Source organism: Acomys minous (assembly GCF_964271855.1).
Source record: "Acomys minous genome assembly, chromosome: 9".
Taxonomy (NCBI): domain Eukaryota; kingdom Metazoa; phylum Chordata; class Mammalia; order Rodentia; family Muridae; genus Acomys; species Acomys minous.
In genome coordinates, this window is record NC_140490.1 from 79,976,395 (window position 1) to 80,118,118 (window position 141,724).

Genomic DNA, 141,724 nt, shown 5'->3' on the forward strand with positions numbered 1-141,724 from the left:
CTCTCTTCCTCTCTCCCTCAACATATAATCATGTTATGTATTAAGTTGGGTAAGAGATTGGACAATAAAAATGCCTAGAATACCAATTCCTTGTTCGCAGTGTAAACACTAATTTCAAATTTGTATGGTGACACATGTATCTCGCATATCAGCACTTTGGCAGCAACAGGAGCATCACCAATTTGAGGCCAACTGAGCCTACATAGCCAGACTATGTGAGATTGATAAATCCTTGTGACTCTGTTTGACACATGTAAGCACACCGTCAAACACTCTCAGGTCACCTTTACTTTCCTACTGACATCACAGCGACAATAGTGCATTGGACTTACTGGTTCCTCTTAATAAAGGAATTTTCCACAAGTGACTCTGAAAAATGTGTGCAAAGGTACATGGTGAGACACTGGCTCTGACTATGAGTAGAACTAGGCATGAGTGTAGGGTCCTATCCTTTTGCCGTAGCTGCCTCTGACATCACAATCTCATCTCTAAGCTGAGAACTACTGACCTCCGGTGAGCTCATTACATTACAGGCTTACGGCTGGGGATATGGCTCAGTAGGGGGAGAGCTTGTGTTTCAAGCAGAATGCCCTGGATTCAGTTCCTGGTACTTACTGTATCTACCATGGCAGTGTTTGCCTATAGCACATCCCTGGAGAGCTAATCACAAGAATATGAGTTCAAGATCCTGTGGACTACCTAGGTTGTATGGTCTAGCCTAGGTCAAATATGGAATTATTTTGGAATACTCTTAAAAGTATGACTTGTTTCAAAACATGAGGCTTTCTTTTAGTATTATATTAAAAGTTAAGTTATTTCAAAACAGCAGTTTTCCATACCTTGACTCAATTTTCTTTTCTTCATATGCAGGACTGCACCCATGTCACCATCCAGAACACCAGGGTGACCGTCACAGATTTGCGATAATTAGAATCCAGCACACCTCTGTCAATGGGAATTGATCTCTCTGTCTCTCTGTCACTCTCTCTGTCTGTCTGTCTGTCTCTCTCTGACTGTGTGTGTAAGTGTATTTTATGTATATGTGAGGATGGTGTGTACATGTATGTAGAGTGTTGTACATATCTCTCTGTATGTTCAACTTATGTCATCTATGTTACTTCTATGTCATGTATGTTACATAAGTGTCAGGTATGTCCACTGGTGTGTATGGATGCCACACTGCTTGTTACCCGTGTCCAACGAAAACACTGATGTGTTCTCAATTAAGGTTGATTTTAGTATAGAATAACTTATTAGTAGTTCACATTGACTGAATATTGATTTTGTTAATTAGTAAATTAGTTAATGGTTAAGATATTTTCTGGCCAAGAACCAGTGTGAATCTAAATGCCCAATGGTGTCCTGCTTCATCTGATGGGATGCCAACAACAGTGAAAAAAATCTGAAACATCATTACCTTAAATTACTTTCTTAGCCCTCTATGATTTGCATGTACACACCTTATGACAAAAGTTTAGACCATCACAACTTAAGCTCTTAAGGCCTCAGACCTTTACAACTTGCATTTAGATAAGTTAAGCTACGTATTAGACCTTCAGGACTTAACATCACCTTGAAATCCTTTTCTTTTTTCATCTAGTCTTTGCCCTTGCCACCCAGATGGCTGATTGCTGAGCAAAGTCATGGAAAGCAAGTGTTCCTTTAAACAAAGGAAAGGTAAAAGGTCACTTTGAAACCTGTTTTGTGAGTTTACCTCTTTAGAGTGAAGAGTGTCAGCAAGGCACACTGAGTTTGCCTTTCTCAGCAGGAGGCCCATAAACTCTAGAGAAGGGAGGCCTGAGGCCTGAGTTAAATGTCTAAAGAGGCAGCTGAAGCCTTGGGAGATGGAGTTGATCTGTTAGCCTCACTACAGCTACAGATATTGATGATAGTCAATATCATCAGAGATCTGAGAAGGGTAGTTTATACCAGGAATTATAATCTAAGTGGCCTCTGGATTCATTACAATGACAGAGCCTTACCCACTAACTAGCCCTTTGCTCTAGATCCTGTGGTCAAGATGGCTTCCTTGGTCAGGCTTTGGATGTAATGACAGACAACACTCAATCTTCTGCTGCTAGACAAGACAGCATTGGCCTCCAGCCACCAGACAGAGAAGGTCCCAGAGCTTTCCCTGTAGAGAAGGTTCTTGGGAAACCTTACCTTACGTTGACCAGGCAGAGTCAATCCAACAGTGGACACGGTTTGGACAGAGCCCTGGTGGAGTGGGAGGCGTGAGGTCCGTTCTGTCCAGTGGCTAGCACATTACCACAATCCAGGCAGAATTCTTGTGTCCGTTTGTTCTTTGGAGGCTTCGAGTTTTCCTCTAGGAACTGGGATTTCTGCTATCACAGGAAGCATTCTCATTAAACATTTTAGTTGCCATATTCAGTATTAAATATCTGAAAAGTTTGAGGACCATCTTTGAAGTATCTTAAATAAACTTGACCTGTTTCAGTGACTAGCTTAACACTTAGCCTTGAAGATACATACAGGAAGTAAAATAAAGATTTTCATTAATATGGATTTCATAGAAGTTTACAAGGAGGTAGCTTTCATAAGGTTGTGAGTTGACAATTTTATTTCTGTTAAATTTGAGCACTAAAAGTTTTAGTCAAATACCTAATTGAACAGCCTCTTGCATAGAAATAAGATATTTAACTATGAATACAGTTCTATCTTTTTTATAGTGAGCTATGATAGAATATCACAATTTCTTATATGACCCAGTTTCTTTGGATGGCTAAAGCTTAGCAACATGAGCAAAACAAAGAGAATAACCATCTATCTTAAGTCAGTTTATGTTAACCTCGGTAGACTTTAGCAATTTATAAACCTTATTTATTACCTATATATTTAAATTTAGAAACCTAGACTTAAATAGTTAGATGTAAGTCTCTAAGTCAGTTTTTGTTAACCTGAGTATGTCTTCATAAACTTAGGAACTTATTACCGTACGAAAACATCCACTCTAATCTAAATATTTTAAAGACATGCTATGGCTTTTTAATCTATAAAAGTTCTGCATTAGTTGTCTTAAGATGATGTGGTCATCTTAAGATGGTGATGAAGTCAAACAGCTTTGCCTAGGTAAAGATGCTGCCAACCATTTGGTTGCTATTTAATATACCTATTGTAATAGTAAATCTTTTTAAAAAGAATAGTGGAATCCAAGTCACATATATATTATTTTTTAAATAAGTGTTTACATGTTGTAGCAAATTAATATTACTTATGCATAGTTTTTACATATGTGCTATTTGTTATAAGATTTAAGATAAATTGTATTACATATTTCTTTTTTATAATTAATTAATTAATTAATTAACTTTATATTCCAACTGCAGTTGCTCATCCCTCCTTTCCATCCAGCTCTTCTCCCTCACCTCTGTTGCCATCTACTTCCCCACTGTTGTTCTCCAGAAAAGGGGAGGCCTCCCATATATATCAGCTGGCTCTGGCTCATCAAGTTGAAGTAAGAGAGGTATATCCTTCTGTGGAAAGGATTGTAAACTTTGTCACAGGTGAAAGCAGTCTTGGTCGGCTTTGCCCTTGGACACACCACGAATACTCCCTGAGATTAACCTTGAGATAGATTAGGTGGAGCCATCCTGGGCCTGGAATTCAGAAAGCAGACAGGGAGACTGCACCTAGACTATTGTGTTTCTAATCAACCCTCGATGGGAGGAGGAGACTGGCCCTTGAATGTGAGAGACAAGCAGGCAGAGAGAACTAGAGGGGCAACAGGTTCAGACTGGGCTTGAGCACTCATGGATTGGGAAAAGGATCAGCGAACAAGCTGGACTAGCACGCAGGCCAGAGACACCTAGGGACCCGTCCCATAGACCGGATACTGGAAGGTTCACTCTTTTTTTCCCTTTAACCCTTTTTCCCTCTTGTGTAAGCTAGTTGGGTTGTATAATAAAGTTTAATTGTTAAGAAACAGAGCCAACAAGTGGCGCCCAACGTAGGGCCTTATGGGTTCCATAGTTTCTAATGGTATGAGGAAGATTCAGAATTCGAAGGTACAGAAATGCTGTTTCAGGATATCAGCAAAGTCACAACTACAGTTGCAAAACTCTTTCCTGACTTATACTTAGGGGGAATTCTCTGTTTTTCATTGTTCTTTTATTGTATTTCATTCTTAGAAGGGTTAGAAGAAAGGCTAATAACATAGAAAAGCCGAAGGGTCAGTAAATTCTATCCTTTTGGAAAAGATTGCAGATTTGACTGGACAGATGGAAAAGCTGAGGAAAGAAAATGAAGGGATGGGAAAGCGAATAGAATTTTTGGTAAATGGGAGTGATGAAGGACAGAAAATAGAGAGACCGGAAAGCCAGAAACAACCGGAAGAGTCAATAAGCTCTATCCTTTTGGAAAGAATTACTGACTTGACTGAAAAAATGAGCAAAATGCAGAAAAAACCAGAAGGGCTGGAAAAGCAGAAGGCACCTTTGGTTAAAAGGGGTGGAGAAGGTCAGAAGCCAGAGGAAAAGGAAGGCAGACAGACCAAAAGGTCTTTGGAGGAAAATGTCCCAGTGGAGGACACCTCCAGAGTGGCCCAGACACCTTCAGCTTTTCCAGTCACTGTAAGACATGTGCCCGCGCAAAATGGTGCTGAGGGTTATGACGAAATGGCCTGCCGTCCTGTAGACATGATGGATTTAAAACACTTTAAGGAATCCGTCGTCAAATATGGTATGCACTCTGCCTTCATTAAACAAATGTTAAACAGCTGGGCCACACAGAATAGACTTGTTCCCCAAGATTGGAAAAATTTAGTTTCAGCGGTATTGGAAGCAGCACAACAGTTACAGTGGTTATCATGGTGGCGAACAGAGGCTGTAAGAATAGAACAAGAAAATGGGACACAGGGAACAAATATTAATAGAGATCAATTGCTTGGTGAAGGACAATATACTAACTTAAGAGAACAAATTCAAGCTGAAGATTGAGTGATTGAACAATGTCATAAGGCAGCCTTGAGAGCTTGGGGGCTGGTAGAGGAACCTAGGAAAATAACTATTCCATTTACTAAAGTATTCCAAGGACCTCTGGAACCCTTTACAGAAATTTTGCAGAGATTAGGATCTGCTATGGATAGGGTATTGCCAGATTCTGACACGAAACAGGCATTAAAACTTATCATGGCTTATGAGAATGCAAATACTGAATGTAAGAGGGTACTTAGACCATTAAATGAAAGAGGCGCTCCATTAGATGACTGGGTAAAGGAGACAGTTAATATTTACTCTCAGGAATATCAAAATAATATTGTGGGACAAGCTTTAGCCAGAGAGCCCAGATATCATGATACTCAGTGCTTTAATTGTGGTAAAATTGGTCATGTGCAAAGAAACTGTAGAGAAAGAAAGCACAATAACCAGGAAGAAAATATAACTCATAACAGAGAACAAAGAGGTTCTGGCCATGATGGTACTGAGATGTTAAGACTTCAAGAGCCTGGAGTCACTATGGGAAAGGAAAATATTGGTCTCAGGATTGCCAGTCTAAGAGAGATGTGCAAGGCAATATATTGCAGATGGGAAATGGCAGGAGGGGGTCATCGGCTCGGGCCCCCATAAACAATGCCAGCCGAATTCCTTTGGCCAGTCAGGAAGTGACAAACCCGCAGGAAAACGGGAACTGAGTATTAGTCATCTAATGCATGCTACTGAAGGCAGTGCAGCCTTAGATCTGGCTTCAAATGTGTCTCTTACCCTATCTCCCCAGGTTGAATGTTACAAATTAAATACTGGTGTTTTCAGTCCTTTGCCTTCAGGCACAGTATGAATGGTTCTGGGAAGAAGTGGGCTGACTTCTAATGGTTTTATTGTGCATCCCAGTATTATAGGTGGAGATTCTAAGGAGGAAATAAAAATCATGGCTTGTGTGAAAAAGGAGATGAAAATCAATGCTGGGGATAGAATTGCTCAACTCCTACTGTTTCCTTACATTAAGGGCAAAGCCGCTCCAGTGGAAAGGATTGGTGCACTTGGAAGCACAGGGACACATGTGTTCTGGCAAACAGTAATTAATGATCAGAGACCTAAGTTAATTATACAAATGAATGGTGTTAAAATAAAAGGCTTGGTGGACATCAGTGCCGATGTCTCAATCATGGGTCAGAAGTTTTGGAACCCAAATTGGCCACTTAAAAAGGTTTATACAGAAATTGTAGGAATTGGTAAGTTATCTCAAATAAAACAGAGTATGCAGTGGCTTGAGTGTGTGGGACCAGAAGGACAGACAGGGATGCTGAAACCCTATGTGGCTAACATTCCCATAAATCTATGGGGAAGAGACCTCTTACAACAATGTGGTACTCAGATTAATATTCCTGCAAATACAGAGATAAACAATGTTGAAACTAGGGGTACATTGGTATGCGCTTCTGGGGAAAAGATTAATGTAAGTGATCAGGGGTGACCACAAGCTATGCCCATTGTCCAACCTCAGAACTCTTCAGGTTTAGAGTGTCAAAATTTATAAGAGGGGCCACTGCTGAGATACCAACCTCCTTGCCCCTGGATTTCAAACAGACCTGTAAGGCAAGAGCAGTGGCCCTTAACAAAAGAAAGGTTGCAGGCACTTCACTGTTTAGTGCAAGAGCAGCTGGAGGCTCAGCACATCCAAGAATCTTCATCTCTGTTTGTGGTAAGAAAGAAATCAGGTGGATGGATAATGATAACGGATTTGAGGGCCATAAACAAGGTGATTCAACCCATGGGTTCGCTTCAACCTGGAATTCCTTTGTCTTCCTTATTACCTCGGTCTTGGCATATAATTACAATTGATTTCAAAGACTGTTTTTTCACCATACCTCTGCATGACAAGGACAGGGAAAGGTTTGCTTTCTCAGCTCCTACTCTGAACAATAATCCTCCAAGGTACTTCCACAGGGAATGTTGAATAGCCCAACTTTATGCCAGTATTTTGTGCAACAACCTTTAGAAATAATTCGTAGGCAGTTTCCTCAATCTATCATATACCATTACATGGATGATATTCTGCTAGCTGATTCTGATCCTAGTGTTTTAGAAAAAATGTTTCAGGAGGCACAAAGAATTCTGCCATACTGGGGATTACAGATTGCTGTGGAAAAAATACAAGGAGGCGATTCAATTACCTATTTAGGCTATAAAATAACTGAACAAAAAATTCAACCACAAAAGGTACAAATCCATAGAGATTGCAAACTCTTAATGATTTTCAAGAATTACTGGGAGATATTAACTGGTTAAGGCCTTACAATTGGGTTAGCTACTTATGAGTTAAGTAACTTGTTTCACACATTACAAGGGGATTCGGATTTAAACAGTCCAAGGTGTCTAACCGCTGAGGCAGAAAAGGAGTTAATTCTGGTGGAGCAAAAACTTCAAAAGGCATAAGTGGATAGAATTGAATCTGAACTTGTTTCCATTCTGGTTATTTTGCCTTCAAAACATTCTCCTACTGGGCTTCTTATACAAAGGGAAGACAGAATTATAGAATGGATATTCCTGGCAAATAAAACATACATAGAAAAAATTTCTGAATTGATTACAAAAGGAAGAATAAGGTTGTGCTAACTGTCAGGCATGGACCCGGCAGAAATTGTAGTGCCTCTTACTGATTCTGAGATTATGTCATTATGGGTAATAAATGCAGATTGGCAAAAAGCTTGTAGTAACTATTTGGGAGACATTAACAATAGATACCCAAAAAGCAAAAGTATACAGTTTATAAAAAAGAACTAATTGGATCCTTCCAAGTATTGTAAAGAGGTCACCAATCTCAGGGGCACCCACCTTCTTCACTGATGCAAATAAATCTGATAAAATTACTAAGGTGGTTAAAAGCTCATTTACGTGAGTTCAAAAATCAAAATTATATGCAATCTTTATGGTATTGTTAGATTTTCCTGAATCCCTTAATATAATTACTGACTCTCAATATGCTGAAAGAGTTGCTTTGCATATAGAAACTGCTGAATTTACTCCTGATAACTGAGAATTAGCTACTTTATTTATAGAACTGCAACAGGTCATCAGAAGCAGAAATTATCCCTTGTATATTACTCATATTCGATCCCATACAGGTTTACCAGGTCCATTGGCACAAGGAAATGAAGAGATCGACAAATTATTGATAGGTAATGTATTCAAAACCTCAAAATTTCATGAAAAACATCATGTCAATAGTAAGGGGTTAAAGAGAAGATTCTCTGTCACTTGGCAACAAGCCAGAGAAATAATTAATAAGTGTCCTACATGTTCCTTATATAGTCAACTACCATTACCTGCTGGAATTAACCCTAGAGTTAACAAAAGGAATGAAATTTGACAGATTGATGTGTTTCATTTTGCAGAGTTTGGATAAATGAGGTACACGCATCATACCATCAATACCTATTCAGGTTTTCAGTGGGCAACTGCCTTAAGTTCTGAAAGGGCTGACTGGAAATAATGACATTTATGGGAATACCTACCTGCACAAATTAAGACTGACAATGCTCCTGCATATATGTCCCTTAAGATGAAAATTTTCTTTATGTATTATAATATAAAACATGTTACTGGTATACCTCACAACCCCACAGGACAAGCAGTTGTGGAAAGAGCTAATCGTACCTTAAAAGAAATGCTTATTAAACAAAAGGGAAGGGTAAAGACACCCAGGGACCAATTAAATAATGCTTTGTTGACTCTAAATTTTCTTAATATTAATGATGAAGGGATGTCAGCTGCAGAGAGACATTGGGTGATAGGAAAAACTGAGGAGCTGAGACAACCAATATTCGACAAGGATTTGTCGAGTATAAAATGGAAACCTGCAATAGTTTTAAGATGGGGTCATGGGTATGCATCTGTTTCCACAGGAAGTGAAAATATATTGGCTACCAACCAAACTTATAAAGATTAGATCTGACCATAGAGCAAGTGAGTCTTAAGAGCTACCTGGTTCTTACAACTTGACATTGTTTCATACAGCTTGGAGAAATAATGCCCTCTTCTGGCCTGTTGGTGTACATGCAGGTAGAGCACTGTATTATTTGCAAGCAGGACAATGCTGAAGAAGAAACAGGCAGCCTGGGTGATTTAACCCCAAAAGCATGCCTCTGGCACCTCGAGCAAGGTGCCTCAAGCAATGTTTCCTTGAAAAATTATATAAGTACTAACATAGCTATACTAATGATTTTAAAAGTTTGCTTACTTTCAGAGCAAAAAACAGGACAATCATGAAGATTGAACTTCAGCCTCTGGCACTACTGCTTCCTCCGGAAATTGCATGCATATTAACAATAAATCAGCTAGCCAAAAGGATCAATCCCAAAAAGACTGGACAAAAACAGGTACAGCTAGCTTTTCCAGTACTTGGACAATATATTATTTTTCTAGGGTACCCCAAAAATGTTTTTCTCCTAAACAGCATAAAGTAATTTTGAGAACACAACGCCCCCATTCCCAGTAGGTGGGGTGGGTGGTTTTGGTGGGTTACCAACGCTCATTTTTGCCTAAGGGGGTTAGTTACAATTAATAAAAGTTTCATTTGGGGATTTCTTTCTTCTATCTTTCTTTCTCTCTTATCTTTCTATCCCATCTAATATTAAGGAAAAGGGGGGAAGGAAGGGAGGATATAAGTTTATAGAATAAAAGGTAGATTATTAAATCTACTAGCTTCAAAAACCTTACATTGGTATTATAGATTGATGAAAATTTAAGACTTTTGATTGGTGGAAATTTAAGACTATTCAACTTTTGCTTAACATTGATAAAAACTTAAATTGCACATTGCTATTCATTCTTTGCCTTATGTATTGTATGTTATATGTTGACAAAATATTATATATTGTATGTTAGAAACTTAAGATCATCTTGTTCAATGTTTATTTAATATATTCATGTGCCATTCATTTGAAAAGGTAATGTCTTATGAAAACTATTAATAATCTGTTCAGTAAGATCGGGGATAAAACTTGGTATTTAGTTACCTATAAATCTTACTAGATACTAACTTACTTTGTCATAGACCAGGTGTGTTTAATTTCTTGTATATGTCTTCAAAGGACTAGATTGATAACTGTAAGAATAGATTGAGAGTTGGTCTTCAAACTCTTTAGAGATCCATAGAATATGGCATTTAATGATGAGGGTGAAAGGGAAAATTTTTAATTAACATTAAAGCAACCAGAACAGCAGAGCTCTCTAACTCATAAGTGCAGGTCGACAGGTATGCTAGCCCAAGGTCCCAGATGATAAGTCACAAAGAATGCGGAGATAAGAGACAAAGGCCTACTGAGTGTTCCAGGGAACGGCTGGCCATAAAAGATAGGGAGGATACGCAAGGACAAATTCCTGAGAGAAGCAGGTACCGGACATGATCAAGTGAGTAATGAGCCAAGACCCCTCATCCAATTTTATGGTGTTTGCTTAATCCTCTTTGAGGCCCGCACACAATGGTCCAGGTTTGAGTTTAACCAGATGTGTTGTCAGCTCAGATAAAACATCTACCCTCGGGTTTCAAGAAAAACAGGAACCAAGGACTGTTCCCATATGATTAAGTCTGAGCTTACCCCAGATCTGCCTATGCAATTTGCTGATGTTCAAATGTTTAAAACAACCAATCGTGTGTGGCCACGCCAAAACTTCCCACTCCCCCCGATCCTTGCCCATATAAACCCCAAACCCCTGGGCTTCTGGGTCGACCCCTCTGTCTCCTGCATGAGATACGTGTTGACCCGGAGCTCCGCCAATAAACTGCCTCATGTGTTTACAGCAAGACGGTCGTTTGTGTGTCTTTGGGTGCGCGCCATCCCGAGGCTTGAGTGAGGGTCTCCCTTTGGGGATCTTTCAAGGGCTTTCCTGACAGAAAGAGACATCCACTCCTGGCCGCATCTCTGTATGCATCATTGAAGATGAGTGCATCAAGAGACGTGGGTGACAGAATGGTCACTGGACTGAGAAACTGCTCTTATCTCTACTGCTGATGACAGGCTGACTGTCTGCAATGATCAACAGTGATGCTGGAAAGTTGTCTGTTCAGCTTTAAAGAGACCAGATGTACCAGACCATGGGAATTCCTGCTTCAAAAAGCAGTTTGTTGGATGATGGGCTGAAAAGGCTGAAGACTGATTGTCCCAATGAAGGAGAGAACCTGGTGACTGTCCAAGCTGTCAGCTCTCTCTGTACTATCCACACTTGGAAGTTGCCCGCCAGCACTTCCTTTATTAGATAGAATTTCCTTCTTGGATCTCTGATGGGATTGAAGACTAGATAGCCACAGTGTTACTAGAAGCTTTAGTTTAAGAATTAAAAACACATTTATAGATTGATAATTGCAATTTCTCATGAAGGGAAAGGACTCTCTTTGGTAGGATAGTGGAATACTTTCTCTCAGGTTAACAAGTATAAAAAGACTTGGTTATGTACTTGATACCTGATGATTCTGTGTATATATATATATATATATATATTTGTGTATATAGTTCTTAATTATTTTTTTTAAGAGAAGGGGGATGTGTGGGAAGGATTGTAAGCTTTGTAAAAACAATCTTGGCCATCTTTGCCCTTGGACACACCACGGATACTCCCTCAGATTAACCTTGAGAGGACTGGGTGGAGCCATCCTGGGCCTGGAATTCAGGAAGCGGCCTGGGGACTCCACCTGGACTATTGTGTTTCTAATCGACCCTCAATGGGAGAGGGAGACCACCCCTTGCACGTGAAAGACAGGCAAGTGGAGGGGACAGAGAGAGGAGCAGCAGGGTGAGACTGGGGTTTGGGCTCATGTGGATCAGGAAGAGGACCAGCACCCAGGCCAGAGACACCTAGGGACCCGTCCCATGGAACAGATACCAGAAGGTTCACTCTTGTTTCCATTTAACCTTTTTCCCTTTTGTGTAAGCTAGTTGGGTTGGATAATAAAGTTTAATTGTTAAAAAACAGAGCCTTCTGCATTCTTTTATAAGTAGATGTCTAGTTTGACCAGCACCATTTGTTGAAGATGCTGTTTTTCCTTTGTGTTTTTGACTTCTTCACCAAAAATCAGGTGTCCATATGTGTACATATTTATGTCTGTGTTTCTTATTCAATTCAGTTGATCAATGTGTCTGTTTTTGTGCCAATTCCATGTGGTCTTTATTACTATATCTATGTAGTACAATTGAGATCAGAAATGATATGACCTCCAGCAATTGTTTTATTTTTCAGAATTATATTAGCTATTCTGTTTTTTCCCCCAGATGAAACTGAGAATTGTCCTTTCAGGTTCTATAAAGAATTGTATTGCAATTTTAATTGGATTGCATTGAATTTGTAGATTGTTTTTGGTAGGATGGTCATCTTTTATTATGTTAGCTACCTATCTATGAGCATGGGAAGATATTTCCATTTTCTGGTATCTTCTATTTCCTTCTTTTTTTTTTTTTTCAAGACAGTATTTCTCTGTGCAATCCTGGCTTTTTGGAACACACTTTGTAGAGAAGGCTGGCCTTGAACTGAGAGATCAGCCTGCCTCTGCCTCCTGAGTGCTAAGATTAAAGTCATGCACCACCACCACCTGGGAAGACTTCACGTTTTTACCATACAAGTCTCTTACTTGGTTTATTAGATTTAACACGAGATATTTTGTATCATTTGAGGCTAATGTGAAAGATGTTGTTTCTCTGATTCCTTAGTCCATTTGTCATTTGTATATGGAAGGCCTGCTGGTTTTCCTGAGTTAATTTTGTATCCAGCTACTTTGCTGGGAGTGTTTACCAGCTGTAGTAGTTATTTATGTATCTATCATATCACCGGCAAATCAAGGTGCGTTGACTTCTTCCTTTCCAATCTGTTTCCCCTTGATCTTCTATAGTTGTCTAATTGCTACAGCTAGAATTCTAAGCGTTGTATTGATAGGTGTGGAGAGAATAATCTTGTGTTACTCCTGATTTTAGTGCAATTGATTGGGGTTTCTTTTCATAATTTGAGGTTGGCTATAGACTTTTTGTAAACTGCCTTTATTATATTCATGTATATTCCTTTTTATCTTTAATCACTCTAGGATTTTTTTATGAAGAAGAGCTGGATTTTGTCAAAGGCTTTTTTGCATCTAATAAAATGATCATGTGTGTTTTGCCTTTTCAGTTTGTTTATATGGTGGATTACACATAATGATATTTAAAATTGTTATTGAATGTCTATGATTTACACGTCATGCACCAAAATCCCTCTCCTCCCCTTAGTAAAATAAAACAGACAAACAAACAAAAATCTTGTTACAGAAGCTGTAGTATATCACATAGTATAGCCTTTTGTCCACAAATGTTTACTTTCAAATGTTCATTGGTACAAGACATGGGACTGGTTTGAGGCCCACACTATTGTTACCGGATCCTCACTGGGACTGCTGTCATATCCCATTGTTGCTGTATGTCAAGGAGATTTTTTAATATTTGAATCTGCAGGTCTGGCTCCTTCATGTGTTCCAGCATCTCATACATGGGGTACATGTTGGGATGAGGTCAACTCAGAGCCCTGGTTCAGGGCCTGCTCCCTTGTCCTCAGGACAGGGTCCACTCTCCCATTCCCATGTCATTATGGCAGGGTCAGCTGTTATCGTGGCAGGGCCAGCTCTCCTGCTCCTGTGTTCTTAGTGCAGGCCCACTCTCCTGTTCCCATGTCATTAGGGCAAGGCAGGCTTACCCGCTCCTGTGTCCTCGGGGCAGGGACTGCTCTCCTGCTCCCATGTCAAAATGGCAGGGCTGGCTTATTCTTAGATTTCATCTTTTCATGATTTCTTGGAGGTTGTTTTGGGGGGGTTGTTGTTGTTTTGGCTCTTTTAGGGGGTCAGGAATTTTTTAGATTTAACATGTTCTTTGCTTTCTTCCATTTTGTCTTCTACACCTGAGATTCTTTCCTCCATCTCTTGTTTTCTGTTGGAGATGCTTTCTTCTGTAGTTCCTCTTCCTCCCTAAGTTCTCCCTCTCCAAGATTTCTTCAGTTTGTGCTTTATTTAATGTTTCTATTTCCATCTTCAGATCTTGAACTCTTTTATTGATTTCCTTCACCTGTTTGTTTCTGTTTTCCTGCATTTCTTTCGATGATTTGTTCAATCTCTTCACCTATTAGTTTCTATTTTCCTGTAATTCTTTGTGTGCTTTATCCATTTCCTCTCTAAAGGCCTCAGAGTGTTTGCCTGTACCTTCTTGTATTTCTTTAAGGATATCATTTGTTTCCTCCATCATCATTTTCAATAGCAAAGATTTGATGTCATTTTCTTGTGTTTCAGTTGTGCTAGGGGTCCAGGGCTGCTTGCCATAGGATAACTGGGTCTCAAAGATGCCAAAACAGGAGAGGGAACTTTTTGGAGAGGCTTGGGATAGTTTTGGCTGTTCATCGCTCCACTTTGGCACATTCCTAGGGAGAACCACTTGAGGGAAGGCTTCGAGGCTCCAGGCTCCAGCTGAGGCTCTGGGTCCTAGTTGCTCCAGGCTCCAGCAGAAGTCCTGCTGACTACACCAGGAGAATCATTCCTCAGAACTTATATCATTAAGGTTTCATTATTGTTTTCTTTAATCTCCTTTTTCTATTGTTTAGGTTAGTCAGGTTATAAGTGGAGAACTCTCGGTTTATAAGTTCATAATAAAATATAATTTTTAAGAAAATTGACCCTACAAAACTGGCTCTGTCATCTTCTCATTTGGAAAGCTACTAACCTGCACTCCTGTTATACTCAGGTAATCAATTTTATTCCTTCTCAAGTCTCTGATGGGGCAGAAGACCAGACAGTTTAGTTTTTCAATTAACCTTAGTTGTTTAGGGGTTAAGATGCTTTTAGGTCTAGATAGATGTCTTAAGTTGATAATAATGAGATATGATAGACACTGACTTACATTCAGAATTTTAGACACACCAAGATAAGAAAGATGTTTTCTTCAAGGCTGTGAAATACAAGTAGTCAAAGCACTAAGAATGTAATATTTGTATAATTCCTGATTGTGTCATGGTTCTTCTTGCTAGAGGTAGTTTATTGTAAATATTTGTAATAATATAAATGTATATGTAAAAAATTAAAAAATAATAAATGCATTAAAGAAAAGACGCATTTTCTATGCATAGACATTCAAGTCTCAGCCAGTCTCAGAGCTAGTACCATGTAGTGGGATTAGGAATATAAATTACCTGCTTATTCTGTGTGGCCTACAAACTGAGTGTTTTGGCAGAAACCTATGAAGAGTTCTGGCTGGGATCTACAGACAGTAAAAAGGGGCCAGAAGCCTATGACCTGGCACTGGAAAAGGAAAGCGTGAGTGTACTTAAAAATCTACATGTACTAAAACCCATAATGGATATATTTAATGACAGTACATTAAAATTCAATGAGTTAGTGAGATAAAAGGTTAAGGTTTGACTAGAGTGACACAAAATCAAGTTGAAAAGAACTTTGTGTGAATGTTTACCTAAACAAAGAGGCTTACCTGCTAGCCGTGTGATCAAAGTCTTGCAGGTAATGTCGGAGCCAACATATTTATTTCCAGAGAAATAAATGTCTCTAATTATTTTGCCAACAGACAAGTCTGAACAGACACCGAAATTCAGAAATATCATATATTTACCTTACTAATCATAACAATAGCAAAAGCACTTCCAAATATAAAAGATGCTTTTTGCAGCCATGTTACTAGCATTGTTGCAAAGCTGAAATGGGCTTCATTGGCAACACAAATGAACGTACAACATATCTAGCTAGACAAAGCCCAAGAAAGAATGGCCAAAGCTGCCAAGGTCTGCTGCCTGAAAGGGTTGTAATGTGATTTCCATATTGAATTATATTTACATTAGCTTTGGTTAGTTGCTGCTCTTTAGGAACAGATAATTCCCATGGCGTCCCAAGTCATGACTTTCTCACAACACTCTAGACTTAGCCTGTGTTCCCTAACTCAATATAACTCTGGTCAGGCCTTCCCTGTCTTTACTACAAGGGAATGTCAAGGATTCAGCCAGCATCCTCCCTGTCTGTATCACAAACCACAAGACTCTTCCATGTCATATCCAACCTTTCCGTTCAGCTGTGCCTTCCCCACACTGCTTCTCATAAAAGAAGCCCCTCCTGTACGTCCCAGTCCCCTATACGCAGTTGAATTCATTCCGCCTGACCATTTTCACCCTATCAACCAAACTCGCCTCAACCTCCTCTCTTCTTTTCCAACTTGGTCTATCCATCATAAATTCAGAACTAACAAAGGAATTCCAGAAGCCTGGGTGTCATTGCAATAATGTCAACAACATGAAAGATCAAGCCAATACCAGCTAGGGAAGCAGATAGGTTAACTTCAGATCCGTATCTTTCTCCCAGCTCCTCCAAATCTGATTTCCTGGTGGCATATCTAGCTCTGCAGCAGACTGCCTGCTGAGGCCTCCATCAATCTTCTGTTTCCATCTCCAAGTGGATCACACAGACCCGCCTCTTCTACTTCCCTTCCTTCTTCTCATTGCTTTATCCCATACCCCAACCCCATCAGCACTCACTGGAAATCAAGAAGCCATTCTGACCAAGGATGCAAGTAGGCTAACTATAGACTGTAGCAGGCATTGGCTACTTTGTGGGTTATCCTCTACCCTCCTTTTTTCCTTTTACCCATTTTATCTGCCCAGTTTCACCATTAACACTAGAGAGAGAGAAAGGAGGGATGTTGAGCTCCTTGGGGCAAGTTATTCGCCACTGCTTGACCACAGATACTGACAAATAGCAGCCAACAACAGCTATTAACAACCAACAACAACCCATCTCTCAGGGCCCTAGGATTTACATGCCTTCTGAAAAACTCCCAAAATTCTAACCATCACACTGTGGCGGAAACTATTGAGCTGACAAAATCATGCCCAGGCTAGAGCAGGCAGAAAATCATAATCATCCACTGCAGAGAATCAGAAGCAAGCCAATATCCCACACTTGAGATTAAAATGAAAACACATTATTATGACATTTCAATGTTTTTTTTAAAAACTTACATTCAAAAATTCTCATTAAAATAGATCTCCACCTCTCTCCCCATTCCTTCTAAGCTATCCAGCAGTCTAATCCCTGTCACAGACCCATGGCTGTATCCTCTATTCTGACACCACAACCACTTGCAATGTATCACACAGATCTTCTATTAATATTCACTCCCCCACACACACACACTCATTGTTTTATCTTAGCACCTCACTCTAACAGTCATTTTATGGCAACGTTGAAGCCACTTCAGTCAGGGGAAAAGTCAGGCAGCCTGCAGATCTTCATCTCTGCCTACATTCCTCCACATCCATCCCCGAATACTCCCCTCCAGCTTTGTAGCAGACTTTACACTATGGCCTCTCCTCACTTTCTGCCTATATCCTCAGCTGCTTAAGTTGATCCTGGTTAAACACACACACACACACACACACACACACACACACACACACACACACATCCTGTTTCTTAACTCTTAACTTTCTTAACACTTCAAACCCTCCCCTAGCACATCCCAATTTCTTAGTATCAGCTTCCAATATCTATAAACACATTTCATCTGCAAACTTCAGTTGGCACCACTGCGGACAAAGGAACATGCTGTTGCTTATTAATTAGGGCCTGTTCTTGTTCCACCAAGGGGGCTTTTTTGACAGCGAGGCAGGTCTGCTCCTGGCAGTATCCCATTCTACTTCAAAGAGCATCAAAGGCTTCGCATGTGGCAAGAAAGCAACTAAGCAAAAAAATGACCTTTCATCAATTACAGACAGAATACAGTCCAAACTGGACAAACTGGATGCAGCAGGGTGGACTGGCAAGTTTTGCAAGGGCAAGGTAGGCAAGCCCTTTATAATTCGTGCTTCACGGAAAAGTCTGTCAAATATTCTGAGCCAGAAGGATGAAGATGATGCTCTAACATTATGGATAAATTATGAGGGACTGTCTAGGCAGCCAACAAATATCTCTGTCATTTCTATACTTTTGGAAGCTGCTTGCCTAACCTTCTTAAGTCTCCAATGAGGTTGAATACTAGATAATAATAGTCTCATAGTTAAAATATTTAACATAGTAGAAACTGAAATTGTGGATCTTACCTAATCTTACTCCTCTCAGCCAAGGGTGGAGTTACAAGAAGTAGAGGATTCGGCCACAAGAGAGTTCCAGGAGACATCAGGAGAGAGAGAGAGAGAGCTGAAAATGTACAAGGAAAAGCTACAATGTGCAAATATCTCTGGGATTTTAGCTGGAAGAAAGACAAATTAGTTTAGAGGGATAAGAATAGAATAATCACTGCTCAGTTTTTTGTGCTGTGAAGCTTGTTAATATAATATAATAGAGTCTCAGTTATTTGTGTGATATCCAGGTTAAGAGAGAAACAGAAAAACAAATGAAGTCTTCTAAAAAAATAACTGTAAAATACTTATATAATTCTTTAAAATGCAATGTTAAATTCTAGCCCTTTTGAAAGCTGCTGTGAACATCTGTTTAGTATAATTAAGAAACTGGTATTAGCAGCCAGACAATCAAACTCACCGTCATGTTAGATACCAGTTTGGCTAGCTACAAAAATATATTTCCTATATTGACAGATAAAAAAAAATAGCCAGAAACAAACAAAAGAGATAGATAAATGGGCTTTTAAAACCTCAGAGACTTACAGAATATGGCATTTAAGGATTTTATTGACTTAAGGCTTTTTTTGACAGTGAGACGGGTCTGCTCCTGGCAGCACTTCCATTCTACCTCAAAGAGCATCAAAGTAAATCCCCCTCAGGAACAGTCATAGGGGAGGGGAATAAGGGGAAAATGGGAGGGAGGGAAGAATGGGAGGATACAAGGGATGGGATAACCATTGAGATGTAACAAGAATAAATTAATTAAAAAATTTTAAAAAACAAAGAGCATCAAAGGCTTCGCATGTGCCAAGCTAGCCACTGGGTGAGAAAAATCCCCAGTGCCCATTACAGATAATGTGCCGTACAATCTGGACAAACGGGATGCAGAAAGATGAACTGCAGAGCTTTGCAAGGACAAGGTAGCAAAGTCTACCCAAACCTTTTCATGAAAATGAGAAGCAGCTCAGCCGGGGTCTTTGGGGTAGGAGAAAGGTCCGCTGCAATTACATGCAAAGCAAGAAACAGTTTCTGCAAAAGAAAAGTCTTTTTGATCTTGAACGTAGCACATACAAAAAGCCACATGGTTCCCCAGCCTCCATCAGAGATGGGAAAATAGCCCCAGGAGGAGTGCATGGGCTTTCCCCAGGCCCAGGTTGCATTACTTGCTGAACTGGAAAGGATAGAAGCCATGGTGTGAGGTGGTCTCCACTGCCACTTGTTTTGCTGATGACTCTCCTCAACAGAAACAATGAAAAAAGGCACAGTGGGGTCCTGGGAAGTGTAAGCTCCTTGCATAGCAGCCACTGCTAGCATAAGTGTGCCCAGGATATTGAGTGACAAGTGGCTCAGTTGCTGGGTAGGAGGTCCCATCATAGAGGCAGGGTGGAGAAAAGAGGGGGTGGTCCAACCCTGGTGTCAGAACTAAGCCCTGATAGGAGGACACAGAAGGTGGAGAATATGGGGACAGTGCAGACTGAGCAAGCATCTTGCTATAAACAATGCTGTAAAGGGCTGGGTGCAGCCCACCCTGAAGAGCTGCGGTGGGGTCATAGGTCAAGGCCATACCACCCATGTCTACACCCCTTGGCCAGCCTGGTCTTTTTTTGCATAAAGTTTTCCTCGGTTCTGTCACTTCTTTGGCCCACCAGCAGCAAATTTGCAAAGCAAAGGGTCAGATGGTTCTACTACTCTAGGGGACATCTTTATGTACTTTCTGTTAAAGTGGGTGATAACGGCTTCATGTGTCTCTGTGGAATCCATCTTAAGATGCACGTGAATGAATAAGGCTCTCACCTTGCAAAGCCAACACCTTTGCTGGTCCCACGAGTGTCTCAAAGGACTCAAGAAGAGATAACCTGGCCAAAGGGCTTCAGCATTCACTCCAGTTCTTGCTCATCCATCAACAGTGTGAGGTCTGAGATGTATAAATTTGTAGGATCTTGCTCCCATTGCTTTGCCATTTGTACCTGCACACCACTGGCAATCAGTGCAGTTACAGCTTTTTGTGCTGCAGAAGGACTGCTGAAGCCCACAGAGACTCATAAGGACATACTTTAAAAATCTATGCTCCATCAAATTGGAAAATCTAAGAGAAATAGATAAAAAAAAAAGCCGTTAAAATTCTCCCAAACAAACAAACAAAAAAGAATCCCAGGGCAAGATTCACCAAATTCTACCACATTTTCAAAGAAAAATTAGCACCAATACTCCTCAAATTATTCTACAAAACACAATCAGAAGGAACAGTGCTCAATTTATTTATTTTTTTTATTGGTGTTTTCCCTCATGTTGGTTGGTGTGAGGATGTCAGATCTCCTGGAACTGGAGTTACAAACAGTTGTGAGCAGCCATGTGGGTGCTAGGAATTAAATCCAGAAACTCTGGAAGAGTAATCAGTCTTCTTAAGCACTGAGCCAATTTATTTTATGAGGCCACAACTACTCTGATACCCAATCCACATAAAGACCCATCAAAGAAGCTGGGCAGTGGCAGTGTATACCGTTAATCCTAGCACTTGGGAGGTAGAGGCAAGAGGATCTCTGAGTTTAAGGCCACCCTGGTCTACAGAGTGAATTCCATGAATCCTACAGCTACCTATAGAAAGCCTGTCTTGAAAATAAAACAAAAAAGGACACAATAAAGAAAAATTTTCAGACCAATTTCTCTTATAAACATAGTTGCAAAAAATGGTCAATAAAATACTTGCAAACTGAAAAAAAAAGGACTTGAAAACTGAACCTAAGAACACATAAAAAAAAAATCCATCATCATCAAGTAAGCTTTATCCCAGAAATGCAGGGATGGTTCAATATTTTTTTTAAAAATCCATGCATTTTGAGGAGGATGACTGTGTTACAGAGCTACACAGAAATGTTCACCCCCAAGAGTGGACTGATTGGAAGGAAATGCTTAGCGCAATGTATTAGAAATACCCAAGCAGAGATCATCCAAGAATGCGTCAATCGCATACTGTGTCTGATCTGCGGAACAGTAGTGACTGCACCGCCACCAAAGGACCATACTGAGAGCTCCACAACACAGTGCTGGTGTTTCTCAGAGAGAAGGAAATCCTGTCATATAGATCATCCATGCCCTCCCACTGCAGGGCCATGGGACCACGCTCCAGTGAGCTCCCACGGACCCTGGGCCACCATGGCTTTTCAGGTTGTGGCCAGCGCAGTGCAGGCCAAGGAGATGGCATTTGAGGAGGGGGTGTTGCTCAAGTCGAGCCTGAGCGAGGACTGCACCGCCCACACCACAGCCTCATGGACATCCTCTCACGGGCTGGGGCCATGCTCAGTGCCTAGAACTGGATCATGCAGAGGTGGATACTAGGGTCAGCACCGAGGTGAGGGCCCATGGAGGATGGAGCATGAGATGGAGCCAGAGACTCAGGAGGCACAAATCAACAGAGCCACAAGTGCCAGGGCAGGGGGTGGGGGGTCGGGGGGTGGGGGGTGGAAGCTGAGCTGGGCCAACATCAATGGTTTCTGCGAGCAACTCAACAGAGACTTTGAGGGGCCTCCACTTACAACCTGCTTGATGGCCCACAAGATCCAGTACCCACAGGAGTAGGAGGCCATCCAGGCCTTGATGGCCAGCAACAATCTGGCTAATTGAATGGGAGCAGGAGAGCTGGTCCTGAGGACACAGAAGCAGGAAAGCTGACCATGAAGACACAAGAACACGAGAGCTGATGCTGAGGACATGGGAGCAGGTGAGCCATCCCTGGAGATATGGAAGCCAGAAAGCTGGCTCTGCCCTGAGGATACAGGAGCTGGAGAGCAGGCCCTGCCCTGAGGACATGGGAGCAGGAGAGTCAGCCCTGCCAAGATGACACAGAAGCAGGAGAGCCAGTCTTGTCCTGAGAACATAGGAGCAGGTGACCTGTCGTGCCCTGATGACAGGGGAGCAGGAGAGCAGGCCCTGCCCTGAGGACATGGGAGCAGGAGAGTCAGCCCTGCCAAGATGACACAGAAGCAGGTGAGCTGGCTCTGCCCTGAGGACAAGGGAGCAGGCCTTGATCCAGGGCTCTGAGTCGACCTCACCCCAACATGTACCCCATGTATGAGATGCTGGAACACATGAAGGAGCCAGACCTACAGATTCAAAGATTAAGAGTCTCCTTGACACACAGCAACAATGGGATGTCCGACAGCAGTCCCAGTGAGGATCTGGTAACAATAGTGCAGGCCTCAAACCAGACCCATGACTCGTAGCAACGAACATTTGAAAGTAAACATTTGTGGACAAAAAGCTATACTATGTGATACACTACAGCTTCTATGACAAGATTTTTTTGTTTGTTTGTTTTATTTTACTAAGGGGAGGAGAGGGATTTTGGTGCATGACATGTAAATCATAGACATTCAATAAAATTTTTAAATATCATTATGTGTAATCCACCATATAAACAAACTGAAAGGAAAAAACACACATGATCATTTCATTAGATGCCAAAAAGGCCTTTGACAAAATCCATAAATTTTTTTTGGAGACAAATTCTTCATAAATAAAAAAAAAACTCCTAGTGTGATTAAAGATAAAAAGGAATATACATGAATATAATAAAGGCAGTTTACAAAAAGCCTATAGCCAACCTCAAATTATGAAAAGAAACCCCAATCAACTGCACTAAAATCAGGAGTAACACAAGATTATCTATTCTCTCCACACCTATCAATACAACGCTTAGAGTTCTAGCTGTAGCAATGAGACAACTATAGAAGATCAAGGGGAAACAGATTGGAAAGGAAGAAGTCAACGCACCTTGATTTGCCGGTGATATGATAGATACATAAATGACCCTGAAAATTCCACAAGGTTGACTACTACAGCTGGTAAACACTCCCAGCAAAGTAGTTGGATACAAAATTAACTCATGGAAATCAGCAGGCCTTCCATATACAAATGACAAATGGACTAAGGAATCAGAGAAACAACATCTTTCACATTAGCCTCAAGTAATACAAAATATCTTGTGTTAAATCTAATAAACCAAGTAAGAGACTTGTATGGTAAAAACGTGAAGTCTTCCCAGGTGGTGGCAGCACACGCCTTTAATTTCAGCACTCAGGAGGGAGAGGCAGGCTGATCTCTCAGTTCAAGGCCAGCCTTCTCTACAAAGTGTGTTCCAAACAGCCAGGATTGCACAGAGAAACACTGTCTTGGGAAAAAAAAGAAACTGAAGATATCAGAAAATGGAAATATCTCCCCACGCTCATAGATAGGTAGCTAACATAATAAAAGATGGCCATCCTACCAAAAACAATCTACAAATTCAATGCAATCCAATTAAAACTACAACACAATTCTTTATAGAACCTGAAAGGACAATTCTCAGTTTCATCTGGGGAAAAAACAGAATAGCTAAACTAATTCTGAAAAATAAAACAACTGCTGGAGGTCATATCATTTCTGATCTCAATTGTACTACATAGATATAGTAATAAAGACCACATGGAATTGGCACAAAAACAGACACATTGATCAATTGAATTGAATAAAAAAAAACAGACATAAATATGTACACATATGGACACCTGATTTTTGGTGAAGAAGTCAAAAACACAAAGGAAAAACAGCATCTTCAACAAATGGTGCTGGTCAAACTAGGTTTCTACTTATAAAAGAATGCAGATAGATCCATACTTGCCACCCTGCACAAAACTCAAGTACAAGTGGACCCAAGACCTCAATATAAAATCAGATATACTGAACCTGACAGAAGAGAAAGTGGGAGATAGTCTTGAACTCATTGGCACAAGAGACAGCTTTCTGAACACAACACCACTAACACAAGCATTAAGATCAACAATTAATAAGTGTGACATTGTGAAACTGAAAAGCTCTTGTAAAGAGAAAGATAATGTCATTTGAACAAAGCAGCAACCTAGAGAATGGGAAAAGTATTTTTTACCAACTTCATATCCAATAGAGGTCTAATATTCAAAATATATAAAGAACTCAAGAAACTGCATATCAAAAAACCAAATGATCCAATTAAATTGGGATACAAAGCCAGGTGTAGTGGTTAACACCTTTTATCCTAGCACTAAGGAGGTAGAGACAGATGGACTCTGTGAGTTTGAAGTCACCTTGGTCTACAAAGTGAGTCCAAGACAGCCAGTGCTGTTATACAAAGAAACTCTGTCTCAAAACAAAACAAACAAACAAAAAAAAAAAAGGAGGGACGTATATCAAAACAAAATATTTTCAATAGAGTAATTTCAAATGGCTGAGAAACACTTAAGAAATGTCCAACATACTTAGTCATCAAAGAAATGCAAATCAATACTACTTTGACATTCCATCTCACACCTATCATAATAGCTAAAATCAATAACACAAGTGACAACTCATGATGTCAAGGATATGGAGCAAGGGGGACACTCCTCCATTGCTGGTGGGAGTATTGACTTGTACATCCACTGTGGAAATCAGTATGGCAGTTCCTCAAAAAGTTAGAAACTGATCTACTTCAAGATCCAATTATACCACTCCTGGACATATACTCATATACACTCCATCCTACCCTAAGGACAATTGCTCAACCATGTGTAGACTCAATTTTCTTAGAAATATATTTTATTACAAACTTATTAACCAAGAGTACCTCGCTTATAACTTGACTAACCTAAATAGGAAAAGAAGATTAAAGAATACAATAACAAAACCATATCCTTATCCGAGGAATGATTCTCCTGGAGTAATCAGCAGGATTTCTTCTGCTGGAACCTGGAACAACCAGAACCAGGAACCTCAGCAGGAGCCCAGAGCTCTGAAGCCTTCCCTCGAGCTGTTCTCTCTAGGAGTGTCTCGAAGCGAAGCAGTGAACAGCCAAAACTATCCCAAGCCTCCAAAGGCCCTGCCTCTTGTTTTTGGCTCACATTTATACCTCCTCCCAGAATTTGTTCAAGAATGTTTTTCAGCTGGCTAATAACCAATCTCCCCCACACAGTGGTTTGACTTCTCTCTCACAAGTCTTTTCTCATCCCCCCCCACTTGTGATCTAAACAAAAAACATGTTTATCTCTCCTTCAGCCATGTTCATTGCTGCTCTATTAATAATAGGCAAAAATTGAAAACAACCTAGATACCACTCAACTGAAGAATGGATAGAGAAAATGTGGTTCATTTACACAATGGAGTGTTACTCAGCTGTTAAAAAAAAAAAAGACATCATGAAATTTGCAAGCAAATGGATTGAACTAGAAAAAAATCATCCTGAGTGAGGTAACTCAAACCCAGAAAGATAAACATCATATATGTTTGCTTACATGTGAATATTACCCATTAAATAGATAACAAAACTACAATTTATAGAGCCCAAGAGGTTAAGTGTAGTGGAAGGCACTATGAGAGACAAATGTTCTCCCTGGGAAGGGGAAATGGAATAGATTTTAGGTGTGATCTGGGGGCACTTGGGACAGGAATAGAAGGAACAGTTGTGGGGGTTGATGGAAGGAACTCAGGGAGAGGTGCTGGAATTAAAGGGCATTTGGGGGCGATATGGAAACAGCGGAATCTTCCTAAAATAAATGAAGGCAACCTTCATGAGGTCTCAGAATAGTGGGGGAGACAGAGTCCCGACTGGCCATGTCTTGTCACCAAATGAAGCTTCTGGTACTGGGACTGTGTTGTTGCCAGTTGAGTTGTTGCCCAAAAGGGTCCCATGGAAACTGCCAAACAACCCAGGCTGTAACAAGGACTGTAGGTTGCTCTCCACAAACTAACTGCAGTGCTCCATTTCTGAAGACAACAGAACACAGCTCATGGAACACTGAGAGTTCAAGCTGGTAGTTACATAAAACCTTCACCCCTTACAGTGTCTTTGCTGTAGGATGGTCCTCTGCAAGTCCAAAAAAAAAAAAAGTCAATACCAACCCAGCCACAAAACCTTTGATCTACAATGCTGTTCGGACTGCAAAATATGCTAGGGCAATGCTGGCACAAGATAGTGGGAGTAGCCAACCAATGTCTGATTTGACTGACTGAAGGTACCCATACCTGACACTGTTTGGGTGACCAAGAACTAGAGACTTGACAGCCAGAGACCTAGTACAAAACCAAATACTTTTGGTCTTTTAAATTAAAAAAAAAAAAAAGGTAGTGGTAAAGTGACTCCTAATACTCCTAATAGTATTCTGCTACAATCATAAATCTGTGCCTTATTTAGCCAGCAGCAGACAGGAACAAATACAGAGACACAAAACCAGACCTGGAGAGAAGAGAGAGAGAGAGAGAGAGAGAGAGAGAGAGAGAGAGAGAGAGAGAGAGACCATGGACGACACAGCTTTAAATGGTTGTCTCCATCAACTCCCTCTTCTCAGAGCTCAGGGAAGCATGGAAGATGACTCAGAATGAGTGTGAGAGCCACAGGCAATAGAGGACACTGGGAAAACAAGGCTCTCGGAGTCACCTGAACAAGGCCCGTATGAACTCAGAGACTGAAGCAGCAAGCACAGAACTCATACAAATGTGCACCAGGTCCTCCTCCTGGACTCTTCTCCTTCTGTTGGTTTGTATTCGTCCAACTTCGATGTGACTTTATCTCATTGTGTCTTATTTTGTTGTGTTTTGGTATTATTTCTTAGAGGCCTGTTCTTTTCTGATGAGAGCTAGAAAGTAAGTGGATCAGGATGGAGAAGGAGATGGAAAGGAACTGAGAAGAGTACAGGGGTGGGGACTCCAATCAGGAAATATTGTGTGAGAAAATAATCTATATTCTATAAAAGGAAAGTATTATTATTATTATTATTATTATTATTATTATTATTATTATTATATTAGTATTATTATAAAGCTAGTTCCATAAGGGACCTTTTATATATTGAGGGTAAAACTAGAGGAAATTTGTTCCTTTCAGGGTATACACTCCTCTCTACAGAAATAAATATCTTCAGTCTTCTAAAACTACATTACAGGGCAAAGTGTAAGGATTTTTAACACCTTATATGCTTTCTCTCCTGCCTTTGTTTACAAAGCTTTTCCTACACAGTATCATTAATATCTTCCTGGTAAAAAGAGGAAGGAGAAAGTCCAAGGGAAGAAAAGTTTTGCTTGAAACACACAACAAAAGCTTGCTGAGTAGAATTAAATTTACAGCTGGGTGTGGTGGGGAATGTGTTTTATCCCAGCACTAGAGAAGTGGGGGGTGGGGGGGGGGCATGTGGATCTCCCTGACTTTGAGGGCAGCCTATGTACCAAGTTCAAGGACAGTCATGGCTACATAGAAGGACCCTGTCACACACAAACAAAACAAAAATATGCTTACAGGTAATCTTCTACAATTTACATTCATCTCTTTTTAAGGAAATGAAATAAAAAATAATAAACCCAGGTGTGGTGGCGCACACCTTTAATCCCAGCACTTGGGAGGCAGAGGCAGGTGAATCACTGTGAGTTTGATACCAGCCTGGTCCACAAAGTGAGTCCAGGACAGCCAAGGCTACACATGAAACTCTGTCTAAAAAAAAAAGAAAAAAGAAAAACAAGAAAAAAGAAAAAGAACAAATAATGAAGTGAGAGAAAGAGAATTGTTGAGAAGGAAATAAGTAGGGCTAAAGAGAAAGCTGAGTGTTTAAGAGCACTGTCCGCTCTTCCAGAGGTCCTGAGTTCAACTCCCAGCAACCATATGTGGCTCACAGCCATCTATAATGGGATCTGATGCCCTCTTCTGGCATGCAGGTGTGCATGAGGTAAAGCACTCATATACATTAAATAAATCTTTTTTTAAGCATGAGAAGGAAATAAGTATGGAGTCATAATATTTGGTGAAATTTATTAAAAACAAAAAAAGAATATTTTAGAAAAGGGTGTATTTTCTATAGTAAAATAATATTTTTGTCCTAAGAATAAGAGTTAAAATGTGAGGATAGAACAGAATCACAGAAGGTCTGAGTAAGATGTGTACTGTTAACCCCTACCCAGATCTAGCCAATGGTCAGAACATTCTCCACAGTTGAGTGGAGAGTGGGATATGACTTTTTCATGTACTCTGGTGCCTCACATTTGACCACATCCCCTGGAGGGGGAGACCTGGTGGCACTCAGAGGAAGGACAACAGGTTACCAAGAAGAGACTTGATACCCTATGAGCAAATACAGGGGGAGGTAATCCCCCTCAGGAACAGTCATAGGGGAGGGGAATAAGGGGAAAATGGGAGGGAAGGAAGAATGGGAGGATACAAGGGATGGGATAACCATTGAGATGTAACAAGAATAAATTAATAAAAAAAAGATGTGTACTGTTTGGGGGGGTGGAACTTAACAGTGATACATGTATGATTGAAGTTTATTCACCTTTCTACAATCAAACTATGGTAACATCTTTCTGAAGTGGCCTAAAATAAGAACAATGTGTGTGGCTTGTCCGTGCTACTTTGTGGCTTCTCCTTGTTCCCTCCTTTTACCCTCCCCCACCCCCACCCCCCCAACCCACCCCACCCACCTCCCTGCTTGTCCCTGCTACTTTGTGGCTTCTCCTTGTTCCCTCCTTTTACCCTGCCCCTCCCCCTCTCCCAACCGCTCCCTGCTTGTCCATGCTACTTTGTAGCTCCTCCTTGTTCCCTTCCTTTACCCTCCCCCACTTTCATTCCCTATTCACCAGATAGGACAGGAACAAGGATGGAGAGGAAAGGAAGGAGATCTCTGAGTAAAGTGAGAAAGCAGGTGGGGTTATTGTTAGACTACTTCTTGCTTATTAGGGTCGTCAAGTTCCTTGGGGGTAAGTTTCATTTTTTGCTCTCACAATATCTGCTTTCTTCTTACTGTTTCTTCTTTGTCCATGACTACTTAATGGATCATGACAGAAGATCAGTGATGGCTTCTCCAGGGCCTTGCACAATCTTTGTAAACTACGTGGCTTTACTCCCAGGCTCCTCCAGTTTGTCCCAAGCTCTTAAAGCCACTAAGCAACATAGGTCTACAGTAGTGTCATCAAATTGAATCTGTTCTTGTATATCACAGTACTGCCCTTCGCCCAGCAACTGATATTTACCATATTCATTCCCCCTCACTCTATTTCACAGTTCAATACTCATAGCTTCTTCTCTCTACCATGTTAACTATTGCAACTGTGGGCCAGCCTCTAGTACAGCTTCTCTTCCAGTTTTGGGGAACAATACTGCTTTGAATATCCCAGTTATTTAGAATTTGTTTCACATAAGGTGAGTGCATCCTGTATGATATCATGGCCTCTTTAAAATGCCTTAGATTTTAAACCAAGTTTCCCATTTGGCCTATAGCCCATGTTGGGCACCACTTGTAGCTGGTCCTTGTAACTTTGTGGGTTCTTTTCCTCCCTTCCCCGCCTCTGCCAGTTTTACCCCCTATCACTACAAAGGAGAGAAACAAAGATAGAGAGGAAATGAAAGATATTCCTAAATAAAGTCAGAGTTTAAAAGGGGGCAACATTACTGTTAAGCTACTTCCTGATAAGTAGGGGTATCAAGTCCCTCGGGACAAGTTTGAGATCTCTAATTTCTTATTGTTGCTTTTTCTTTGTGTATGACTACTTAACAAACCATGTCTGAAACCAAAAACTGTTCCACCTCTCAGAATCCTAGCATTTATGTACCCTCTGAAAAATCCTCAGAATTCCAAATGTCACGCAATCACAGAAACTATCCGCAGATGAAAAAAAAAAATCACGCCCCGGCCAGATCATGAGACAAATCATAGTCAGCTGATATAAAGCAGCCCCATATCCCCACACCTGGGATTAAAATGAAAACATATTCTTATGATAATTCTGTGTCTTTTTTAAAGAATTCAAAATTCCAAACTTCTCACTACAAATGTTCTCTGCTCCTCCAGATCCAATTCCCCAGTCTCATCTTCACCTCGGCAGCAGAGCACCTGTGTCAGCCTTCCATGCCCCCAAACTCCCATTTCCTGTGGATCCCACAGATCTTCCCCTTCTGACTGACCTCCCTCTACTCACTCCTGAATTGCATGCCCCAACTGCAGAAGGCACCACCTGGTAACCCAAGGGCTGCCTCGGCCAGGGCAACAAGTAGGTGACAGTGACAGTGAACCCATGCTTCTTCTGCTCCTGCAGGTCCCCCAGGCTCATCCTTATCTCTGCAGCACAAAACCAGTCTCCAACAAAAGATCTCCCCCAAACTCTCTTTCCCCAGCTCATCCCATCATCCCAGCCTCCAACGCCAGCAAGCCTTCACTGTGAACACATGAGCTGAGCAGGCCAGGGAAGCAGGTAGATAACTGAAAACCTCCACCTCTCCCTCCTCTCCTCTCATCCACAGGGCTGCACCAGACCATCTGAGGTGGCCTCTCCTTGCCGTCTCTTCACACTCTGGGGATAGTAAATAAGAAAATCCTAGTTAAACATTCTGTTCTCCTCCCACCTGTGAGCCACTCAGATCCCTATCCAGTGCTCATTCCTAAGTGGCAGCCCCAGGAACAAGAAGCACACTTTACCTGGAATTGTTAGTGGCCATAACTATCAGGTCCAAATAAAATCCCCTACTAGGACAGAAACAGACATCACATTCTCTGAAATCCAAGAGAGGAAACAGAAGCCAAGAACAAAACATTTACCCAGTGAAGACAAATCCTGACATCAGCACCTAGACCCATAATCCTCCTCATCCCAGATGCGCAGTCACCAGCATAAAAGCAAAATCAATAACTCCCAGGACAGTGTGGCTCACTAGAGCCCAGCTATCCTACCACAGCAGGCCCTGATTATTCCAATGTAGCTGAAGCACAAGAAAGATACCTTAAAGCAGCCTTTAGGGTAGGGGGTCCTTAAAGAAGAAATGAGTAAATCCCTTAAAGAAATCAAGGAAAACACAAACAGTGGGAGGAAATGAATAAAACTGTTCAAGACCTCAAATGGAAAATACAGTCAATAAAGAAAACCCAAACTGAGGGGATTCTGGAAATGAAAAATTTAGGAATTCAAGTGGGAACTAAAGATAAGCTTCACCAACGGAACGGATGAGAGAGAAGAGAATCTCAGGCATGGCAAATACCATAGAGGAAATGGATACATCAGTGAAAGACAATGTTACATCCAAAACACTATTGAAACATACTTCTAGAACATCTGGGACACATAGATATGAAAAGATCATATCTATGAATAATAGATGAAGGAAAAGAAGAAAGGAGGAAAAGGAGGAAGAGGAGAAGAAAAAGGAGAAGAAGGAGGAGGAGGAGAAACCCAGCTCAAGGGCCCAGAAAGTGTTTTCAACAAAATCATAGAAGAAAATGTTCTAAGCCTAAATAAAATGATGCTATAAAGGTACAAGAGGCATACACAGTCAGGCAGTGGTGGTGCACACCAGTCCCAGCACTCAGGAGGAAGAGACAGGCATATCTCTGAATTCAAGGCCAGCCTGATCTACAGAGTGAGTTCCAAGACAGCCTGAGCTACACCGAGAAACCTTATATCAGGCAAAAGAAAAAGTATACAGAACACCAAATAGATTAGGCCCCTCAGCACATAATAATCAAAACATTAAACATACAGAACAAAAAAAAGAATATTAAAAGCTGTAAGGGGAAAATACCAAGTAACATAGACTGGCAGACCGACTAGAATTACACTCAACTTCTCAATGGAGACTCTAAAAACTAGCAAAACTTTCAGCCTCCATAGATGCTATTTCATGATAAAGCCAAATTCAAACAATATCTATGTACAAATCCAGGCCTACATAAAGTGATAGAAGGAAAACTCCAACCTAAGGAGGTTAAGTATATACACGAAAACACAGAAAATAAAGAATCTCTGTCCAGAAAAGTCAAAATAAGGAAAGCGTGGGTACACACATACACAACAACAACAATAACAAAATAACAAGAACGAATAACCATTGGTCATTGATATCGCTCAACATCAATGGATTCAATTCCTTAATAAAATGATACAGACTAACAGAATGGATGCAAAAACACAATGTGTCTTTCTGCTGCAAACAAGAAATACACCTCAGCATGAAGGATAGACATTAACAAGGGGTAAAGAATTGGAGAAAGATATTCCAAGCAAATGGACCTAAGAAACAACCTGGTGAAGGAGAGAGAAACCTGTTTTTGTTATGATCCCAAGTGTGGGATGGGGAACAGACTTGTGAGAAAACAGGTGATGTTAATCTGCTAGAAGACAAACCACCTCATGCAGGAGCTTGATTGTTGCCAGCTGAAAAGAAATCCATGAACAGACTGTGGGAGGAGATAAATATATATGAGCCCAAAGCAGGAGATGCAGCCTTTGGAGACTTGGAATTCTTTGGCTGTTCATCACTGCACTTCTCCCCGGCAGTTAGTGCTGAGAGTGCAGAGTGTGTGCTCCAAGCTCAGAACACACATTTTTTTTTTAAATCTTCCCCAAAAAATTCTAAAACAATAATTTGAAAAAAAAAATTTACAAAAATCCGAGTCTCCCCTGCCAGAGACTTTTTTTTTTCTTCCTCTTTTATAAAATAACCTGGAGAAGCAGCTGAGACTGACCTGCCTGCCCGGGGCCCCACAGCTCCAAGCAGGAACACAGAGACCGAGGCCTTCCTGCCAGCCGGACCCAGCACCACCAGCCTCGCTCCCCTGGAAAGGTCGCAGCCTGCAGCCCCGAAATAAACCCCAGCACCCCCCAGCTACCCCATGGCCTCTCTTACATGGGGGACCTGCACCCCGACATGACCCAGGCAATGCTCTGTGAGAAGTTCAGCCCTGCCGGGTCTATCCTCTTCATCCGGGTCTGCAAGGACATGATCACCCGCCACTCCTTAGGCTACACAAAGGTGAACTTCCAGCAGCCTGCAGGATCTGGCTGGCAGGAAGGCCTCAATTGAGAAATGTCTCCATATGGACAAACTTCAGGCAAGACTGGGGCATTTTCTTTACTAGTGGTTGATGTGGGAGGGCCCAGCCCACTGTGGATGGTGCCCCCTTGGGCTGGTGGTCCCGGGTTTTGTAATTAGGCAAGATGAGTTACCCATGCAGAGCAAGAGTGGGCAGCACCCCACCGTGGCCTCTGCGTTGGCTCCTGACATTGGCTCTGCATGGTCGAATTCCTGCCTTGGCTTTCCTCAGTGGACTGCGACTCAGGATATGGAAGCCGAATAAACCCTTTCCTCTCCAAGTTGTTGGTGGCCATGATGCTTCATCACAGCAATAATAACTTTAACTAGGACAAATAATTATAGAACAATGTTCAAGAGATAATTGGAGATGCCAGAACAATGAATGTTTGATTATTAAATTAAAGATAATTTAATCAACCAAGAAGAGACTTGATACCCTATGAGCATATGAAGGAGGAGGAAGTCATAGGGGAGGGGAGTAAGGGGAAATGGGAGGAAGGGAAGAATGGGAGGATAAAAGGGATGGGATAACCACTGAGATGTAACAAGAATAAATTAATAAAAAATAAAATAAATCTGTTTAGGGAAGTTGAGAAAAGAAATGATACAATATTAGGAACCGGGACAACATCAGGCTTTCTGTCTTCCTAGGAGAAGTCTGGGGAACCTTAAATTTTTTTAAATAAAAAAATAATGTGTGTATCATCAAAAAAAAGATAATTTAATTAAAGATAATTTCACCAATCAGTCATAGTAAGGCCATACGACTGTCATATGAAAGAGCTCTTACATTTCCAAGACATACTAAAATCATTTATATATGAAAATTTATATGATATATAAAACTGATTTCAAAATTGGCTTCAAAATAATCTCTATGTGCAGGAAAGTGGACCTGAAGTCTGCAATAAGATGCAAGGAGAGGTCCATGCACAGCGGTCAGATTTGATTTGCTAATCCTATCTGTGGTCTGTTTCCACCGCCATGACAGCACATTCACTATTGCTTTGAATCAAAACTCCCAGCCTAGTCCAGGACAGGCCTTGATATGATAATGAACTAACCCCAAGGTGGTGTTTATATACTAGTAAACCAGTCCTGAGTTGTGAGCCTTGATAACCAAAGCCACCACTCAATGAAATGATACAAAAATTGTAATTGTGGAATGCTCTTTAGGATCTTGCTGTGGTGCTCACACAGGTTCTGTAGTCTCTGCGTTGATACCCATCTGTGAGAGGGCTTGAGACTCTGAACGGCCCTCGCGTCGGTGAACTTTGAACTTCTGGCACCATCACAGGCCTGCAGGTCAGTGCAAGCCATTGGCCTCTGCTTCCTAGACCTCCATTAGTGCCGTCCCCCTCCCTGCAGCCTGCCACAGCTGAAGGACTTCGCAGTGGGCATGGATCAAGCCTGCAAGCTTCCAAAGCACCCTTACCAGAGAAGATTCCCCAGTGGAAGTCTTCAGCAGCCATTCTACCCAGACAACTGTGTCCTGCTTGGTGAGATGCCTGCTTAACTTTTATATTAGCATGATACTGTAAGGAATGTTTGTGTGGATAAACTAAGCATATTTGAAAGAAAAAAAAGACGGGCATGGCTGGTTATAACTCTGATAAAATGACGAAGGTGATCAAAAGCCCATTTACCTCTGTTCAAAAATCAGAATTATATGAAATCCTTATGGTACTATTGGATTTTTCTGAATCTTTTAACATAATCACTGACTCTCAGTATGCAGAAAGAGTTGTTCTGCATATAAAAACTGCTGAATTTACTCCTGATAACTCTGAATTAACTACATTATTTATAGAACTGCAACAGGTCATCCAAAGTAGAAACTATCTCTTGTATCTTGCTCATATTTGATCCCATACAGGTTTACCAGAGCCATTGGCACAAGGAAATGAGGAAATCAACCAATTATTAATAGGGAATGTGCTTAAAGCCTCAAAACTTCATGAAAAACATCATGTTAACAGTAAGGGTTTGAAGAAAAGGTTCCCTATCACTTGGCAACAAGGAGAGAAATAATTAATAGGTGCCCTACATGTTCTTTGTATAATCAAAACCCTTTACCTGCTGGAGTTAACCCTAAGGATACAAAAAGGAATGAAATCTGGCAGATGGATGGGCTTCATTTTGCAGAATTTGGAAAACTAAATATATACATCATACTATCCAGACCTATTCAGGATTTAGATGAGCAACTGCCCGAAGTTCTGAAAAGGCTGATTGTGTAATTATTCATTTATTGGGAAATAATGGCAATTATGGGAATACCTGCACAAATAAAAACTGATGATGTTCCTGCATATGTGTCTTTTAAGGTGAAGAAATTCTTTACATGTTGAATTATTAAGCATATTACTGGTATACCACACATCCAACAGGGCAGGCAGTTGTTAAAAGAGCTAATCGTACCTTTAAAAAGATACTTATTACACAAAAGGGAAAGGGAAAGACCCCCAGGGACAGATTAAATAATGCTGTGTTGACTTTAAATTTTCTGAATGTTGGTGATGAAGGGCCAACAGCAGCTGAGAGACGTTGGGTTAGAGACAAAACTAAGGAACTAGGACAACCAATTTACTATAAAGATTTATCGACTATGGACTGGAAACCTGCAAAAGTTTTGAGATGAGGCCAGGGGTGTGTCTATGTTTCTACAGGGAGTGAAAAATATGGTTGCCGACAAAACTTATAAAGATTAGATCTGATTGGGAAAGACCTCTTAGTACCTAAAACATGAATGCGTTTATATAGCATGAGAATATTAAGGGATATGTGAGCCTTATAACGTGGCATTCTTTCTTACAGCTTGGATATTACAGCTCAAACAGATGTACAACATTGATGGCTTACACCTGCTCAAAAATTGGGAGACATTTATCCTTAGATAATGTGCATACCTTGCATATTCCATATATAAATATAGAAAAATACTTATACTAATACTTGTAAAAGTTTACTTATTTTCAGAGCCAAAAAAACAAGATAATTATGAAGACAAAACAGGTAACCCGGGAGATTCAACATGAAATATTGCTTCAGCTACTGTTTCCTTAAGAAATTGTATGCATATCAACTTTTAAAAGGGCTTGTGGAAAGGATCAATCCCAAAAAGACTTGGAGAAAAACAGATACAGCTAGCTTTTCCAGATATTGGTCAATATCTTATTTTGCTAAGGGTACCCAAAAGATGCTTTTACCCCCAAACAGCAAAAAGTAATTTTAAGAGAATGACACCCCCATTTCTAAAGGTGGGGTGGCTGGTTTTGGTTGGTTACCAATGTTCATTTTCACCTAGGAGGGTTAGTTATAAGTTACTAAAAGTTTCACTTAGGGATTTCTTTCTTCTGTCCTTCTTTCTCTCTTATCTTCCTACTCTATCTAACATTAGGGGGAAAGGGGAGAATAAGGGAAGGAGAGAAGGGAGGAGATAGATTTATAGAATAAAAAGTAAATTATTGAATCTGCTAGCCTGAAGTAATTTACATTGGTACTCAAATATTTCACATTTATATTGTAGATTGATGGAAATTTAAGACTATTTTTTCAACTTTTGCTTTTTGTATTGTATATGGCATGTTGATGGAAACTTAAACAGTATGTTTTATGTTGGTTGAAATTTAAGATCATTTTGTTCAATGTTTATTTAACGTATTATACATACACAACTTATTTTAAAAGGTGAAAGATAACCGTTATAACTTGTGCAGGATGGTCGGAGATAGAAATTGGTAGTTGGCCACTTATAAGTTTTACTAGATACTAAATTGCTTAATTATAGATTAAGCTTTATTTAGTTTTTTGTATATGTTTTCAAAGGAATAGATAGACGGTGGATAGAATAGATAGATAGTGTCTTCAAACACTTCAGAGATCCACAGAAAATGGCATTTAATAATAAAGGGCTTTTATGACAGAGAGACACATCCGTTCCTGGCAGCGCCTTCAGTCTAATTATGCAGGCATCAAGAAACAATATTGGCAGAATAGCCACTGGACTGAGGAACTGTTCTTATCTCTACTGCTGATGACAGATTGACCATGCACAATGATCAAGCCTGACACTGAGAAACTGGCTGCTTAGCCTTGCAGAGAGCAGGTGGGCCAGTCCTTCAGAATTCCTGCTGCAGAGCAGTCTGTGAGATGCTTTGAGCCCTTGAGCTGAAGACTGGATGCCCGGACGATGGAGAGGAACCTGTGACTGTCCAGACAGTCAGCTCTCTGTCCTGTCAACACTTTTGGAAGTTGCTTGCCTGCACGTCCTTCATATTAGATAGTTTTTCCTTCTGGGGTCTCTGATGGGGTTGAAGACTAGATAGCCACAGTATTAATATAAGCTTTAGCTTAAGAGTAAAAAACAAAAAACAAAAACAAAAACAACAAAAAAATTTTGGACATTAGGATAAGACTCAGTAGCATAAGATAGGTAGTGGAATAATTTCTCCAAAATTGTCACCTACAAATGGTCTAGTCCTTGTAAATGTGACTTATTGAATAATTCTTATAATTAATTTTGTTTTATATCACTTATTTTATTTTTTAAAAAGGGGGAGATGAAGGAGAGATAAATCTGTTTTTGTTATGATCCCAAGTGTGGGATGGGGAACGGTCTTGTGCCAGAATAAGTCATGTTAATCCACTAGAAGACGAACCACCTCATGTGGGAGCTTGATTATTGCCTGCTGAAAAAAATCCGTGAACAGACTCTGGGAGGACATATATATATATGGGCCCAAAACAGGAGGCAGAGTGGTTTTGGAGACTTGGGATTGTTTGGCTGTTCACCACACCCCTTCGAGATGCCCCTCAAGAGAACCACTTGAGGGAAGGCTCTGGGCTCCGAGCTTCAGCTGCTGCTCCAGGTTCCAGTTGCTCCAGGCCAGAAATTCTGCTGACAATGCCAAGAGAATTTTTCCTTGGAACTGATACCCAGACGGTTTCATTTTTGTGTTCTTTAATATTCTTTTCATCTTGTTTAGGTTAGTCAGGTTATAAGTGAGGTACATTTAGTTAATAAGTTCATAATAAAATATAATTGTTAAGAAAATTGAGCCTATGGGCTGGAGAGATGGCTCAGTGGTTAAGAGCACCGGCTGCTCTTCCAGAGGTCCTGAGTTCAATTCCCAGCAACCACATGGTGGCTCACAGCCATCTATAATGTGATCTGATGCCCTCTTCTGCAGATAAAGCACTCAAATGCAGTAAATAAAATAAATTTAAAAAAAAAAAAGAAAAGAAAATTGAGCCTATGATCTGGTGTAGCCACTTTGATATCTTGTTAAAACAGACTTCAAACCAAAACTAACCAAAGAAGATGGGTTAGAATAGTACATGTTTATCAAAAAGAAAAAAAAACACCAAGAAAATGACACCTTATTTCTTATTATCTATTCCTCAAACATAGGGTGTCCATCTTTGTAAAAAAGAAACACTATAACAGCTTATATTACATACTGACCCTCACACACTGACAGTGGGTGTCTTGGTATATATCACCATGCTGTGAAGAGACACCATGACCATAACTCTTATAAAGGGAAACATTCAACTGAGGCTAGCCTACACTTTAGAGGGTTTGTCCATTATCATAGCAGGAACATGGTGGCATCCAGGCAGACATGGTGCTGGAAATGAGCAAGAGAGTTCTATATCTGGATCCTCAGGCAGCAGGAGAAGACAGCGGTCCAGTGGGCCCATCTTGAGTTTCTGAGACCTCAAAGCCTGCCCCAGAGACACACTTCCTCCAACAAGGCCACACCTCCAATAATTCTACTCCCTAAGAGTCTGTAAGAGCCATTTCCATGCAAATCACCACAGTCAGATGTAGGCATAATGGTTCTCTGTACTGTGTAAAGATTCAAATGCTGATTTCTGTGCCCCTCATATCTGGTTGCAATCCTTGTTCTGAGACTCTGCTGTCTCAATGTTGTATAAACACTGCTCCCCCAATTGTTCCCTGATATGTCAATAAAGAAGCTTGACACTCTTTGGCTGAGCAGGGGAGAGAATGTAGCTGGACTTCCTGCCTGCCAGGGGAGGAAAAGATAGAGAAAGTGGGGACTGAGCCATAGGCAGAGGGCCAGGAGACATGAGGAGAGAGCAGCTGGCAAAGAGAAAGGCATAAAGTGCAAATATCTCTGGAATTTACCCTGGGAGGAAGCCAGACCAGCTTAGAGGTTAAGAATAGATTAATACTGATCAGTTCTTGTGCCGTAAATCATGTTAAATAAAATAACATACCTCGGCCTCAATTCTTTGGGTGCTATCTGGGTTTAGAGAGAAACCACAACACACAATTTTGAAACAGCCACTGACAGAGACTTTAACACACAATTCTCCCCAATGGACAGATCATCCAGACTTTTGTCTAAAGAGAGAAATTCTGGAGCTAACAGGTATTTACAGAGCATTTACCAAACACAAAGGAATAAACCTTTTTCTCATCACCTCATGGAACTTTCTCCTATATTGACTGCGTACTTGAACACAAAGCAAGTCTCGACAGATATAAAACAATCAAAAATAACTCCTTGTATCAGATCACCAAAATTTAAAGCTTAGCTTCAACAACAACAGAAAGCTTACAAATTCATGGACACTGAACAACTCTTTATTAAATGAAAGATGGGTCAAGACAGAAATAAGAAAGAAATTAAGGACTTTCTAGAATTCAATGAAAATGAATACACAGCCTATCCAAACTTATGGGACACCATGAAAGTGGAGCTCAGGCAAGATCATAGCGCTAAGAGTGTACATTTTTTTTAATCCTTAAGATATCTTATACTAGCAACTTAACAGCACACCTGAAAGCTCTAGAGAAAAGGAAGTAAACACACCCAAGAGGAGTAAATGGAAAGAAATAATCAAACTCAGTGCTGAAAGCAACAAACTAGAAACAAAGAGAACAATACAAAGAATCTACGAGGCAAAAAGTTGGTTCTTTGAAGAAAATCGACAAGATCAATAAACCGGGAAGGAGAGATAAACCTGTTCTTTAGGATCCCAAGTGTGGGATCGGAACGGTCTCTTGAGAGAACAGATGATGTTAATTCACTAGAAGAGCAACCACCTCATGCAGGAGCTGAATTGTTGCCACCTGAACAGACTCTGGGAGGAGATAAATAAATGAGCCCAGAACTGGCGGTGGCGGGCCAATTGGAGACTTGGGCTAGATTTGGCTGCTCATCGCTGCCCTTCAAGACACTCCTAGAGAAAACTGCTCGAGGGAAGGCTTCAGAGCTCCAGCTCCTGCTGAGGCTCTGGGGTCTGGTTATCCCCCGGTTCCAGTGGAAGAAATCCTGCGGCTCCCGACTGGAGAATCGTTCCTTGGAACTGATATCCTTAAGGTTTTGTTATTGTGTCCATTAATCCTCATTTCCTATTTTTTAGTTAGTAGGGTTATAAGGGATGTATGCTTGGTCACTAAGTTGTTAATAAAATATATGGGTTAGGAAAATTGAGCCTACAAAACCGTTATCCAAACTAAGTAAAAGACACAGAGAGAAGATCCAAATTAACTAAATCAGAGATGAAAAGGAAGTCGCTATAAAAAACACCAAGGAAGTCCAGAGTATAATGAGGACACGCTTTAAAAATCTGTGCTCCGGCCTGGAGGGATGGCTCAGTGGTTAAGAGCACTGGCTGCTCTCCCAGAGGTCCTGAGTTCAATTCCCAGCACCCACGTGGCAGCTCACAACTGCCTGTATCTCCAGTACCAGGAGATCTGGCACCCTCACAAAGACATACATATGTGCAGGCAAAACAACAATGTACATAAAAATAAATAAATCTTTGTTTAAAAAAATCTGTGCTCCACCAAACTGAAAAACCTAAAAGACCAACTAGTGTAGGTCTAAGAGATATATCCAAGGCAATTTCATTCTATTAGAAAATGACCTTGGAGGCCCTGACTCAGGGCCCTGCAGCAATAATTTTGGGCCATTACAGACAAAAGCAGCCGAGAGTCCCACTATTATAGAAAAAACTGTGGAATTCAATCAGTCTATATACTATAAAGAAGTGTTGACATCAAAATGGAAATCCATGAAAGTTTTGCATTGGGGACAGAGGTTTGTTTTTATTTCCACAGGAAATGAAAACTGTGCATATCAACAAAACTGTTAGAGATTAGAATTGAGCAAGAGAGGTCTCCTGAAAACCTTGGCCACTGATCCAAAAAGTGTTTATTTCATTGGCAATGTCTCTGTTTATAATTTCCCACTGCATACAGCATAATAAATGCTTAAACAGAAAAGGGGGAATGTAGTGAGAATTTTATAATTTTGGTTTCTTTAAAAAAAACACACACACAGAAATATTATGGGATCATGTTTTCATTTTGATCCCTGGTGTAGGATAAGGGGCTACTTCACAACAGGTGACTATGATTTACCTCATGCTCAGGCAGGGGCATGGTTTTTTCAGCTGCAGATGGTTTCTGCAATGTGTGACATTTGAAATTCTGGAAACATTTCAGAGGGTATATAAATGCTAGGACCCTGAGAGGATGGTGGGGCTGCTGGCTGTTGGTTGGTTGCTGTTGGTCATGGTTTATTAAGTAGTCATACACAAAGAAGAAACAAGAAGGAAATATTAGATATCCTGACAGCAAAGCGGACACTTGCCCGCAAGGAACTCGACACCCCTATTCAGCAGGAAGTAGTCTAACGATAAGACACCCCTTTTCCTCTCTAACCTTGTTTCTCTCCTACCTTTTGTGTGAGGGGGTTGAAAGAAAGGGGGGAATGCATGGTAAAGAGCAGGAGGAAGAGGAACTCACAATGTAGCAAATGCTGGCTACACCCAACAAAGAAGGAGAATTATAGACCAATTTTCTTTATGAACAAAAATAATCAATAAAATACTTGCGAAATGAATCCAATAATATATCAAAGAGATCATCCACCATCATCAAGTAATCTTCATCCCAGAGATATGTGGATGGTTCAATTTTTTTTAAAAAACCAATAAATGTAATCTACCATATAAACAAGCTGAAAGGGAAAAAATGCATAATCATTTCACTTTTGGTTGTGAGCCTAGCCTTAATGGCTGAGCCATTGCTCCATCCCACACATGATCATTTCATTAGATGCAGAAAAGACCTCTGACAAAATCCAACATTCCTTCATAATAAAAGTCCTGGAGAGATCAAGGATAGACCGCATATACCTAAACATAATAAAGGAAGGCAATTGACAGCAAGCCGATAGCCAACATCAAATTAAATGGAGAGCAACTCAAAGCAATTCCACTAAAATTAGAAACAGGACAAGGTTGTCCACTTTCTCCATACCTATTCAATATAGTACTTGAAGTCCTAGCTAGAGCAATAAGACAACTGAAGGAGATCAAGGGGATACAAATTGGAAAGGAAAAATCAAAGTATCTTCATTTGCATATGATATGATAGATACATAAATGACTTTAAAAATTCCACCAGAGAACTCCTACAGTTGATAAAACAATTACAGAAAAGTAGCTGGATACAAAATTAACTCAGAGAGAGAGAGAGAGAGAGAGAGAGAGAGAGAGAGAGAGAGAGAGATCAGTAGCCTTCCTACATGCAACTGACAAACAGACTAAGAAAGAGATCAGAGAAACAATACCCTTCACAATAGCCACAAAATAATACAAAATATCTTGTGGTAACTCTAACCAAGTAAGTAAAAGACTTGAATGACAATAACATCAAGTGTTTAAAGAAAGAAATTAAATTAAATATCAGAAGATGGAAAGATCTCCCATGCTCATTACATAGCATTAACATAGTATTAACATAGTAAAAACAGCCATCTTACCAAAAGTAATCTACAGGCTCAATGCAATTCCATCAAAATTACAACAAAATTCTTTTTTTTAAACTCACTTCACATGCCAGTGGCAGCCCCATCCCTCCTCACCTCTCACTCCCCTCTCCCAACCCACCCACCCCAGCTCATCAAGTCCAGCCAGGATCAAACATCCCTCCCCCCACTCTGTGGTCTGGCAAGGCAGTCCCACCAGGGGGAAGTAATCACAAAGCCAGCAAGAGAGTCCATGCCAGAGAGAGCCCTGCTCCCCTCAAGAGAGGACCCACACGAAGGCAGAGCTGTCCATCAGCCACATCCCTGCAGGGAGCCTCAACACAGTACTTTGCAAAGCTTGAAAGGACAATTCTTAACGTCATCTGGAGAAAATAAACAAACAAAAGCCAGGATATCTAAAACAATCCTGAACAATAAAAGAATTGCCGGAGGTGTCACCATCCGATTTCAAGTTGTACCACAGATATATAGTAATAAAAAATACATAATCAATGGAATCTAACTAAATCACACATCTGTGAACACCTAATAAAGAAGCCAGAAAAAAAAAAAAGACAGCATCTTCAAAAATGGTGCTGGTCAAACTGGATGATTACATGTAGAACACAGATAGATCTCAACTTATTACCCTGCACAAAACTCAAGTCCAAATGGATCAAAGACCTCAACACAAGCCCAGACACACTGAACCCAATCGAAGAGAAAGTAAGGGGATAGCCTTGAACTCCTCAGCACAGGACACAACTTCCTGAACAGAACACGGTTGGGATGGCTAGTCTCATGTCAACTTAACACAGACCAGGGTCATCTGAGAGGAGGAGGCTCGGTTGAGAAAATGCCTCTATCAGATCAGGCAGCAGGCAAGCCTGTACGGCACATTCTTAATTAGTGATTGACGGGGGAGGGCCCAGCCCACTGTGGTGGCGCCAATCCTGGGCTGGTGGTCCTGGGTTCTACAAGCAGGCTGCGTAAGCCATGATGAGCAAACCAGTAAGCACCACCCTCCACGGCCTCTACATCAGCTCCTGCCTCCAGGTTCCTGCCCTGCTTGAGTTCCTGTCCTGACTTCCTTCAGTGATGAACAGTGATGAGGAAGTGTAAACCAAATAAACTCTTCCCTCCCCAACTTGCTCTTGCTGTTTCTTAGCAGCAATAGAAACCCTAGATGGCAGCACAGGCACTAAAGTCAACAATAAATGGGACCTGGTGTGATTGGAAGGCTCCTCAGCATGCACAGGGCCTGCAGGGCTCTGTACCAGGTCCTCTGCGCATGTACTGTGTCTTCCAGGTTGGCGTTCTTATGGGATCTGCACATGTGCAAATGTGTGGGTCTCTGACTATTGTGCCTTCTCTTTGGCTCTTTTCCTTCTATTTGACCTTTCCACCTCTGACATGTTAGGGTTTTTTTTTATTTATATTATCGTATTTTATTTTTATTATTATCCACTAGAAGCCTGTTCTTTTCTAATAAGAGACAGAAAGGGGGTGAGTCCAGACAGGAGAGGATGTGAGGGGACACTAGGAGGGAAGGGGATGTGGTCAAGACATATTGTGAGGGGAAAAAAAGTTTTGTTTTTTTGTTGTTGTTGTTTTTGTTTTGTTTTGTTTTGTTTTTCAAGACAGGGTCTCTCTGTGTTAGCCTTGGCTGTCCTGGACTCGTTTTGTAGACCAGGCTGGCCTCGAACTCACAGCGATCCACCTGCCTTCACCTCCCGAGTGCTGGGATCAAGCCCGGCCAGAAAAAAAATGTTTTCAATGAAAGAAATAAAGAAAAGATTATATTTTCTTTTAAGTGTGTGAGGTTGGCAGGGAGGTTCGTGCACACGTGTGCAGTACTCACAGTGGCCAGAAGGGGCATCAGATACCAATGAAAATGGACTTCCAGGCAGTCATGGGTTGTCATGCACTCTAGCCACATTATTTTGTTGCTGCTTCGTAACTGTAATTTTTCTACTCTTATGAATCACAATATAAATAAATGATATGCAGGATGCCCGGCATGTGATCCCTGGGGAATCCACTCAGTGAGAACCACTGAGAAGTGTGACATCCACAGACACCTACCTTGGCCCATTTGGTGAAGTTCCAGGCCAGTGAGAGACCTTGTTGGGGGCGGGCGGAGGAGGAAAGCATCTAAGAATAGATCCCGTTGGTAGCCCTCTGACCTCCACATGCATACGCACCCATGAACAGTCACAGACACGCATGGAAGAGTCACTCCAGCCCAGGCTGGTGTCACACTCACCATCCTCCCACCTCAGCCTCCCCTAGTGCTGCTGTCACAGGTGTGTGCCCCACACCCACCGTCTCCGTGCCCGCTAAACTGAGTTCCTGGCCAGCGCCCAGCACTACGTCTGACAGGCAGACATGGGTGCCCGGGAGAGGCTCAGCTAGAGCTCTACACAGGCGGAAGCTCACTGCACTCGGGACATGAGCACACTGTCTCACCTGGACCTCCTGCCTCTCACAGCTGGTCCCTGTGGGGCCCTGCTATACAGGATATTGGCTGGAAGATGCTGGCAGGTAGTCACGCAACCAGGATGCGCTCCCCGTCTCCATCCCCATGAGGATGCAGACTGTGCCAGTGGCCATGTTACCTACCCAGCATGCTCTTCGGGTTGGCATGAACTCCATTGGGCTGCTAGGGCTTTCAGTGTCTGCCAGTGGCATCCAGGACCCAATCCTGGGGGTGGGGGTGGGGTCTTCTGACCACCGTCCCCCCCCCCATGCTCCAAGACCCTGAAGAGTACATAAAGATACTGCCCATTCCCAGAGAGAGACACATGACTTTATTCTAAGATATAGTGATATAGTGTCACCACTCCTGCTGTCCCTGGGAGACTGGCCAGGCACCCTGAGAACATCCACAAACATGAAGTGTCTGTGTTCTCAGGTGTACCTAAGGTAAAGCGTCCACCAACCTGGAGGAAGGACACGGTGGCTATGAGGCCTCTGTCTGGCCTCCATACAAGATACCCAGGCCTGGTATCTGTCCTCCAAGTCTCTGCTAAGACCGGCAAGTCCAACACAGCGCACTGGGGAGCAAGGTGGGTGTGGCAGCGTCATCTCATCTATCTTACTAAGAGGCTTAAAAATCAACACGCAAGGCAGAAGCATCTGGTACAAGTTTATAACTCACCGTCCCATGAACAGTAGTAACTGGACGCAGTCCCAAAGCCTGGCTACGCATTTGGCCCCTGTGGGCAGAGTGGGGGCAGGGCTGGACATCAGGCTTGAAGGAGGGGCTTAAAGCAGGAATCTTCCCAACCAACGCTTGAGAACATCAGACCAAAAGCCACGTAGGACCTTTTAGGCAACCCAGGCTCCTGGGCAGCCCAAGGGTTGGCAGTCCTCTTCACACCTGTGCTCCCCACCCAAGGCTAAGGCCAAGGGCCCCACCCAGGCAAGCGAAGTTTTCCTCTACCCGCAGGGCCGTCAGGGAGGGTGCAGGCTTCGTGAACAGTCTCGGACCCATCCAATCCTGGGGCGGTGCAGGGATAACCCTGCTCGAAAACCCCTCGGTTACGGAAGACAGCCCTCAGAGCTGGGCCGCATCTTTTGAGGCCATGGGACACTCGAGGAGGAGCGATAAGGACGGGGCCGTGCCCCACCCTCAGGGCCAGCCAGGCGCACTCAAGAGCCTGGTCCACGCCACCAGCTGGGACCCTGGGGCAGCTCCAAAGCCAGTAGTGCCTGATCAGGGCCAAACGGCCAGTGCACGACCGGCCCCACAGAAGGCTTCCTGGCTTCCAAAGCAGGAAGAGACGGGGTCCTCACAGCAGCTAGGGTCGGTCACCGAGGGTCAGCGTCAGTGACAGACTGGGCTTGCGCTCTGGCTCCTCGTCCTCCTGGCAGGGCTGGGGCTGCCGGGATTTGAAGAAGTCTGAAACGTAGCGGACCTGACGGAAGGGAAGGAGGTAAGTAGGGCGCCCAGAGGGGAGCCCTAGAGAGAGGTGGGGGAGGGGTGTAAAGTAGGTGGGTGGGGCCAACGGTGAGGGGCAGAGCAGCAGGCGGAGGGGGTCAGGCAGTGCAGATACTGTAGGACGAGGCGAACAGGGCTCACCGTGAGGCAGGCCACCAGGGCTCCCTGCAGGAGGCCGACGAGGACGTCACTCCAGTGGTGCTTGTGGTCAGACACGCGGGTATAGCCCACATAGATTGCAAAGGCCACCAAGAAGAACTGAACAGTGGGCCTCAGCAGCCGTGCCCACTTCCAGCAGAGCCGGGCCTGCACGTACAGCTGTCGGGGCATCAGCCTGCATCAGCTGCCCAGGCCAGGGCAAGAGTCACAAGCCCCCCACTACCACCATACACCCCTAATGCCTCCTCCACATACCCCCTTTGTGCAGTGAGGAAGACCAAAGCCCAGGGAAGGGAGGGGTCCCCATGAGCATCCCAGGGAAGAAGGCAAACACTCACCGCCAGGAACAACATACAGTACATGCCAAAGGAAGAGTGTCCGGAGTAGAAGGACAACCTGCGGGGGGGGGGGGGTTGAGACAGGGGGCGGGGGGAGGGCGGAGACAGGAGGGGGGGAAGGGGGACAGCCGGTCAGCAGACTCGGAGGCAGAGCAGAGCCAGGTGCAACTTTAAACTAAGGGAGGTGGAGCTGGAGAGATGGCTCAGCAGTTAAGAGCCCTGACTGCTCTTGCAGACCAAGTTCCGTTCCCAGCACCTACATCTTTACTGCTCACAACTACCTGTAACTCCAACTCCAGGAAACCTGATGCCTCTGGCCTCTGGGGTACCTGTATCCATGTGCATATGTGTGCATGCACACACACACACTTAAAAATAATGAAAACAAGTCATCTTTAGGGTTGTTGTTGGTTTGTTTGTTTCATTTGTGGTTTTTGTTTTTTGTTTTTTGGTTTTTTGGTTGTTTTTTTTTTTTTCATGACAGGGTTTCTCTGTGTAGCCCTGGCTGTCCTGGACTCACTCTGTGGACCAGGCTGGCCTTGAACTCACAGAGATCCGCCTGCCTCTGCCTCCCTGAGTGTTGGGATTACAGGTGTGTGCCACCCCAGCCGGCGCATTTGTTTTTATTTTATGTGTGGGTGTTTTGGGTTTACGTCTGTCTTTGTACCACATGCATGCAATGCCTGAAGATGCCAGAAGAGGGCATCAGATCCCCTGGAACTGAAGTTACAAATGGCTGTGGGCTGCCTTTGGGTTGTGAGAGTGTAACCCAGATCCTCCGGAAGAGCAGGCAGCGGTCCTAACATCTAAGCCATCTCTCCAGACCTAGACCTACCAAAAAACAATTTAACCTGAGGGAAGCCTTGCACACCAGACAGTCTGTCGGAAGGCTCTGGGGAAACCACCTCCCCTCCTCACTCTCACTTCACAAACTCCAACCTTTGCCAGGAGCTTCTGGAGCAGCCGTGGCCAATAGGTCCACATTGTCAGTTACCCAACACCACCGTAACAGGTGGGGGTCGGGGTGCTAAGCAGCACCTCATCTTACAAAGATATTAGTCACTGCCGCCCTGGCGCTCGAACAGCAGCCAAGTCCTCAGGGGAGCCTGGCACCCCCAATACGCCCCCAGAGCCACTCCACAATCTTGGAAGACAAAATAACGCTAAGGCAGTGCCCCCAGCTCCACCCCATCACCCCGAAGACAAAAGCATACAGCCACTCCTGCCGACCGCTCTGCTGACAGCGGGCCCTCAGAACAACATGGCGGTCTACCGTTCCCTCAGGGAAGCCACTAAACAGAGAGCACACACTGCCCATTCTCTGTGGGTTTGATCTTCTATATGGCCACAAACAGACAAACAGACAAAAACCAGTTTTGCAAGGAAAAAAAAATACAGAAGGCACGGAGAGTAAACATACAAGCACACACATGGCGTGGCTAAGGAGCTGGGGAGATTGTCAGTGAGTGACATGCCTGCTGTGTGCAAGCCTGTGCAAGCGTGTGCAAGCATGATGACCTGCACTACATCCCTAATCAGCGTGTAAAAAGAGGTGTTGGTGCAAGCGTGGGACCGCAGGGAGACAGAAGTGGCCCTGAAGCTCGTCGGCCATTTTAGCAGAACCGTAGTAACTCCAGGGTCAGTGAGGGACATTGTGTCAAAATACAATGTGCAGAGGCCCTGGAGAGGTGGCTCTGGGGCTATGAGCACTTAGTGCCCTTGCAGAGGATCCGGGTTCAGTTCCCAAGACCCACATAGCAGCTGACAACTGTTCAAGAAGATCTGACGCCCTCTTCTGACTTCCATGGATTTTCACAGGAAGCTGGTGTACATACATACATACATACATACATACATACATACATACATACAACACACATACACATGTTTTAAGGGGGAGGGGGCTTTTCGAGGCAGGGTTTCTCTGTATGATATCCCTGGCTGTCCTGGACTCGCTTTGTAGACCAGGCTGGCCTCGAACTCATGAAGATCTGTCTGCCTCTGGCTCCCGAGTGCTGAAATTAAAGGTGTGCACGAAGAAGACCCTTGCCATTGACTGAGTACTGGCCCACACACATATGTGGACACACAAACACACACACACATGAAGCAGTCCATGAGAGGGCAGAAGCACCAAGCACAGGACACTGCGATCGGTGACTTGAAACGTCTAGACATGAGACCATCCATGAGGGCAGAATGGAGGGACGGAAACCAAGTCATCCTTAGGCAGTCACAGCAGCACAGACCTGTCACCCCGGCACTCAGGAGACTGAGGCAGAAAGATAAGGAGTTTGAGGTCCTTCTGGGCTACATGCTGAGATCCTCTCTGAAAGATCTGAAAACACGTAACGGATGTGAAAGCAGCATAATATTCGAAGGGGAAAAGCACTGGAAGACCTGATGGCTGATCAGGCAGAGAGGGACTCGGGAGATTACAGAGTGAGACCACACCACGGACACACAGCAGAGCTCAGAAGAGTGGGACGCTGAAGGAGAGATAAACCTGTTTTTTAGGATCCCAAGTGCGGGATTGGAACGGTCTTGTGAGAGAACAGGTGAGGTTAATCCACTAGAAGACCGACCACCTTGTGCAGGAGCTTGAATGTTGCCAGCTGAAAAGATCCCGTGAACAGACTCTGGGAGGAGATATATAAATGAGCCCAGAACTGGAGGCGGGGCTTTTTGGAGACTTGGGATAGTTTTGGCTGTTCATCACTGCACTTCGAGACACTCCTAAAGAGAACGGCTCAAGCGAAGGCTTCGGGGCTCCGGCTCCTGCTGAGGGTCTGGGTTCTGGTTACTCTAGGTTCCAGCAGAAGAAATCCTGCACATTGTGCCAGGAGAATCGTTCCTCGGAACTGATATCCTTACGGTTTTGTTATTGTGTCCATTAATCCTCATTTCCTATTGTTTTGGTTAGTCGGGTTATAAGGGACGTATGCTCTGTCACTAAGTTGTTAATAAAATATATTGGTTAAGAAAATTGAGCCTTCAGGACGCCATGAAGAGAAACTGCGCGAACAGCAAACAAGCTCACCGACAGAGGACCTTAGAGCAGCAACAGCTCACTCAGTCACTGTAGGTCCCTCACTACATGCCTCAAGGCACAGGAGGCAGTCACCCCCTGACCCCGCAGGGCTGGACACTACCTCCCCAGTCACATGAACCCCGAGAATGCCCACTTGCACATCTGCCCTGCCAAAGACACAGAGGGAGACCCATGGCCCACCTGTCTGCCTGCCTGCCTCTGCTGACAGGCTTTCTCCATCCGTCCCTCAGAGCCTTGCCTGAGCAGCAGCCCAGCACTCACCTAGCCTCGGTGACATTGGCAGGGCTGCCCCTGCACACTTCCAGCTGCACGTAGTCAGAGCAGTTGACCCGGCTCCAGTCAGGGTCACAGACGGCCAAGAAGCTGGGTCGAAGCCGGCCGATCATGTACTTGGCCAGATCAGTCAGAGACTGGCTCACAGCGGCCCCGAACAGGAAGGTCCCCAGCACCTTGTAGATGGCAGCCACGTAGTTGTTGAAGTCAGAGCGTGAGTAGAGACGGTCTGTGTACACCAGGTAGGCCTCCCCCGAAGAGACCTGCCAATTGAACAACAGCAGAGCACTAGGCAGACACAGCTCCCACTGCGCCCATCGGGCTGGGGAGCTAGGCCCTGTCCAACTCGGGGCGGGGCCGACCCAGCCACCACCCAAGCACTTTTCTGCCTTACAAGGATGATGGTGGCCGTGATGATGACCCCGGCCATGAGTCCATGGGTGATCGTGTCTGGACGGTAGGGGTACCGGATAGAGTCATCTCCGCAGTAGAACCCTCTCTTGTAAGGTGAGTTCACCAGGGTCAGGATGACGAAGGGCAGAGAGGCTGTGGGAAATGGGGGGTGGGGGGAGGGGAGGCACATGGTTCTCCACACGGCAAATTCCTACTTTCAAGTCACCTGCACTGGTATCGGGGCCACTCTGCCTTGACCCCACTGGAAACTACTCCACAGGTCTACCCTGGCCTCACGCCAGGCCTCCCTGGCCTCTGACTCAGCCTTTGCGCACGCACACATACACACACACACACACACACACACACACACACACACACACACACACGCTCCCATCTCACTCCAGGAGCCTCCTGATGAGCCAGCCTTGGAGTGACTGTTGTACTTCATGGTTTCTGTACCCTGTAGGAACCACGTGGTCGCCTTAGCTACAGTTGACTGTTTGGGTACACCAAGGGCCCTGCTGTGCTGGGGGTGGGACCCCGGAGACTGCTCACTGCGTGGGCAGTCAGACCAACCAGCAACACAATGTGGAGACTGTAGGGCCGTGAGGCTGTGTAGCTCACAGTCAGGGCACAGGCAAGAGGGCCCATCCTTTGAGTCTCTGCTTCTTTATGTACTTTCATTCATAGTTCTGAGCCAGTGCCAGCTATCCACTGGACAAGATGGGCCCAGCCCTGGATGCAGGAAGTTTCAAATGACCAAAGCCCAGACACAGACACTCTTAGAAATGACCCGGCAGTGAGGGTGCGACCAGAGCTGCCATTGCAGCCTCCACCCAAGGGTGGCCGGGAGTGGGGGGTGGGGGTGGGGGTGGGAGAGCCAGTCTCCAGGACAGCACAGTGGGCAGCCCACCCTGTTCCCCGGGCACAGGAACACAGAGGCAAACCTGGGCAAGTGCCCTTTGCCCTTGAGCACAGAAGCTGGGCTGGGCGTGGAGGGTGTGGCCTTCAGGTCCCGAAGGTTAGAACAGGAGAGGCACCTCCCCTCAAGATGCAGAGGGAAAATGCAAGGGGCCCAGGAGATAGTCCCTGACATGGGCTAAGCCTGCAGGAAGATGCTAACACCACGAAGCTGAAAGGTGGGGCTAAGAAGTAGGGGGGACAGCTTCAAAAACAGTGGTTAGAGAAGGTGAGCTGGTCAGAGAGCAGAGGAGGGGCGAGGGGGGAAGGTGAGAGCAGGGAGGGGGGAAGAGGAGAGTAGGGGAGACAGTGAAAGAGAAAGCAAAAAGGAAAAGAGAAGGGGGAGTGGAGGGTGTTGAGAGGAGAGGAGAGGGTCAGAGAGGGGAACAGAGGAGGTGAGGTCAGAGGAAGATGTGAGAGGTCAGAGGGAGCCCATATTTTATTCATAGAAGGTAAAGTCAGAGGATCCGGGGATGATACCAACACAGTGACCCGTGACAAACTGGTAGTGACTCCACAGAGTGGACATCCCGGGCACACCACAGCCACAGAGACAGCTTGCAAGGTCTGGATGGTGCAGCTGTATGGCCAGGACTCTGGCTCCCAGCCGTGTCCACCTTCAGTAGGTATTTGTAGGGGACGCTGTTCCAAGCAACAAGCAAAGACTTCCTTCACTCAGGCTCGCGGGACTTCCCAATCACCTCCCAAAATCCGTGTGGACTCCAGTGTTCAGTGCTCAGACTAAGGAGACCGTCAGGCTGCACACTGGCCTCCTGCTGCTGCTGTGACTACCCCCAGGTAGCTCCAGCTCTGGGGACCCAGGACTGGCCGAGGGGGAAAAAATGTAAACTATTTTCCAAGTCCTGTGGTGCCTGGCACACAGTCAGAGCAACAGAAATGGTTCAATAAACCCAGACACTTAAAATGGGGGTGCCCATGGCTGGGGGTTTGTCCCACGGAGACTCTCCCTGCCAACCTGCGTAGCTAAATGGAGTATCCTTCCGGGATAAGGAAGCGAAAGGGAGATGCAGAAAAGGGGAGGACGGAGACACTCGGTCACCGCCTTCGGGGTAGAATCCAGCCACTGTCCCCTGGGCCCCAACAAACACTTGGCCTTTGTTCGAGCCTGGGGGGTTCGGGATGCTCCTCCCCGCGGCCCGAACCGGACTGGCAGGTTTGTCTGTGCGAGCCTAGCCGTCACCGCCTCCCGGGGGCACCGTGCTGGACCTTGGCCACCGGTCACTGGCCTCCAGGGTCCTGGTACAGCCCCGCCGGTGTGAGTCACGTCGCTCCGCGGCACTCGAGGGACTTCCTGCTGCCAGGACCCCCAACCCGGGAGCAGCCACAGGTAGACAGGCAGCCCCGGATGCCGCCAGGCGCCCAGGAGGACTGGCAGGGAACGCACAAGGAAGTGGGGAGCACAGGTCACCATCGTCCGCATCCCGAACGCAAACTAGCCAGAGGGACGGACGGTGGGAGCGTGCACCTGGGAGAGAGTCCCCGCACCCGAGTCCCCAGGTTCTTACCGACCAACAAGCACAGCACGTCCAGCAGCACGAAGACCCACCTCCGCTCCATGTCGCCCCCGCCCAGGGACGCCCGCGACCCCCGCTTGTCCCAGCTGTCCCGGCGCGTCCCGACAGCCCCACGATCACATGGCCGTGGCAGTGCCCGGCCCAGGGAAAGGGTTGGGCCTGACGAAAGGGCCCGGGCGAGGCGGAGGCGGGACCGGGGGAGGGCGTGGCGTGGAGAGAAAGTGCGGAGGCGGGAGAGCAGGAGAGGGAGGAGGCCCTTGAGGGGTGTGTTTGCCACCTTGACCCGGGCGTGGAGGGGCGGGGGCTTCGGTGCTGGGAGGGATCTCGGGATAAAGTAAAGTCTTAGTGGGGAGGGGTCTCCTCCAAGCTAGGATCTCGGAATCCCAGGACTGAGAACATGGCTCCGAAGTGCCGCAAAGCTTGAGTGGGGTCTCCCAGCTGGAAAGTTGCCTTCTGGCTTGGGAGGGGCCACCAAATCTCAAGGCTGGAGGTCATCCAAGTGTCCCCAACTCTTGGGCGGGGTTCTGCCGTTGTAATGCAGAGGCGCAGGGAGGGCAAGCCAAAGACAGCCTCCTGAGCAGCACGGAGTTCACACTCCTGAGGTGATCCCTTCAGCCTTTCCCGGGGAGGGCTCCTGCGCTGGACACCCTGACGCCTCTGAAATCAATAAGTGTGTTAGCGTGGGGAGACGCACCTTCCCTCTAAGCTAGCCTCTTGCACTCCCTGGCAGGCTGGAAAGATCCTTGACATGTCGTGGTGGGAAAGTCAGGGTCAGGTTCATGCCCCTTAGCACAGGCTGTGTCCACTCTAGAGAACAGCACCGCAGAGATTCCAAGGCTGACCCACATAATCGGGGCCCAGCCTACCCTGATCCAGAGATGACCTGAAGCCCTGGGCCAGGGACGCTTGGAAGCCAATGGCATATTGAAAGAAAGCCCAGGCTAAGGATCGCAACCGCACACTCTATCCTTTGGGCTGTGACTCACTAAAGGTGCAGGCGGCCACTCACATCTGGGAGGGAACCCTCAATTTCGGAGGTCACAGCTCCTTGAGGCTGCACCGAGGACACACTCATGGCCACGTGGCATCGGCCCTTCTTCTACCAGAGGGTTGAGTTCAAGATGTTTGAGATTTGAGAGTACGGGAGGTCAGAAAAGCGACAGCTCCTGGCCGAAGGTCCCAAAGACTTGCCCTGGCTTGCTCCTGCAGCATGTGGACTGGGGCAGAGCTGTCCTGAGAGGTGCTGAGAGAAGCCAGGTGCCTGAGCTTTGGTGCTGGGGGGAGGAGCGCACAGGGGCCTGTTCAGGGGTAAGGGAGGGCCCATGCACCCTAGAAGCAGCCTATAAAGTGGGCAGGCAGCACTTTCAGTATACAGCAACCTGCCCTGCACACAGGGCTAGACGAGGCCGGTTCAGAAGCCTGGCTTCAGGTCTTCGTCTGTGTCCATCTCCCACATCCACCCACACCTACGCAGCAGGCTGGGCTCTAGTGACAGAACTCTATCTGAGGGCACCCTGAAGAGCGGTCCTCAGCTCCAGCACGCGTGCGTGCGCGCTCACGCGCACACACACACCCCATCCATCTATCCATGTCTAGAACACGTGGACTCAGGGGTGTCAGGGTTACCCTACATTGTGTGTGGCATGCCAGACATATGGTGGCATCCTTACTGCTCCTCCTCCCCCTGCCCCCCCCCCCATTAACCTCTGTTTCCTGGGACCTAAGCATAGGAAAGTCTTAGCGGGTCAGGGCAGCACTAGCAATTGTGTAATCAATATTTTGGGTCCTTTACTGAGTGCCTACTGTATGCAGAAAGGAGAGCCAAGAAAAAGAGGATGATGAAGGAAAATAGGGCACTAAGCAAAGGGAGAGAGATGGGGCAAGGAGGCCCCTGAGGAGGAGTAGCAGGAGGACGGTGGGTAGGAGGAGGATGCAGCTGCAGGAGAGAAAGACTGGAGGAGGGTGAGAGGAGGGATGTGGTTGGAGGAGGGGGAGCGGGAGGAGGGGGAGCAGGAGGAGGGGGCAGGAGGAGGGTGAGAGTAGAGATGTGGCTGGAGGAGGAGGAGCAGGAGGAGGGACACGGCTGGAGGAGGAGGAGCAGGAGGAGGGACACGGCTGGAGGAGGAGCAGGAGGAGGGTGAGAGGAGGGATGTGGCTGGAAGAGGAGGAGCGGGAGGAGGGGGAGAGGAGGGATGTGGCTGGAGGAGGAGCAGGAGGAGGGGGAGAGGAGGGATGTGGCTGGAGTAGGGGGAGCAGGAGGGTGGGAGGAGGGATGTGGCTAGAGGAGGGGGAGCGGGAGGAGGGAAAACGCTGGAGGGGGTGGGGAGGAGGGGAATAGGCAGGAGGCTGGATGAGGCTGAAAGCAGGTGAGGATGGTGAGGATGGAGATGGAGAAAGTGAGGCTGGAGGAGGGTGAGGCTCGAGAGGGCGAAGGTGAGGAGAGATGGGATTGGAGGAGGGCAAGCCTGGGTAAGCAGGAGGCTGTGGGGGAGACGAGCCTGCATGGAATCTTTCTCCCATCCTTCCCCTCTTGGGAGGATTTGGGTCAGTCATTAAAAATCCTTGGGTATATTAGCATTAAAACCTTATGGAGGTGGCAAAAATGAGGATTAGGGTTAGGATTGGGGTCATGGTTCCTAATCTGTTACTGGCGTGGCCACAGGGTGAGGAACTGCACTGACGGAATTCTCCCAGCAGAGCACGTTGGGCTAAGCCACCTCTCCTGCCTCAGGGAGCCTTGACCAGTCCTGTCTTGTTGACTTCCTATTCCCATGGGGCACTGCTGGCCAGGAGCTAGCTGTGGCCCTGGGGACCCCTGGTATTGCCTCAGAAGGGATGCTGCAAAGGATCCAGGATGTGGGCAGAGGGATGTGCACGCATAAGACACCACAGACAGCCTTGGCTCTCCATTTCTCAGTGCCCCAACCCCCAGAGTCAGGGTCAGGCTCCCACACGGATCTGATGCAGGCAAGGTGCAGTCCAAGGCAGGAAATCTGGGTACATCCTGCAGACAGATGCTGCTGCCTATGGCCATTGGGAAATAGCAATTTGAAATAGGGTCATTGTCACCAGGAAGTACCCTGCAAGCAGAGGGCAGCCTGGAGGACCCAACACACTGCACAATTGGCCTCCTGACTACGGTGAGCTCTCACCCATGCCCGTCAGCTGCAAGACCCAGGCTGGGCATCTATCTGCCCGCTGTCATTCGGGCCCTCCTGAATGAGCCCGGGAGGCAGAGGCTGGACAGTGCACACACCACCCCAGTGCAGGGGAGTGGGATGGCTGAGCAGGACACAAGTGTACTAGCAACCATGGGTAGTGCGATGGTGTACACAGCTCTCACAGGCAGCGGCTGTGGGTAGTGGGACAGTGTACATAGCCCTCACATGCAGCAGCCATGAGTGTTGGGATGGTGTACACAGCTCTCACAGGCAGCGGCTGTGGGTAGTGGGACAGTGTACATAGCCCTCACATGCAGCAGCCATGAGTGTTGGGATGGTGTACACAGCTCTCACAGGCAGCAGCCGTGGGTAGTGGGATGGTGTACATAGCCCTCACACGCAGCGGCCATGGGTAGTGAGACGGTGTACACAGCTCTCACACGCAGCGGCCATGGGTAGTGGGATGGTGTACACAGCCCTCACACGCAGCGGCCATGGGTAGTGAGACGGTGTACACAGCTCTCACACGCAGCGGCTGTGGGTAGTGGGACGGTGTACACAGCTCTCACACGCAGCGGCTGTGGGTAGTGGGACGGTGTACACAGCTCTCACACGCAGCGGCTGTGGGTAGTGGGACGGTGTACACAGCTCTCACACGCAGCGGCCGTGGGTAGTGGGACGGTGTACACAGCTCTCACACGCAGCGGCTGTGGGTAGTGGGACGGTGTACACAGCTCTCACACGCAGCGGCCATGGGTAGTGGGATGGTGTACATAGCTCTCACAGGCAGAGGCTGTGGGTAGTGAGACGGTGTACACAGCTCTCACACGCAGCGGCTGTGGGTAGTGGGACAGTGTACATAGCCCTCACATGCAGCAGCCATGGGTGTTGGGATGGTGTACACAGCTCTCACACGCAGCAGCCGTGGGTAGTGGGACCGTGTACACAGCTCTCATACAGGAGGACACCTGTTGTGTGAGTATTAGCTTAGATCCCTACACAACCTTTTCTTCAACATGGCACCCTCCTTCCCTGCCCGCCGCTCCGGAGGCTGTACTTAAAGGAAAAGAGATGCGCCAAAGGGCCAGGCAAGGACAGGCTCCAAAGCAGAGACTCCAGGATAGAGATGAGGGGCTGAGCACTCTGGAACCTGAGGTAGGGACACCTTAGTGACCCCGTTGTCATTGTCCATCCCTCCTGACTTGATTCGTGTCTCTGATGGTCAGAGCAAGGAGTGTTCTCACACCCAGTGCTCACCTCCATTTGGAGGCTCCCCCATTCAAGTGTAGCTCTGGAGATCTACACTGAGGCTCTGTGCCTCCCCTTCAAGTCACCAGTTCTGTCATGTGTCATGCCAGCCCCAAGGCCTGGGTCCAGACAACGCCACGGTCCTCCACCACTGCCCTGGACAGAAGGCCCAGAGAGTCTGAAGACCAGCAGACAGCAAGCCGTTATCAAAGGAAACAGTCCTCAGCAGTGCAGAAGACGGCACGGTGTTAAACAGCTTGTCTGCCAAGACAACCTGAGTTCCCTGCATCTAACCTGTAGCCCCACCAAGGAGCTAAAAACCAGGAGGCTGAGGACCACTGAGAAGAGGTGAAGAGAACTTTGGACAAGTTGGGTCAGGCCTTGCCCCCCCCCCCCCCACCTCAGAGCTCTGACCAAGCCAGGGAGCCCAAGGCTCAGGGCAGTGGCAGGCCCAGGCCCTCTAGCCCTGGGAGGCTTTCTCCCTCTTTGAAGGTTCAAGAAGCCCCATGCAGGTTCTCCCAAGCCAACATCCACTTGCTCAGTCCAGCACAGATTCCCACACTTCGTCATAGAGAGGGCCTCATCCTGAGAGATTTCCCAGCCTGTGTGGGGACACCCTGCAGCACGGGTAGGAACGACCTGAGAGCACGTGAAGTCATGAGGGTGACCCAGCACCTGCCCAGCCGCAGACAGTGGGGCCTGCCAGGCCAGCTTCTGCTCCACGTCTTCAGTACAAAGCAGAGACATGGACACTGACGCCATGTCCAGCAATCACCGTCAGTATGACGCAGACCTTGGGGTGGCTCCTCCTGACTCCAGCCCTCCTCAGCCCAATATACTTCTGTAGCAGCCCGGGACACTCCTAGGCTCCCCACCACCTCTATGGCTTCCCACCCCTCTTGTCCTAGAAGTGTTCCCTGTATGGGCCCATGCTCCCCAGAACTACACCACGGACACGGCAACAGCTCTCCTCCTGCTCTCAGCTGTGCCTGCATCCTCAAACAGAAAACCATACCTCATGATGGCCCCAAGACCCAAGAAATCTCACCCAAAGTCTTCTTGTCAGGACAAAAAAAGAGGCACACCTTCCAGGGGGAAGGACCACAGAGCTGTCAGTCAAGCTAGGCAGTGCAGGAACAGCGATGCTCCGCTCCCACCAGCCTCCCGAGACCCACTACGCACACCCTCAGAAGCAGGGAGACAGGAAGCAAAGCTGCCTCGGCAGGACGTGAACTGAGGGGCTGGGAAAGTGGGCGGAGCCTTCTACTGCCTCAATCGGCAATCAGCTTGTCTAAAACAAGTAGGTATGTTGAGCTTGGTTGCTCAGGCCTGTAATCGCAGGACTCAGGAAACTGAGATAGGGGAATTACCAGAAACTCAAGGCCAGCCTGGGCTACATGGCGAATTTGGAGCCAACCTAAGCTAAAAAATAAAAAATAAAATAAATAAATTAAAACAGGACCAGAGAGATGTCTCAGCAGCTTGCATGCTGTCAGACTGATGACCCGGGTTTGGTCCCTGGGACCCATAGGATAGAAAAAGAGAACCAGCTCTATCAAACTGGCCTGTGGCATCCCGTGACACTCACGCACTCTCTGGTGTGTATTTATATATATACACAAATAAATACTTAAAAGAGAAAAAACGGATAGAATAGACATGTCCATGGTAGAAGACCTGAACCTATCTGTCATGTGCAAGGCCTTGGGATTCATTCACAGCACTGGGGGCGGGAGGACCCACAGCCCCAGGCAGCCCAGTGGCAGGTTCACTGGGGGCGGGAGGACCCACAGCCCCAGGCAGCCCGATGGCAGGTTCACTGGGGGCGGGAAGACCCACAGCCCCAGGCAGCCCAGTGGCAGGTTCACCGGGGGCGGGAGGACCCACAGCCCCAGCCAGCCCGATGGCAGGTTCACTGGGGGCGGGAGGACCCACAGCCCCAGGCAGCCCGATGGCAGGTTCACCGGGGGGCGGGAGGACCCACAGCCCCAGCCAGCCCGATGGCAGGTTCACCGGGGGGCGGGAGGACCCACAGCCCCAGCCAGCCCGATGGCAGGTTCACTGGGGGCGGGAGGACCCACGGCCCCAGCAAGCCCGATGGCAGGTTCACTGGGGGCGGGAGGACCCACGGCCCCAGCAAGCCCGATGGCAGGTTCACTGGGGGTGGACGGACCCACAGCCCCAGGCAGCTCGATGGCTTATTTCACTAGGGGCAAGAGGACCCACAGCCCCAGGCCGGTCCATGGCAAGTTCCAGACCAGCCTAGTCTCAAATCTGAAGCATCTTAGGCTACATAGCAAGATCCTGTCTGAAAACAGAAGAACCACATAAAATAATACAACAGTTACAACTTCAGAAAATAAACAGACAGCAGATACATGTAGAGCTTTAGAAAAAACAGAAAAAGTCTTCAGGACTGTGGATGGGGCTAGACTATAAGAAAATGCCAGTTAGCTCAGTATCAGGTTTACAGAGGAGTGTATGGGAACAGACCCACTGCCCTAAAACAAGCTGCACGAAAGAGAAGCAGCCCCACAGCCTGGGGATCCTCAACTCGATGCTGCCCCTCACTTACCACCTTCCTTACTCTGCCTTGGGCCCCACTGTCTGGGCCACAATCCCCTCATGGGGGACTGCCCAGTCCCTGCCCAGCCTGTCTGCAGTACCCAAAAAGTGATGCTAGGTACAAGTTTCCAACGGTGGCCACACACAGAATACTTTCCCGACCTCCTGCCCCCACAGGCACCGGCCTCGCCACGGCGCCTCTGCCGCCCCCACAGGCACCGGCCTCGCCACGGCGCCTCTGCCGCCCCCACAGGCACCGGCCTCGCCACGGCGCCTCTGCCGCCCCCACAGGCACCGGCCTCGCCACGGCGCCTCTGCCGCCCCCACAGGCACCGGCCTTGCCACGGCGCCTCTGCCACCAACCCGGAGCTGTCTGCCCTCAGTGCTCCCTCTGCCACTGGCTCCAGGCAAAGCCGACCAACCACCCCGAGGCTGCATGGGCTCTATGCTGTGGGGTCTTCTGTGCTTTACCGCCCTCCGGCACTTCAGCTGTGTTCTGTTGTACAGTCGCTCTTGACCAGAGTCCTTAAGGGGTGACAAGGACATGCTAGGCTCCCCAGGCCCTGTCAATCCAGCATGAGACACCCTGGGCTTCAAATCAAGTTTAATAAATAAAATAGCGCTGGGCAAAGGCAGTCTCACATCACAGTGTCCTCGGTGGGGCGGGGGACGGTCGAGTCCAGCCGCAGAGGCTCAAACAGCACCGCTCTGCCAACACCGGGCGGAGCTGCCTGCCCAGGGACCCCACTCCGAATTGTAAACACCAACATAAATAAAATGGGGGAGGCCGAGGACAAGATGGGCCCAGCCATCCTGCTAGGAGCCTCCAAGGAACTGAGACCCACAGGACAGGCGGGTGGCAGGGTGGTGCTTCCAGAGCTGCGCCCCAAGGTGTCCCAAGGAGAGGGGCCGGAAGGTAGCAGGCCACCTGCTCCTCACCCGCCCGGGCTGCTGAGGGCCCACCGCGGCGCAGGGTGGGGGTGCAGGCAGGAGGCAGTTGGGATATAAAGTGCGGCTTTTCCTGAAGTGGAGACGGCGAAGGGCCGAGAAGGGTGGCCACAGGGCGAGGTATATGGCTCTGTGCCCCAGGGTTCCACGCTGAGCAGAGGCTGGCGGCCACAACCCCGCTGTGGTGGGTAGAGAGCTGGCCTATGGAGGGTGCCCGGGCAGAGGCTGCTGGTGCGGGAGGAGTCCTGCCCAAAGCCCCAGGCAGCACCGCCTGCCAGCCTCTGCTGGCTGAGGGGCCAGTGGCTGGCTCCATGTTGGGACTGGCCCTCTTTGAGCCCAGCTACCAGGTTGACGCCATGGCGTGGTGGCAGCCTGGGGCTCCGGCGGTGCTGGGTGCTGAGGTCTGGGGTCTGTGTGGGCCTGGCCACCTCACTGAGTCCCATCACGTTCTGAAGCAGAGAAGGCGTCACACAGGCCTGCACGGGAGGGGGTCAGGAAGACTGACGGGCAGGCCTGGCAGTGCTGCCATGTCCATTCTGAGCACACATGCCACAGGCGACCAGGGATCAACAGGTCATCACATTGCACCTATGGGAAACCAGAAGCAAAGGTCAGTGGCCGAGTAACCCAGGCTCCGCCCATGCCAACCACTGCCCCCATGAGAAACACAGTTTTGTTTCTGCCAGGGTAGACTGAGGCAGAGCAGGGAGAGGCCTGGCACCTGCACCCACTTGCAGCACTGTGGACATGAATAATGAGAAAATATTGCCAAGGAGAAAACTAAGGAAGCCATAGAGGAGGTAAAACTGGGCAACCGCAGCCCACGGAAGCCGCTGTGGCCCTGGGCACTGCCAGCCCGCTCTGTCCTGCAGCCTGAGGAAGGTGCTAAGAGCGGCACTCACTGTGACAGAGGCTCCGAGCGCAGTGTGGAGGCTGGGCATGCTGGGTGGCCAGTTAGGAAGGGATTCACATCCCCAATGCCAATGAGTCCAAATTCAGTGACTGACAAGGCCACCTGTGCAGAAGCCATGGGTTCTGCAGTGTCCTCGCTCAGATCCACAGGGCTGGATGAAAGAGGCAGCTCCTCAGATAGCGCAAGGTCCACAGACAGCCGGGGGCTGCTGCTCGGCTCGGGGACGGGGACAGCTGGTGGGAGCTCAGCTGGGGCAGCCAGGCCACTGGGCTGCTGGAGCAAGGGCATGGCAGGGGGCTCATCCAGCGCCTGGAACAAACACGCTTCTGGCTCCGAGGACGGGCAGCCCACTCCAGGCTGGTCAAGTCCACCAGCTGTGATGTCCACACTCAGAGGCTCTGAAGGGAGAACAGTGGGAGCGGTGTGAACAGAGACTCAGCCGCCCACACCCAGGTCCACAGCTTTAGAAACAAAACATCAGGCCTCTGTGGGGAGAGCGAGCACTGGACGCCAAGCACAACACACAGGAGAGCCATGAAGACATGAGGCCTCCGCCAACAGACCTAGGACGAGGAGAATACTTGCTCATGTCTCCTGCATGAGTGCACTTCTGTCTCTCCCGGTCACAGGGTAAACAGGGTTGGCACCTGAGAGCAGGACCAAGCAGGCTCACTGCTCACAGGGAAAACTAACTATCCTTACCCACAGCCGCACCGCATGTGAACTCACCCACGGGCACGCCTGCCTCACACTCCTGGTCAGAGCGCAGCCGGGCAGGGCCATCAGGGTCGAGACCATCCAGGTCCTGTTCAGCATCCCTGTAGGAAGAGGGCTGTGAGAAGAAGGCAGCAGGAAAGGAGAGCCCCACTGGGAGGGGCTGTACCACACCCACCCTGGCCAGACGGCTAGCATGAGCACATACGTGGTTCCAGAGGAGACGAACTTCCTCCGGCCGAGCCGTGTCTGCTGGGCAAAGTAGTCGTAGCGCTCAGACTTCTTCCACAGGTAATAATACTCCACACACTCGCCCACTGACCGGGTGCGCACCTGTGTGGACCATAGGCGTGCTCACTGCTGAGCTAGCTGAAGGCCACAAGGAAGGCTCCCCTAGGACCCCATGACACCTCACCTACTGCCCCTACTCCCCAGCAGCCCCATCAACTAGCCGGGGGTGTTCTTTCCCTGACACCATGAGCACCTGCCTCCCCCATCTGTGTTGCTCTGCGTATGCAGCCAGCTAGGAACACAGGTGCCAGACAGCCTCGACCTAGAGGGCAGTGCGTGCCCAGGATACTGGCTGCCACCATCAACAGGGACTTGGAGCTATCCTGAAGACACAGCTGAGGACATGCACTGCAAGGGGGCCCAGTGCGTCTCATCTGTACTGTCGACCCCCAGAAGACACATGTCAGCCAAGTTTACACGGCAGTTCCAGGGTTCACATGAAGAACGCCCACACTGCATATTGGTGGGATCCAGGATGAATCGAAAGAGGAAGCCAGCCAGCCGAGCACCCATACCTACCACCTTGTTGACAAGAGACACCAGTCACCTCATGCTCCCATCGCCAGGGTGACTGCACTCTCAAATCACAACCAGTAACAGGCGTCCTTAAGGTGTTTGTGGCCAGAGGTTTGGTCACAGCAATAAGTGACTAATACAGAAAACGGATGCTGAGAGGAGGTGCCAATGCATGGACAGACCAGACCATGTGGCCCACAAGTGTCTGGAAGGAGCATGGAAGAACATGGAGCTAAGAGGTAGAAGCTCTAAGAGGTAGAGCTTCATGGCCACTCATGGGCGGAGTGTAGAGAGAAACACGGCCACTCATGGGCGGAGTATAGAGAGGAAACACGGCCACTCATGGGCGGAGTGTAGAGAGAAACACGGCCACTCATGGGCGGAGTGTAGAGAGAAACACGGCCACTCATGGGCGGAGTGTAGAGAGAAGTACACACAGCGGACGCCATGCACTTCCTAGAGGGAACAAGGCTGGCCTAAGGTCACTCGGGCTACGGTTCTGGCAAAAATTCCAGCTGCCTCCTGTGACTCCTGAACACTAGAGTGGAGCTGAACTCAAAAGTAACACACAGGGATGGGCATAGTGGCACACACCTTTAAACCCAGCAGTCAGGAGGCAGAAGCAGGTGGCTCTCTGTAAGTTCCAGGACAGCCAGGGACACACAGAGAAACTGTAGCCCATCTTTGCTACACTGCCTGTGGCTTCTTCTCCCACCCCTCCCCTCCCCCGCTCCCCTATCACTAGACAGGAAAGGACAGAGGCGGGAAAAGAAATAGATCCTTGAATCCAATTTCTTTCTTGTTTCCTCTTTTAGCACAGCTACTAACAAACCACAACTGATACCCCAGTGACCAACAACCACCGACCCCGCCTCTCAGGGCTCTAGCATTTTTAAACCCTCTGAGGAGTTCCCAGAATTCCAAACTTCCCACAATCGCAGAAACTATCAGCAGCTGGCAAAACCACAGCTCTACTAGAGCAGAAGACAAATCACAGTCAGCTGCTGGGGACAGCCCAGAGCGGCCCCACATCCCCACACCTGGGAATGAAATGAAAACACATTGCTGTATCTGTGGTTTTTTTTTTTAAAGAAATGAAAATTCCAGAATTCTCACTACAAGAAACTGTCTTGAAAAACAAAAACAAAACAAAAAAGTAACAGGCACAGCAGCTCTGTGGATACTTCAAACTGGGACGTCCTGCTCCGTGCGCCCTGCGCCCTGTTAGAGCCACAGCGAGACAACAGGGCAAAGAACACGTGAGGTTCGGTCGGGGAGACAGACATCAACAAGCAAGATGCCAGCCGCAGATGAGGCTCCAACCGCGGCTTCCAGCGCTGAGCCCCTGAGCTCTGCACTGGGGGAGTGGAGAAGGCACAGAACCTACACAGAAGCCCCATACTCATCTAAAAGAAGAGCGCTGGGCTGAGGTCACTGTGGGGCCTTCCTCAAAGCAAGTGCCCTGGGAAATGAGTCTCCAGATGCAGCCAATGTGAGGAAGCCACCGCAGTACGGTGGCCATCACATGCTGGACTGGCAAAAAAAAAAAAAAAAAAAAAGGCGGGGGAGGGGACTCCAGGGATGGCTCAGAGGTAAGAGCGCTGCCTGTTCTTCCAAAGGTTCTGAGTTCAATTCCCAGCAACCACATGATGGCTCACAACCGTCTATAGTGAGATCTGGTGTACATGCAGGCAAAACACTGTATATATGATAAATAAATGAATCTTTAAAAAAACAAAGTCTGAAAGTACCAAACATGTCTCTGGCTTTGCAGAAGCAAAATGCAAAATGGAGGCTTGCACCAACATTCTGGAAAGCCATGTGGACCAGGTCACCCTGAAAAGCAGTGACAGTAAAGCCCAAGTTCCCATGGAGACACCAGGACGCTGGTGTGTTCTGTGCCAAAACTGCAGGACATCTGCCAAGGAAAAGCTGCAGGCCTGGGTGGAGCTGGAGGCAGCACAGCTCCAGCAGCGACGCTGCCTCAGGCCGCTGGAGCCCCGAGCCCAGCATGAGCAGGGCCCGCGGCGTGGCATGTGCCTCAGTGGTGTGGGACCCGTGGCGTGGCATGTGCCCCAGGGGTGCGGGACCCGCGGCGTGGCATGTGCCCCAGTGGTGAGGGACCCGCGGCGTGACATGTGCCCAGTGGTGAGGGACCCGCGGCGTGGCATGTGTCCAGTGGTGCAGGGCCCGCGGCGTGGCATGTGCTCCAGGGGTGAGGGGCCCGTGGCGTGGCATGTGCCCAGTGGTGCTTTAGCTCCTCCATTGCTCTGCAAAATCAGCCTCACCCACCGCTGTCCAGAAGTGCAGAGCTGTAGTTTTCCTTCGGTTTGTTTGAGGTTTTTTGTTTTTTCAAGACAATATATAGTCCTGGCTGCCCTGTAACTCACTCGTAGAGCAGGCTGGCCTTGAGCTATCTCCTGCATGCTGGGGTTAGAGGCGTGCCCCAGAATACCCAGCAGCTTATTTATTTTGTGTATGCGTATTTGCCTCTGTGTATATATGTGCACCACGTGTGTGCCTGCTGCACCTGGAAGTCAGAAGAGGGTGTCCCGCCTCCGAGAACCAAATAGTAGACACAGCGAAGCACGGCGAAGTGCTGGGAATCAAGTGGGGACCTCGGCAAGGGCAGCTCATGCCCTGAACCGCGAAGCTCTCTCTCCAGTGTCTCCAGCCTATAGCTGGCGTTCAGACTTGCATCAAGCCTCAGACCACACTGGGCAGTGCAAGGCCAGGGCCAGTGAGGTACAGGGAGAGACTGTGACAGTGAATCTCATCAACTTGCCCAGATTTGCAGTTACCTAAGAGATACAACACAGCTTGTTGGAGTCTCCAGAGAGATGTGACTGTTACAGAGAACACGCCCTGGATGTAGACGGCGCCATCCCATAGGTAGAGGCCTGAGCCAAGAACAGGCCGAGAATCTATGCTCACGTCTCTGGCATGCAGCTGGGAGGTAAACCGCTACCGCATGCTCATCAGGCCTTCCCTGTGCTGAGAGGGGCCACCTTCTAAACTGTGAGCCCAACACACGCCCTCCGTAAAGCCCTTCTTGGCCAGTATTTCACCACAGTGACAGCGAAGGGCTGAAACAGGACACGCGTACAGCCACAGGGACAAGTGATGGACAGGACACATGTGCAGCCACAAGGAAGTGACGGACAGGACACAGGTGTAGCCACAGGGAAGTGACAAGAGTGACAGGACACAGAAGTAGAAACAGCGAAGTGATGGACAGAACACAGATGCAGTGACAGGAAAGTGACAGATAAGACACAGATGCAGGATCCAGGCTTCACCCATGGTGCACCTAGCAGGCTGAGGCACAGATGGCAAATCATCCCATGGCCATCAGCTCCTTCTCTCAGGGGGCCCATGCTCCTGCAATCCCACAGCTGTACACAACTAAAACCCGAGGCATTCCTACTTCTCTGTCCCCAGTGCTGTCCCACCACACCCACAGGTGCCCTCCCACCTGACATCCCCCTGCCCAGAATACAGCATTTTGCAGACCCAGTGTCTGGACCCCGCCCTGCCCACAGGTCAGGTTGCCTCTGGAGGGCAGGCCATGGTGAGAAGCTACACAGGCCCTTTGTGCCTCGCTGCATCCTAAACAGCACATGCACAGTCTGTCACCAGAGGAGCCACCAGCCTGACCAACCCCTAGATTAGCAGGTGCACCCCTGGCTTGCCAGTTCAGGGCTGAGTGCTGCCTCTAGCCAGCTGGAGTCACGGTTACACCAAGCAACATCCCGGTGGCACCCCAGACCCAGACCTCACCCCTGCACCACCACTCACAGACAATGACACCAATACCCCAGTAAGAACGGGTCCCCAGCTTTGACAAAACATGACAAGCAGCAGGGACAAGGGAAAGTGCAGAGAGCTGAGGCCAGCAGGAAATGGCAGCCCAGAGCAGGGCCACTTCCCACAGGGGACTCGGGTCTGTGAAGAGAAGAGACTTGGGCAGTTCTTGTCTCAGTCAGCAAGCCCCACTGAGGAACAAAGGGCCAAGCAAGGTGTGGGGTGGTTCAGAGCCTCAAGCACAGGAGCCTTGTTTCTCTGGGGGAGGGAACTGGGCCTGATGAATATGGTCAAGACCAGAGGGAGCCATGGACAGGAAGGGTGGGTCTACCAGGAGAACGCGCCTCACCCACCTTGTTGGCCTGAATCAGGTGGAAGTTCTTCCCATGAACACGGAAGCCATGTTCAAAGTTCCTGCACTCCTCCTCGCTCCAGGAGCAGAGCCCATCTGCAAACAGAAGTAGGGGTGCTTAGCCAGCTCAGGGGCAGCAGGGACAGAAGGGGAGCCCAGGGCTGTAGCTCACCTCGAATCACCTTTACGTTGAACCTCAGCCTGCGCAGGGCCTCTTCCACGTTGAAATTACACTTCACCAGCTCATACAGCGCCTGAGGTAGAGCGTGGTTTACCTTTCCACCAGTCTACCAGAGACAGCACAGAGTATACCCACACCACAGCCACAGGGCCACAAGCTGCACCCACACCATAGCCACAGGGCCACAAGCTGCACCCACACCACAGCCACAGGGCCACAAGCTGCACCCACACCACAGCCACAGGGCCACAAGCTGTACCCACACCACAGCCACAGGGCCACATGCACCCACACCACAGCCACAGGGCCACATGCACCCACACCACAGCCACAGGGCCACATGCACCCACACCACAGCCACAGGGCCACATGCACCCACACCACAGCCACAGGGCCACATGCACCCACACCACAGCCACAGGGCCACATGCACCCACACCACAGCCACAAGGCCACATGCACCCACACCACAGCCACAGGGCCACATGCACCCACACCACAGCCACAAGGCCATATGCTACACCCACATCAGCCCCAGGGCCACATGCACCCACACCACAGCCACAAGGCCACATGCACCCACACCACAGCCACAAGGCCATATGCTACACCCACATCACAGCCCCAGGGCCACATGCTACACCCACACCATGGCCCCAGGGCCACATGCTACACCCACACCATGGCCCCAGGGCCACATGCTACACCCACACCATGGCCCCAGGGACATGTGCTGCACCCACACCGCGGCCCCCAGAGCTACAATGGTGTCTGCACCTTGGCCTTGACAGGCATCTGGAGTGCCTGCTCTGTCATACCAGCACTGACACCACTGTCCCTCACAAGTGAGTTCAATGTGAACTCCATCCCACTGGCCATACCGCCTGGCCATTCCCCAGTTGCTGCCCAGCATGTGGCCCCTACCTGCTCACTGTCCTTCACCACCTCGCCCTCTGGGATCTGGGGGCCGGCCATCTCCTGCCACCTCCGCTTCACTGCCCTGTACAGGAAGTCCTCCACCTCCCGCTCTGGGAGCACACTGGGGCTCCACAGCAGCTGGTCTTCATTTTCATAGACTGTGGGAAGAGGTGAAGAGTCAAGTGTGACAACAGCCACCCACATGGGGGAGTCAGGGCAGATGCCTCAACACCTCCCCACGGGTGGCACCAACTCCTGACACTTGCAGCTCAACTTTCACACCTGGACCCAAACTGGCTATGGGCACTCAGGGAAGAGTTAGGAGGCAACAGACCCGCCAGCAGGGCACAGGTGGTTCTGGAACGGCTGTAAGTACTTCCTCTCAGGAGGTCACAAACACAAGGGACACATGGCAATCCTCACGTAGACAGCGCCACTCAGTGTGCCCATCTGCCAACAGAGTTTTAGCACACAGCAAGCACGAGCAGAAACAAGAGGAAAGCACGGAGCATGGCCAGGGCAATGGCGCTCACCTATGGTCTCAGAACGTGATGGTACTGGCCAGTCTCTACACAGAATGTTCTAGGCCAGCCTGACTGCACGAGGGCCTGTCTCAACAAAGGAAAGAAGCATACAAACAAACAGCGACAAAAAGTGACACTAGACCGAAGTCCATGAATAACCAGTGGAATCTGTCACATAGAAGTTCACAAAAACCCAACATTACGCCATCTTTAATCCCAGCACTGTGATGCAGACAAAAGTGGATCTCACACTCGAAACACAGACTTCATGAACAAACACACTTGTGGACTCTTCCCCACGCTCCAGAAAGGCAGCTTCAACCCTTCCACAGGGCAGCAGAGCCCTGGTGTTAACACCTGGCAAGGAACAAAGGCCCTGTGACTGCAGGCCACTGCCCCATGAGCAGGCACAAGCTCGTGCAAGGCAGCATGGAAGCGAAAGGCCCTCATGTTAGTCCTGCGCCATGCTGAGGCCACAGAGCTTGGCAGTGACACACACCACTCTCCATACAGACCCCAGGTCCCCGGACCTGCACTGCTTACTTATATCTCACATGCCTGGGGTTCAATATGTAGGATCCCCCTCAGATACAGGCCAGTGTGTCTTCTGCTGGGTCACCAGCTGTGCAGGATTTATAGGTGTGCCTGAGAAGGTTACACCTGGCCCCCAGTCCCCACCTCACACTGCTTCCTGTCTACCATGAGGCAACCCCCTCTGCCAGGGGCTCCCCACACCATAATCTTTTGCTTGGGCCCATGGAGCCCAACAACTATGGATCAACCCTCTGAAACTGTGAGAAAAAAATAGATCTTTTGTGACACACACACATATACACACACTCACAAACATACACAACACATACATAAATACACACATATACACACTCATAAACACACATACATGCACACACGTACACACAAACACCCACATACACACACACAAACACCCACTCACAAACTCATACATGCACACGCACACACACACACACTCACTCATGAATAAAGTCTGAAATGAAGCCTCATGCTGTTTCTCCCAGGCATTTGGCCACAGCAACAACAATGACGCTCACACACTATGACTGATCTGACCCCACTTAGGACGCTGTCCCGCCAGTCTCCATGAAGCATGCAGTAGCCTGCGTGATGACACCACTCCAGCTCCACAGGAGCAATTAAAACAGCAGAAAGTGCCAAAGGCAAGCACAGGGCACACAGCTACCAGGGGAAGGAGCCGGACTTCCCTGCCACTCACAGACATGCTGGCAATGGCCGGAAAGCAGAGAGCACAGCGGCAAACGGCAGCCCATAAGCAGCCTGTGGAGGACACACTCGCGTCAGGGCTGCCCCAGCAGCTGTGCACCGGCGCCTGACGCTCTTCACCACACCAGCCTGATCCAGGGCACATACTGGACACCCGACAACTACTCGTTCTCTGCTAACCGAGGTCAGCAGCTGGACACGGGCTCTTTCTCTGCTGAGGCATCAGCCCTGAGCACGGCACAAGTGAGGACACACTTCATGGTCACCCTGAAGAAACGAGATGGCTCAGCAGGTAAAGATGCTTGACGCCAAGCCTGACTACGGAAATCTTAGCCCTGGAGCCCACGTGGTAGAATAATCCTGCAGGCAGGTTGTCCTCTGACCCCCACATGTGCCCACATACACAACACCTATACACACATAACGTATATAGCAGGTGTATATAAAACTGTAAAGAAAGAAGCTAAGCTGTCCCCAGCGAATGACATAAAACACACACAACAATCCACAAAGCATCAGCAGGCACTGCACAGACACACAGAGGATGGAGGCCATCCTGACATTAGGAAGGCGGCCACAAGGGAGGGACTACTAGGAAGAGACGTGCCCCACGGTTGTGTCCCAAACACCCCAAAACTCCTACAAACCATAGGTACACTGTACAGAGTTAGGTCCCAGCATGCAGTGCTGACAAGAAAGGAAGCACCTGCGATGCCTGCACACTGAGGACTCTCCACCCTAGTGAGGACAATGTGACACCAACCAAGAGATGAATGCACAGCTAAGGACTACCTGGCAGCCACCACACAGCAGCACACTGCGTGGCAGTCCACAGAGGCCCATGGAAGAGCCTGGATGACAGCAGGTCTGGGCTCAAGGACACAGTGGGGTACGTGCTTGTGCTGTGTTGTGTAGGTGTCTCTCGGTCCCACCCTGGGTGTCCCTGAGCCTGTAGCTAAGTGGGCTAACCCCCTACGCAGCCTACATTCCAGCACTCAGCCTGACAAGGTCTCTGGCCCCGGCTGCTGGGCAGTCCTGGTTGGGCAGGCTGGGGACAAGAAGTCCAAACAGGAAGGAACCTCCCAGATCAAGGAACAATTAGGGGCCCCAGAAGCAGCAAGGATATGGTTTCCAGGCCAGGCCCGCTCAGGGAAAGGCTCTGTTGGTAGTGTCAGTAGAGACAAAGGGTGGTGGGAACCATGAGGCAAGGGCCATTACCCCAGAGCTGGGCTAAGAATGGTGAAGTCCACCCACGGACAGCAAGCAGAAGCTTTTGAAAGTGTCACTTACTCTCAGGGACCCTAGACAGGACCCCACAAGGCCCCCTGAACCACTTACTCTTGTCACAATGTCTGTTCAAGTGCAGGATGTTGAGGTCAGCTTGGAACTGAGGCCCCACCATGATCTCCTGCAGAGGAAAGGTCAGGGTCAGGAAGTGACCAGCAGACACGAAGCAGGACCCCACAGGCACCACGTGCTTTAAGCAGAGGTTGTCACCAGAGCTGTGGGTCTGCCTGACAACGCCCACTTCCGCACTCTGGTGGATAAGATGGAACACCCTGCTGCCTGGCCCTGCAGACCGCTGCTGCCAGACACTGGGCCACACCACCAGCCCACTCATCCCCAGAGCAGCAGAATCACAGCCCAGGTCCAGACACACAGTGGACCCCACCCCACCTCAAAGCCACAGGGCCACCCCACCTCTTGGGGGGGCATGGGGCAACCACATAGCTCCGCACCTTCTTGCACTTGTTGGAAGGGAGTGCATCCTCCTCAGCGTCGGAGGAGGCCGAGGAGCCTGGGCCATTATCATCAGCCAAGAATCGGGCTGCAGGAAGAGAGGCAGTGAGGGGCACCCCCCACAGGCCCTCGATGGACACTCATCCTGCAGCTCCCACCCTGCACCATGGCCCCCCAGTTGCTAGAAGCTGGCGGCCTGGAGGGCACCTCTGACAGCCTAAAGCCACCATGCCTGAACTGCTAATGCAGAGACCCACTCCTGTCTCACCCAATCCAAACCCGCCTGTGGCAGCTCACACAGGCCCCCAAGCCCACCTGGGCCACTACGGCATGTCCCTGAAAAGCCCTGGAGCCCAGGCCATGCCCGTGTGCCTGCATGCTGCACAGCCATGTGGAAAGGGCCAGTGACACCTACACCCACTCTGATGAGGAAAGAGGTCCGAGGCCTCATGGGAGGTGACAGATGGGGTGAGGTCATCAGCAGAGGACTGCGTCTCTTCCTCTTCTTCCCCAGAAAGCAAGTCCTTGGCTATCTGCTCCTTCGAACAGGACAGTAAAAATAAGTGTGGCAACTGCTTCCCCAACACCCAGCACCAACACCAAGACAAAAGGCCAAGCCTGCTGGGGGGAAGGGGACAGAGATGACCAGCTCAAGCCACCATCAGTGTTGGGCCAAGATGCAGACTCCACCTGCCCTCTGGAGCTCTAGCTCCTCTCCCAGCCACAGCTCCCCAGGACAGAGTCCATCACCCAGACTAGAACAGCCCAACCCAGGGCAGGGTCGCCACGGGTGTCCCAATGAGGAGAGCAATCCCGAGCCTGGCCTCCCTCCCGCTCCCCTCCCACTGACAGCAGCCTGGTGCCTCCCTGGCGCCCTGTCGGGGAGATTCCCACTCACCTTGTCCAAGGTCATATCCGGGAGGGTTGGGGCTGTGTCCCCGCCCTCGCTCTCCTGCTCAGAGATGGGGTCTGAAGTCTCGTACCCATACAGCGCAAGGAGCTCATCCAGGGGCATGTCGCTGCTCTGGAAGGAGCACAGAGCCCTCAGAGTCTGACGCCTAGGGCTCTGCTGACCTACACAGCCAGGCCCCCTCGTTGCTCCTCCGCAAGCCCCCGAGGAGCAGGACACCTGCATCAGGACCACTAAGGAGTTGAGCTGTATAGAGATACAGCAGGCTCCAGCAATCGCCAAAGCTTTGGGGAACAGGCAGGCTGAGGCTGCACCAGCAACGCAAACCAGCAATGCATGGGCGGGACCCCACGGAGCCCAGGGAGAGCAGGTGGACACAGCCTGGCCAGGCCCCCATACCTGGTCAATGAAGTCCTTGCCCAGCTCCTCGTCCGGCTTGTCGGGGCACTGGGGGGCCTCGGCACACCCCTCGTGGAGGCTATAGCTCTGCGACAGGAGCTCAGTGAGGTTGAACTGACGGTCTGCAGAGCCCATGGACACCACTATGGGAGAGCGTGGCAGGTAGACAGGGTGTGAGGACCAGGCTGGGGTGAGCCTGGAGAGGCCCACAGGCTGGGTGGGGTTGGGGCTGGAAGGCCATGTGGACTAGACAGGAGCAGGTGACAGTAGAAGGCCATGGAGGGCCCAGGTCTGGCCCCACAGGATCCCGGTAAACATGGGGTGGGGGTGGGGCATAGGCAACAGCAGGCAGGTCACCGCCGGAGCACCCACTTCTGCTGTTGCAGACCCACATCCATGTGACGTTTGTGGTGGCAGAAACCTGTATCGGTTCACCTTCACGGACCCACAGCAGGGGACCAGCACATCACTAGAGACCTTAATGCCACCAGGCAAGCTGCCACCTCACAGAGGGTCCCTTGGTCACCACCATCCCGTAGCTCAAAGGATAGGGAATGTACTGACCGTTGTGCACACCTCCAACTGACTGGGGACACTGAGCCTCCCTGGGGGACACCGAGCCCCGCCCCCCGCCGGACTCTCGCCTGTGCCTGCTCAGTCAGGCTGAGGACAGTTCTGTCTGTGGAGATCTGGGGCAGCAGGGGGTAGTACCTGCCGTGGTCTGCAAGCTGGGCTCCCGAGGGCACAGGCTGTGTGCAAGGCAGGAGGCCACGTGAGGACTCTGCCTCTCCAGCGAGGAGGCCTGCAACAGAAGGCAGGCAGTGCTGGCTCAGGAGCCAAACCCACCGGCAGACCACACACGGCCACTGAGGCTCGGACCAGAGCCTGGCCACCAGGCAATCTTGAAGACTGCAGGGGAAGCAGCCTGGGGACTAGCCAATCACAGCACCAGTGTGGAGGGACCTTGAAGACATGGGGCTTAGTGAAAGATACAGACACAGAAGGATACACTTGTAACACTCTCGACAAAAAGGCCAGAGCAAACAAAGCAGAGAGTGGCGCTGGACGGGAGGGTCGCGGTGGCTGCACAGGTCCCACTGTACCCAGTGGCAGTGACAGCACACTAAGGCTCTCTGCAAAACCAGGACCAACAGACACAGGGGCTGAGCCTGAGCATGGCCCCCCCACATCTGTGCACCACTTCATCAACACTGGCCAAGGCTCCAGTGTCACTGCAAGAGAGTGAAACAAAGGGCAAGAAGACAGACACCTCTGCCATCTGGTGACACTGACTTAGCTCAGCAGCGCTAAACGCCATCTTGTTCCCACACTCCAGCAATGGACAGCCCCTAAATTAAGGAACGAGCCCCACTCTCACTCCCAGCAGCTGGGACATACACAGCACCTGCGCTCTAAGAACACAGCCATGCTGACAGAGAAAAGACTGGTAGCAGAGGAAGGAGAGCCAAGTTCCCGGCCAAGGTCCCCACATTGGAAGAGGAATAGAGACCCTCTGAGGTGTCCTAGCCAACACCGCATGAACTGTAGAAACTGGCAAGCCAACTCCAGAAGCACACACGGAAACTTGGGGGACCCAGAAGCGGCGCAATAGTCCTAAAACAGGTGTTCCTGCTTTCAGAAATGACTAGCATCACAGACAGCTCAGCGGGGTGCTGTGGGTCCACAGACAGGCACAGGTCAGAGGCACATAACTGGGACCTCAGAGACAAATGCCCGGTGGCCTGGACACACAAGTCCAATACACGTGACCAACAAACGATCGACACTACAGGTGACAGAACTCACAGAATGGGGAAAAAACTCAGGTAAAGCACACATCTGTGCGTGTGCGAAGACCGCTCACTGAGCGAAGAGAACAGCACAAAGCACACATCTGTGCATGTGCAAAGACCGCTCACTGAGCGAAGAGAACAGCACAAAGCACACATCTGTGCATGTGCAAAGACCGCTCACTGAGCGAAGAGAACAGTCCAGCTAGCAAATGTGGCAGGCTATGAACACATCTCTCCAAAGACACGCATACAGTGAGAAGACGCCGAGCTCCCATCAGAACAGAGTGCAGCACAATCCACAATGGGCAACAGAGCCCACGTGTGCAGCACCCAGGACAACAGAGACCCATGACCCTGAGGTCAACACCTGTACTCCAGGAGAACGGAAGATACGCAAGCAAACCACTCACCTCGGGCAGAAGAACAGATGAACAAACAAAGCCAACACCGCAGAGCATCACACAGTCGCTCACGAGCAACAGTGGGGCTGTCGTACACGCCACCAAAACAAGGAGGGACCTTGCAAGCAGTGCAAACAAACGGCCACACAGTGTCAGGGCACCACGACAGGAAATGGCCCCCATAGGTGAATCCAGAGACTGGAAGTGGGTTTGCGCTGGCTGAGCACTGGGAAGGAGACAGAGTGACAGTTCATGGGAACAGGGCTTCCTTCAAAGGTGACGGAATGCTCTCAAAGTGACTTGTGTTGGCAGTCACGCAACTCTGAAAATACCAAAAGCCACTGAATTGTACACACTACAAGGGAGAGAGCACAGGGTGTACCTCGGCAAAGTTGGGGGGAAAAGAAGAAGAGGGGGAGAGATAGAGACGAGAGAACAGCGTGGGGCCAGAGGGATGACCAGGGGTTCAGAGCACCAGGTTCGGTTCCTAGCACCCCCACACAGCCCATAACCATTTAACTCCAGTTCCTGGGTATCCTGCGCTCTCTTCTGGTGAAACACTAATACACAAAACGAAAGATAAACACTCAGGAGGCAGAAGAAGCAGGCGGATCTCTGTGAGTTCGAGGCAAGCCTTGTCTAAAGAGCAAGTCTGGGACAGTTAGAGCTGTTACACAGAGAAACCTCATCTCCAAAACCCAAAAACAACAACAACAACAACAAAAAGATACTTTTTTTTTTTAATTTTCAAAAGTTAGATGTTATGGTTTAAAACTTAGAGGTGGGGCACTCATCTACCCCAAAAGAGAAACAAGAAAACTAAAGCCAAGAGACATCAAGTTATTTACCCAAACAACACCCAGCAAGGACCCCAGAAGCCGCGCAGCCAGGTCCCTCCACTGCGCCTTGATACCCAGCAAAGGGGTGACAGGAGGCACAGGGCTACGCACTCCCCAAAAGATGTGCCACGAAACCCGCACGGTTGTAGTTCAGGAATGACCACAGCCCAACTGGATTTGAGGGTGCCTCCCCACATGGGGGCAGAGGACTAAGAAAGCAGAGGATGAGGGGGGCCACATAGGACAGGGACTAGAGGCAGGGCAGGAGCACGGCACTCAGGCAGGAGTCGGGCGTCTTACACTTTGTACCAGGTGCAGTGAGGCAAGGTACCCTAATCTTGGAACACAGGCTAATGTCAGCCATGGGCTGATGCAAAACCACCCGAAAGAAGCCCCAGTGTCCTTGCAACCATGCCCAGTCCTGCCTAGCTCCCTATTGGGTGGCTGGGGGCTCTGCCCAGAGACCAGCATCTGTCCCTGTGAAGTCAGGAGGGGAGACACCACCGGACCTGCAGTTGCACGACAGGCTAGCAACAGTCCCACAGTCTCATGATCCAGACAGATTAGAATAACCCACGCTTCAGGTCAAGGGTCAGGGGTCAGGGGTCAGGGCTCGTCAGTGGGGTCAGGCAAAGGGGAGCTGAGAACCAGCTCCCTGCCAACTGGGTCAAGTTCAGCTTCATGTGACCTCAAGGTCCAGACAACTGACTGACCAAGGCATACATACAGACATGGTCACTAGACAGCCAGGCATATTACTTCCCCAGGTTCCGAAAACTCAAAGGCCACCAAAGCCCCCTCGGATTTGTGGCAGAGGAGTGGTTGGGAGGTTAGCCTAAGATGATCAGGATGACAACAGGACAAGCACACTGGAAGCTGATTCCCAAGGAAGAGGCCAGAGGCAAGTGGGTTAACATGGACACCATCACCCTGACTTCTAAGAAGCCTGGACACAGTGCAGGCGGCACCTCACTGGCAGGTCTCCCAGTGAGACACAGGGGACCCAGGATCCAGTCAGGCTAAGACTATGAGGAAAGACAGGTGCTAGCCTTGGAGGCTGTGTCCCAGAATTCCACTGAGCATCTTCTGAGGCACAGTCTCCGTGCTGTGGGGAAGCCCAAGCCACACACACACACACACACACACACACACACACACACACACACACACAAGACCACATGTATGTCCTGTGGCTCACAGCCCCCACCGGGTGGAAACTTTAGCATTAACTCCAAGTCCAGTTACCTACATACTGCAACCCACAAGAGGCCAAGAGAACCCCAAGAATTATGAGAGGTCACAACAAGTGAGTGCCAAGGAGTTAAAAGCGCATTCCCAAGAAGAATGACTCAAGAGATATGACCCACATCCACACCCAGGCAAGGGCCCCTGAGCCCCTGGTGTCCCAGCCTCACCCCTCCACTGTGGCAGCCAGGACATCCCGAGAGACGGGTTCAGCCTGTCTCCACCCACATGGAGCTAGGACACAAGCTGGGGGCTAACCCGAGGCACAAGAATGAAGAAAACAAGGTCGTGGCTGGGCAGCGGGGATCGGAGATGGCATCCTAGGGGCCAGAGGAAGTGGGACAACTGACAGGCAACTCCGTGGGAATTCAGGGTACCAGAAAGGAACCCAGGTGCCGGGTGGTCTTATGAGGACTGCAAAGGGTAGGCACACTGAGGAGATGTAGCTTATACTAAGAGTGGGACCAGCCACTCCCACAGCCGAAAGAGACAGCAGTTTCTGGGTTCCACCTTCCACTGAGGCACAGACTAACCAAGAAGCTGACAGAGGACTTCATCTAGAAGACCGTGGCCACTCTTATGAGTTCAAAACATATGCACCCCAGCCACGGGAGAGAACGCGCGGCAAGATCCCACCGGCCCTCGCTCGGTTATGGGAAGACACCACCAGGCTCCCACTTGAGATGGACTGAGGTAGACAGAGGACAGCACACCGGCACAGGCTCGAGAGTCTCCACCATGCAAGCCACACAGGGCAGAGCACCCTCCCTGGGGCCAAAGAGCACCCACTGGGTCACCATGCCCCGAGGGGTATCAGTTCATCTGTCTTGTCTTCATAAGGTCTCAGTTTCCCCAAAGCCCTAACCCCCCCCCCCACCCCCGGCACAAAAAGAAGGAAATAAGCCCGTGAGAACCCTCTGAATTAACCAGCCAGAGAGGTCCAACAGGACCCCCAGCCCCCGGCCCTGGAGCCCACGCGCGGGCCTGTTGCTGCCCAAGCGGCCCGACTCGCGCACCGTGCTGAGTTCCAGTCCCGGAGTGACAGGCTCGCGGCGCGTCGGTGGGGGCTGGTCCCGGAGTTGCGCGGCTGCACCCCGAGGTGCAGGTCAGCTCCGGGCTGAGCACCGCAGCCCCGCGCCCGCGGGGAGGCCCTTGCCCTCGCACCCACAGCCAGACGAACTCCACGCGCGAAACTTTGCGCTCGCAGAGGAGTGCCGCGGACTCCGCGCCCTGCTCATCCCCCAGCGCGCGCGGCTGCAGTCCCGGCGTCGCCGTCCCGCACGCCAGCGCAGCCCACCCACCCGGTCCCAGGCGCCCTCCCGCCGCGCGGCCCCGGGTCTCGGCCCGGCACCCGGACGCCCGCGCCTCGCGCCCCTCCCCCCCGCCAGCGCATGCGCACCGTGTCCGAGATGGGAGGGGGGGGCCGGCGCCCACGGAGTTCACGCTCCGGCCGCAGGGGTTGGTGATGGGGATGCTCGAGGCGCTTGGGCTGAGGGAGCACAGGCCGGACCAGGTCAGCCCAGGGTAGCATGTGGGAGGGGCCGCTGCCCAGCCGCTCACTCACCTCCGCCATGGCCGAGCGTGCGCGCGGGAGGCGGCGGCCGCGCGGTCCCCGGATGCGGTGCCGCGCGCTTATTGGCGGAGGCGCCGGGAGGAGGTGTGGGGCGGGGCGCGCGGGTGGTGCGTAGTAGGTGTGCTGGGGCGGAGTGGAGGTCTGGAGCCACGGCAGGGTGCGCCCCTCCCCGATATCAGCCAACCAGCTGATTTCTGTTTGGATACCCAGCCACCAGGCGGGGACTGTCCACAGGTGAGGGAGATGGCGCAAAGGAGAGGGGCGCAATCCACAGGTGAAGGAACAGTCTACAAGTGAAAAGGTCCCACAGGTGAGGGGACAGTCCAGCGATGAGAAGGTTTGGTCCTAAAGTGGGACGGACTATAGGCGTGCTCCAAGAGTGATGGAGGATGGACTAGAGGTGAAAGGACATAGTGCATTGGCGAAGGGGGATGATCCTGAAGTGACGGTCTAGAGAAGGGACAGCCCACAGGTGGCCTGGGCGAGGGGGGGGCGGGGGAGAGAGGCGGAGAAGAGGGGCTGGCTCTGAGGTGAAGGATGCAGGCCAGGAGATGCAGGGAGCACGGGGTCATGGGAGCTTCAGATACACGTGCGCAGAGCTGGGTTTTGCTGTCAGGAGGGTGCAGACAGAATGGAAGACACTTGGAGATGCACCGCTGGAGAGACCTGGGTTCACTGAGTGGGGCCAGAGCAGCTGAGCTGGGGAGGTGAAGGCCCCACGAGGGTTCTAGGACAAAGGTTATGCCCTATGCCCGCCGTCCTGAGGATTTGCCAACCCAAGACAGGATGTCTGCTTCCTGTCCCCAAGCCAGTGCCCCATCCTTAGTTCACTGCCATCACATCTGCCGGGGCAGTACCTTCTGTGTTGAGATTTCTCAGGAAAAGGGGGGGGGGAGTGGGTTTCATTCATTCCTTGAACCAAACAAACGCGTGTACTACACAAGTGAAGCCAGCGGTCAGGTGAGGCTAGAGGCGCCTCAACAGACACACGATGGTGCTGAAGAGGAGCTGTGAGTCCACTAGGGAAAGCCATGTGGTACCTCACACTCCTAACTCCAATGACTGAGAGACTGAGGCATGGGGTCACTATGAGGCCAGCCAGGTCTACATAGTGAGACCCTATATCAAAGCAGACAAACAATGACAAAAGCAAGTTAGCCAATCACCAGAGGATAAGCAACTGGATGGAGAAAGATTTTTCAAGATCTGGACTTCCTTCCCCATGAAACTGAGAGTTTTGATGGAGGACCGTGGCAACCTTTTGGCCAGGGGACAACCCTGAGCATCACTAGCTAAGGGCAGGTGGACACTGTGCTTCCCAAGGTGAGGCCTGGACAGTGTCTCATCCAGGCCAGAGTGCAGAAACTATTGGCAGAGGCTATAGACCAAGCCTCAAAAGGAAAGCCCTGGTTGGTGGTGGGGGCTGTGTTCCTCAGAACTGCCAGGGCAGTGCCCGAAGAGGGCGAATTGTAGATGTGTCCAGGCTCCATCAACAGCGTGGGGTACTGAAGGGAAGTGCCACAGGCGACTCTCAGGCATTCTTGACAGAACTGAGTCTGGTGTAAAGAGTTAGATTAGTGTTGACCTTCCCAAAATTGATGACTATCTTACAGGAGTCTGTAGGAGAATAATCTCACTTAGAAATCCACAGCTATGCCGGGTGTGGTAGCTCACGCCTGTCATGCCACCATTGACTAGGCTGAGGCTGCACGGTCTCTACAAGATCAAAGCCTGGGCTGCTCTGGCAGTGTTTGATTCTGTATTGCATGGTGAAGTCTGTGTAGCCCGGGCCAAGTTCCATCCCTAGTGCCCACATAGCAACTCACAACACACATACACTGTGTACATACATACGCAGAAAATAAAAAGTAAGTCTACACACATGCACACACTCATGCAGGCGCGCATACACACACACACACACACACACACACACACACAGAGAGAGAAATGGAGGAATGGCTTCAGTGGTTAGGAGTCACGTGCAGAGGACACGGGTTTGGTTCCCAGCACACACATGGCGGCTCACAACCGTCTGTAACTCCAGAGGCTTTGTCACTGTGGCTCATCTTCCTCCATGCAGCCCTACCACTTTCATCCCTCAGCCCAGTGCCACATAAACTTTTCCTAGGGAGCAGCCCACAAGCAACTGCTCACCCTCAGGGCTCCCACACCAGACAGAGGTGCCAGTCCCCTAAAGGCAGTGACTTTATTGCATTTACAGAGTGCATGTGACCCCAAAGCAGCTGAACCACCAAAAAGGGGCACCTGGCATGGATGGTGACTCCCCGACAGCTCTCCCGAGGCCATAAGAAGGCTGGGATGGCACACAGCTGGAACTGTGCTGTAGGAAGGAATGGCAGCTCAGATGAGAGCGTAATGACACTCACAGCCCGTCCATCCTGTGAGGGAGCATTGACCCCAGTCTTGAGGGTGTCTTACAGGTCATTGTGACCGCGCTGATGAAAGTGGTAATGGCCATTGAACAGCGAGGGAGGACGGCTTCCACACCACCCAGGCTGCCCCCCACTGGAGCTAATGCCTCCAAGTCCATTAGCTCATAATATGGCTTGAGGCATACTCTGAAAGATTTTTAAATAACTGAAAGACGGCCTCGCTGTGTCTCTATGGCTCTAATCGGCTACTAACGCCGAGGTGGAAGATGTGCACACGTCTTTGGTGCTCAGGAGTCCCAGGCAGGAGGTCACTTGAGCCCAAGAGTTCAAGGAAGATCTGGCAGCATAGCAAGAAGTTTGAGTTACTTTTAAGATGCTGTGACAAAGGCCAGGCGTGGTGGCGCACGCCTTTAATCCCAGCACTTGGGAGGCAGAGGTGGGCGGATTGCTGTGAGTTCAAGGCCAGCCTGGTCTACAAAGTGAGTCCAGGACAGCCAAGGCTACAGAGAGACCCTGTCTCGAAAAACCAAGAAAAAAAAAAAAGATGCTGTGACAAAACATGACCACAGCAACTTACAGAAGAAGCGTTTAAATTGAAGCTTTTACAGTCCAGAGGGTGAGGCCACGACCATCATGGCCGGGAAGCGACAGGCAGGCAGGCAAGGTGCCAGAGCAGTAACTGAGAATGAGCATTTGAACCCCAAGCCCAAGACAGACAGACAGACAGAGACGGACACACATACACAGGGAGAGGGAGAGAGGGAGGGAGAGCGAGAGTGCGCACTAACTAGGAATAACGTGGCATGCCTCCTCCAACAAGGCCAAGCCTTCTAATCCTTTCCAAACAGTTCCACCAACTGGGTACCAAGTGTTCAATCACATGAGCCTGTGGGGGGGGGGGTCATCTTTACTTAAACCACCACACAAGACATATCTCGAAAATAATGATGCTACAAATGCGTTATAAAGGACATAAGTTAAATCTGGCGTAGTGAGCTGGGTGGCAGCGGCACATATATTGTGTCTTGACATGGTACAAGGGGGAAGGGGCAAGTGAACAGCCCACACACCTCAACTTCAAACCCTTTTCTAAGGTGCTGACTCTGCCCTCCTGACTCAATGCCCCTCCACAGTGTTCTCCCTCTGGTACAGGGCCCAGTCACTGACACAACATCCCACAACTCCCTGCTGTCTCCCAGTAGGTTCTAGGGCATCCGGTAGCATAGATGCCCTACCAGACACAGCCTGGCTACAGGGACTCCCATTTTGGGAATCAGCCATCTCCTCATCCTTTTGCAGGTCAGACTCTCTCTGGAAAGCTGCCTTGGCTAGTTTTGGGGGGTTTGTGTTGTATTGGGGTTTTTGTTGTTGGTTTGGTTTGGTTTGGTTTCTTTGTTCTTGTTTTTTCGAGACAGGGTTTCTCTGTGTAGCCTTGGCTGTCCTGGAATCACTTTGTAGACCAGGCTGGCCTCGAACTCACAGCGATCCACCTGCCTCTGCCTCCCGAGTGCTGGGATTAAAGGCATGCGCCACCAAGCTTGCCCTTGGTTGTTTTTTCAAGACAAGGTTTCTCTATATAGCCCTGACTGTCCTGGAACTCTCTCTGTAGACCAGGCTGGCCTCGAACTCACAGAGAGGTGCCTGCCTCTGACTCCCAAGTGCTGGGATTAAAGGTGTGCGCCACCATTGCCCAGTGCCTTGGCTAGTTTTTTGTTTGTTTGTTTTGGTTTTGGTTTTGGTTTTTGGCTTTTGGAGACAGGGTTTCTCTGTATAGCCTTAGCTGTCAGCTGCAGATATTTTCTACAATTGTATGGCATTTGGAATTCTGAAACCTTCTCAGAGGTATATAAATGCTAAGGCCCTGAGAGACAGTGTTGGAGGTTGTTGGTCATTTAGGTGGTTGTTTGCAATTTGTTAGTACTTGTGCTCAAAGAAGAAAGAAATTAGATTCAGGCATCTTCCTCTCTCCCCGTCTGTCTATCTGTCTGTCTGTCTGTCTCTCTCTCTCTCTCTCTCCCCCCCACCCCACCCCACCCCACCCCCCACCCCCGTCTTTCTCTGTCTCTCTCTCTCTCTCTCTCTCTCTCGCTCTCTCCCCCACCCCATCTTCCTTTTCTACTGTCTAATGATAGGGGGTGAAACCAAGGAATAGAGGGTGGGAAAAAGAAAACTCACAAAATTGCAAAGAGCAGCTACACTCGTCCCCTCACTGGGGGATTCTAGGCAGGGGCTCCACCCTGACCACGCCCCAGCCCCTCACTGGGGGATTCTAGGCAGGGGCTCTACCCTGACCACACCCGCAGCCCCCTCACTGAGAGATTCTAGGCATACACGTGAACTACACTCCTGACCGTCTTTTTACTTATTTTGAGACAGAATCTTTTCAAGTTACCCAGGCTAGCCATGAGCTTTCAATCCTCTTGCTTTGGCCTCCTGAATATGAGAATTATACAAATGAGTTACCATGTTTGGGTTCTGGGCAGTTTGGGTTTTTTTAATATAAACGTAAGTATTTCTCATTCCATTATTTTGCCTCTCTCCGTTAAGGGTATCATTTTTATGGATGTGGCATCTCCTTGTTCTTATCAAGTACATTGTGTCTTCCTGACCCTTCGCCACGACCCTCGCGTTATCTAGCTGGTCCTCTCAAGCCTTGCCCTCTGTGTCCCTTCTTGCCCTCTTTGGCCCTGTCTGGTCTCTTTAAAACTAGTTCAAACTGGACTTGTCTCCACCCCAGGCAACTGCAGACACAGCCGCTGCTTTTCACTTTTCATCGCCTTTGCTCTTCCCACAACTGTGACCTCTTGTGGAGCTTTCCCAACCTCCCATGTTGACACAGCTGTTTCATTGACTTATTTAAATTCTTACAGAGCTGAAGGAATAGCTCAGTGGTTAAGAGCCCTGGGTGCTTTTTGTCTGCTTGTTTGTTTGTTTAGGGTTTTTGGAGACAGAGTCTAACTGTGAGTCCTGGCTGACCTGGAACTCAACCCTGTAGCCCAGACTGGCCTCAAATTCACAGAGGTGCACCTGCTTCTGTCTCCTGAGCGCTGGGATTAAAGGCACATGCTAACCACTGCCCTGCTCTTGCAGGGGACCTGGGTTTGATTCCCAGCACCTACCCAAACAGCAGCTCGCAACCACCTTCCCAGGAAATATGATACCCCCACCCTCCACCCGTGATCACCCCCACCCCCCACCCGTGATCCCACCCATGATCCACCCACCCACCCCTGTGGCCTGCAAGGGTATCAGGCCTACCCGTGGTGCACAGACACACAGCCAGACAAAATAATCATGAAAGAAAAATAAGTGGTTTTGGGTTTTGGTGTTGGGTTGTATTGTTTTCTTTTTGTGGCAGGGTTTCTCTGTGTAGCCCTGGCTATCCCGGAACTCACTCTGTAGTAGTCCAGGCTGATCTCAAACTCACAGAGATGGGTTCCACAAACCACAGGCAGAAAAAAAAATTAAAAGAAACAAAAAATAAATATATCTTTTTTTTTTTAAATCCTTAAGAGAATGTATGTTTGATGTTTTTTGTTTTATAATTTTCATTTCATCTGTGGTATCTCATATGAGCTATAGCCTTCAGTGTCTCTGTTCTGAACAGGTACAGGCTTTCTGAGATGTTTATGTGATGCTGGCTCCGACCCACCCTGTGGTAGGTACTCCACTCAGGACAGCCTGTGGTACTGGCCTTTGATTTTCTCCATGGATGGCCAAGCTGGAAGCTAGCTGCTCAGCAGACAGCGCAGCCAGTTCCAACTTCTGAGGGTCCCCACTCCCTGCGTTCCTCATCAGCCCTGCACCCCTGTTCTGCAAGTTCCCTATCAATATGAAAGTTTCTGACACCAACCTTCACCCCAGTGCCTGGCTCTGTGCTGTGGGTCCTTCTGTTTGATACCTTTTCGTAGTTGACCGTAAGTCACAGTGAGGACTATGCATGTCCTCACAGCATGAGCATTTTAATAGCCAGGGGAAATTGTTAGATTATAGATAATATGCATTTGTAAATTTTAAACTCATTGGCCCAATGTGGTGGTGCAAACCTTCAATCCTAGTGCTCAAGAGACACAAGAAGGCGGATCTCTGCAAGTGCAAGGCCAGCCTGGTCTACATAGTGAATTCCAGGCCTGCCGGAGCTAAACAGACCCTATCTCAGAAAAAAAAAGGTTTTAATTAAACACATCAAATGGCATTCCAGAGCAGCGCTGAGAAAGAAGGGAGAGAAAAAAAATGGAGAGAGACACACAGGGAAAGATGGAGAGATGGAGGGAGACAGATGAAGAAACAGACAACAGGAAGGGAAACGGACCAACGGGAGGAGGAAGGGGAGGCGCGTTTAATCAGCAAGTGCAGAATTCTGCTTTTCAGTATAAACCGAAGAAGAAACCAAAACCTGCATACAATCAGGCCACCAAACACGCACCCCAAGTGGAGTCCCACAAGTCTCTGCTGATAAGGGCCACAGCATCCCAGCGGCCTTGTCCGGAGATACATGTGGCTCCCTGGATTCCCAGGCTGAGTAAGAATATTGAAATGTGAGGTAGCTTTGGACAGAAGTGCACACAGCATTTGAGGCAACAGTTGATTCCAACATTGTTTTATTTTGTTACCCCCTAACACACATGCACACATGCACACATGCACGCAGGAAGGGTCATGTTGTGTAGATCAGGCTGACCTTGAACTCCCAGAAACCAGCCTGCCTCTGCCTCTCCAGTTCTAGGATTCAAGGCATGTGCTGTCACTTCTTATTTGGTTTTTAGCATTGCTGGCATTGCTCAGCCTCTATGAAGAGATTATAATGGGATTTTCTTTGCACCCCCATGATGGGATAATAACACACACTTGTATTTATTTATGAAAGCTAAGGCTTGTTCCCAGCTAGTTAATATAACTTAATTAACCCTGTGTACACTAGTCCATGCATGCCATGTTACCCCTCCTCAGTCCTGGTATGTCCAACTTTCTTCATGTCTAGCTGGCAAATCTCCCATGCTTGATTCTTTTCCAGAGCTCTTATCCATGCCAGAGGTCCCGCTTTTCTCTCCTGCCCAGCCATCAGCCGTCAACTCTTTATTAAATGAATCATAAGGCGAGGGAAGTGTGTTTACAAAACACTGAGACAGGTGACGAGCAAAAACAAAACAAACAAACAAAAAAAAACAATGCCAAAGTCTAGACAGTGCTCATCTCTCTTCCAGTACAGAAATCAACATTTGAATAACACAAAGACAACCTCTACACAGTGCACAAAAAAGGACTATGCCACTTTCTGCTGGATTCCAGCTGCTTGCTGCCAAAATGGGCAAGTCCATGAAACCCAGGAAAGTGGTGCTGGTCCTGGGTGGACGCTACTCCGGACACAAAGCAATCATCGTGAAGAACATCAATGATGGCACCTCAGACCGCCCTTACAGCCATGCCCTGGTGGCTGGAATTGACCACTATCCCCAAAAAGTGACAGCTGCCATGGGCAAGAAGAAAATTGCCAAGAGGTCAAAGATCAAGTCCTTTGTGAAAGTTTTTTTGTAATGATTTATTTATTATTATGTATCCAGTGCTCTAGCTTGCATGTACACCCACAGGCCAGAAGAGGGCATCAGATCTCATTATAGATGGTTGTGAGCCACTGTGCGGTTGCTGTGAATTGAACTCAAGACCTCTGGAAGGGCATTCTGTGCTCTTAACCTCTGGGCCATCTCTCCAGCCCCCCTTGGTGAAAGTTTATAACTACAATCACCTCATGCCCACCAGGTACTCTGTGGATATCCCCTTGGACAAGACTGTTGTCAACAAGGCTGTCTTTAGAGACCCAGCGCTCCTGAAACGCAAGGCCAGGCTGGAGTCCAAGGTTAAGTTTGAGGAACGATACAAGACAGGGAAGAACAAATGGTTTTTCCAGAAGCTTCGCTTTTAGGTATATTTTCGTTTCCATCATTAAAAATTAAAAAAAAAAAAAGACTATCCCAACATCTCCCCCTTTTAGTCCAATAAATGCCTCTTTCTCTAACATCAGTAAACTATATACAATAAGAACAATATGATACTATCAGGTAAGAATTACATTCACAATGTCCACTCCACTCGTATTTGGCAACCTTAGAGAAAGCACTCTACTAATTGTCCTACCTTGGAGAGTTCAAAGTTCTGTACCTAAATCATTTTCCATCATAACTTACACTTATCAACCTAACACATCTTTTTAGACCTTAAAACGCTTTCTTAAAGCCTAAACTAATGTTATACGTGAGACTGTATAATTATCCAGTCTTCAACTTCATCAGAGACCTGAGGATAAATACTACCTGAGTAAATAGGAAGTGCTGAGCAAACAGCTTCCAAAACTATAGAAATGTCAGAGAGAGCGTTTGCTGCCTAGACAGTAACTCAAGAGTCCTCTGTAGCATTGGGGCATCCATCTTCAGCCTACAGGTGTAGACTATCTGCCAGACTTTATTGTGAAGCAGGAATTATGAAGGACTGGCCTACCTTGTCTTGGCAAAGTTTGGTAGTCAACTGCCCAGTGTCCTGCTCGTTCACAGTTTAGACAGCATATCGTTAGAAGTCAAGGAAAGGACAGTTTTCTGCCCAGTGGCTTGCTTTGCCACTTCTGAAGCAAACACAATAAGGAGGTTCTCTGATGTCCATCATCTTCTTCAGAGGAGAATGGAGGCGCTGTCAGGAGCTGATACGTCTCACTGTCATGAGAAGCCTTGTGCTATTAAAGCATCTTAAATGTTATATTCTGTAGGTCTCTGAAGTGTTTGAAGACCATCTGTCTATCTAAAGTATATCTGAACAGGCAAACATTGCTTATGTCTAGCTATTTACTATCTGCTTAACTTCGAAAACATCTACAAGGAGGTTAAATAAATCTCAGTTTTGTAATTAACTAAACTAGTATCTAACATAGCCACAAGTTTGAGTGACTGACTACTAGCTTGCATTTCTTAATTATCCTAAGCAGTGTGTAATAGTAGCTTTCAAAAGGACTAGAACTTTATATTTTTGACATTTTTTACATTTTGTGTGTGTGTGTGTGTGTGTGTGTGTGTGTGTGTGTGTGTGTGTGTTCTATCTGCATGTACACCTGCAGGCCAGAAGAGGACACCAGATCTCATTATAGATGGTTGTGAGCCACCATGTGGTTGATGGAAATTGAACTAAGGACCTCTGGAAGAGCAGACAGTGCTCTTAACCACTGAGCCACCTCTCCAGCCCTTTACATTTATAATGAGTTGCATAAATACAATATCTAAAACAAGAGTTGAAACATATATGCAGTATGTTGCAACAAAAATAGCCTTAAATTTTTACCAATATGCAAGAATCCATACCAATGTAAATATTTGAGATTAGCAGTTGCTTTTTAGTCTAAAAGTAGATTCGATAGGTGGGAGTTAGCGGTGCAGCCATGGTGGGGCACTTGAGCGAGGGGGCCATTGCGTCCATAATGCAACAGGGAGATACATCCGTAAAGCCCATCCTTCAAGTCATTAACATCCCGTCCCATTACTACAGGGAATAGTCCACCCCGATATCGACTGCTCATGAGTGATGGGCCAAACACGCTCTCCTCATTCATGCTGGCCACACAGCTGAACCCTCTTGTTGAAGGGGAACAGCTGGCCCGCAACTATATTTGCCAGGTCAAGCAATTCGTCGTCAACACCCTGGAAGACGGGAGGGGAGCAGTTATTTTGGTGTGCTTGGAAGTTGTGAAATCAGCTGAAGCAGTTGGAGCAAAGTATGGGGACCCAGCGCCCTATAATGAAGGACATGGGCAGCAGCCAGCGGTCCCTTCTCCAGCCCCCAAAGCCCCACCACCAGCCAGCAAGCCCCAGCCACAGAACAGGTGCTTGGGAACGGCTTCCACTGTGCCTAAGACATATGGTGCCTCTAAGCCATTTGCAAAACCTGTTGGCACTGGCCTGCTACAGCCTTCAGGTGGAACACAGTCCAAAGTGGTACCCATTGCCAGCCCCACCCCTTACCAATGCAAGTGGACTATTTGTGCCTGTGTCACCAACAAAAGTCAGATCCGTACCTGGAGCAATACCCAAGGGGAAGGGAAGCTTTTCTCTATAGAACTTGTAGACGAAAGTGGTGAAATCAGAGCTCCTGCTTTCCATGAGCAGGTGGACAAATTCTTCCCCCTCATTGAAGTGGCCAAGGCGTATTATTTCTCAAAAGGCACCCTGAAGATCGCAAACAGTTCTCAGCTGTGAAAAAAGACTATGAGATGACCTTCAATAATGAGGCGTCTGTCCTTCCCTGGGAAGATGGACGTGACTTACCCACAGTGCAGTTCGACTTCACGGGAAGCAGTGACCTAGAGAGCAAGTCTAAAGACTCCCTCGTAGACATAATCGGGATCTGCAAGAGCTATGAAGATTCAACTAAAATCACAGTGAAGTCTAGGAACAGAGAAGTCTCTAAGAGAAATATCTAGTGGACGGGCATGTCAGGGAAAGTGGTCAGTGCAACTCTTTGGGGGAGAAGATGCCAACAAGTTTGATGGTTCTGGGCAGCCTGTCATGGCTGTCAACGGAGCCCGCGGTTCCGACTTTGGTGGGCGGAGCCTCTCTGTCCTATCCTCTATCCCAGAGGCCTATAAGCTCCGTGGATGGCTCGACTCAGATGGACAAGCCTTAGATGGTATTTCCATCTCTGACCTCAGGAGTGGAGGAAGCGCAGGGGGCGACACCAGCTGGAAAACTTTGTATGAAGCTTGGGCCACGGCGACAAGGCGGACTACTTCAGCGCCGTGGCGACGGTGGCGTTTCTTCGCAGAGAAAAACTGTATGTACCGGGCCTGCCCAACCCAGGACTGCAATCAGAAAGTGATTGACCAGCAGAATGGGTTGTGCCGCTGTGAGAAGTGTGACCGGGAATTTCCCAGTTTCAAGTACCGCATGATCTTGTCGGTAAACATTGCAGACTTTCAAGAGAATCAGTGGGGGACGTGCTTCCAGGAGCCTGCGGAGGCTATCCTTGGACCCAACACTGCACACCTTGGGGAACTGAAAGAAAAGAGTGAGCAGGCGTTTGAAAGGGGTCTTCCAGAATGCCCACTTTCCATCTTTTCTGTTCAGAATCCGAGTCAAGCTGGAAACCTTCAACGATGAATCTCAAATTAAGGCGACTGTGGTGGATGTGGAGCCGGTGGACGTCAGAGACTATAGCAAAAGGCTGATCGTGAACATCACGAGGAACATATGACAGGAGCAGGTAGCACTGACGGCCAGAGCTGGAAAGTGAAGAACGGAAACACAATGGCTTCCTCCCACCCTCATGTGGCAACCGCACAGTGCAGAGCCTCTAGGGGAGACCTGCAGCTCGACTCGGCACTCTTGGGACTCACTGGTAGGCAAAAGAGAACCGGCCCAGAGGGCTGTGCGTAGGTTAAGAGCGCTGTCTGCTCTTCCAGAGGTCCTGAGTTCGGTTCCCAGCAACCACATGGTGGCTCACAACCATCTGTAGTGAGATCTGGTGCCCTCTTCTGGCATGCAAGCAGAACACTGAGTATATAAATAAATAAATAAATAAATAAATAAATAAATAAATAAATCTTAAAAAGAAAAGAAGTGAATGACGCTTTAGAGCCAGCTCTTAGCTGGCAGGTAGTGTAGCAGCCGTCCCTCCTGTCTCCAGCTTTTGTCGGATTTACCAAGGTTTTGTTATCTTCCAACAGGAATTATGTCACAAGTAATTGACTCTACTCTGTGGATAATGAGGTAAATTATGTAACTTGGGCTTTGCTTTTCCAGTGGTGGCACCTTTATGTCTTGGGTTCCCCCTGGGGGAGCACTTAGGGGCTGTTATCTCTCTGGAATCAAAGGCTCCCTCTTTGCAAATGTACCATGTGGTTGTTAATGCTTGGGATGGCAAAGGGTAGAATTATTAATCAAAGGCCTATCATTAATATCTGAATGTCCTTCCTTCAGAGTTTAATAGATTTAATAGACTGAGTTGGATGGGCCTGATATTAATCAAAATTGTCTCTTCTGAGGACAGCTAATAAGCATTGACTTGCTGTCCCTTAGGGACATCCAGGCAACTACAAAGCATTGCTTGAGTTTTCACTGAAATTAATGCTGCATTTGGTTGCCAGGTGCACATGTCTTTACCTGTACATCGTTCTTTGCACTAGTATATTTCATTTTTCATTAAAGCTTTGTTAAATAGAAAAAAAAGTAGATTTAATAAATCTTCCCTTTTTATTCTATCATCCCTATACCCCCCCCCTTCTTTTTCTTTTCACTCTCCTTCCCGTTTTTCTCCCCTGACACTAGATAGGAGAGAAAAGATAGAGGAAAGAAAAAGAGAGAAAGAAATCCCTGAATCCAACCTCTCTTACTTTGTTTCCTCCCTAATTATGACCAACAACTTGTAACCAACCTCCCTTAAATGTCATCACCCGCTGGATGACCAAAAACTACCCTCCCCACCTCTTGGGAATGTGTCATGTCCTTAAGATTGATTCCTTCTGTCTGGGGACAGCATCTCTTTTGGAGATGCTAAGAAAATCGGAATATTGGCCAAGCTGTATCACTTGCTGTCCAGTCTGTGTGTTTGGAAAGTGCAGGGCTTAACTTAAGTCCTGGATGGAACAGTCTGTGAGGCTGGATCATCTTAGCTAGCCGCTTTGGAGTTGTTCTGGATGCAGATTTCTGAGGGAACAGCTACTGAGGCAGTCTTTGAGGCTGGATCATGTGGGATACTTGTCTTCATTGGTGCCTGGTCCTTTTGTTCTAAAAATACACAAACTTTTAAAGGAAATATACATTTCTGCATTGACAGATGCATGGACTGTGCAGCGTGTACAAATCAGCTAGAGATGATTCTCTGTTCTTTGAACAGGTGAAAGGCAGCAAATTTTCTAAGTCCGTTTGGACTGCACAGCCAAACTGCAGTATAAGTCTCCACCCATGCCACATGAAAGGCATTAGGAGTCTGTACCCAAGAGATTTATTGGCTGTGCAGAGACATTCATGTCTCAGAGCTGTTCCCATGTATAGAAATCAGCATTTTTGTTACTTGTTTTATTGTTCTTGGTTTCTTGGTCTGCAGCCAAGATTTTCAGGAGGTGTCCCCTGGTCACATCTAATCTTTATTAATTTTTGAAGGAGTCCACACCTTCTTTTGCTTCCTGTTGAAACAAAGACAAAACCTCTCCCCCAATACAACAATACAACAAAGGCACAACCTCTCTCTGGTACAACAATACAACAAAGGTATAACCCCTGCCCCAATACAACAGTACAACAAAGGCACAACCTCTGCCCCGACACAACACATTCCCAGACTTCCATGCTGAAGTTAGCACATCCTTATAAAATATAGATTGGTTTAATGCTGTGGTCCTTTCTAAAATCCAGTTTTTCAGCAGCTGTGCTACCTGTCTCATTGACATTTAAAAAATTTTAAAGTCAGTAGGGCATTACTTAATCTGTCTCTGGGAGATCTCATATCTCCCCTCTGTTCTGTGAGCTAGATCTTCTCACAGTTGCCTGACCTATAGGATGGTGAGACATATCTGTAACCTGTTCTCTGCCATAATGTCTTTTTTTTTTTGAGACAGGGTCTCTCTGTGTAGCCCTGGCTGTCCTAGACTCGCTTTGTAGACCAGGCTGGCCTCGAACTCACAGCGATTTGCCTGCCTCTGCCTCCCGAGTGCTGGGATTAAAGGCGTGCGTCACCACGCCCGGCCGTCTTTTTTTTTTTTTAATGTTGCATTTTACTTCATACACGTGCCAGAGCAGCATCGGCTTCAGTCTGTAAAAGCATCTCCAAGATGGCCACCATCTCTAATAAATGCAGTTTCAGAATTAGCTCTCTTAGAGTTGAAGACAAAAGGCCCACCGAAATCCTTAATAGGGATCAGTTATATGATGTGTTAACACTTACACATACTTTAAATTTTCAAACTCTTAAAAAGATGAAACACAGAAGCTATTATATGACACTTCTCCAATGTGGCAGCATCAGATAAAATCTGTATTCCTAATTCAGAATACTGCCCTTCATGTAGTAACCGGTCCTTGACAATACTAATGCACCTAGTCCTGTTCTGTGGCTCCATAATTGAAACCTCATCTTTTCACCATGTTAGCCATTGTAGTTGAGGGCCAAGTTTTAATATGGCTGTCATCAAATCTCTCAGATATTTTGGAATTATATGATTTTGCATGGCCCAGCCATTAAGTATCTGTTTTAAAAATGTTAAATACAAGCCATAAGACAATATTGCTTCTTTCATTCTCTTTAAGTCTAGTACCTCTATGGGCTGCCATTGAAATACCTCAAGCCTCTGTGGATGTCTCTCACCTTTTCTGCTGTCACCACCATTTTTTGCTGTCACTGTAGGCTCCAGATTGGATTCTTTTGATTCTTTATTCCGATTTGAATAATCCTCTAATCTCTGTTCTGTTGCCTTTAATCTAGTAATCCACTCCTCAGTCCTTTCCTTATCTAAGTCTGCTTTATTCTGATTTTTCTTAAAGAAGATATAGAAAACTGTAATAATTGCCAAATGTATAATTATTTTTTTAAAGATTTTATTTATTTATTGTATATGACTGCTGTATTTGCATGTACACCTGTATGCCAGAGGAGGGCACTATATCACATTATAGATGATTATGAGCCGCCATGTGGTTGCCAGAATTGAACTCAGGACCTCTGGAAGAGCAGACAGTGCTCTTAACCCCTGAGTCATCTCTCCAGCTCCCTGTATAATTATTTTATGATGGCAATCAAAACAAAATTATATGAGAACCTAGTGCCCCCTGCCATCTTTTAACACAGAAAGTATTCTTTTTAATCTAACCCTCTCCTGCCTTTGTACTTTATTATTTTCAAACTAATTATGTCTTTTTATGATTTTTTAATGCCCAGTGTCTTTTCACTTTTAATATTTTTAAACTTAATACATTACCAGTTCAGAAGTTTGGAGCATCACAGTTACCCTTTGGCTCCAGGAAAATGTTCCTTCTGCCCTTCTATGTGTTTACAGGCTCCTCAGGCACACACATGTCTATAGCAGTTGACTCTGTCTCCTCAATTCAAGTCTAGCAGGCTGGTTTGGGGGCTGGAGCCGCTGTTTGCCCTGCCATAAGAGCTGAGCCTCATGCCTGCAGGCACTGGCCAGGAGTCCTGCCCTTTCTCCTTCAGCTGTCTGTGTTGTTGCTGGGCCTGTGCTGTGGCCCATATACTGAGGCTCCTGTTACCCGCTTGCTACCCACTGCTCACAGGGCTCTGTACTCTCCCTCCCCTTCTTCTTCTTCTTCTTCTTCTTCTTCTTCTTCTTCTTCTTCTTCTTTTTCTTTCTCTCTCTCTCTCTCTCTCTCTCTCTCTCTCTCTCTCTCTCTCTCTCAGTCAGCTTTTTGAGACAGGGTTTCTCTGTGTAATAGCCCTGGCTGTCCTGGCCTCACTTTGTTGACTAGGCTGGTCTTGAACTCACAGAGATCTGCCTGTCTTGCTGGTTGTGGTGGCCCATGCTGGTAGGATTTCATGAAGGAGGCAGAGGTGGGAGGATCATGAGTTTGAGGCCAGCCTCTGCTCTCTGTCCCACTGGCTGGCTCAGTTGATAAAGCGTGAGACTCTTAATCTCGGGGTCATGAGTTCAAGTCCCACGTTGGGTGCCATTTCTGGACAGAGTTCTTTGCAATGCCAAATGGTGGAATAAAGACAGGGAGAATTCTTATTTATGAAAGCTTAGGCCTTAGCTTAGGCTAATTCCCAACCAGCTCATATAACTTAATTAACCTGTTTATACTATTCTACTTTTGCCCATTACCTCTCCTCAGCCCCAGGATGTCCACCTTCCTTCATGTCCCCCTGGTGAATCTGTACCTCTCAGACCTTCCCACAGTTCCTATTTCTACCCAGAAGTCCAGCATCTCCTTTCCTGCCTCGTTATAGAAGGTCAGATCTTTATTAAACCAATCAGAAGCTGAGGGAAGCGTGTCTACAAAACACTGAAACAGGCAATGCTTCATAAACACAATACTAAAGTATGGTTCAGGCCAGAGCGAGGCCGTGCTGGGTACCAGAGACCAGCACGTCCATGAGCAAGCAGACGTAGAGACCACCGGTGCTCTGGTCGCTCCCCCTTCTGTGGCCCCTCCACTGTGTTCATAGTGACCCTGTAAGGACTGACACCTACCTATAGGTAGAGACAGCGGAGCTTGCCAGGGACCTCACTAGGGAACCACCCCTACAGAGGCAGGTTCACTTCCATGAGATTTTACATTTTTCCCTCCCCAAATTCCCCACCCCTAGTGCAGTGCCTGGGAGTCATCGTGAAGCTAGTCCGGCTCCGGCAGATGCTCTGAGGCCTGACCCAAAAGAAGTATTCCTTTTTCCCTCTAATGCCTTCCCCCCCCCCCCCCAAGATGCTGGCCCAGAGCCTCAGCATGCTCTTACACTGGCTCCCTAACACTGTGAACATCTTCCTCGCCCCCCAACCTCCCCAAGCTTCCCTGCCTTCTGCCAGGTGGCTGACCCCCACTCCTCTGAGCCCCACCCCAGTTTGTGGCCTGTGTTCATCCTCATTGTCCTCCTCGCATCCAGACAGCTGCGAGCCTCGCCTGCCCTCAGGGTTTCCTGTGAACCTCTAACCAGCCGTCCTCCACCTTCCCTGTGTGGCTTCTGACGTTGTTTTATCAATGGGACTGAAAACTCCAAAAGGGGACCCTGACTTCCCAGGCATATGACGGGTCTCCTGGAACTCCCTGAGTCTTCCTGGAACACTTTTTTCTGCCTTTTAGTTATTTAACTGGAAGGGGGGGAAATGATGCTCTTCCTGCCCCCCCCCACATGGGCCCCCCCCCCATCCGTCAGAGCTCCTCTGCCTCCACCTGCAATCTGTTGGGCTCACCTGAGTGATCTGATGTCACCCCCCAGTTCAAGAGCCCCATGGCTTCTGCTAAGGGGAGAGCCTGGCTACAGGCATCAGGCATACAATCTTTACCTCTAAGGGCACGCTGCTCACTAAGCTTCCCTGCCACCTGCCACCAGCACTATGAGGAAGACCCCCAAGAATGTAGCTCTGTCAAGAGGCCTCCCTTTCTCATCTGGAATGTTGGCTAGGTCTGGGTAGCAGGTGTTCAGTCATATTCTCTAAATTACCAAACAAGTGTATGTCCTCGGAGAACTCGCAACCCAGGCTGCCAGATTCCCAGGCCCAGCTCAGGATCCTACACCATCAGCCCCGAGGACTAATGCTTGTGGCGATAACGCAAGCAGGTAAATCTATCTCACTGTCCTGAACGGGGCAGCAGACACACGGGTGGCACGGCCAGCCACAAGAGCCATCCACAGCTGGGTGGGTAACAACCCCACACCCCTTGGATGTGGCATCTTACCCAGCATACGCTCCTTAAAGTTAAGTGAAGGACCCTAAGCCAGGGACTGTCACGGATCTTCAAAGGAAAGGAGAGTTGGAGTGGAGACTGGGCGACTCTGGGCTGCTGGCTACAAAGAGGCAAAGGACCTCAAGCTTATAATGGCCCCCAGAGACACTGGGATGATGGGCCCTGCCTGCCCTCCCTGGATCTACTAGAAGAAAGCACCTCTACTCCACTGAGCTGGAACCCCAGGTTCCACGCCAGGGCTACATCACAGACCTGAGAGATGATGGGCTCTGGCGGTAATTTGTTAGGACCCCAGGGCCTGCTCAGTCCACCTGCACTGCCTAACTGACAAAGTTCTGCTCTGTGTCCCTGGCTTGTGCACCAAAGCAGGCGGAGCCAAAAACGCCCCCCTCCCAATCCTCCCTCTAAACACCATGACCCTGTGACAGTTTCAACAGTGAAACTGAGGTGGCAGGAACTACCACCACCCCACCCTCGTGAGGCTGACCAGCCTCTCATCAGGGTACTACAAGGACCAGCATGCCATAGGGCTGAGCTTGAGATCCTTGTGGGCGTGTGGGAGGCAGATGGATGGGAGAGTCTGAGGGAAGGGGGTGAGGGGGCTGAGGCCCAGCCTCAGGGTCCCTCAAGATAGGAAGTGAGGGGCTGGAGAGATGGCTCAGTGGTTAAGAGCACCTTCTGCTCTTCCAGAGGTCCTGAGTTCAATTCCCAGCAACCACATGGTGGCTCACAACCATCTATAATGTGATCTGATGATAAAGTACTCATATACAATAAATAAAATTTTTTTAAAAAATTTTTTTAAAAAAGATGGGAAGTAAAACCTGGGAAATAAAAGGGCTGCACGTCGCAGGTAGAATGCGAAAATAACGTTATTATTGTCCTGCCCTCCCCTGCCCGGGCCACGGAGCTCGGTGAATCACGCACAGAGGCGAGGATGCACTTGGTGTTTACTAGGGGTGAGCTGGAGTAGACCTGGCTATCAGACTTTCTTGGTGATGTATTTGGGGGTGGCAAGTTCGTTAATGCGAGGAGACGCCTCGGCCGCCAGAGAGGCTGGGGAGATGTAGTACGGGTTGTAACCCTCGTTGAGGTCCTTTCGAATCCTGGGCTGGGCCAGGGAGACGATCCGTGAACTGGCCACTGCTTTCTTGGTGACATCCAGGACCTCCCACTGAGGATTTCGGTCAGGAACGCACTTTTCTGACATAGCCTTGGGTGCTAGAGGGCAAAAGAGAGGAACAGCGCCAGGCTCAGACTTCTCGGGCAAAGCTCCAAGCTGGATCTGTCCAGCAGCAAAGGAGTAACAGGCCTGTGTGATTCATGTCCACAGTGTCACTCAGAGCACGCAGCGTCCACGTAGTGGAGTATTATACAGCCATGAACAGGACAAAAGCTCTGAAACAACACAGCACTTGGGGGTGAGAAGCTCTAGGGTAATGAGAGAGCCAGACACGGAAGGACAGACAGCATGAGACTCCAATGGCAGGAAGCGTCCTGTGCGGGTGAATCCAGAAGAGGAAGTGGATTCAGGGGTGCTGAGGACTGGGAAGACCAGGCGAGTGCTCACGAGGACAAGGCTTTCTCTCTTGTGGTGACAGAATGTTCTAGAACTGGATGGGTGATGATCAGATACACTTGCGAAGATGTTGAAAAACTGCCTTTTAAGAGGGTGAATTGTGAAGAAAATATTTCATCTGGTCACAGTGCTCAGAAAGGAGGCACAGAAAGGTGCCAGGGAGAGGATGGGTCTTCTCTCCACGTGGGCCTGGTGGCTGCAGCGTGGAGGGCAAGAGAGGACGGTGTCCGTTACAGCTGTGGGGATGGGCTCGGGATAGGGCGGGCAAAGCTGCAGAGCCTCTCCCCGGCAGCTTGGGCCTTGGTGAAGATGGACAAGGCCACCCGGGCCAACCGCCTGATGGCACAGACACCCTGGGGAAAGTGGAACCCTGGGATACAGAGCCATCATATAGAACACCCCTCTTGTGTCCCCAAGAAGCTTTCTGTAAACATTTAACCAAGCAAGGAAAGCCCATCCTGAATGTGGCAGCACCATCCCGGGGGCTGGTGCCACACACTGAGAAAGCTCCGTGGAATTTTAGTTTCTTTTTTAAAAAACACAGAAATAGCTGGGGGGTGGTGACATACGCCTTTAATCCCAGCACTTGGGAGGCAGAGGCAGGAGGATCTCCCTGAGTTTGAGGCCAGCCTGGTCTACAGAGCTAGTTCCAAGACAGCCAGGGCTGTTACACAGAGAAACCCTGTCTCAAAAATCAAAAACCAACCAAACAAACAAACAAAAAAACCCAAAAATAAAAAACACAAATACTTGAAGAATGTTTTTGCTCTAGTCCCAGCTGTGGGATAAGGGGCTGCTTTAGATTGTCCACAGCGGCTGACTAGGATTTGCCCCGTGTTCTGGCACGGACGTGGTTTTTTTTTTCAGCTGCAGATAGTTTCTGCGACTGTGTGACATTTGGGGGTGGGGGGGCTTTACAGAGGGTACATAAATGCTAGAGTTCTTGGGTGGTTGTTGGTTGTTGTTGGTCGCAGTTTGTTAAGCAGTTGTGCACAAAAAAAAAAAAAGAAACAAGAAGAAATTAGCTCTCCTGACTGCAAAGATGGAACTTGCTCCAAGGAGCTCAATGCCCCTAATCAGCAGGAAGTAGCCTAGAGATAAAAAAACGTCCCTTTCTGACCCCTGCCTTTATTCAGGACGTCTTCCCTCTCCTCTCTATCCCTTTGTGTCTCTTACCTAGTGGGAGAGGGTTTACGGAGTGGACGAACCCACAAAGCAGCAAAGTCCAGCAACACCATCATGCGTGTCTCTGTTTCCTGACTGCCGATATGTCGTGACCCGCTGCCTCACACTGCTGCCTCATGCCTGCCGCAAGAATGGGCTGTCCCCTCTGACTGAGAGCCAAAAATCAACCCTTCCTCAAGCGCTTTGCTCAGGTCATGGAAAGAGGCCAAGGCAGCTGATACAAGAAGCCCTTTCCCTCAGTTCCCTCAGAACCCAAGTGCCCCCACACTGGATCAGAGCTCTCATAGCAAAGGTCCTGGGGTAGAAATAAGCCAGTGTCAGGGACGTGGTGGTCCCAGGGCAGGGGGGAGCCAACCCTCCGTGGACTCAGGGCGTTGAAACTTTCATCTCTTTAAAAAAAAACAATTTTATTATTTAGTATGTATGAATGTTTTTGTCTGGATGCACTCCTGGTGCAGGCAGAGGCCAGAAGAGGGTGTCGGATCCCCTGGAGCTGGAGTTACCGAGCGTTGTGAGCTGCCGTGTGGGTGCTGGGAGGAATCGAACCCCGGTCCTCTGGAAGAGCAGCCAGTGCTCTTAACCGCTGAGCCGTCTCTCTAGCCCCAACATCTGGCTGTTTAAACTCTGTGAAGCACAGCATGACAGTGGAGAAGAGGGCCCTCCCCTGCCCGACAGGCCTGACAGAAGCAGAGCTGGGCACGTGCTCCCACCCACAGCCAAGTGCACCCCAATGTGCCAGCAGCAGAGCAAGTGCCTGGCAAGCCCAGGGCTCCAACTGTACCCCAGCGCCAAGAAGTGCTGGTCGCAGCCCTCCACAGCTGGACAGCAAAGTGTGCCGCTGCCCTCACCCACGGCGTGCACCTGGCCTGAGCGAGAGGGAGCACACACACACAAAGACATGCATGCTCACGCGTGCTCACATCACCTCACACTCACCCTTCACTAGCTGAACATCTGGACATAACAGAAACCACACACACACACACACACACACACACACACACACACAGGCAAATTTTAAAAAGACAAGCTTATCCTGGGAGGAGCCACCTCAGGGAGTCCGACAGAGGGTTAGTCACCATCGTCTGTAGAGAGCACCTCCAAACTGTAAGCCAAAACCTGGAACTGAGGCACCTGGAAAGCCTGAACCCAAATGGCCAGCCCCCTGCTCTGCAAGCATCAGCCAAGAGCAGTGAGGAGTCAGTGACTCGCAAGCTGACAGCCTCTCGGGTCCAGGACGCATGGACAGGATGCAGCAAAGACACACCCGGGCGTGCCTCACTCACAGGTGGTGATACGTGTGCAAAAAAGCACATCCATTACGTCAGGGCTCCCAGAGTCTGAGGTGAACAACAGGGTGCGGGAATGACCCAGAAGGGGGCAAGCCCTGAGGCCACCAACATGTAAGGCACCTGCTAAAGGTCACCGATCCCTGCTGGCTGCTGGGTACTGGCGGTGGGAGTCATTGGGGGGGGGGCGGGGGAGCGTGCTACAGGCACAGCCAGTCAGTGTGGGGTGAGAGTCCGTGGACAGCCTGGAAAAGACACGTGGCTCTGCACTGTGTGTGGCCTCTAGGTTGTGACTTCAGGTGTTACCTTCACTTTCTTCTTTGGACCCTTTTGTCTTCCCACGACGAGTGCACACCACTTTCGCCACTGGTGACTGACTAACTATTCAACGTTCACACAGAAAAGCATCAAACAATCGCTCCAATGCAGCCCTCACAGCTCAGCCTGGCTACCTAGTGCCTGCCCTCGACTTCGTCCTCCTGCACCCACTCTCTTTGCCAGTGCCCTCCACTATAACCTCTGACGGTTGCTAGTATTCAGACAGTTGAGGGAGGTAAGACACGAGGAAGACACACACCTGGCAAGTCAGGCCGGAAAGCCATCCCTCACCCACCCCGACCTCCACAAGGGCATCTACTCACTGGCCAGCTGAAGAAGGCGGTTGTAGTCTGACACGTAAGGCTTGCGTTTTGGCATAGGGTCCCACTCTTCTGCAAGGGTGGCGGGGGGCCTGGGCTTTGCCAGCTGAAGGGTCCGTGGGGTGGGGACTGCCATCTGGGCTGCTCTGGATACCTGGGAAACCTGGAAACAGAAATGGGGGGGCGGGGTGGGGGGAGTGAAGCATTCCTGGTTCCTCACAGTCCATGGAGCAGGAACACCCTGACTCCCAGGGAGAAACTAGCTCTGCATTGTGTTCAACAGGGATTAGTAGCCTTGGTACACCAAAAGCCCCTCAGGGACATCACAAAATGGCAATGCTCTCAGCTGACTTGGGAAAGGAAAACCAGAAAACAAAATACAAGAAATAATAATAGCTCAGCATGGATGCTCGCTTTAATCTGGCATTTGGGAGGCAGAGGCAGACAGATCTCTGTGAATCGGAGGCCCTCCCAGTATACATAGCAAAACTGGCTCAAAATGAATAAAATATAAGCAGAGAGAGAGAGAGAGAGAGAGCAAGCTGTCATTGGACATCACAGACTCGAAAACACCCTGGTGAAAATGTGGTAGCAGAGATGCCGTGCAGGACTGGAGAGAGACTGGGTGCACAGCTTTGAGGGGTTCAAGCCACTGATGCACACACAGCATGCACACTAAGCCAGCATGGAGCGTGCAGGATCCACCGGATCTGATGGCTGTGTGCATTGATGCACACACAGCACACATGCTAAGCCAGCGGGAAGCGGGAAGGATGTACCCAATGGGTGTGCACATCGATGCACATACAGCACGCACACTAAGCCAGCAGGGAGGGTGCAGGATCCACCAGATCCAATGGCTGTGTGCATGAATGCACACACACCACACACACTAAGCCAACCGGGAGCGTGCAGGATCTGCTGGGTGTGCGCATCGATGCACACACAGCACACACGCTAAGCCAGCAGGGAGCGTGCAGGATCTGCTGGGTGTGTGCATCAATGTGCACACAGCACACACGCTAAGCCAGCAGGGAGTGTGCAGGATCCACCCGATGGGTGTGCGGCACAAGTTCAAATGCTTCCACAGAAGCCAAGGCTTAACCGAGGGAGGACGGTGGGGCATCAGTCACCAGTGACGATGAGGACAGGATGAGCTTCTGAGCCGCTGGGGGCAGGGACAACAAGTGGCTGCTCTGGTGGGAACTTGGCGACACCAGGAGGGACTGCTGAGGTGGAAGGAGAGGGCAGGTCAAGGGATATATATCCCTCGGGTACGGTGGGTTTTTTTTGTGGGGGGTAGGGAGGGGATTTTGAGACAGGGTTTTTCTATGTAGCCCTGGCTGTCCTGGACTCATTGGACTCACACAGGTTAGGCATTTATTCTTTTTTTTTTTTAAGTACTTTAAAGCTGGGCGTGGTGGCGCATGCCTCTAATCCAGCACTCAGGGAGGCAGAGGCAAGAGGATCGCTGTGGGTTCGAGGCCAGCCTGGTCTACAAAGGGAGTCCAGGATAGTCAGGGATACACAGAGAACCCCTGTCTCAAAACATAAAAAAAATTTTAATTTAATTAAATTAATAAATACTTGAATAATTTTATGTGTACGTAGGACTGTTCATCACATGTGTGCAGTGCCTCCAGAAACCAAAAGAGAGTGTTACAGAGGTTGTGTGCCACCAGGGGTGTACTGTGAGTGGAGCCCGGGTCCTGAGTAAGAGCAGCCAGTACTCTTAGCAGCTCAGCCATCTCTCCAGCTCCATTGTCCAAGGCCTCAGATCAGATCTGTGACCGCTGCTCATCACTCACCTTGGAAAAGCCACTGTATTTCCCAGCCTGAGTCTTCCCCACTGACCCTCTCACGGGTCTCCTCCCTGGCAGGCCCAGGGAGAAGCCTACATGTATCTGCAGTCTAGCCGGGCCCGTTGGGTTCTGGAAGAGCCACTGCACACAGGAAGATGCAGCCCAGCCCTGGGGAGTTGGTATTGGGCCTGCATGGCGGGTAGGAAGTGACAGGAGTCCTTGGACAGACTAGGCCAGTGCCAGGATGAGGAGACAGGTGAGCCTTGTGTGTGAAGGACACGTGCGACTGGGAAGGTTTCTGGGCAAAGCCTGAGCCTGGCTGAGGCTAGACCTTCAGCTTGCAGAAGGATGGAAGGTTCCCAGTGGAGCCTCAACCCCAGGCCCAGGAACCTAGACTCTCCAGAGGGTCCTGGTGACTGTGGAGGCTTTAGGGGATTGCACCCCTGAGGCACAGGAGTGGTATGAATTCAGGCCCAGCAGGGAGGAGGTGGGCACATCTGAGAGTGGGTGGGCGGTGGGGTGAGGGGGGTAAAGGCAGGAAGAGCCATATTGGCATTTGGATCCCAAGAGATCCACGTTCAGAAGTCATGCCTGAGGGCTGGAGAGATGGCTCAGAGGTTAAGGGCACTGACTACCTTTCCAAAGGTCCTGAGTTCAATTCCCAGCAGCCACATGGTGCCTCACAACCATCTATAATGGGATCTGATGCCCTCTTCTGGCCTTCAGGTGTATGTGCGGGCAGAGCACTGTATACATAACAATAAATAAATAAATCCTTTTTTGTTTTGTTTTGTTTTTTTGTTTTTTCGAGACAGGGTCTCTCTGTGTTAGCCTGGGCTGTCCTGGACTCACTTTGTAGACCAGGCTGGCCTCGAACTCACAGCGATCTGCCCACCTCTGCCTCCCGAGTGCTGGGATTAAAGGCATGCGCCACCACGCCCGGCATAAATAAATAAATCTTAGAGAGGCAGAGGCAGGTGGATCTCTCTGTGAGTTCGAGGCCAGCCTGGTCTACAGAGTGAGTCCAGGACAGCCACGACTATACAGAGAAGCCCTATTTCAAAAAAATTTTTTATAAAAAGCCATGTCTGAGAGCAGCAGGCCACGTTTTTGGATGTCAAGGAATTGCTGTTATTTCTCAGTGTGGTGTTTGCCCTGCTTTTACATTTTCCTTGGTCTAAATGTGTATGGGAATGTCATAAGGGAGATAGCATACTGCTGGGACCTTGCTTTGGGTTTTTGAAACAAGGTCTCACGTAGCCCAGGCTGGCCTTGAACTTATTAAGTAGCTGAAGGTGGCCTTGAACTCCTGACCCTCCTATATCTACCTCCTGGGTGCCATGGACGACAGATGTGAGCCACCACACCTGGCTGTACTTTGGTTTGGTTTTGATTTTTTTGTCTTTTTGGTCTTAGTTGTTGGTTTGTTTTCATTCTCTCCTTTCTTTCTTTCTTTCTTTCTTTCTTTCTTTCTTTCTTTCTTTAAACCAGGGTCTCTCTGCGTAGCCCTGACTGTCCTAGGATGCATTATACAGACCAGGCTGGACTCGAACTCACAGAGATCCTTCATCTCCTGAGGATGAAAGGCGAGCACCACCAGGCTCGGCAGGTGTCTGGTTTTGGCATCAGGGTCTTCCTATGAAGGCCTGACTGGCCTGGAATTTGCTGTGTAAATGGAGTGGGCCTCGAACTCACAAAACTCTGTCTGCCTCCTGCCTGGGAGTCAAGGCCTGCACAATCGTACTCAGCTCTCCACCTTGTTTTTGGGGACCGCGTCTCTCGTTGAGCCTGGAGTTCATCAACTCAGCTAGACTTGGCTGGCTGGGGAGCTCCAGCCGGACTTTAAGATTGTTTTTAAAAAAAAAAGCAGGTCCAGATAGCCACACAGAGTGGCTGGTCACATCCCTTCAGGTGGTGTCACTCCACCATGGAGCCCTGTCCCAGACAGAGACCAGGTGCTGTGATGACCGAGAACATTCAAGAAGCAATGGAGTCCCAGATGCCTCCGAGGGCAGGAGAGGTGACAAGGCTCAAGGGACAGAGGGGGAGGATAGTTTTCCAGATGAGCCGGTGAACCCATCCATCCCACAGAGACTGCCCTCCCCACTGCCTTCCCCTCACCTACATCCAAAGGCAGCTAACCGCCTGTCCCAAGCACTTAGACTACACCGCAGGCACTACCTACCTCGGACATGTTAATGCTCCAGATGTTGTTTCGAATTTTTGGGGTAGCCAGTTGCTTCAGCCGGTTAGAAGGTTGGAACTCCAAAGTGGATCGAGGGATGGGCCAGATGGGCGTGGTCCTAAAAGGCACTTGGAGTTCAGGCATCATCCCACCCCTCTACAGAGTTGTGAGCAACTAACTCAGAATGCTTTCTCAGAATGCTCCTGGGATGGAAAATGCTGAAACAGGCCCCAGGTGTCCAGCCCAGAGCAGGGGGTGCGGTACCCTCAGGTGTGGCAAAGGACCACCCCTGTCCCCATCAGGAGCCTGACTGAGGTGAAGACCCAGAGATACAGTGTCCTGTGGCTGCCACAAAAGTCTAGGAAGCGACTACCCTGCACACCAAGGGTAAAACCGGGTCCCATCTAAGCCCCGGTCCAGGAGCAAATGCTGCCACAAGAATGCCCCTGCCAACCTAAGCTTCTGCGCATGCTAAAGCCAACCCTGCCATTGGCTGCCACAAGCTGGAACACAGCATCTCACCCTGAAATCCACCCCAGAGCAAGGGACATGGCCACCCACACGCGAGCGTGGCCCCAACGTCCTCTTGCACAGAACAGGGCTGCACATAAACACGGGTGTGAAAACTCGGGATCCCACAGTGGTGTCATGGAACCCACTTCAGCCATCAGTGAGAGTATGTTTTCCCCTCTGCACAGACGCAGCCAAGGTTTGCCTGAGTGGCTCTGAGGACAGGCTTCAGAAAGCATGAGTGTCCCCCACATCCCAGGGCCATGAGCACCAGTGAGTGACCCAAGAGGCTGGGCTGATCATCTCTGAGTGGCATATCCCCATGGTTCCCAAGGCCAGGTAGCCTTGGAACATTGGCTGGAGGTTTGAGACTCAAGAGCAGGACATGCTAAGCCCTCTTTGAAGGAAGCAGGAGGAGGCTGGGACCCACCCCCCACCCACCCACCCCCACCCACCCACCCACCCCCCCTGCCAGTGGCGCCTGCTGTCCTCCCTCCCTCACCTGTTGTTGTTGTAATATTCCAAGTAGAACCGCTTGGGCCTCGAAAGTTCCTCCACTCTGCGGGACACGTCTGAACGGAAATGGCCCAGTCACCACAACTACACTGCCCCACCCCCTGCAGGACCCACTCAGCCCGCCACAGGTCCAGGCAGGGGCCACAGGCTAGAGACATGGGCCCTTTGCCAAGCAGTGTCCCCAGCCAGGCCATCACTGGGAAGACGGGCGTAATACAATAGACAACCAGTCAACAAGCCTTGGCTCCCTCCTCCCCAGGGCTGAACACAAGAGGCTCACAAACTGGATTTCTGTCTGAAGTTGGTGCTGACCTAGGATTTCTAGGGCTGGGAGTGGGGCATGGAGATGTGTCTGGAGCCGCAGGAGAGGCCCTGCTTGGCCGCACTCATCCGCAGAGGAGCTCCTGTTGGGGGCCTTTATCTGAAGGAGCCCACACTCTCAAAGATGGATCCCGCTTGGGGACGAAGGCAAGGTCTCGGTAAAACAAATTCTAGCTCTGCCCAGATTTGCCACGGAGACAGCTTTGATCCCCTCCCCTCGGCCTCCAATCCTATAGAATTCTAGCCACTCGGGGAGGTGGGGGAGAACTGGGTTCCTGGGCATAGGGGGAAGACTAAGGAGGTGGCCACATTCTGAGCAGAGGTGGCAGGGCCAGGGCCAGGATGAGGACACCCCAGAGAGACAGAACCTACCAGGGACCGTGATGGTCAAGGTGGTGTCCTCGGTAAACCGCTCAGTCCAGTACACAGAGGGCCTGGAATACAGCAGAGCAGCTCAGGGCAAGGTGCCCTGCGCCCTGCGCCCTGCGCCCTGCGCCCTGCGCCCTGCGCCCTGCGCCCTGCGCCCTGCGCCCTGCTTAGGGAGGGGAGTCCTGGGGAACCAGGGAGGGCAGCCTGAGACAATGGAAGGACGACACAGGAGCAGACGGGGCGGGTGAAAGGACCAAGTGCCGCTTGGAGAGCTGCGCCCCTCGGATACACAGACACTAGCCAGCAGGCCTGGGGCACAGCAGGAGAGTGGAGGCAGGACAGCCCCCATCCGAGAGCCCTCCACCCCCAGAACCTACACCTGGAGAGAAGGCGGCTCAGGTGTGTCCCTGGAGCCTGGCATGTCCCTGGCACAGACAGGTGACACAGGAAGGGGACACCCCCAACTCACCAATACAGGCAGAACTGCAAGTTGGTCTTGCGTGGGGCAATCCAGGTATAGCCCTTACAACAGCACCCCATCCTGCGATGAGACAGGGTCCCAGGCCCTGCCTTTGCCTCCGGGTCCCCACTGGATACCACCCAAGGGCCCCACCTCTGGTGTCCTGCCTGCCGCTGCCGCCACCCCCCAACAGCCCGCTTATTGTTTAGGTGTCCTGCCCAAAGTGATGGGTCAGTGACAGGGTCAGAAGAACATGTCAGGCCTGGGCTCCCCCTGCCTTGCCACCTCACGGGCCCAGACCTCACCTGTCTCTCAGGCGTTGCCAGTTGTTCTTGGGCTTGGCCAGTTCCAGAAGCCTCTGGCCCCTCTTTCTCCTGCTCTTGGCTGTGGAGAAGCTGGGAGTCCGCTCATTGATAGACAGCTGGCTGCAAAAGTTTTTGGTGTCAGGGTCTGCTGGTCCACTCCATGTATCTGGGAACCCGAAGGGCAGTTCTGCTCCCCCATCAGGAGTCTCTCTGGTCAGCTCTGGGCCCCTGGAGCCTCGTCACTCTCTGTGAAGGAGTTTGGCATCACCCAGGCTCCAAGCTGTCTAGAAACTGAGCCCTGGGCCCGTGGAACCGGAAGAAGCCAACTCCACTTCCTGAGGCCGTTGGGAGAATGAACATAATGCTCACTTCTCTCGCGGTTCCCCGAGTGGCTGCTATGTGGCAGGACCCAGAGCAGGACAGAGCCACCAACAGGACCCCTGTCTCTGGGAAGCTGGGGGATGGGGGTGGGGTCTCTACAAGGAGGGACAACAAATATGGCCAAGCACAAACCGTGTGCGTCAGCACCTGCCTCCTCCCAGCGCCCACCTGCCCACAGGGTCCCAGCACCCACCTCAATTCAACCACGTCCACCTCCAAATCTCCTCCAAGAGCATCATTCAGAATGGGGGCCATGCTGAGCTCTTCCTCAGCCACTTCCTCCGGGGGAATCTCCTCCTCTGGGTCTTCTGGGGCTAGCCGTGAGGTGCCCGGGGAGCCCTGAAGCCAGTGGCTTTCAAATGACGCACTCCGAAAGCCCAAGTTGCCATTACCCAAACTTCCATTGCTCTGCCTGTGATCTAGCCCAGCCGAAGCCTTAGCCTCTGTGACAAGGCAGTTCAGCAAACTGGCCTGGTGTTCGCCAAGTTCCCCCATGTGCTCGGCCCCTCCTAAACCCTTTAACCTCACTCCCTCAACTCCCTAATGGATCTGTTGCTGCCACAGCAACAAGAGAATGCCCACCCAAGGGTTCCGAGGACCCCATTCTAGCCACTGTGGGATCCTAGGCCCTGGGGTGCACAGCTTAGGATTCCAGCCTTCATGGCTTTCTTTTGGAGTTTGGGGGGGACAAGAGGCAACAGGGTCGCACTATGTGGCCAAGGCTGGCCTCGAACCCAAGCTCCTCCTGTTTCAGCCTCCTGAGTGCTAAGATGACCCACCTGCACTGGACTGAGAGTCGAGTTTTTTTCCCAGATAGGGTTTCTCTGTGTAGCCCTGGTTGTCCTGGACTCGCTCTGTAGACCCAGGCTGGCCTCAAACTCACAGCGATCCACCTATCAGGCTGTCTTGAAACCTCTGCCATCAACTTGATCCCAAACTCAATTTAGCCTCAGGCATATTCTTAGGACACAGGCAGAAATCAGGAGTCAACCATGCGTACAAAATGGCAGGGACCCCGAGGGCAAGCTCGCAGACTCTTTCAAAGGCTTCTAGGGTGATCCTGTCTTTGGTTATGTGGCCCTAACTGGGACTGGCCGGTGCCTGTGGGAGCTGGGTGACTCTAGCCACGTCCTTTAGCAATGTCTAGTCCTCACGTTCCCCCCTTGGTGGTGTTCCATCTCAAATCCTTGAATGACGGTTTAAGAGCTGATATTGGGATTTCAACACCATGAGTTGAAACCACTAGAGATCGATCCAGCCCTTCAAATCTATGGGGCCACTCCTATTCAAACCACCACATCTCCAAAAAAAAGAAAGGAAGGAAGGAAGGAAAGGTATAAAAATCAAACATTTAGTGACTATGAATCATAGAAAAGAAATTCATTCACAATTTTTAGTGTAATATGTGATCTTATCATTCACAATTTTTGTTATAATAAGGGCAAAGATTGGTGTGGAAGAGAAGGCTGCACACATCAGCCCAAATTTGCCACAGTCAGGCCAGCCCAACTCTGAGAGTAGCCATGCAGCCCAAGTGGAAGGGCACAACACACACACACACACACACACACACACACACACACACACACACACCACACACATACACCACACACCAAACACACCACACACCATACACACACACATACACACCACACATACACACACAGGACAGCAGTACGCAGGGAGGCAGCATCTATGCTTGGGTTCCTCAGACACAAACCAGCCCATACCACCTCCCCGGATGCACATCACCCTGACTTTAAACAATCTCCACCTGTCCGCATGCGCAGGTCCTCTCCTCTGTGCCTCCACTGTTTCCTCCTCTCAGCTCCCTCTCCTCTTCCTCTGCTCCCTCTGTGGCTTATCCCTGCTCTAGGGATTCCCTGCCTGGTCTCTCCTCAGCCCCGCCCCGTTCCTCTCCGCGCATCAGGACGTTCTTGCTTCCCTGCCCTACTTCCTTGCTCTTCTTTTCCATCGTTTCGGTTCTCGATGGTCTCTGGTTCTTCCTTTCAAAGCAGACACCACGTTTCCGACCGGAGTCGGGAAGGCTGAGGCACCCAGCCAGCCCACCTGTGCTTCAAGCCCGGACCGTGGCGATGCTCATGGCGACCACTAGATGGCGGCCTACTCACGGCCACCGGTGCCCTCCTGCGGCACCCGGACTCCCGGCTTAGAGCCCAGGTCTCCCCGCAGCTGGACAGCGCCGGCGCGCATGAAAACTACCATTAAACGAAGCTTGAGGCCAAAGCAGCCTCTGATGAGTCACAAGTGTTCTCTTCCCTCACTCTGTAACCGTCTGTGGCTCCCTCGGACCCAGGATGTCGGTTCCCCAGGAGATGATCGCAGACTGGTGCCCTGGAGGGAAGCCATCAAACAATCAAAACAATGGTGAAAACTAAGCCCCTTTCCCTTGGATTCCAGGCCTCCCTGTCCTCAGGGGCAAAGTCTCTAACAAAAGTCTGACCTTCCCAGAGTTCCTTTAACCAAGAGCAGGGAGGTGCAGGCTGAGACTTGAGGACAGGATACTTTAGAAACCCGCTGCCTCTGAGAAAGCGCCAGATAGATTTCCAAAGTGGTTGTACAAGTTTGCACGCCCCCCCCCCCCAGCAATGCAGGAGTGTTCCTCTTTCTCCACATCCTCGCCAGCATGTGCTGTCACTTGAAATTTTTGATCTTGCTGTCACTTGAAATTTTTGATCTTAGCCATTCTGATGGGTGTGAGATGGAATCTCAGAGTCGTTTTGATTTGCATTTCTCCGATGACTAGAGATGTTGAGTGTTTCTTTAAGTGTTTCTCTTTCGATATTCCTCTGTTGAGAATTCTCTGTTTAGTTCTGAGCTCTCAACTGGGTTATTTGGTTTGGTAGGAATAGGGCTACCTCAAGACCCAGCTATTCCACTCCTTGGACTATACCCAGAAAATGCTCCACCACACAACAGAGACATATGCTCAACCATATTCATAGCAGCCTTATTCATAATAGCCAGAACCTGGAAACAGCCTAAATGTCCCTCAGTTGAAGAATGGATAAAGAAACTGTGGTACATTTACACTAAGGAATACTACTCAGCTATTAAAAAAAAAAAAAAAAAAAAAAAAAAACAAGGAAATCCTGAAATTTGTGGACAAATGGCTGGAACTAGAAATGACCATACTGAGGGAGTTAACCCAGAAGCAGAAAGACTCACATGGTATATACTTGCTTATAATTGGGCACCAGCCCAAAAGGCATGTCCCATAAAAGTCTTTACTTACCAGGAGACTAGGATAGATGTGAGGACATCCTCCTACTGGGACTCTAGGTAAGAGAAATATAGGAGATGGGGAAATAGAAGGATCCAGAGGATCTTAGAAACTTACAAGTAATGGGTGGACCAGGGCTCAGGGGTGTCTGCTCAAACTATTGCACTAACCAAGGACAATACAAGCAGTAAACATCTGACCCCTACTCTGATCTATCCAATGGACAAGACATTCTCCACAGCTATGTGGAGAGCAGGGACTAACTGTGACATGAACTCTGGTGCCCCATATTTGATGACCTCCCCTTGGTGGGGAGCCCTGGTGGCACTCAAAGAAAGAACAGGCAGGCTACCAAGATGAGACTTGATGGCCTCTGATCATAAAGTGGGGGAGGAGGTCCCCCTGGGTCATTAGGGGAGGGGAATAGGGAGGGGGTGGGAGGGAGGGAGGAACGGGAGGTTACAAGTGATGGGATAACAATTGAATTGTAATCTGAATAAATTAATTAAATAAAAAAATAGAAGACCAAGAAGAGACTTGATACCCTATGAGCATATACAGGGGGAGGAAGTCCCCCTCAGTCACAGTCATAGGGGAGGGGAGTAAGGGGGAAATGGGAAGGAGGGAGGAATGGGAGGATACAAGGGAGGGGATAAGCATTGAGATGTAATATGAATAAATTAATAAAATAAAATAAAATAAAAATAATATGTTCTATGGAAACCAGAAAAGTTTCCAATCTCTATATTTATAGATCTTGATGCTAAAGTTAAAAAAAAATCTAATTTAATGGTTATCATTTATGTAACTTGTCAAAGTCTTATTGTACATCAAAATCATGGTGTGTAAAACAAGAGATGCAAATTAATGGAAAAAATTAGAAGAAAAAATCCTCTGCCTCGGCTCCCTGGCTCTGCTGTTGTCTTTTCAGACAATCTTAAGCTTTCCAGGAAGGCAGCACCCAGGGCCTGGCCACTAGCACGCTAGCACTGGCGCGGGCTGCTTGGCTTCCCTGAGCAGCCACGTGTTCTTCAGAGGTCCCATAGCTGGGAAGTGCAGCACGCCTGGGGGTGGGGAGGACCTGACTCTCGCTGCCTGGGGGCCTGTTCCTGCCCTTCAGCACCATCTTCTCAGGTGTTCTGCTCTGGCAGTCAGGCAAGACTGTTTACATCTGCACAGGCGTGCTCCACGATCTTCCTCACAGCAGAGGGATTGTAATCCAGCAACACGGCGACTCTGGCTGAAGTACAGACACACCCCTGACACACACCTTTAATGCCAAACAATGAAGGTTAAGTTAGTTTGTAAACGAAAGCACCCATGTTTGAAAGTGACATCCAATTGAGATAAAGGAATGGATCAGAGAAAGACTTGACAGAATGGCAGAATGAGTCAGGATACGCCCAACTCTCACCAGAAGAGACAGAAAAAGAGGGCTTAGAGCAGACAGACAGACAGACAGACACAGAAAGGAGGAGGGAGAAAAAGGGAAAGAATAGAGAAGGGAAGAGGAGGGGAGGGCAGGAGAAGGGAGGGGAGGGGAAGGCAGGGAAGGGAAGGGGAGGGGAGGGGAGAGGAAGAGAGAGCAGGGAGGGCAGGCAGGGGAGGGGAGAGGAGGGGAAAGGAAGGGAGGGGAGGGGAGGGCAGAGGAGAGGAAGGGAGGGGAGGGGAGGGGAGAGGAGGGGAGGGGAGAGGAAGGGAGGGGAGGGGAGGGGAGGGGAGGGGAGGTGGTAGTTTTACCAGAATAGTTGTACAGAGGCAGGTTGCAGAGAGAGAACACGCTAGACTCAGGAGAAGAGAGAAGGGCGAGAGAATGAGGCCCCAGAAGATCAGAACAGATTGCTAGAGTTAGTTTGAGGCCAAACAGAGCAATTCAGTCAGAAGTGAGAGAAGCCAAATTCAATCGGTCAGCTTGGAGAGGAGTTTGAGCCACCGAGCCAGAATTCAGAAAGAACAAGAAAGGGCGAGCTTATTAAGCAGTAGGTCTCGGAAGCTGAAAACATCTAGGCTTAGATTAGAGTGTACTGAGGCGAGAAGCTTCCAGGACTAGGCCTAGGTTAGCAGGCAGGGGCAGTGAGCCTCCCAGACAGCAGCTGCATCAGGAGAATAAAAGTTGCTTTCACATCCCACCTAAGTGGCATCCAGGAGCACCCAGAAGGTGCAGGGGACCGTCCACTGGGCACCTCTGGTTGCCTGCGAGTCCCGCCTGGCTGCCCTGACATATCTCAAACACACACAGTCAACTGATGCGGATTCAGGCTGGGCTGTAGCTCAGTGGCAGAGCATGCTTGCCTAGCACACATAAGGTCCTAGGTTCAAAATCCCGCACCAGCAAGGCGGAGGGGGGATGGGGGGTGGGGAGGCCGGGAAGGACAGACTTGGGTCCATTCTCTCACGGTTCTATGGCTCAAAGGCCAAGCCAGCCTCACTGAGCTAAAGCTGGGGTGTCTCAAGGGCCAGGAATCTTCTTTAAGAATAGACAATGTCAAAAAAAAGAAAAAAAAAGAATAGACTATGTCCTCAGAAATCAGAGAAGCCAGTACACCCAATGTTGAACCAACTCAGTGAGCGGAAGCCAGCATTACCGCCAGCGCCACAGCGAGGGGAGGGGCACAGGTGGACAGTGGGCATGAGCCTCTGTGGGCAGCTGCAGTGTGGAGGGTCCCTGGTGTGGAGCACCCACAGTCCCTCAGAAGCGGAGGTCTGGGGTCTTCACACTTAGGCAGGGATGGGTGCCCAGAAAGGGCACCAAGACCAGATCAACGCTCCAGACCTGCCCTGTTGCCTGTTTTTTTCAGCCTAAATCCTATGTCTACACGTGTGTCTTTCAACCATGCTTAGAATACACCCTCCACGCATATCATTATTTCCCAAGTTCTTTCAGCCCAGGGGGCCCTATTCTTTATCCCAGAACTTTGCGATTCTTTTCCCAGAACTTGTCTAAGGAGGCAGTTAGTTCTGTCACAGTCCTCCAGTTTCCCAGGGCCGCAGTCAGCATTCAGAAGTCAGAAGGGACCTGGAACTGCCCTGGCACCCTCCATGGCTGTGGGCAGAGGCCGCCGTGAGCATCCGCAGGCCCTGGCATGAGGAAGGCAGACCTGAGCTCCAGTGTGGTGCTCCATCCTGGCATTTCCCAGCACAGTCCGGTTCCTATGGAGACGCCCAGAGTGGCTTCCCGCCACGCACCAGCCTCTCGCCTGAGACTAAATTAAGTTGTCCGAGTGGGGGAGGTGGAAAGAGAGGATCTAAAACGAGCTGGGGTGAATCAGCACTGGGGGGCCCGAGGGGGACGCAGCCAGCCCACCAAGGTCTCCTTCAGTGAGGAGGGGCCACGTAGCAGCTCCATCTGAGAGCCGTTTATTATTAGACATCAGGCTTTCTGAAACTCGGAGAGGTGGCCATCTCACACCATGCCAGGAGCTCCCCTGGTCCAGAGAGACCAACACACAACAGGGTCCCAGTCAGAATTGGCCTGAGTGCAGAAGAGGCAGCGACCTGCTGCAGCTGTGGAGACCACAGACTGGGGCACCCCACCTACCCTCACCTCCCTTGCCCAGCCAGTGGTGGATGCCTCTCAGAGGCCTGCTGGTCCAGGCTGGCTGGTGAAGGACGTGTGGGGGACTAGATGGCAGATTTGGCCACCATCTGGTCCGGGTGGGCTGTCTCACATTGGCTTAGGTTCAGGAAAACTCACCCAGATTAAAACTCACTTCTTACAGGGCTGAGCTGCTGGGAGCAAGCCCAGCTGCTGGTAACAGGCAGAAGAGAGATCTTCCAGGTGCTCTGCTAGGGCACAGGACCAGTTAACCCCTTCGGAGTCACCAGTGAGTTCTAGCTCCTCACTACCCAAGCCCCGGGCCCATCTAAGTCATCCCCCTGCCCTAAAAGGATGATGACTCCCCAGGGAAGAGAGAGCCACAGCTGAGGAGGTGCCGCCACCAGCTAAGGCCTGGAGTCTTAAGGAGCAAGTCTCTCGGGAGCAATCTCTGGAGTGAAGGTTGGTGCCCAGGGTCAGCTCGCTGCCACCCTGGATGCTGGTCCCCAGCTTGCAGCTCCAGGTTCCTGCCCTCACGTCCCTTGACAGGGAACCTGTAGGCAAGCGCACCCTTTCCTGCCCAAGCAGCTCTGTGTTATGGTGCTTTATCTCTCTGCTACTCAATAAACAAGACTAGGGGTGAGAGGAGGATAGTGGGAGGATGATGGGAGGTGGGGGAGGAGTGGGGGAGGATGATGGAAGGTGGGGGAGGAGTGGGGGAGGATGATGGAAGGTGGGGGAGGAGTGGGGGAGGATGATGGGAGGTGGGGGATGGTGGGAGGATGATGGAAGGTGGGGGAGGAGTGGGGGAGGATGATGGAAGGTGGGGGAGGAGTGGGGGAGGATGATGGAAGGTGGGGGAGGAGTGGGGGAGGATGATGGAAGGTGGGGGAGGAGTGGGGGAGGATGATGGAAGGTGGGGGGATGGTGGGAGGATGATGGGAGGTAGGGGGATGGTGGGAGGATGATGGAAGGTGGAGGGATGGTGGGAGGATGATGGAAGGTGGGGGATAGTGGGAGGATGATGGAAGGTGGGGGATGGTGGGGGGATAATGGAAGGTGGGAGGATGGTGGGAGGATGATGGAAGGTGGGGGATGGTGGGAGGATGATGGAAGGTGGGGGATGGTGGGAGGATGATGGAAGGTGGGGGATGGTGGGAGGATGATGGAAGGTGGGGGATGGTGGGAGGATGATGGAAGGTGGGGGATGGTGGGAGGATGATGGAAGGTGGGGGATGGTGGGAGGATGATGGAAGGTGGGGGATGGTGGGAAGATAATGGAAGGTGGGGGATGGTGGGAGGATGATGGAAGGTGGGGGATGGTGGGAGGATGATGGAAGGTGGGGGATGGTGGGAAGATGATGGAAGGTGCGGGGATGGTGGGAGGATGATGGGAGGTGGGGGATGGTGGGAGGATGATGGGAGGTGGGGGATGGTGGGAGGATGATGGGAGGTGGGGGATGGTGGGAGGATGATGGAAGGTGGGGGATGGTGGGAGGATGATGGAAGGTGGGGGGATGGTGGGAGGATGATGGAAGGTGGGGGGATGGTGGGAGGATGATGGAAGGTGGGGGATGGTGGGAGGATGATGGAAGGTGGGGGAATGGTGGGAGGATGATGGAAGGTGGGGGATGGTGGGAGGATGATGGAAGGTGGGGGGATGGTGGGAGGATGATGGAAGGTGGGGGGATGGTGGGAGGATGATGGAAGGTGGGGGGATGGTGGGAGGATGAAGGAAGGTGGGGGGATGGTGGGAGGATGAAGGAAGGTGGGGGATGGTGGGAGGATGATGGAAGGTGGGGGATGGTGGGAGGATGATGGAAGGTGGAGGATGGTGGGAGGATGATGGAAGGTGGGGGGATGGTGGGAGGATGATGGAAGGTGGGGGATGGTGGGAGGATGATGGGAGGTGGGGGATGGTGGGAGGATGATGGAAGGTGGGGGATGGTGGGAGGATGATGGGAGGTGGGGGATGGTGGGAGGATGATGGAAGGTGGAGGATGGTGGGAGGATGATGAAAGGTGGGGGATGGTGGGAGGATGATGGAAGGTGGGGGGATGGTGGGAGGATGAAGGAAGGTGGGGGATGGTGGGAGGATGATGGAAGGTGGGGGATGGTGGGAGGATGATGGAAGGTGGAGGATGGTGGGAGGATGATGGAAGGTGGGGGGATGGTGGGAGGATGATGGAAGGTGGGGATGGTGGGAGGATGATGGGAGGTGGGGATGGTGGGAGGATGATGGAAGGTGGGGGATGGTGGGAGGATGATGGGAGGTGGGGGATGGTGGGAGGATGATGAAGGTGGAGGATGGTGGGAGGATGATGAAAGGTGGGGGATGGTGGGAGGATGATGGAAGGTGGGGGATGGTGGGAGGATGATGGAAGGTGGAGGATGGTGGGAGGATGATGGGAGGTGGGGGATGGTGGGAGGATGATGGAAGGTGTAGGATGGTGGGAGGATGATGGAAGGTGGGGGATGGTGGGAGGATGATGGAGGGTGGGGGATGGTGGGAGGATGATGGAAGGTGGAGGATGGTGGGAGGATGATGGAAGGTGGGGGATGGTGGGAGGATGATGGAAGGTGGGGGATGGTGGGAGGATGATGGAAGGTGGGGGGATGGTGGGAGGATGATGGAAGGTGGGGGATGGTGGGAGGATGATGGAAGGTGGAGGATGGTGGGAGGATGATGGAAGGTGGGGGATGGTGGGAGGATGATGGGAGGTGGGGATGGGTGGGAGGATGATGGAAGGTGGGAGGATGATGGGAGGATGATGGGAGGTGGGGGGATGGTGGGAGGATGATGGAAGGTGGGGGGATGGTGGGAGGATGATGGAAGGTGGGGATGGTGGGAGGATGATGGAGGTGGGGGATGGTGGGAGGATGATGGGAGGTGGGGGATGGTGGGAGGATGATGGAAGGTGGGAGGATGATGGAAGGTGGGGATGGTGGAAGATGATGGAAGGTGGGGGATGGTGGGAGGATGATGGAAGGTGGGGGATGGTGGGAGGATGATGGGAGGTGGGGGGATGGTGGGAGGATGATGGAAGGTGGGAGGATGATGGAAGGTGGGGGATGGTGGGAAGATGATGGAAGGTGGGGGATGGTGGGAGGATGATGGAAGGTGGGGGATGGTGGGAGGATGATGGAAGGTGGGGGGATGGTGGGAGGATTGATGGAAGGTGGGGGGATGGTGGGAGGATGATGGAAGGTGGGGGGATGGTGGGAGGATGATGGAAGGTAGGGGATGGTGGGAGAGGATGATGGAAGGTGGAGGGATGGTGGGAGGATGACTGGAGGTGGGGGATGGTGGGAGGATGATGGAAGGTGGGGGGATGGTGGGAGGATGAAGGAAGGTGGGGGGATGGTGGGAGGATGAAGGAAGGTGGGGGATGGTGGGAGGATGATGGAAGGTGGGGGATGGTGGAGGATGATGGAAGGTGGAGGATGGTGGGAGGATGATGGAAGGTGGGGGGATGGTGGAGGATGATGGAAGGTGGGGGATGGTGGGAGGATGATGGGAGGTGGGGGATGGTGGGAGGATGATGGAAGGTGGGGGATGGTGGAGAGGATGATGGGAGGTGGGGGATGGTGGGAGGATGATGGAAGGTGGAGGATGGTGGGAGGATGATGAAAGGTGGGGGATGGTGGGGAGGATGATGGAAGGTGGGGGGATGGTGGGAGGATGATGGAAGGTGGAGGATGGTGGGAGGATGATGGGAGGTGGGGGATGGTGGGAGGATGATGGAAGGTGGAGGATGGTGGGAGGATGATGGAAGGTGGGGGATGGTGGGAGGATGATGGAGGGTGGGGGATGGTGGGAGGATGATGGAGGTGGGGGATGGTGGGAGGATGATGGAAGGTGGGGGATGGTGGGAGGATGATGGAAGGTGGGGGATGGTGGGAGGATGATGGAAGGTGGGGGGATGGTGGGAGGATGATGGAAGGTGGGGGATGGTGGGAGGATGATGGAAGGTGGAGGATGGTGGGAGGATGATGGAAGGTGGGGGATGGTGGGAGGATGATGGGAGGTGGGGGATGGTGGGAGGATGATGGAAGGTGGGAGGATGATGGAGGATGATGGAAGGTGGGGGGATGGTGGAGAGGATGATGGAGGTGGGGGGATGGTGGGAGGATGATGGAAGGTGGGGGATGGTGGGAGGATGATGGAAGGTGGGGGATGGTGGGAGGATGATGGGAGGTGGGGGATGGTGGGAGGATGATGGAAGGTGGGAGATGAATGGGAAGGTGGGGGATGGTGGGAAGATGATGGAAGGTGGGGGATGGTGGGAGGATGATGGAAGGTGGGGGATGGTGGGAGGATGATGGAAGGTGGGGGATGGTGGAGGATGAGGAAGGTGGGAGGACGATGGAAGGTGGGGGATGGTGGGAGGATGATGGAAGGTGGGGATGGTGGGAGGATGATGGAAGGTGGGGATGGTGGGAGGATGATGGAAGGTGGGAGGATGATGGAAGGTGGGGGATGGTGGGAAGATGAGGGAGGTGGGGGATGGTGGAGGATGATGGAAGGTGGGGGATGGTGGAGGATGATGGAAGGTGGGGGATGGTGGGAGGATGATGGATGGTGGGGGGATGGTGGGAGGATGATGGAAGGTGGGGGATGGTGGGAGGATGATGGGAGGTGGGGGATGGTGGGAGGATGATGGAAGGTGGAGGATGGTGGGAGGATGATGGAAGGTGGGGGATGGTGGGAGGATGATGGGAGGTGGGGGATGGTGGGAGGATGATGGAAAGGTGGGAGGATGATGGGAGGATGATGGAAGGTGGGGGGATGGTGGGAGGATGATGGAAGGTGGGGGGATGGTGGGAGGATGATGGAAGGTGGGGGATGGTGGGAGGATGATGGAAGGTGGGGGATGGTGGGAGGATGATGGGAGGTGGGGGATGGTGGGAGGATGATGGAAGGTGGGAGGATGATGGAAGGTGGGGGATGGTGGGAAGATGATGGAAGGTGGGGGATGGTGGGAGGATGATGGAAGGTGGGGGATGGTGGGAGGATGATGGAAGGTGGGGGATGGTGGGAGGATGATGGAAGGTGGGAGGACGATGGAAGGTGGGGGATGGTGGGAAGATGATGGAAGGTGAGGGATGGTGGGAGGATGATGGAAGGTGGGGGATGGTGGGAGGATGATGGAAGGTGGGGGATGGTGGGAGGATGATGGAAGGTGGGGGATGGTGGGAGGATGAGAAGGTGGAGGATGGTGGGAGGATGATGGAAGGTGGGGGATGGTGGGAGTATGATTGAAGGTGGGGGATGGTGGGAGGATGATGGAAGGTGGGGGATGGTGGAGGATGATGGGAGGTGGGGGGATGGTGGGAGGATGATGGAAGGTGGGGGATGGTGGGAGGATGATGGAAGCTGGGGGATGGTGGGAGGATGATGGAAGGTGGGGGATGGTGGAAGATGATGGAAGGTGGGAGGATGGTGGGGGATGATGGAAGGTGGGGGATGGTGGGAGGATGATGGAAGGTGGGGGATGGTGGGAGGATGATGGAAGGTGGGGGATGGTGGGAGGATGATGGAAGGTGGGGGGATGGTGGGAGGATGATGGAAGGTGGGGGGATGGTGGGAGGATGATGGAAGGTGGGGGATGGTGGGAGGATGAAGGAAGGTGGGGGCTGGTGGAGGATGATGGAAGGTGGGGGGATGGTGGGAGGATGATGGAAGGTGGGAGGATGGTGGGGGGATGATGGAAGTTGGGGGGATGGTGGGAGGATGATGGAAGGTGGGGGATGGTGGGAGGATGATGGAAGGTGGAGGATGGTGGGAGGATGATGGAAGGTGGGGGATGGTGGGAGGATGATGGGAGGTGGGGGATGGTGGCAGGATGATGGAAGGTGGGAGGATGATGGGAGGATGATGGAAGGTGGGGGGATGGTGGGAGGATGATGGAAGGTGGGGGATGGTGGGAGGATGATGGAAGGTGGGGGATGGTGGGAGGATGATGGAAGGTGGGGGATGGTGGGAGGATGATGGGAGGTGGGAGGATGGTGGGAGGATGATGGGAGGTGGGGTATGGTGGGAGGATGATGGGAGGTGGGGGATGGTGGGAGGATGATGGAAGGTGGAGGATGGTGGGAGGATGATGGAAGGTGGGGGATGGTGGGGGGATGATGGAAGGTGGAGGATGGTGGGGGGATGTTGGAAGGTGGGGGATGGTGGGAGGATGATGGGAGGTAGGGGGGATGGTGGGAGGATGATGGAAGGTGGGGGATGGTGGGGGGATAATGGAAGGTGGGGTGAGGATGGTAAGAAGTGGGGGGATGGAAGGAAAGATAGGAAGTTAGTGGGAGAATGAGGGTAAGATTATGGGTTGGATTTTGAAGTTTGTGACAGGATAAGTTACCTGACACCTTCCACACGTTGCTACATTAGTTTACTGTTGCTGAGATGAAATAGCCTAACAAGGGTGTGGAGAGATGGCCGCTCTCACAGAGGTCATAGGTCATAGGTCACGTTCCCAGCACCTGCACTGTAGTTCACAGTCGCCTATAACTCCAGCTCCTGAAAGTCCAATGCCCGCTGTTGGCACTACAGACACATGGTACATAGACACACATGGAAGCAAAAATACCCATCCACACGAAATAGAAAGTGAAGAAAATATTGAAATGCCCTAGCACAAACAAATAAAAGCAGAAAGGGTTTGTTTTTAACTCACGTCTCATGAAGTACAGTCCATCACTGTGACAGGAACACAAAGTAGCTGTTTGCACTGTGTGGCTGGTCTTTGCTACTTTGTGAGTTCTTTTCCCGCCTTTTACTCTCCCTGCTTCGCCTCCTACCACTAGATAGGGGAGAAAGAAGGACAGAGGGCCCAGTGAGAGATCCTTGAATATAATTTCTTCTTGCTCCTTCTTTGAGCATGACTACTAACAAACTGCAGCCAACACTCCTGACCAACACCACCCACCCTCCTCTCGGGCGGGGGTGGGGGGTAGGGGGCCCCTAGCATGGATAGACCCTCTGAAAAGTTCCCAGAATTCCAAATATCACAGAATGGCAGCTGCTAAGCCACGACTCTGCTACAGCAGGAGGCAAATCAGAGTCAGCTGCTGGGGACAGTCCAGAGCAGCCCCATCTCCCCGCACCTGGGGTCAAAACGAAAACACATTCTTATACTATTTCTTTGGGCTTTTGTTGTTTTGTTTTGTTTTGTTTTCTAAGAAACCAAAATGCCAGAACTGTCGCCACAACATGGTATCCAGTCAGGAGTCAGAGCGGTGGATGCTGCCACTCAATTCACTTGTTCCCTTCACACCCGACTCCCATCCTCTCCCAAAGGGTCTCGCTATGTTAGCCCAGGCTGTCCTGGATTCACTCTGTAGACCAGGCTGGCCTCAAACTCACAGAGACCCGCCTGCCTCTGCCTCCCGAGGGCTGGGATTAAAGGCTGTGCCACCACGCCCAGCTCTCATTCTCTCTCCCTTTTACTCAGGCCAGGATCCCAGCCCAGGAAAGGTGGCTCTTCCTACCTCCGCTAGGCTCACACGCACGGCTAGAAGAACCTATTCCTCTTGTCGCCGTGACGCCTAAGCTGTAGCACTTTTGAGTTCTAACCTATCTTACTTCCCGGTCCCCTGAGACCCAAGGTCCCCATAGTTCTTTTTTTTTTTTTTTTTTTTTTTTTTGGTTTGTTTGTTTGTTTGTTTTTCGAGACAGGGTTTCTCTGTGTAGCCTTGGCCATCCTGGACTCACTTTGTAGACCAGGCTGGCCTCGAACTCACAGCGATCCGCCTGCCTCTGCCTCCCGAGTGCTGGGATTAAAGGCGTGCACCACCACGCCCGGCTTTTTTTTTTTTTTTTTTTTTTTAGGTTTTCCGAATTAGGGTTTCTCTGTGCAGCCTTGGCTGTTTTAGACTCGCTGTGTAGACCAGGCTGGCCTTGAACTCACAGAGATCTGCCGGCCTCTCTGCCCCCTCAGAATGCTGGGATTAGCACTGCTGGCAGATCTGGACCCAGGAGGCCCCCAGCGCAAACTGCTGCACCAACCAAGGACAAAAACGCATGCAGTGAGCCTAGACCCCATGTTCAGATCTAGCCAATGGACGGCACATTCTCCATGGTCGTACGGGAGGAGGAGACTGCCTCTGACATGACCTCTGGTGCCCCCTATTTGACCACAGGCCTGGTGGCACACAGAGGAAGGGGAAGCAGGCTCTCCAGATGAGACATGATGGGCTGTGGCCACACGATGGAGGAGGAGGTTCCCTTCTGTCACAGTCTAGGGGAATAGGGTGAAAAAGGGAGGGAGGGGGGAACAGGAAGGCACAAGGGAGGGGATAACAGTTGGGATGTAATCTGAATAAATTATTTAAAATTTAAAAAAAAAGAAAGAAAATCCAAGATAAAGCCAGACATGGTGGTGCAGGCCTGTAATCCCAGCACCTGAAGGCAAAGGCAGAAGGAGCTTGGTAAGTTTGAGGCCAGCCTGGTCTTCAAAGTGAATTAACAGCAGCCAGGGCTACACAGAGAAACAAAAAAACAACACAAAACAAAACAAAAACAAAAATCAAAAACAAAAAAGTCCAAGATATCCCTAATTGTAAGTGCCTATAAAAATCAAACACCACTGCATACTGCAGGCAAAAAACATTTGCGTTCTGTTGGGGTCTTGCAACTGCTACAGTCAGAATGGGACACTGGTCCCACAGCCTAGTCTGTTGGCAAAATTGGCCTATGGATGTCACTGCTCACACACAGGCTTGTCCTCTGTGCCAAGCCACTGGAGGTTCAAGCAGCACAAGAGCTTTAGACACTTCCAGCCTTCAAGCTCCTTGACCTGGTGGAGGACAGATGGCTCTTAGATTCAGCAGCCTCGCCAAATAGGGTAATGCAACAGGTCAGTTTTAATTTTTATTTTACTTTTAAAGATTTCTTTACAGTGCTCTGCCCTGCCTGCATGCATACTTGTAGTCCAGAAGAGGGCATCAGATCACATTATAGATGGTTGTGAGCCACCATGTGGTTGCTGGGAATTGAACTCAGGACCTCTGGAAGAGCAGTCAGTGCTCTTAACCTCTGAGCCACCTCTCCAGCCCCTACAGGTCTGTTTTAAACTCATACTCGGGTTGCATAGTCTCATAGCCAGCTTCTATCACGGGAGACTTTAGGCACCTTCCCAGCCGTCTTCACGTGCAAGAGACCAAATTTTAACGGTCAATTTCACCTATTGCTTAAAGCTTCCAAGAAGGTGTTTGTTTGTTTTGGTTTTTTGAGACAGGGTTTCTTTGTGTAGCCTTGGCTGTCCTGGACTCACTTTGTAGACCAGGCTGGCCTTGAACTCACAGTGATCTGCCTGCTTCTGCCTCCCAAGTGCTGGGATTAAAGGCGTGCGCCACCACACCCGGCCCAAGAAGGTGTTTTAAGAGGGTGTTTTAAGTTGGCAAATGTGAGCTATGAAGGTCAACGTGTCTAATGGATGCTTTCTTTCTTCCTGTCGCTGTGCTATCGCTGTATTCACTGTTCAGAGTGTTAAGGCTGATCAATGGAGCTCTGATTTATTAATCTAATTATGGTATATCATCCCACTATACGATCCTACCAGAGTTCCAAGATTTTAAATTTCCTTTTATTACTGATCCACAGAGGCCAAAAGGGCTTCTGACTCCCTTCAGAGTATTTATGCTTTTAACACAAAGGTTTTTTTTCCCCCCAACCTTCACTAGGCTGCCTGTCTACTGTCTTTTCCTACAGTGTGTACATGTCTGACAATCTGCATTTCACTGCAGATTACAAACAGTGATGATGCTAAATTTATCTCCTTTTATGAACTTAAAAAGGATTCTTGTAAGCTACAGAAACTCCATCTCTCAGGGTCAAATAGAGCCAGATAAGTACTGACAATCCACAGCCGAAGTTTCTCACCGGTCGCCTATCTCTAAGGGTGGGATTTCCTCTCTCTTTTCACTGGTTCTGGGACTGCCCTCTGCCTAACTACCTGATTGCCACTTTTCTGCACCCAACACAGCTAGATCCCCGCTTCCTAGTCGCATAAACGGTTCCCTTTGTCCAAGAGACTGCTGGCACCTCTCTGCTTCACTGGGGGTGGAGGTACCCAACCTCTTTGCTGACCTCCAGCTAGGCTCAACCCCATCAGGTGAGTTTTCTGATGTAGCTTTTTCCGCTGCTCTGCAGCAGCCGCTGTCTGATTGGAATCCTGGTGCACCAGGAAGCTGCATACTTGAGGCTACCTCATCTGTTGAGCGACGTTGTTGGTCGCTGGTTAGTGCTGATGAGCTTCTCACGGGTCTGCACCTGTCCCTTGGGTCACTATCTGTTTTGAAGGGACGCCCTAATGGTTTACTGACCTCACCTCCCCATGGGAAACGTCCAAGCCTCCTAACACGGCTTTGGGATGCCTTCTGTGAATCTCAAATCCCTACACCCACATTAAGGGCTTCTAAGCTTACACCCCTCTGCAACCAAACTTGGGCAGATCCAAAACTAAACTGTTTTAATTATTGCCAGCAATCGGGTAAAATGGAAGGATGTTCCCATATCCTGACCTTTTCTTTGCTCTCCCATGTGCTAGCCTTCTTAGGGTAAAGAGGAAGAAAGTGCCCTATATCCAGATCTTTTCTTTGCTCTCCCAAATTTTTCATGAATTGTCAGCATTGCCTCAAGCCTTTTCTCTTTGCTCTCCCAAGGGTTTCAAATGCATACCTAAAGGGAACTTTCTCCCTAACCTACTAACTTTGTCTTCTGCCCACCTATATGTTCCAGTATCCTGCCAGACTGCCTATATCTGAGACACCCACAAGTGCCCCCGCCCAACCTCAGAAATCGCGCCAGCTGGACCTGCGTTGCTCCTCCTAGCTGAACCTGCACTTCCCTTCCCAGCTGCAGATGTTCTCAGACCCTGGACAGCAAATCAGCAGCCTGTTCTTCCAGAACCTGGCCAACATTTCAGCCTTTTAACCCCCTATCGCTGCCCTACTGTCAGCAGGAAGTGGTCGTGACGATTAGTTCACCCCATATCCTTTTGCAAAAGGTTGAAATGGTGTGCTCCAGGCTCAGGACAGACAGCTCCGGCTGGGAAGCTGCCAGACTAGCGTAGAGGGTTAGAATAGATAACTATCTGCCCGCTCTACTGCTCTTAAGCTTGTTGAATAAACCTAATAGTTGCCTGCATCATTACTTGGGAGCAAATGATTAGAAAAGGCCCCCAAATTATACTTAATTTTACGCTATTCCTTCCCATTTATTTGCTGTTCTAGTCTCTTGGTGACAGGAGCAGTTATACGCATGGGATAAAACAATATTGGGACACTGTAAATTGAGATGAAGTCTGTTTTGTCTCTTCTGCATGATCTAGACATTGTTTTTGGTGCCTTGTGTCTAAATGTCTTGTCAGCAGGACTTAATCAAGTGTGTTTGTAGTTAATGTGTTTTCACTAATTAAAAAATATTTTTAAAAAAATTTTATGCCATTACAAATTATACTTAATTTTACTCCTTTCCAAAACAGGAAAAGATGGGATATGGTAAGAATTTACCTGACCAAAATAGGAATATAATGCAGGATGCAGTTGCCATGTCCAGCATCTGGAGTTCATGATGGGATCATCTGGGCTCCACAGCGCTCGGAGAGCCTTGCCCCCTCCAGCTCTGCCGCCTGAAGGACATGCAATCTTTCTCTTGGGCTCACTCCACTCCTGCCTACAGCTCTCCCACACCAGGGTACTACGGTCCTGGCATCATTCCTGGTGAAGCATAGAGCTCACTCTCACACAGAGACTCCAGCCTTGTTGCAATAGCTCTCTGGAACCATGAGATAAGCCTCGATAACTGCTCAATCCTGCATGTTTCACACCTGGGAGAACTGGAATCTCGTGGGTGATGCTGGCACCTCTGACACGTGCTGCGTTGTAGCCATGTTGCGGAAGTTTTGGTTTGTGATGTGTAAACATGTTTTTGTTTTAACTCCAGGTGTGGGATACGAGGGCTGCTCCAGTTTGTCCACAGCTGACAACTGCCTCATGAGAGGGCGCCTGATCTTCGTCAGCTGGGAACTGCCTCATGCGGGGGCGGGGTCTTTGCCAGTGGGAATAAACTCCAGACCCAGATAGAGAGACTGGGGGCTCTGAGGAAGAAGATGGCTGCGGTGCTCCTCCCTGCTGCTCCTGGCTGCTGTTGATACAATGTAACAAGAAGAAGTCTGAGAGATCCTGAAATGAAGGTTGGACTTGCTCCCAAGCAAGGACAACCCTCAACAGCAGGAAGTAGATAGACTACACCGCTTCTCCCCACCAGCCTTTCTCTCCTAACTGGTTTTGGGGTATTGGAAGTGACTGGGGAGGAGTAGGGAGAAAGAGATTTTTAAAAACCAAAATAAAAATACATTTAAAAAATATGCCAGCAGGGCTGGAGAGAGTGGTTAAGACTAACTGCTCTTCCAGAGGTCCAGCGTTCAATTCCAGCAACCACATGGTTGACTCACAACCATCTATAATGTGATCTGATGCCCTCTTCTGGCCTGCAGGGGTACAAGCAGGCAGAACACTGTATACATAATAAATAAATCTTAAAAAAAATATGCCAACATAACAGCCTCCATGTATCTTAGTGGCTGAATCTGATGGGGGGAGGGGCTTCTCCGAGCAGGTATTGTCCAGATGGGTCCTCCAGCCACACCTTGGTTCAGGCTGCCTGCTTTCAGAGACATTTGTATGTATGTCAGTGGGAGCCTCTGGTAGGGTCTTATCCTGAGGGCACACTGCCTACTACTGTCCCCGTGCAGCAGGAGGCTTTCTCTTTTTCAGCATGTACCTAATGCCCTCAGAGTCCCAGAAGAGGGTATCAGATCCCTAGGAAGTGGAGTTACAGATGGTTCAAAGCCACCATGTGAGTGCTGGGAATTGAACCTGGGTCCTCTTCAAGAGCAGCCAGTGCTCTGAACCACTGAGCCGTCTCTCCAGCCCTGAGTTTATGAACTTTAAATCCAACCTCACTCAAGTTCTCAAGACAAGGCAGAATATGGCCAGAACAACACATGAGTAACCCTTAGCCCGTGTCACCCTCTACAGGTTCTCAACCTGCGGCTCTCAACCCTTTCAAACACCACATATCAGATATCCTGATTATCAAATATTTACATTAAATTTCATAACAGTAAGAAAATTATAGCGAGCCGGGCGGTGGTGGCGCATGCCTTTAATCCTAGCACTCGGGAGGCAGAGGCAGGCAGATCGCTGTGAGTTCGAGGCCAGCCTGGTCTACAAAGGGAGTCCAGGACAGCCAAGGCTACACAGAGAAACCCTGTCTCAAAAAAAAAAAGAAAGAAAGAAAGAAAAAGAAAAAGAAAATTATAGCGATGAAGCAGCAACAGAGCAGTTTAACGGTTGGGGGGTCACCACCAATATGAAGAAAGTATAATTGGGAGCTTGAGAAGCACTGATCTAACAACACTCTGCATGGCAGGCCTCTACCGTCCACATTCTCTCCAGCCTTGTGCTCTCCAAGCACCCATCCAAACAGCCCCTTCCCCCCCCCCCCCCCCCCCCCCCCGCCGCCCGGGCTCTGCTCACGCGTGCGGGCTTTCCAGGCCCAGCTTCCACTCCTCCATGCTCCTCCCACAAACTGTTCTGGAAGATCCAAGAAGCACACAGTCAAGTCCACCAAAGCAACGACACCACTGACTGTCCAGACTCTCACTGTCCCTGCTGCTGTGACTAGATGTCCTGACAAGGGTAGCTTAAGGGGGAAAGGCTTGTTCTGTCTCCCAATGTGAGGGTGCAGGAGCCTGAGGTGACTGTCATATCGCAGCCATAGAGAACTAAGTGCCAGTGGAGGCTCACGATCTTCTTTTTTATTCAGTTCAGGGCCCCGAAAGCATGAAACAGTGCGTGCTTTGCACACAACCCACTGTGCTGGCTAGTTTTATGTCAACCTGACACAAGCTAGGGTTATCAGAGAAGAGGGAGCTTCACTTGAGAAAATGCCTCCATAAGATAGGTGTATAGGCAGAACTATAAGGCATTTTTCTTAATTAGTGATTGACGAGGGAGAGTCCAGCTCATGTGGTGGCCCTGGGCTGGAGGGGCGGGGGCTCTATAAGAAAGCAGGCTGAAGCCTGGCATGGTGGCTCATACCTTTGATCCCAGCACTCAGGAGGCAGAGGCAGGAGGATCGCTGTGAGTTCTAGGCCAGCCTGGTCTACAGAGTCCAGGACAGCCAGAGCTCTGTGTAACAGAGAAACCCTGTCTTGAAAAACTAAAAAAAGAAAAAAGAAAAAAGAAAAAAAAGAAAAGAAAGAAAGAAAAGAAAAGAAAAGAAAAAGAAAGAAAGAGGGCTGGAGAGATGGCTCAGAGGTTAAGAGCACTGGCTGTTCTTCCAAAGGTCCTGAGTTCAACTCCCAGCAACCACATGGTGGCTCATAACCATCTATAATGAGATCTGGTGCCCTCTTCTGGCCCGCATGTGTACATGCATGCAGAATACTGTATACATAATAAATATTTTTTTAAAGAAAGAAAAAATAAGAAAAGAAAGAAAGAAAGAATGCAGGCTGAAGTTGGGTGTCACTGTTGTTGTGCCCATCTTTAATCCCAGCACTCAGGAAGCTGAGGAGGCAGGTGGATCTCTGTGAGTTCAAGACCAGCCTACTGTTGGTCTGCTGAAATCCTGCTGACTACGCCAGGAGAATCATTCATCGGAACTGATATCCTTATGTTTGGGTTAGTCGGGTTGTTAGGGAGGTAGGTTCATTTAATAAGTTCATAATAAAATATAATTGATAAGAAAATTGAGCCTTACAGCCTGGTCTGCAGAGCAAGTCCAGGACAAACAAGGCGACACAGAGAAACCCTGTCTCAAAAAACAAACAAACAAGAAAAAAAAAAAAAAGCAGGCTGAGCAAGCCATGCGGACCAAGCCAGTAAGTAGCATTCTTGCACGGCCTCTGCATCAGCTCCTGCCTCCAGGTTCCTGGCCTGTTTGAGTTCCTGTCCTAAGGTCCTTCAGTGCTGGGCTGTGATGTCGACGTGGAAGCCGAATAAACCCTATCCTCGCTGAGTTGCTTTGCTCGTGGTGTTTCAGCACAGCAACCGTCACCTGACTAAGACACCCACAGTTAAGTCAGGTCTTCCCACCCCAGCGGCTTGGCCTCAAGGTGACTCTAATTCCCATCACGATGCTGACTGACAGGTACCACGGCAGGTGTGTGCTGAGTAGATGCCACACACTCTTTTTTTTTTTTTTTTTTCGAGACAGGGTCTCTCTGTGTTAGCCTGGCTGTCCTGGACTCGCTTTGTAGACCAGGCTGGCCTCGAACTCACAGCGATCCGCCTGCCTCTGCCTCCCAAGTGCTGGGATTAAAGGCGTGCGCCACTACCGCCCGGCTGCCACACACTCTTTGTTCATCTCTCTTTAACTAATAGGCAACCAATAGTACAGACTCAATGAACTTCTCTGTAGTTGCAGTTAAGATTCAGATAACACCGAATTAATTATATTATAACGTTAGTTCTATGTCCTCAGCACACTCATAGTGTCATGCAGCTGTAGCCCTTGCTCTATTCTGTCATCCCAAGAGGTACTCCTGGGCCCACAGCCGAACATGGGATCGAGCACAGGGAGTCTTGGGAAGGGGGGGGGGGCACGGGATGGAGGACTCAGAGAAAACAGGGGCTCCACAGGAGGACCAACAGAGCCAACCAATCAGGCCCAGGGGGCCTGTGGAGTCTGGGGCTCCAGCCAGGGACCATGCATGGACTTAGCCCCCCTGCACAGATGTCACTGATGGCAACTCAGTCATCATGTGGGTCCCCTAGTGAGGGAAGTGGGGGCTGGCTCTGACATGGACTCTGCTGCCTGCTTTTTTTTGTCGCTTTCCCTTGGCAGGGCCTCCCCAATGGGCCACAGGGGAAGGGGATGCCCTGTGTCCTGATGCGACTTGATATGGGGGTGGGGGGTTCTCCTTCTCTGGGGAGGGGGAGGGGGAAACAGGGAGGGAGGGTGGGACAGGGGACAGGGAGGGTGAACAAGGCAAGTATGAACGAGATTTGTGGGGTGGGCCTTTTGTGCACACCTACGAGCGCTCTGTAGACCAGGCTGGCCCTGAACTCAACAGGGATCCACCTGCCTCTGCCTCCCAAGTATGGGGACTAAAAGCGTGCGCCACCACCACCCAGCTATCTGACCAGCTCTTGTTTGTTTGTTTTTTAAAATATATTTTATTAATTTATTCATATTACATCTCAATTGTTATCCCATCCCTTGTATCCTCCCATTCCTCCCTCCCTCCCTTTTTCCCCTTACTCCCCTCCCCTATGACTGTGACTGAGGGGGATCGCCTCCCCCTGTATATGCTCATAGGGTATCAAGTCTCTTCTTGGTAGCCTGCTATCATTCCTCTGAGTGCCCAGCAAAACTATCAATAACCATTGACGGAGAAAACAAAATATTCCGTGACAAAAAACAAATTCAAACAGTACCTCTCCACAAATCCAGCTTTACAGAAGGTACTAGAAGGAAAACTCCACCCCAAAGGGACAAGCTACAACCAAAACTATACAGGAAATAGATAATGACACCATTTGCAAAAAACACAACCACACAAACGCTCTACTGGAACCAACATCAAAATTAAGACTCTTAACAGTCACTGGTCATTAATATCTCTCAACATCAATGGTCTCAACTCTCCAATAAAAAGACACAGACTAACTGAATGGGTGCATAAACAGTTCTTGTTAATTTGTCACACGTTCGGATTCTGGGCACTCGGCCCTTTGGAGTTCAGAGATCACATGTACCTTGCCTTGGTGGCCACCACCCATGGATAAGAACACTGATATATCACTCTGCCAGATCGCGGCCATCATGGACAGGAGCTACATGCAGCCCATCAAGCTGGCTTGGGTAACCAAAGTGCTGGGCAGGGCCGTTCGCAGGGACAGTGCACACAGATGCATGTGCAATTTATGGATGATGCCAGCTGCTCTATCATCTGGAAGGTCAAAGGTCCCACTCAAGAGCGTGATGTGTTCACCCTATTGGAGTCAGAAAGAGAGGCTGGGAGGTTGCGCTGACCCTGCTGCTGGGTAACAGATATCCACCACTTAACCTATGGGACGACCTGCAACTGTTAGATAAAGCATTTGTATTATTAAAAAACAAAAAGCACTGGTGTCCCAAGAGGCCTCTGTCTCCTCTGTGGCCACCCTAGGACATGCCTGCTCCATACTTCATGTTGTCTGACACCAAAAACAGGAACAATATATCTTTTTTTAAAAGATTTATTTATTATTTATACAGTATCCTGCCCACCACAAGAGGGCACCAGATCTCATTACTGGTGGTTGTGAGCCAACACGCGGTTGCTGGGAATTGAACTCGGGACCTTCGGAAGAGCAGACAGTGCTCTTAAACCTCTGAGCCAACTCTCCAGCCCGGAACAATATATCTTACAAGTTAATGGGAGCCCAAGGCAGAAAAATTATGCCTTGCAGGTTTAGGGCTCTGTTGGCAATTATTCAGAATAAGCTCCTAGCCTGGAATAGTGGCGCATACACTAAATCCCAGCACTGAAGGAGGCAGAGGCGGGAGGATCTCTGTAAGTTCCAAGCTAGCCTGGTCTACAAAATGGAGTTCAGGATAGCCAGGACTACACAGAGAAACTGTGTCTTTAATAAATAAATAGATAGATAAATAAATAAATAAATAAAAAGTTTGTCCTAAGTTAAGTCTTTGCCAATTAAGGTTTCTATTTGTAATTATTTGTTTGCCCTCTATGGGTTAAGGTTTTTGTTTGTAGTTAAAGATTAAGTCCCTGTTTGCCCTGTGTTAAGTCCTTGCAAGTTAACATTTCCTATTTATAATTAAGAATACGTTCCTGTTTTTCAGATCTGATGTAAACTGCTTGCAACCCCCTTTCTCACGATGGAACTCTTGTTCCTTCTCTTTTCTTTCTTTTTTATCTTTTGACAATGGATAACCAACAACTCTCTGGCCCCTGTGAACACCATCTCTGTCAAATCCTGACTTAGGGTGAGATAGCTGGCTGGCCAGTCCAGTGTGCACCCCAAAATACAGGCTGCTTTAATTGGACATAGCCTTGGTCTTTTCTCAGTCTCTCAAACGTGCACTGCAAACTCTGCACTCCCCTCACTAGACAGTGTAAGACCTTCCATATGTCTGCCCTGCCCCCACAGACCTCTGGCAATAGGAGGAGGGGGACTTCTTTTTTTTTTTAATTTATTTATTTTTATTTTATGTGCATTTGTGTTTTGCCTGCATGTATATCTCTGTGAGGGTGTCAGATCTTGGAGTTACAGACAGTTGTGAGCTGTCATGTGGATGCTGGGAATTGAACCTGGGTCCTTTGGAAGAGCAGTCCGTGCTCTTAACCACTGAGCCATCTCTCCAGCCCCAAGGGGGGGAACTTCTAAAACATCACCAAAACCCGTTACCTTGGCTGGCAAGATAGGTAAAGGCACTCGCAGCTAGGCCTACCAGCATAGTGGAAGGGGAGAACCAACGCCCATGGGGTGCCCTCTGGCCTACACACACACACACACACAATACATACATACATATATACATACATACATACATACATACATACATACATACATACTTTTTTGAGGTTTTGAGGCAAAGTTTCATTAGGTAACCCTGGCTGGCCTAGAACTTGCTCTGTAGACCTGGTTGGCCTCAAACTCATAGAGATCCACTTATGTCTGCCTCCTGAGTAAAATAGTAATAGTGATATAATAATAGTAATTAATTAAACTTAAAATAAAGCTGCTACCCAGAACAAGTGCAGGAGGCCCCGGCCTGTCCCAGCTCAGACACCAGCCTTCACACACCCTGATGCTACTCACCCCTCCCACTCCAGGAAGCCCCAGCCTCATCCTCGCTAGTAACACACCCATGTCCCGGCTGGATCACTCAAGTGAGCAGTTCAGGCACACAGGGACATTGTCCCTGTCCCACTGAGGCTGGCTGCTTGGCTGCCTGGCCTACCCTCAGCGAGGCAGCAGGGCCCCAGTAAGTGGAGGGTGAGGACAGGACCCCTCCAAGGTATGGCTGAGGAGAAGGTTTTTATTGTAAATAAGAGGGAGAAAAAGAGTAGTGGATTTAACACAGCCAGCAGAATAGACCAGGCCAGTAAGGGGAGGGGGTAGGGGTGGGGGAGGGAAGGAGGGAGGGGGAGGGGCAGGGAGGAGGGGGGAGGGGTTAGCAAGAGAGGTGGAGAAGACAGAGGGGCAAGAGAGGGGACCAGGAGGCAGGAAATGGAAGATTTTTATGGGAGTCAGAGGCGGTGGGCTGGAGAAGTTTAGGAGAGGGGACGGGGAGGGGGAGGGGGGAGGAGGAGGGGACGGAGCAGGGGTGGGCGGGTGGGGAGGAGTTGGGGAGGAGGGGAGGGGACAGGGCAGGGGAAGGGGGAGGGGGGCGGGGAGGGGGTTGAGAAGAGCAGCGAGCACAGGCACCACATGTTAACTGGCACCAGGGTTGGCCATTTGTCCTGGGTTTCTTTGGGACCTGATAGAGAGCAGAAGGGAGTAACTAAATGTATCCAGCTGTCTTGGGGATCACACCACATCTGTTGCTCTAAGCTGCCCACGTTGAGGGCTGGGAATGTCATCTGGAACACCATCCCAGGGACATGAGCTACCATCGACTGCCACCTTCTTCTAGAGACTCAATATCCAGGTTTGGATACCAACTAATGAACACTGAGTGCCTTCTGTATGCACGGACGACATTGTTTGCTGTGTGCAGCCAGCATGCACTGAGCACCCGCTGCATGCAGCTAGTGCACTGAGTGCTGGCTGTGTCATGTGGTGGCCAACTGTTCACATGTCTTCTCAGGCTAAGAAAAATCCAGAGCCTTCCTGATCTAGCCCTAGATCAAGGCTCTCCTGTGGCGTGGCGTGTGAGTTCTGAGGCAGGGCCCCACCCCCACCCTCACCCCCCCACCCCCCACCCCACCCCCACAGGAGTCAGGCCCAGCCCTGCCCTCTTTCCTGGCAATGAGAGAGACTGACTCCTACCTCACCACTCCAGTCAACAGAACACAAGTACTTCCTGTCAGTCTCTGCCCCCTCCCACCGCACCATCAGGGTAGAATGCAGGGTGCTGGAGAAGAAACTGAGTCACAGAGAAGGGGCAACCTGCCAGGATGCAAACCAAGGCTGCGTGAGGAGCAGTCCTGAACCGGAGGCCTACCATCAGTGGCCTGGGAGGGGGGGTGGGGGGGTAGGGGGTGGCAGACAAGCAGGTGGCCCGCTCACAAACCACACCTTAAACACCTCATTGTTTATAGCGGTATTTATTCAACTGCCTGGCCCATTCCTTCCTCCCCCTCCTCCCCTGCAACTCCAGCAGCTTGAACCCCAAAGTCAGCTGACCTGGCTAAGGCCCCTCCCACCTAGAGCATGGAGGGAGAAGGGACCACCATCCCTGGAGGCCCTGCCTCAGACAACCTGCAATTACCACCTAATACGATTGTGTTAATTACGATTGCGGAGTCTGTGTGAGGACTGAAGCCTCTACACACACACACACACACACACACACACACACACACACACACACACACACACACGGGGACGGGGCAGCTTTCCAACCTGATCGTGTGCTTCAGTTGGAACCCCACCCAGGCAAGTGGAAAAGAGAGGGCACCCTCTGCCAGCTGGTGGACTTAGGGAGGGCAGGTAGGGCAGAGATGGAGGAAGGCTTGGGGGCAGGGCCAGCAAGGGCATCCATACTGCAGGAGGCCCTCCCTCTGCCCCCTTCTTTGTCCCCACCCCCCACCCAGGCCCTCCCTAGGCTCCCCTTCCTTGTCCCAGTGCAGGCTGCACATCTCAAGCAGGAGGCGCATGCCCCCTTCATTTCCTCCCCTGCTCTGCAAGTTTCCACAGCCCAGGCTTCTGGAACTGTGTCCCTCTCTGCTTTGTCTTGGGGCGCCCCAGGACAGGGACCTCACCCCTCAGCCATGAGGCTAACTGCCCCAGTATTTTTGCTGGAAGTCACCGCGCTGGAGCACAGAGGGATCTTCATCACCTTTCCCAGCCATGGACAGTCAGGCACAGCTGGGCCCAGGAAACCAACACGGATGGAACCGTCATCCTCAGCTCTTGCGTTCCCTTAGGCGAGTTCCCTCTGAGGAAGGTGCTATGAGTGGAATCCACTGAGAGGCTTCTGCCTATGAGGACCTGGCTGCGCACTGCATCTTCGAGGCAGGTCTGGCACCGTGCTGGCAGGGCGCACGGCGCTGACACTCACACACACCTGCCTCCGCATCGTCTGAGTGCCTTGGCTGTTGCAAGGCAGAGAGAAGTTCTCCTGGTGTTCATGTCAACGGGTAATGCTGGATACTCTTCGTGCTCCCTTGGGTGTCCTCCCAGGCAGCATGAGACAGACTGAGGACCAGGCTCAAAGGGGCTCTCAGCTCCAGGCAGAGATGGCCCAGGGAAGGCTCTGTGCTTTGGCCCAGGGAAGCCAGGGGCGCACCCAGCTTATGTATGGACACAGGTAAATACACAAGTGTATAAACCAAGACCAGGAAGTGTTCGGAATCACACAGGGTGTCAGGGTGACACACACAACACTTGTTTCCAGGAGATGAATCAGCTCTGGAAAGGTACACAGGTGGCCTAGGAGAAGCCCAGTTGCCCTGGCAACACATCCAAAGGCCTCCGCCTCAGTGGTGTTGCTCATCTGAGCACTGGCGGGAGGGGCCAGCAAGGGGACCCCAGTGGCAGCATAAGGACTGGGGCAGTAAGTCAAACTGATGAGTCCTGGGCAGATAGAGGCACGGGGTCCTGTCCTGGGATCAGAGGGACATGGGTCCCTTGCTGGGGATCAGAGAGGCTACAGGGCCTTGAGTGGACAGCAGGAGCTGTGCCCCATCTTGCAAATCTAGGAGGCCTGTCAGTGCACAGCTCTGAAGCTTCAGCCAGTGGGGCACCCAGCCTGGGTTCTGCTCAGCTCTCTCCCGTAACCATGGACACAGGCAGCCCAGCCTCCCCCCCCCCCAGTCAGGGATTTCCCAGTTGCCTTCTTCCATTGCTGTTACTCATGTCCAGGCTGACAGAAGGCCGCAGGTGCCATAGTAATGGTAGCTCTTCCCCTTAGCAGAGGTTCCTCCGACCCACAGGACAGAGGTTAGGAGCCTGCATTAACCAGAGGGGCAGTAGGACTTTCTGCCTAAAGTCTGCTGCCCATCTGAGGGTCCCTCACCCAGCACCCTGGGTGCCCTGTGCATGTGTGCGTGGGGAATGGTGACTCCCAGGGATTAGATGATCCTGTCCCAACTCAGGTGTCAGGTGCATCCCCACACAGTGACGCACTGCAGGAAAAAAAAAAACAAAAAACAAACAAAACAAAACAAAACAAAAAACCCACCCTGTTCCACCTGAGAGGCCCCAGAGAGCTTGCTGTAGGAAGTGCTTACTGCCTAGGCAGCAGCCTCCCAGACCTGTCTTGGGGTCTCATTAGGCCAGACAGGACCAGGCCAGTTCCTAGTTTAAGCAACTGACAGTACCTAAAGAGTCCCCAACTTGGCAAGACCAAAAATGCAAAAACGGACAGCATTCTGGGGACTGCACAGCTGGACTCTACTCCCAACCTCGACCAGTCTCCAGCACCTCCCGGGATACCCGCAATGTCCACTCCGTGGGCTGAGCAGACTTAAGGTTAAGGCCAGAGCCCAGCATTAGGACCTGTGAGTCCTAGTCACAACAGGCCAGGGTATTCCTCCCTGCCCCCCCCCACTCCCCACCCCCAGGCCCCGCAGCAGAGTAGGAGTGTGAGAAAGCTCTTCTTCACCCCAGGCTCCCCCACCCCGCCAGCCATCCACAGCGGAACTCCCGTTGTTATTAAACACAGTGCACGCAGACCTGCACCCCCGCACTCCCCAAACACCTTTACTGCACTAAAAACAGCATTATAAACAAACACATCTGGGGGAGGCGGCATCTTAAAGATTCACATACAGTCAACTGCAAACACAAAGATTTCAAACAGTGCAGGGTGTAGTAAACGGGACCCACAGAGCATAGAGGGTGAGAGACAGAAAACAGCAGGAGACCTATGTGACCCTCTGCCCACCTCCCCGACTGACCAGCCCAGGTCCCTGGTATGCCCCAGTTCCGGAGATGGTGGGGACCAGACACAGAAACCAGTCAACCGGAAGGAGCTGCTCAGCCCCCGCCTCAAGGGTTCAAGCAATTGATGCCCTTTTCTAAAGGGACGTGGGCTTTTGAAGTTTGAGGAGATAGTAAAAGAGGGAAGAGATGCAGACGCCTCCTTGGTCCACCAGTGCCCAACAAGGCAGTCCATTCTGTTCTGAGTGTACAAAACACAGCAGCCACTCAAGGAGCCATGTATCTCAAGCCACACGGGGTTTCTGTGCAGGAAAGCCACATACCCACAGCCCAGAGCCCTCCCACCCACCACAGCCACAGCCTGTCTACACTCTGGGGCTGAGAACCGCTGGCCAAGGGCACCCTGGGAAGGTGGTTTGTAGCTTGCCGGCTGGGGAGGGAGCCACACAGGCTTGAGGCAGAAGCTCTTGGGTTACAGGTGGCTCTGGTTGGTCAGCAGGTGTGGCGGGAAGCCTGTGCCAGAGAGCCATCAGCCAAGAGAAGCCACCTCCCTCAGCTCCAGTGCACTCTGGCCTGCTGGCCTCCCCAGCTCCAGCCTGAAGGCCAAGCCCTCCTGTGGCTCTGGATGGAACCACAGGCAGAGCTTGGGAGTCTGGGCCTAACTGGTGCCAGCCTGGGCAGGAAGGATGACCTCCCACAGACTGTGGGATAGCACAAAAAGGGCAACCAGACTGTGGAGGAAAACATCCCATTGCAGCGAAGGAAAAACACCAAGTTTCCCACTCAGTGAACTCAGCTCTGAGTCCCACCTGCCTTACGTGAGGGGAACCTGGGGCCCCCTAAGAACCCCACAACTCTACGGAGATGGGCCAAGCAGGATCACAGGGTGGAGGGGGAAGGCGTGCCCATCTTCTAAGAAAAGAGCAATCCACTAAGAGAGCCGGGGAACGCTGGGCCACAAGCTCCGCCCACTCCCACCCCCTCGGCTGAGAGCTGTATGTAGGGGAGGGCCTCACAGAAAGGGCAGCAGGGAGGTTAGTGGCAATTCCTCCTCCCCCAGGAGTGTGTCCCGCTTGAGGCTGCTCCCCTTATTAACCACCTTGATCCTGAGGGCCAGCTTGCGCACACTGGCTGGCCCCAGGCCGTCAAAGAAGAAGTCCTCGTTGAAGATGGGGTGGCGGCTGTTTTTGATGATGGTGCTCCGCTGCTTCTGCAGCTTCCCCGGCACCAGGCACAGCCCCACGCAGCAGTTGATGCTCCGGGCATCACAGGGCCGGTCATACAGACCCTCGGCCGCCAGCAGGCGCACACGCAGGCGGGCCTGAGCCGCCTCGTACTCTGCCAGCAGCCTCACGCTGCCCCTGGTGCCCATGCGAACGGTGTGCTCTCCACGTGGCGCCTGGCCAGACTCAGGGCCTGGCTCCGGGGTTGCCCTGCGGGTCAAGCGGCGACGGACACCAGGGCTGGTGTCTGGTGTGCTGTCATCGGCAGACAGGGAGCCATGGCGCCCCACAGACTGTTTCAGCTGGCTCACTTTGGCCTGGCTGTCCTGGGCAAAGCCCTTGAGCAGCGACACAGAGCGAGAGAGCAGAGGGGACCCAAAGGGGGAGGACTCAGCAGAGGACCCCGTGTCACTTTCCCCGCCACTGAAGTAGCGGCCAGGGCTCATCAGGGCCCCCCCAACCTCCCGGGATCCCCCATCACCCCCATTGGACTTGGCCCCTGCTCGGCGGCGCCCAGCACCAGGGGATCCCACCTGGGCCAGGGCCCCGTGCTCACTGTGGAAAAGGGACTCCTTGCGTCTGGTGTGGGGGCTCTCTGCCAGTGTGGCAAAGCCATAGGATGTCTGCGCCTTGGGCACAGAGGGCAATGACATGGCCCCCTGTGCCTGAGGGTCGGCGTTAGTGGTCTCCTCGGCTGTCCAGTCCTCCGCACTCTCTATTTGAATCACATGTCGTGTGGCTGCCTTCAACAGGCTCTTGCTCTCTGAGGCCAACTTGACGGGCAGCCGGGGGCTGCGAGGTGATCGGCGGGGCCCAGGTGAGGCCAGATTCTGCTCTGAGGTGGATGGGCCCAGGTCTGCCTGCCCCTCAGCCTCTGTAGGGCCTGAGGGCAGCTTGGGCGGGATGAAGAAATCGGGGATCTTGTCCGGAGTCAGCACGTTGCTATAAAGAGGGCCCTTGGAGGCCTTGTCCCCAGCCTCGCCACCCACACCGCGGCTGGCTCCATTCTCCCCAGACCCCCGAAGTCGTTCCAAGAACCACATGTTGGTTTTTCTCATGAGGACAACGGGCAAGAGACCAGGACGTCTGGGAAGAGAAATAGTGGTCAAGGGTGACACTTGTGCTCAAAAGTCACCTGTCAGGGCTGTCAGAGGGTGGACCTGTGTTAAGGGTTAACCTGTTAGGGTTATCAAGAGGTTGGCATTTGTGCCCAGGTGTCAACTGACTGTCAAGAGATGTCACTTGTCCACAGGGGTCATCTGCCAGGGCCTCATGGGGTTGACACCTGGTTCAGGGGTCACCACCTGTCAGGGTCGAGGCCAGCATAGGTCACGTTGAGCGCTTGGGGCACCCTAAGCAGGTTCAGTCTCCCATAAGAGGTGGGCCCGGCCTGTATCTTGCGCACCTACCCACCCACCCACCTGAAGGGTTCAGGGTCCCCTAGGAACCTCAGGCCTGAGCTGTCCCGGCCCCGCCCCCAGCTGCCACCCACCTGTGGCTTCACTCAGCTGCTGCGCCTTGCGTTGGGGGAGGCGGTGGCAGCCCTGGGCCCGGCGCAGCGAGCTGACCGCGCCCCCGACGCCCTGTGCGCGGGGTCTGGGCACCGCGGAGCGCGCTGGGCTCACCTGCCGCGCGGGCTGCGGCGACTCTGGAACGCGGGGCTCGGCTA

General features: G+C 49.8%; 5 protein-coding genes and 2 pseudogenes across 15 annotated transcripts in view; 2 read left to right on the forward strand and 5 right to left on the reverse strand.

Moving 5' to 3' along the window:
- Positions 1–19,236: 19,236 nt before the first annotated feature.
- On the reverse strand, positions 19,237–30,155 carry LOC311605899 (RNA-binding motif, single-stranded-interacting protein 2-like; annotated as a pseudogene). The gene is made up of 2 exons: positions 30,010–30,155; positions 19,237–20,099 (listed from the first exon to the last, which is right to left on the reverse strand). The product of its transcript is annotated as an RNA-binding motif, single-stranded-interacting protein 2-like (transcript).
- Positions 30,156–45,838: 15,683 nt separating this feature from the next.
- PLPP2 (phospholipid phosphatase 2) lies at positions 45,839–53,542 on the reverse strand. Of its 2 annotated transcripts, none has more exons than XM_084796111.1 (6): positions 53,396–53,542; positions 50,867–51,018; positions 50,461–50,735; positions 47,148–47,205; positions 46,792–46,968; positions 45,839–46,627 (listed from the first exon to the last, which is right to left on the reverse strand). In XM_084796111.1, exons 2-6 carry the CDS (start codon positions 50,900–50,902, stop codon positions 46,511–46,513), a joined length of 663 nt encoding a protein of 220 aa, XP_084652237.1. In that variant the 5' UTR covers positions 50,903–51,018; positions 53,396–53,542; the 3' UTR covers positions 45,839–46,510. The 2 variants fall into 2 exon arrangements, with proteins under 2 accessions (XP_084652237.1, XP_084652236.1); XM_084796110.1 differs by having other exon boundaries at positions 53,355–53,524.
- A 7,382-nt stretch (positions 53,543–60,924) lies between these two features.
- MIER2 (MIER family member 2) lies at positions 60,925–79,723 on the reverse strand. 4 transcript variants are annotated; one of them, XM_084797250.1, is made up of 14 exons: positions 79,650–79,723; positions 74,519–74,609; positions 73,808–73,950; positions 73,397–73,522; positions 72,914–73,037; positions 72,498–72,586; positions 72,097–72,166; positions 68,981–69,132; positions 68,048–68,129; positions 67,877–67,971; positions 63,121–63,245; positions 62,928–63,016; positions 62,188–62,596; positions 60,925–61,873 (listed from the first exon to the last, which is right to left on the reverse strand). In XM_084797250.1, exons 1-14 carry the CDS (start codon positions 79,656–79,658, stop codon positions 61,852–61,854), a joined length of 1,626 nt encoding a protein of 541 aa, XP_084653376.1. In that variant the 5' UTR covers positions 79,659–79,723; the 3' UTR covers positions 60,925–61,851. The 4 variants fall into 4 exon arrangements, with proteins under 4 accessions (XP_084653376.1, XP_084653375.1, XP_084653374.1 ...); XM_084797249.1 differs by lacking the exon at positions 79,650–79,723 and adding an exon at positions 79,485–79,642 and having other exon boundaries at positions 72,914–73,031; XM_084797248.1 differs by lacking the exon at positions 79,650–79,723 and adding an exon at positions 79,485–79,642.
- A 7,635-nt stretch (positions 79,724–87,358) lies between these two features.
- On the forward strand, positions 87,359–88,792 carry LOC311605901 (large ribosomal subunit protein eL27-like; the record flags this gene model as incomplete). The annotated part of the gene is made up of 3 exons (XM_084796740.1): positions 87,359–87,585; positions 87,812–87,908; positions 88,718–88,792. The coding sequence occupies 3 exons, from the start codon at positions 87,359–87,361 to the stop codon at positions 88,790–88,792; spliced, it is 399 nt and encodes a 132-aa protein (XP_084652866.1).
- On the forward strand, positions 87,590–92,241 carry LOC311605169 (replication protein A 70 kDa DNA-binding subunit-like; annotated as a pseudogene). Its single transcript, XR_014783663.1, has 2 exons — positions 87,590–87,974; positions 89,154–92,241. The product of XR_014783663.1 is annotated as a replication protein A 70 kDa DNA-binding subunit-like (transcript).
- A 6,129-nt stretch (positions 92,242–98,370) lies between these two features.
- On the reverse strand, positions 98,371–109,537 carry SPMAP2 (sperm microtubule associated protein 2). Of its 3 annotated transcripts, none has more exons than XM_084794470.1 (8): positions 109,171–109,537; positions 108,597–108,716; positions 108,301–108,372; positions 107,835–107,896; positions 107,128–107,197; positions 106,116–106,233; positions 102,132–102,291; positions 98,371–98,658 (listed from the first exon to the last, which is right to left on the reverse strand). In XM_084794470.1, exons 1-8 carry the CDS (start codon positions 109,470–109,472, stop codon positions 98,420–98,422), a joined length of 1,143 nt encoding a protein of 380 aa, XP_084650596.1. In that variant the 5' UTR covers positions 109,473–109,537; the 3' UTR covers positions 98,371–98,419. The 3 variants fall into 3 exon arrangements, with proteins under 3 accessions (XP_084650596.1, XP_084650597.1, XP_084650598.1); XM_084794472.1 differs by lacking the exon at positions 98,371–98,658 and adding an exon at positions 100,601–100,825; XM_084794471.1 differs by lacking the exon at positions 108,301–108,372 and having other exon boundaries at positions 109,171–109,536.
- A 29,065-nt stretch (positions 109,538–138,602) lies between these two features.
- C2CD4C (C2 calcium dependent domain containing 4C) overlaps positions 138,603–141,724 on the reverse strand; it is a 3,197-nt gene continuing 75 nt past the window's right edge. The window contains exons 1-3 of one of the 3 annotated variants that reach the window (XR_014781572.1): positions 141,548–141,724; positions 138,669–141,141; positions 138,603–138,638 (exon numbers count right to left, since the gene is read on the reverse strand). The exon at positions 141,548–141,724 is cut by the window's right edge and continues 75 nt beyond it. Coding sequence is in view for 2 of the 3 variants with exons in the window: in XM_084794625.1 (XP_084650751.1) it covers positions 139,845–141,113 (1,269 nt within the window). In the remaining variant the exon portion in view is untranslated. Of the gene's footprint in view, positions 141,142–141,547 lie in introns of all 3 variants that reach the window. The other 2 variants (XM_084794625.1, XM_084794624.1) reach the window with 2 other exon arrangements.

Excerpts from the sequence above, each read along its gene's own strand:
- MIER2 (XM_084797248.1), bottom strand. The coding sequence starts at position 79,616 with ATGCTACCCTGGGCTGACCTGGTCCGGCCTGTGCTCCCTCAGCCCAAG. Across the intron at positions 73,523-73,807 it reads GCAAGGACTTCATTGACCAG|AGCAGCGACATGCCCCTGGA; the intron begins GTATGGGGGCCT and ends TGCTCCTTCCAG. Across the intron at positions 72,167-72,497 it reads CTTCCAACAAGTGCAAGAAG|GAGATCATGGTGGGGCCTCA; the intron begins GTGCGGAGCTAT and ends TTTCCTCTGCAG.
- PLPP2 (XM_084796110.1), bottom strand. The coding sequence starts at position 53,406 with ATGGAGCGGAGGTGGGTCTTCGTGCTGCTGGACGTGCTGTGCTTGTTG. Across the intron at positions 51,019-53,354 it reads CGTGCTGTGCTTGTTGGTCG|CCTCTCTGCCCTTCGTCATC; the intron begins GTAAGAACCTGG and ends CATTTCCCACAG. Across the intron at positions 50,736-50,866 it reads TCACGGCCACCATCATCCTT|GTCTCTTCGGGGGAGGCCTA; the intron begins GTAAGGCAGAAA and ends TTCAATTGGCAG.
- SPMAP2 (XM_084794470.1), bottom strand. The coding sequence starts at position 109,472 with ATGGGGGAACTTGGCGAACACCAGGCCAGTTTGCTGAACTGCCTTGTC. Across the intron at positions 102,292-106,115 it reads GGAGCATTAACATGTCCGAG|GTTTCCCAGGTATCCAGAGC; the intron begins GTAGGTAGTGCC and ends TTCTGTTTCCAG. Across the intron at positions 98,659-102,131 it reads CCGCCTTCTTCAGCTGGCCA|CACCCAAGGCTATGTCAGAA; the intron begins GTGAGTAGATGC and ends TTTGCCCTCTAG.